General features: G+C 45.4%; 8 protein-coding genes and 1 long non-coding RNA gene across 14 annotated transcripts in view; 3 read left to right on the top strand and 6 right to left on the bottom strand.

The window, feature by feature from the left end:
• Nucleotides 1-26,102, top strand: part of LOC118922600 (solute carrier family 23 member 1-like) — a 47,221-nt gene extending 21,119 nt beyond the window's left edge. Inside the window, 10 exon segments of the mRNA XM_036905544.2 lie at nt 10,393-10,552; nt 18,013-18,194; nt 18,578-18,698; nt 19,824-19,980; nt 20,808-21,061; nt 23,023-23,078; nt 23,080-23,185; nt 23,503-23,611; nt 23,705-23,800; nt 25,096-26,102. Coding sequence (XP_036761439.2) covers nt 10,393-10,552; nt 18,013-18,194; nt 18,578-18,698; nt 19,824-19,980; nt 20,808-21,061; nt 23,023-23,078; nt 23,080-23,185; nt 23,503-23,611; nt 23,705-23,800; nt 25,096-25,352 — 1,498 coding nt within the window. The 3' untranslated portion in view covers nt 25,353-26,102.
• A 113-nt stretch (nt 26,103-26,215) lies between these two features.
• Nucleotides 26,216-41,391, bottom strand: LOC118922602 (stimulated by retinoic acid gene 8 protein). 2 transcript variants are annotated; one of them, XM_036905555.2, is made up of 6 exons: nt 41,075-41,391; nt 37,948-38,157; nt 36,856-37,141; nt 32,990-33,063; nt 30,994-31,105; nt 26,216-29,052 (listed from the first exon to the last, which is right to left on the bottom strand). In XM_036905555.2, the coding sequence occupies exons 1-6, from the start codon at nt 41,092-41,094 to the stop codon at nt 28,975-28,977; spliced, it is 780 nt and encodes a 259-aa protein (XP_036761450.2). In that variant the 5' UTR covers nt 41,095-41,391; the 3' UTR covers nt 26,216-28,974. The 2 variants fall into 2 exon arrangements, with proteins under 2 accessions (XP_036761450.2, XP_036761449.2); XM_036905554.2 differs by lacking the exon at nt 26,216-29,052 and having other exon boundaries at nt 30,212-31,105.
• A 4,099-nt stretch (nt 41,392-45,490) lies between these two features.
• On the bottom strand, nt 45,491-45,902 carry LOC130684315 (stimulated by retinoic acid gene 8 protein homolog). The gene has a single exon (XM_057504791.1). It carries the CDS (start codon nt 45,869-45,871, stop codon nt 45,572-45,574), a length of 300 nt encoding a protein of 99 aa, XP_057360774.1. The 5' UTR covers nt 45,872-45,902; the 3' UTR covers nt 45,491-45,571.
• A 13,839-nt stretch (nt 45,903-59,741) lies between these two features.
• WDR91 (WD repeat domain 91) lies at nt 59,742-86,106 on the top strand. The gene is made up of 15 exons (XM_036905558.2): nt 59,742-59,913; nt 61,290-61,469; nt 62,050-62,257; nt 63,883-63,965; nt 64,933-65,063; nt 66,431-66,596; nt 74,814-74,969; nt 76,385-76,578; nt 77,234-77,384; nt 78,737-78,831; nt 78,992-79,160; nt 81,178-81,286; nt 82,108-82,220; nt 83,190-83,387; nt 85,579-86,106. The coding sequence occupies exons 1-15, from the start codon at nt 59,791-59,793 to the stop codon at nt 85,741-85,743; spliced, it is 2,241 nt and encodes a 746-aa protein (XP_036761453.2). The 5' UTR covers nt 59,742-59,790; the 3' UTR covers nt 85,744-86,106.
• Nucleotides 81,295-88,951, bottom strand: LOC130684314 (uncharacterized). Its single transcript, XR_008998561.1, has 3 exons — nt 88,017-88,951; nt 86,939-87,005; nt 81,295-82,340 (listed from the first exon to the last, which is right to left on the bottom strand). It is a non-coding gene; the product is annotated as an uncharacterized LOC130684314 (long non-coding RNA).
• A 406-nt stretch (nt 88,952-89,357) lies between these two features.
• Nucleotides 89,358-94,330, top strand: CYREN (cell cycle regulator of NHEJ). Of its 3 annotated transcripts, none has more exons than XM_057504788.1 (5): nt 89,358-89,895; nt 90,979-91,254; nt 91,927-92,002; nt 92,690-92,722; nt 92,931-94,330. In XM_057504788.1, the coding sequence occupies exons 2-5, from the start codon at nt 91,115-91,117 to the stop codon at nt 93,171-93,173; spliced, it is 492 nt and encodes a 163-aa protein (XP_057360771.1). In that variant the 5' UTR covers nt 89,358-89,895; nt 90,979-91,114; the 3' UTR covers nt 93,174-94,330. The 3 variants fall into 3 exon arrangements, with proteins under 3 accessions (XP_057360771.1, XP_036761457.2, XP_057360772.1); XM_057504789.1 differs by lacking the exon at nt 89,358-89,895 and adding an exon at nt 90,090-90,534; XM_036905562.2 differs by lacking the exon at nt 92,690-92,722 and having other exon boundaries at nt 89,377-89,895.
• Nucleotides 93,847-108,346, bottom strand: TMEM140 (transmembrane protein 140). 3 transcript variants are annotated; one of them, XM_036905560.2, is made up of 3 exons: nt 108,072-108,346; nt 97,081-97,324; nt 93,847-95,396 (listed from the first exon to the last, which is right to left on the bottom strand). In XM_036905560.2, exon 3 carries the CDS (start codon nt 95,357-95,359, stop codon nt 94,805-94,807), a length of 555 nt encoding a protein of 184 aa, XP_036761455.2. In that variant the 5' UTR covers nt 95,360-95,396; nt 97,081-97,324; nt 108,072-108,346; the 3' UTR covers nt 93,847-94,804. The 3 variants fall into 3 exon arrangements, with proteins under 3 accessions (XP_036761455.2, XP_057360770.1, XP_036761454.2); XM_057504787.1 differs by having other exon boundaries at nt 97,081-97,274; XM_036905559.2 differs by lacking the exon at nt 97,081-97,324 and having other exon boundaries at nt 108,072-108,334.
• A 6,984-nt stretch (nt 108,347-115,330) lies between these two features.
• On the bottom strand, nt 115,331-132,892 carry LOC118922622 (cytosolic carboxypeptidase 3-like). Its single transcript, XM_057504790.1, is given in 4 exon segments — nt 115,331-115,591; nt 131,339-131,423; nt 131,425-131,437; nt 132,482-132,892. Coding segments are annotated over 4 exon segments (462 nt in total). The 5' UTR covers nt 132,705-132,892; the 3' UTR covers nt 115,331-115,450.
• Nucleotides 132,893-136,445: 3,553 nt separating this feature from the next.
• Nucleotides 136,446-140,122, bottom strand: LOC118922623 (cytosolic carboxypeptidase 3-like). Its single transcript, XM_036905590.2, has 3 exons — nt 140,119-140,122; nt 139,668-139,813; nt 136,446-138,760 (listed from the first exon to the last, which is right to left on the bottom strand). The coding sequence occupies exons 1-3, from the start codon at nt 140,120-140,122 to the stop codon at nt 138,680-138,682; spliced, it is 231 nt and encodes a 76-aa protein (XP_036761485.2). The 3' UTR covers nt 136,446-138,679.
• Between the last annotated feature and the right edge of the window lie 985 nt (nt 140,123-141,107).

Genomic DNA, 141,107 nt, shown 5'->3' with positions numbered 1-141,107 from the left:
AGAACACAAAATTATGAATACAAAATTATTTACAAAACAGAACACTATTAAACTGAAAAAAAAATCACAAGTCACAAACTTGAAAAAGCAGAGAAACACTACAAATTCAAAATTACAGTATGATATTTTTCACTATTTAACTCTCTTATACTCCTCTAAAATACTTTTCCTCCTACATTATATGACTGTACTCTTTGTCTCTTCATTTTACAAAGAGAAGGGAAGATAATTCTGTCATCCTCCTACAGTGGCTTAGTCCAAACTTGTTTGTCACAGCTTCTGGTCAGGATGCATTATCATGTCTGCACACACAGACTGTAGTACTGCTATGGCTTTGTGCCATACAGGGCTGTCAAACACAGGAATTCTACATGATCCCTTTCAAAATCATGTACATAATTCCTTTCAAAAAAATTTCAAATTCATGCTACACTTGTAACTGTATATCCTGTAAATTTTATCCTGGCTCAGCTTCCCCTTAGCCAGATCCTAAAAGTGCTCCTGGCCTTTCAAATGCCATCTGATGCAAGGTTTAGCTTTAGGGAGGCAGCAGTGGAAAGAGATAGTAGTTGTAGCCAAATGTGGCTGAAATATTTTACTTCTGCAAAGTTCACAAAGACACATGGCTGCGAGCACATTGCAGAGGGCCCTCCCTGGACTTTAGAAGGAGCCAGGCAAGTGAGGGGCCCTTCACTGTAAATCTGCTTTTGACCTAATCAGTGCCAGGCCTGTGCTCAGCCCTGGGGCTGCTGAGGAAAATGGAAAGCATCCCCTACAATGCACTTCTGCCTGACCCATCTTAAGAGAAAATAACTCGAATCAGTTTTTTGAATCAAACCACCCAGGCATAGATGGATGCAAGGTTGACCAGCTGTTTCCAGAACAGCATCCAGAGAATATTCATTCTTAGCTTGGTCTTTTTTGCCTAAATCAAATCAAAGGCACTTTCCAAAGTGTTTCCTTTGCAAGTCATTTCTGGAGATATACCAAGACATACATGCTTCCTTTCTCTGTACAGAATGGGGAGAGCAGTGCCTACATCTTTGGACCATTCTCCATCTTCCTTCTTCTGTCACCATCTCTGTAGGCCAAGATTTCTTCCTATTCTCACCAAAGACTCAAAAGAAGTGTAGGGTGTGCTCTGGTCTCTCTCTCAGTCCCTAGAATCTAGGGTCCCCTCTCCCCAACTTCCAGGATTGGTTCTGGGAATATAAAATGTTGCAGGAGGATTAGAGAGCGTTATCTTTGCAGCAACCTGCCTGGATTCCCAGGAGCCCCCACCCCAGCTCCGGGTCCAGGGAGAATGACACACAAAGTTCTTCTGGGTCTGTGATCCCTGCAAAAACCTGAGATAGCATTAATTATAATTACAGAAAAGCCTGGAAACTGGAGGCCTGAATTCTAGTCCTGGCTTCTGTGCTATGGGAATCTAGACAAGTCATTTACCCTCTCTAAGGTTCAATTTTCTCAGCTGCAAAAGGAAGGAGTTTAATTATACAATATCTACAAGTCCTTTCCACATCTATACAGACACCTATATTGTGGACTCCTATGGTGTTAACAGAAAGGATGACAAAGTGCCATATTTCAACTGGATAGTCAGTAGTCAGTGTGCCTGTAGGCCTAGCTTTCTGGTAAGTTCTGTGAGGAACACAAACTAATCTGGAGTTAGGGTTCAAAGAACTTATACCCTAATTAAACATGCAAATGAGGGGAATAAAATTAAGAAATAGAATTATGCTAATGTCAGTAGACTAAGGTGGGGCAGGGATAAACTTACATTTGGTTTCACTCATGGAAATAAGCTTCCTTCTCAGATGCTGGTGAGTAACTGCCAAAGACTTTATTGATTGTAAAACTTAACTGATAGCTTATGAATCAAAGACCAAGTAGATTTGATTGCTTATTATCTGCTTACCAGTGTTTACTGATGTACTTTTCTACATTAGAAACAAAAATGTTCATGTTGCAATAAGATTTCAAAAGTTCTTAGTGATCCAAACCACATGAAATAATCTAAAGGGAATGATAAGAGGCAATAACTGCTGCTCTTAGTATGAGTACTAACAAGGGCCTTGCCCTGGGTGGGGAGGCAGATGCAATCCTGGGCAGCATGGATGGAGGCCTCCCTGAAATGACTTCAGGGTTCTCGGGGGCATCTCCCAAGGCCTTCCTTCCTTGGTGCTCACTTCTGAAATACATCTAAGGTCATACATCATTGTTCATTTCAAAATAGCACATTAAGTTTGAAAGGCCATCCTTAAAGGAAATCAAATATGGTCAATACGTAATTCTGCATCTTAAACCATCTCTGGAATTATTCATGATTTTTACCTGGTAATTTCTTTTTCTGGAGTGGTTCCAGGTGATACGTCTCCCTTTCTGTTTTCCTGGAAATATCTCAAGTGTGGAGCAAGTACTTCCGCCACAAAGTGCCCTCTGATGTCTCGTGCTTGCTTGTGCATAGTTTTCTCTGAGTCATCCCTGGCCTTGTCCTTTTCACCTGCTGACTTTCCTGTGGCTGGGCCCTGCCCTGTCCCAGTGCTGGGCTCTGCAGAAAGCCCATGCCCACCATCAGGGGCGTGCAGCCGTCTTGCCTCTGTCCTGTTGACAGCTAAGTCCCTGGATGCCCCATTGGAGTTCTGGCCAGAGCAGGAACAGTGGTGGCGGTTGGGATAGAAGAGTGACCTGTCAATCAGCCATGTGGGAGGAGGGAGGGGGCTGGTGCTCTGCCGCCTCTGGGTTTAAGCTGGGCAGTTACCTACAGACACAGTATGAGCTGTTCCACAGTTTAGCAGCTCCTTTCCTGCTTGGTGTGGGAGCTCCGTGAAAAGATGAACAAAGTGCTCTTTGTCTGATAGTGAAGTAGTTGGGACTCAGAGTGCCCAAGATTTTTCACAAAACAGTGACCCTTGTAAATTCAAGAAGATTTCATCAGCCCCATCCCACATTCCTGAGGCTCTGCTTCCCATTGCGAACTATTTCATGGCAAAGTCCCTGGACATCATCCTTTGCCCCCTGTTGGACTGGCTCAAGAAGAGAAGAGCAAAATGATGACACAGACGAGGTTGGATTCCAGCAGCTTAAGCTCCATCTGTCCCGGCTGTTGACCTCTTCCCCATTTAGCCACTAGCCCCTCAAACTCTGCACGTCCCTCCCCCAGACCTCTCCAGGGGGCTCATCTCCCCCAGGTTCCTGTATGCCAGAGCATATTGCCCTGCCTAGTGGAGACTTAACGCTCCCTCTCCTTTCTATCCTAGACAATATTCACATTTATTCTCTCTCAGAGTCCTCATGTTTCTTTGAAGAGGAACTGTTTCTTAATTTTTCCAAAGCCTTGAGAATTAAATTACATAATACACATAGTACTTAGCTCAGTGCCCAGCACAGAAAACTTATTTTTCACACCAAGGAAGCACTGTACTCTACACAGTTTTGTAGTCTTCCTCCCTTTTTTAATGATTAAAAAAATTAATTGTGGTCAAAAACACCCCTCCCCCACCTTTTAAAACATATACAATGTATTGTAATATCTTTCCATTTCGGTACAATAGCGCTTTTTAAAAATGATCACTTAGTATTTCATATTTTCAGATATATAATTGTATTCTAGTTTAGTTAATCATTTCTTATGAAAGAATATTTAAGTTGTTTTGAGTTTTTCACTATTGTAAGAGCAACCAATACAATTTGTAAATAGAAATTATATGTATACTGATAATCATTCGTCTAGTTGAAGATAGATAAAAAGACTGATGGAAATGTTAAAGGTTATTTCTGAATGGTATACATCATATATGAAAGGAATATACTATATGTGTGCTGGTAAAGGTTATCTGGTTAAAGATTAAAAAAGAGATAGGAACAAAATGTTTATGATTATTTCTGCGTGTAGAATTACTGCGATTGAAATTTATTCTTTATATGTTTCTTTATTTGCTACTTATTTTTCTTCAAGGTAACAAACATATTACTTTATAACTGGGAAAGATAAAAACCATTTAAAATAGAAAAGTATCAGGGCATGTTTTGGGAGTCATACCCTTTCAATCTGTGCCTGAGAGCAAAAGTCCAGCAGGCTGCTCATTTCCATCTTGGAGGGGGACTGGAAGCTATGGATCAAGGCTCCAGCCTGGAGACAACTACTGATTTTTCAACCTTGGTCACTTTACCTGCTTTTATCTTTGTTTCCCCAGTTTGTTTTTCTATGATGATTAGCATTAGAGCATTAAAGCAAAAAAGGGCAGGTATGCTTGTCTTTGGGGCAGAACAAAGAGGGGGATGGGCAATGGCTCCCAATCTACTGCCAGTTTGCGTGGAGGAGGGTGTCACAGGCACACACAGGGCAGTGGAGAGTGATGGGCTTAAAGAAGACAAACTTCCACTCCCCACCAAAAATATCCACCCCCTTTTTCTAGTAGGCAGAAGAAAACATTCTCTTCCCTCCAAGCTGGTTATTTAGATATTTTCCCCCAAGTGTCTAATTAATACATTTCTGTTTTATGTATTAATGATTGATGGCCAATATGGATGATTATGATCTCATTTTCTTTCAAAGCTCTCACCTCCTACCACATATAAACATACTTTCTATCCTGTTCTCTCACCCTCCCAGCATAGATCAATATCCAGTGTTTACTTTATTGTGACTATGATGCTATTGGGAGCTGAATCACAAAGTTCCTTTCCTGCCTGACTTTTGTTTTCCCTGGAGTTAATATCTTTCTTATTTTTGATATACTTGATTTTCTATGTACTCATTTCTAATTCAGTTTTAAACTTTTTGCCTGTTGTCTAAATCTCTTAATAATTTCACTCACATCAGGTAGTCTACCAGTTTTATCTTCTTGATGAACTGTCTCCAGAAGCTCTCTGACTTGCTGCAATTTGGAATGATTGTGGTACATGCCTGGTATACATGATACAGGTCATCCTGAAATGCCACTTCACCCTTATGCTGGCATTCCCTTCATGTCAGTTCTCAGCTCTAGATTTCTTGTTCTCATATCTTTTTTTTGGTGGAACACAATAATCCCATTGCTTTCTGAGAGAGAAAACACAGGGGATGTAAATTCTGTAAGACTTTGCATGTGTGAAAGTGTCTTGATTCTGCTCTCACACCTGATTGTTTGGCTGGGTATACAATTTTATGTTGGAAATAATTTTCATTCAGAATTTTCAAAGCATTGTTCCATTCTCTTCTAACTTCCAATGTGATTTTAAGAAGTCCAAAACCTTATGTAAACCACCCCTTCCCACAATGCAGAAGCTGGAAAGAACTACCTTATAATTCCAGTGTGTTGGGAATTTTCAGTTATGTCTCATAGTATGAGTTTGTTTTCACCCATTATACTGTGTGCAAAATATGCCCTTTTAATATGCAAATACTTGTCCTTCAGTTCCTTTGAGTTTCTTTTTTAAACTACTTTTATTGGCATGTTGGATTTCCTGGAATGGTCCTCTAACTTTCTTCCTTTTTTTCCTACTTATATCTTTGTATTTTTTGCTTTTTTATAAGGAGGAAATTACATCAACTTTGTCTTCCAACTCTTCTACTGAATTTAATTCTGCTTTCATTTTTTTTCTTTCGTTTTTTTTTTTTGTTATCATTAATCTACAATTACATGAAGAACATTATGTTTACTAGGGTCCCCCCTTCACCAAGTACCCCCCCAAACCCCATTACAGTCACTGTCCATCAGCATATTAAGATGTTGTAGAATCACTACTTGTCTTCTCTGTGTTGCACAGCCCTCCCCATGCCCCCCAAAATTATACATGCTAATTGTAATACCCCCTTTCTTTTTCCCCACCCTTATCCCTCCCTTCCCTCCCATTCTCCCCAGTCCCTTTCCCTTTGGTAACTGTTAGTTCATTCTTGGGTTCTGTGATTCTGCTTCTGTTTTGTTCCTTCAGTTTTTCTTTGCTCTTATACTCCACATATGAGTGAAATCATTTGGTATTTGTCTTTCTCCACCTGGCTTATTTCACTGAGCATAATACCCTCTAGCTCCATCCATGTTGTTGTGAATGGTAGGATTCGTTTGCTTCTTATTGCTAAATAATATTCCATTGTGTATATGCACCACATCTTCTTTATCCATTCATCTACTGATGGACACTTAGGTTGCTTCCATTTCTTGGCTATTGTAAATAGTGCTGCGATAAACATAGGGGTGCATCTGTCTTTTTCAAACTGGGCTGCTGCATTCTTAGGTAAATTCCTAGAAGTGGAATTCCTGGGTCAAATGGTATTTCTATTTTGAGTTTTTTGAGGAACCTCCATACTGCTTTCCATAGTGGTTGAACTAATTTACATTCCCACCAGCTGTGTAGGAGGGTTCCCCTTTCTCCACAGCCTCGCCATCATTTGTTTTTGTTTGTCTTTTGGATGGCAGCCATCCTTACTGGTGTGAGGTGATATCTCATTGTGGTGTTAATTTGCATTTCTCTGATGACAAGCGATGTGGAGCATCTTTTCATGTGCCTGTTGGCCATCTGAGTTTCTTCTTTAGAGAACTGTCTTTTCAGCTCCTCTGCCCATTTTAATTGGATTATTTGCTTTTTGTTTGTTGAGGTGCATGAGCTCTTTATATATTTTGGATGTCAACTCTTTATCAGATCTGTCATTTATGAATATGTTCTCCCGTACTGTAGGATACCTTTTTGTTCTATTGATGGTGTCCTTTGCTGTACAGAAGCTTTTCAGCTTGATATAGTCCCACTTGTTCACTTTTGCTTTTGTTTCCCTTGCCTGGGGAGATATGTTCATGAAGAAGTCGCTCATGTTTATGTCCAAGAGATTTTTACCTATGTTTTTATTTCTGCTTTAATTTTAAGGGCTTTTTTGTTCTCTGGATGTTCCTTCCTTTTTGTGCAGCCCGTTCTTATTTTATTAATGCAAAATCTTCTTTTATCTACCAATGATATAAATGAGAATGGATTTGAAAATTTTCCTCTCCCTGCAAAAGTTACTTTCATCTGTTTCTTTACTTGGGTCTCTGTCATCTATAGTCCTGTGATTGTCTGGTGATTCTTGAATATCTGCTTCTACTTTAATGTGGGGTCTTAGAAGGTTGATGGGAAATTCTGAGCCTAAGAGGGGGTCTTGTTCACCTTGGGATCACTGTAGCATGATATGCAGGAATGCCACATGACCTAATCACAAGGCTTACAATTTCACCCTGTAATCTTAATATATATGACATTGTGATCTAGCTTGGGAAGCCTACATTTTTAATTTTCCAGATGTGTTAAAATCATTTTTAAAAATAAAACAGCATCATTGGGATTTTGATTATAATTGCATTTCATTTATAGATTAACTTGAGATAAGTGATATCTTTACAATATTGAATTTTCCTTTCAGGGGATGTGGAATATTTCTCCTTTATTCAACCAGATGTCTTTGTTTATTAAGTAATTTATTATTTTTTGTTATTACCTTAAATTATTCAATAATATTTCTCCTATTAGTGTTCTATTAGGATTTTGTTTTCAGAAATTGGGCAACATGCCTAGGTAACACAACTGATAAGTGGTAAAGCCAGATTCAAACTTGCAGTTGGTCTCTGCCAGACTCTTAATCAATGTCATGGGGCAGTGAGAAACCTGGGTGATGAATGAGGAGACCTGAGCACTCATCCTGGTTTTGTCTGGATCTTGGGCCCAAATCCCCATTTTTAGTTGACAAGGCCAGATTGGATATGTTTCAAAGGGCTCTTCTAGATCTAAAATGTTGAGTTCTTAAAAATCAACAGGCTATAGTTTACAAGAGGGACATTTAAGTCAGAAGGCACTTGTAGAATAATAGTGATCATACTCGTGCAAATTTGGAAAATTGGAGTTGCCATCTTGGTAGCAGATGAAATTAATTACGAAATTAAAAAGAGCAATGAGACACACATCAAGGTCACCGTAGAAGGTAGACATACATAGAACAATGAAAGCCTAGTAAGGATTCTGAGTGCTCATATTCCACACAGGTACCAGGAAAGTTCATAGAAAGACTGGCAGAAATGCAAGAAATGTATGTAGATCTATCTATACTTACCTATCAATCAAAAAGGTACTGATAAAAAGTTATGGGAAAGAAATGGGAATATTTAACAAATGGGGTGGGAAGGGGGAAAGGAAAGAATGACAAGTGAAATTAGAAGATCTGAGTACAGAATAACGAGGGAAGAGCTTATTGATACATTGTGTGAACCTAAAGGCAGGATATGATAGTACACTGACGCAAATAAGTAGAAAAATCATCTTGCTCTTGAACATAAAAGGCATTTGACAATTACAAAATGGCAAAACGTCCATATTACATCATCCCAGCTATGTGTAATAATCTTGAAAGAAAATAACATGAACAGAATTAGAAAGGTTCTCAACTACTTGAAAATTTTGAAATACTCCCTTAAATAATTTCTGAATTGGGGATGAATTCTTTCATACAGTAAAAGAAAACATTTCTATAAAATGAAAATAAAGCTATCCTAAGAATTCATACATATATTTTGACAGCACCCAAAATTCAGTGTAATGAGTAGACAGTTTCTAGACAAGGAAGAATAGACATAAAATCACTCGGATGAGCACACATCTTTTATAGCTTAATGAAATGCAAATTACCATTGGTTAGAGTTTCATTACATGTCTATTAAACTTAAAAAAATGATAAAACCCCAAGTTGGCAGGTTTTTTTTACAGCACTAGGCTTAGTGCTGGAGGGATAGAAATGAAAAATAGTGAATCCCTGCCCTCCTGGAACCTAGTAATACAGAAAAGGCTGAGACAGCGGTGGTGCACTAAGGTGGTGGAGCATTTGTAAGCTTAATAACCATAAGGTGTTTAAAGCAATCCGTGAGAGTAAGTCACTGTAGGTCATTAGTAAAGGGCTACCAGAGAAATGTATAACTAGAATGTAAGTGGGAGTTTTGCCTCACTCAACGTGGTGTCCCCATCACCACAGCATCCAGTGCTTGCCACATAGCATATCCTCAATAAGTATCTGTTGAAAGAATGAAACATGTATATGGAATTACAGAAAAAAGTTAAAACACAAGTCCTGTATTATGTACTCTCTGGTTATACCCATATATAAGGATTTGTATGTTCCTTTTAAAAGTTCAAAAGGGACTTTGCAAAGATCTAAGTATAGCATATTTCTCTTCTCTGTCAAGATACTTAGATTCATAATTTTTAAATTAAGGAATATTATTTGTGCATACCCATACCAGACCCCCTGTGCTCCTGCTCTATCTGTGCAATGTGTTCCCTTTTACTTGGGGACATTTTGGGTCTAGATTTATGGATCTAGATCAGTTGTCCTCAACCCTGGCTGCACAGTAGAATCACCTGGAGCTCTAAGCATTCCCCATGCCTGGCCACTCCTACCCAAGCCCACTCATTCCTCTGAGGGCGGGGCCCTGTGTCGCTGATTGTAATGCTCAGCCAGGATACAAAGGTCACATAGGCAGCAAACTCTTCCATAATCTTTAAATTTTCACTGCATAAAATGTGCTCACTCTCAAGAATAATCTTTTAAGATGTCTTTGTGAAATCCTGCATTCAGAAGTACCCTTCTAGTTTGTTAAGAAAACATGTGTGAACTGGGTGTCCATAGTGACAAATGCAATTAAGACGCTGGAGTCACTTTGTTCCCCTTCTCGCCACCTGCCCAAGTTCTAGTGCTCAGGGTGGGCAGACGAAGTTAACCTTCCTGGCCCCTGACCTTCTAGTGAGAGAAGATTGTTGGAAGTTGACTTATCAGGCTGTGTTTAACTCGAAGGGAAGGCAAGTCAGATAGGCCCTTCTAGAAGTTCTCACAGAGGCCAGAGTGAGAAGCTGACCAGGAGCAAGAGGCTTGGCTGGGGAACATGCCCTGGTAACTGACCTCAAACCTGTTCTATCCATGTGATAAGTAGTAGCCTGAGGGAGAGGTCTGGGAGCGCTGTGCAGTTTTGAAGATGCAAAGGAATCTGGCAACCCAGATTTTAGGCTGTGCATCTCTTGTTGGTGGGAGGACTCCATGCCTGTGAGCTGTGCTTGGATCTTGGGGTCTGGGGAAGATTCTTTGGGACTGGGGAGACAGTGGCAGCCATGAAACATGTTTGCTGAGCTTTGTGCTGTCCCCAAATGTGCTTTCCCAGGGTGCGGCTCTCCTCCTGCGTTTGCATCTCCAAGACCAGGAACAGATCTGCAGGTCTTTCCCCTTTTCTACCTGTGCAGAGTTTGGCAGGGTTCATCGGTCTGACTTGGACCCTGTATACTGAGCAGCATGGCTCACGTTGCCACTAAACTAAGATAGAACTGGGGATTAAAAGGCCCCTCTTGGGGCCAGTGACAGACCAGTGCTATAAGGTCTTATGGATAACTGCGTCCTTTCCCCTCCTCCAGGCTGCCCATTCTTCAGGGAGGGACATTTGCTTTTGTGGCACCCTCCCTGGCCATGCTCTCCCTTCCTGCCTGGAAGTGCCCCGAGTGGACACTCAATGCCAGCCAGGTGAACACCAGCTCTCCTGAATTCACCGAGGAATGGCAGAAGAGGATCCGAGAGGTAATGGGGTGGGGGGCTGCGTGGCAGGAGTGGAGGGGGACTCAACAGGGGGGCTCCTGGGTTGATTCGTTTGTTCAACATTCATTGCTCAGCTCACCACTAGGCAAGATCCTGGGCTTTAAGGTACTGTTGTAGGTAAGACAGACAGGACCCCTGCCTTCACGGAGCTGATGTTTCTGTGTGTGTGTGTGTGTGTGTGGAGCAGGGTGGGAGGGGAAGACAGAAATATTCCAGTAAGTAGATAGAGAAGGCAAACATGCAGGGAGTTGTAAGTGCAATGAGGAAAGTAAACAAGGGTGATGAGTGAGAGGGGGGCTGGGGCCGTCGGAGGGGAAGGATGGAGAGTGAAGGCGGTGTACTTGGAAACACTCGTGGATTTCCAGAAGGCAGAGCTCAAGCTCTAGGCAGCCCCGAGAGGCAGAGGGGCCGGTGGGTGATACTCCTGTTTTATAGAAGTTATCAAGCGTCCTTAATGAACACCTGCCACATGCCAAGTGCTGTGCTAAGTGCTGAGACTGCAAAGAGGAGGGAGACACATCACAGTGATGGCGATGGTGGTAGTTATCGTTGTAGTTACTGAGCACTTAGAGTTTTCCAGACATTCTGCTGCAAGTTTTTCATAGATGTGCACACACCATGTTGACATATATCCATAGTAGGCTCAGATTAAGGAGAAACCTAATGTGCAGGGCCAGGCCTGGCTCAGTGCCATTCTGTTAGTGGGCACTGTCTGCCTAGTCTGCCCACTGTGGACAGTTGTGCCCCTGTGGTTATCTGATATGAAACCTGACCCTTGCTTACTTCGGTTGTCTCATCGGGGGAAAGGAACTGGTTGGTGGCCCTGAAGCGGGCTCTGAAGCTTGACTGTGCTTCAGGTTGGCTTATCTCAGTGATAGGTAAGGAGGTCAGCACACTAAGGTCCTTGGCAGAGAGCTCACTACACCCTCAGGGACAGCAGACTTGATAGCCCCCAGACCCAACATGTTCCCTGAGCATGGAGGGCAGGGTCAAGGGTGGCTCGTGGGTGATGTGCTGGATGGAGAGTGAAAGCTGCTTGTGGGCTCCAGGAAGGCCAACCATCTCCCTCCCAACTCAAACCTAAACACCCGGGCCTGGAGCTAAGCCGGGGACCACCTCCTCTGGAGCAGGACAGTCACACAAGGACCATACGATGATGGGGTCCCAGGACAAGCAGTTTGCTCAGGTCTGAGGAGAGCGCTCACTTATCAACTTCAGCACTGCCCACCCCACCCCAAGCTCACTAGTGCTGGACCAAGGACATTCCCAAACTCAAGACCTAGGGCCGCGTCTGTTCCCTAGATACCCCTGGGGGCCAAGCTAACAAGCCTTAGACCAGCCAGGGTCCATCCTGCAGCCCCTCCAGTCCCTGTTCTGCATCTTCATGGCCTTATGGCTGTGACCATGGTCACATCCCCTCTCTGTGAAATATAAAGGAACAAGGAAGACAGAGGAGGGGACATGGTACAAGACTCTTCTTCCTATTCTTCCCCACGTTAGACCATCAAGAAGGAAGAGAACTGGCCAACAATTCAGTGCATACTCGTACTGTATGTTAGGTAATACTGCTCAAGCAGAGGGATGGGGTCCACCCTTCCTCTGCCTTCTGCTCTGTCTGGGTGCTCACAGACTGGCTGGTCCCACCCACACTGGGAAAGCCATCTGCTTCACACAGTTCACCAATTCACATGTGAGTCTCTTCTGGAAACACCCTCATAGACACACCCAGAAATGTTTCACCAGCTATCTGGGCATCCTTCAGTTCAGTCAGCTGACACATAAAATTAACCATCAAAGTACACATACGTTCATCTTTACTAAACACTAGTAAATACATTTCCAAAGTGGATGTTCCTGTTTACACTCCTACCAGCGTGTCTGTGACTTCCGGTTATTCCACATGCTCACCAACATTTTCTATCTTTTCTGTGTTATTCATTCTGGTGCGTAGATGGGGGTAACCTTGTATCATTTTTTTTATGATTCTATTGAGTGATTTAGAGTTAACTGGAATTGTCTCTCCTCAACTTGTAGTCTGCCTGACCTCCATGAGTGATTTTTTTCTCCTGTGCTGACCACATTAGCTGGTGACTGGAGTCCAATATCCCAATATAGAGTTAGATGTCGTTTCCATGATTTTCATTTCATTGAGTATCATGTAACTGACTTATGAACTCATAACTAGCCCACAACCCATCTTAATGTTGCACCAAAGTTCAAGCAGCAGGCCATGTCCTCCTACGCCAGCACCAAGGTGGGAAGGAGCTACATTCACGAGGCTCACTCTTCATGGTCCACCCACTACAGCCCAGTGTACTCTGGATCCGGTTTTATTAGATGTGTTCCGATTTGGTAGAATCAACTCTGAAGCCAGCATCCCTGATCCTAGATGAAGATGTATGTAGAAATATTGCCGAAATCATTTTCTTATTTTAAAGGTAAAGGGCAGAGTAGTGTCATTTGAGATACTAGTTTGGTGGCTCTAGTTCTTTCTGCCACCATCTTTCTGTTTCCTCCAGGACCTCTTCTTACCCCATTCTCTTGCTCCTTTTTTTAGAGGGGGTTTTGAGTCCTTCTCTGCTATCCCTCAGATGGTGGGCAGCAAAGGTAACCTAGTTAAAAATCTCCTTGAGCGTCCTTCTCCAAGGAGCTTTTAAATGATTTAATAAGTATATTGTCACTGGGTTCTCTCTGCGGGAAAGCTGCGTCCTGAAAACTCCAGACTTTCCAATCTGGCCCATAAATACCATCAAATTCCAGTAAGTCAAATTAAATCTATTTCTATTATTCTTATCTTAGGGGACACAACCAAATATCTAGTCCTGGGAAAATAGGTTTTCTTTACCCCCTCATTTCTCAACCTGTCAATCTGAAACTGTTGCACTGGTGATTCACTTTTGTGCTCCTCCTGGTTACCTTGATCTTACACCATCCTGTCCTGCAAAACCAGACCTTTGTGCCTTTGTCATGCACATTTTGTTGCTCTGAACACACATTCTAATTTTTCAGTAATTTCACTGCTTTGGGGGAGTGATATGAAATATAAAAAGATCACTCGATATTATATTTCTTAGTCTACTCCTGAAAAGTGATCCCTGAACTGTTTGGCCTGTACATTAATAGTCATGTTATAGTAGTCCAGGCTGGGGCTTCACTTGCAAAATAGGTAAAGCTCAAACCAGAAATACCAGTTAAAAGAAATTTTACAACCTGCCATGCTCTGTGAAATGTCCAGCATAGGCAGCCCGCCAACTCTGTAAAGGGCCATATAACCTCATATTCTCCTTCCAAAGGTACATGTGCTCACTGCTCCTGGTGATCTGCACCATTCTGGCTAATAAAGGTGACTTCAGGTGGAAATGGGGATTATGTTGCTTGTGAGCCCATGTACACATGGCTTGTGACCCTAGGGGTCATGTTGCGGGCTCTAGTGACCACATTCAAATTCATCCTTCCCTCCTCTTTTTAAGACTTCAGGGCATCAACATAAATCACCAGTATTTGAAATTTGACTATGAAGTTCTGTCCCACAGAAGGTGAAATTCCCATAGAGCCTTCTGTTACCCACTTGTCAGACCACACTGCTAGTCCATTGGCCATCACCCAAGATAATTATAAGTAAATAATATAATTATAATTTTACAATTATACTGGGGTAATATAATAATATGATTATATAAAAATATAATTATATCAGGGTAATACTGGGCATTTATGTCTGCACAGTAAGCAACCACACACCTAAGTCACTCCATTGGCTGGATTTAGACTTGCCCTTCCTCTCCCACCAGGGGACTTCAGTTGATGCGTTATACTCCTCCAATGTCAACCTTTCTTAGTTAGGTGAGCAGCACTTTTAGCAAGACTCCAACCAGTGCTTTCTGAATTCGATGACTCACACAGCGGGGCCCAAGTCTGTTGTTAGAGCTAGATTACCTTGGGAGGTAATGTCTGTCCCAGGGGAGGGGTGTTGTCACTTACTATGGATCTTATAAACCTGTCCTGTGTAACTGCCTTTTCTTTATATTATTTCTTTATATATATTTTTCTAAATATAACTATTTCCCTTTAAGCAGTGAACGTTGTTGATCAGTCCCTTCCTTATCTGAATGTCTTTCTGATGTCCCTCAGGATAGGATTGAGATCTCTGATCTGAAAGTTATTTGGTGCCATTCACTGCTGGTCTAATTCCAAACAGTGCCTGTGTAGCAAAGTGAATATTAGCCCTCCAAAGGGGGAGTGGTTGAGCAGCTGCCCCAAGACACGTGCTCACCAAACACCCCCTGGCAGGGCTGCTGCAGCCCTTTCCAACAGGCTCAGTCCTCCTTCAGTGTGGACTCCACCCCTGACACTTCTGCTCCCTGAGGGGCACTGTGCTTGTCAGGACACCCTGCATCAGAGCCAGAACTTGTGAGTTTCAGCGAGAACCTTCTGCTGTTCTTCTCTTTCAAGGACAGCCTACTCGTATGTGCTTGTGCTCTGATACACGGTTCAAAAGTGCACCCAGATGTGGGTGTCCTTCAGTAATCTCACCAAGTCCTTGTGCTTCCTTTTAACTCAGGGTGGACACAGAGTTGCCAGGCCTTTTCATTAATGAACAGTTCCAGACAGAGATATTCCTAAGAATTTCACTTGTCAAGCTGGCTGGTCCTACATTTTTGCCAGGTTGATTGGACAATCTCAGAATGCCATGCGTCATATCACCTTTTCCAAATTAGGATGCACTTCTTCATTGAAGACTAATTTTACTATATCATCCATAGAATGAATCACAGAACACATGTGGCTTTTGGGTTTTTGTTTGTTTGTTTTTATTGTCCCCCAGGGAGTTATACTTGGCTTTTAAAAATCCAAATTAAACTAAGCAAAGAAAAAGAAGTGGGTTTTCCTCACCCTGCTCTGCCAGGTACCAGGGATGGACATACTGAGCATTGTAATTCCTTCTGCTAGAATCTATTGCTTTCATCCTACCCAAGAGGAAAGATCTGGCAAGTTCATTTGTGTCTTCTCGGACCTAAGCACTGCTGCTGCTCAGATTCTCCTGTGTTCTAATGAAATGTCTCCCTCTAACACTGCAATGACACAACTCAAAACCTTCAGTGCATTCATCTGCAACCAGGCAGTTACCTTGGGTCTTAAGGACATTGGGCAAGAGTTCTGGAAAAGAATTTCCCTGAGGTTTGAACAGTATCAGTAGCAAGAGAGGATGTTTAGGGATATAGGTCATGCTGTGCCAGCATTGAGCACAGGATTCCAAGTGACAGAAACACCATATTTTCCTTAACGCATTTCCTGCTTATTTTTCTATTTGTGATATGTGGAGTCCTCTAGAGCAGTAGTCAGCACACTATGGCTCTAGGACCAAACCCAGCCTGTGGTCTGTTTTTTAACTGCCCACAAATCAAGAATGCTTTTTACATTTTGAAAGGTCGTTTAAAAAAAATAATATGTGATAGAAACCACATGTGGCTCACAAAAACTAAAATATTTACTACCGGGCTTTTTACAGAAAAAGTGTGCCAAACCCTGCTCTAAAACACAGGGCCGGGGAGGGGGTATTGCCCAGGTCTCAGGCAACAATCACTGCTTTTCCCACTTGGCCCTGCGAGGGTCCAACCCTGAGCCCAAACTCGAGTCTTAGCCGTGGAATTTTAGCGCCACCTTCTGGTCCAATGTTTTTCACCGGTGCTGTAAACAAGAGAAAGTCTTCCAAGTTTAAACCTCATTTTATTAATGGGATTGATTGGTTTAATTTGCTGAGCCAGCCTTTTGGAACTTCAGGTAGATTCTCCATGTTTAACTGAGTTATATTTATTCACACACATCTCAAGGCTTGAAACTGTTGTTGGCCGGCAGACCAACCGTGTATCACAATACCAGCCATGAATAAAGTGATGCAGATTTAGGACCTACAGGAAGGCCATTAGTGACTGGGATGTAAGAGGTCATGGGGAGGGAAAAGTGAACTATGATTCTATTTTGAGGAAATGGTGGTAGTAGAACAAGTAGAAAACTCTGGGAAGAGATGGCAAGTTCCGTTTTCAATCATTAGACTGATTTAAATTTCACCTTCCAATCTCATGGTAGTTTTTATTGATATATTCATGTGGGCTTCTATATAAGTGATATGAATGACAGCAGTGATACAGGGAAGAGGAGGGAGAAGTTGAGGGTTATTTTGTTATTATAATGTACACTACCCATGCAGTGGTATAGTGCTATTTGAAAGTGTACTTGAATCAGTTATAAATGTGTATTGCAGACTCTAGGGAACCCACTAAAAAAATGGAAAAAAAAGTATAACTGATATGCTAAGAAAGGAGAGAGAATGGAATCATATAAAATGCTCAGCAATAACCATAAAAAGCAGAAAGAGAGTAGAAGATGAAAAATAGGAAAAAAAGAAAAAGACCACAAATATAAAACAAGAATGAATATGGTAGATATTAACCCACCATCACTAATCACTTTGAACATCAATGGTTTGAATGTACTAATTAAATGACAGAGGTTGTCAGGGTGGATAAAAAACTCAAAAACACAACCTACCTGTATGTTGTCTACAAGAAACCTATTTCAAATATAAAGACATATGTAGATTAAAAGTAAATGGATGGAGAAAAATATACCATGCTACTACCATTAATCTAAGGAAAGTAGGAGGCACTCAATTATTTTCAGAAAGAGCAGACTACAAAGGAAGGACAGTTATCAGGCGTGAAACAGAATGTATAACATCCAAACAAGTAGAGTAGAAAAGGGGAAGTAAAGTAAATTTAATCTGACCAATAAAGCAGGGGTCACCAAACTACAGCCCATGAGCCAAATCTAGCCTGTTGCTTGTGTTTGGGTAGTCCATGAGTTAAAAATGGTTTTACATTTCAAATAATTGGAAAAAATCAGAAGAAGAATATTTCGTGATGTGTCAAAATCATACGAAGTTCTAATTTCAGTGTTTACATATGAAATGTTACTGGAACATAGCTAGGCTCGTTGTTCACATCTTGTTTGGAAAAGTTTCGACAGAGACTGTATGGTCCAAAAGGCCTAAACTATTCAGTATCTGGCCCTTTACAGAAAAAAAATTTGCAATAAGAAATAGGAAAAACAGAGAAAAATCAAGCAGCCGGATGTTAATACACTACTGAGTGACAATAGTATTATGAGTCGTCGTCACCACCACTATGATCAGTACACACTTCTGGAGACCGTTTCCCGAAAAGCTTCATATTGAGAGAAATGGCCAACAGGCAGTGGGATAGTCCCGAACTGGGGAGAGGAGATTAGGCTGTCCTTCCCTCAGTTCCTCTGGGGTCAAGCTTTGTGCCCGCACTGCCTCTGAGCATACCGTCGCTGGGGACCCTGAGACGCGGGCTGCAGCAGCTGGGGAGGCCCCGGCGGTGGGAGCCTCCAGCTGTCTGAGCGGCGCCCTTCCTCTCTAGCTGCAGGGTGCTGTCATGGTTGCTTCCTGTGTCCAGATGCTTCTGGGCTTCTCAGGCCTCGTTGGATTTCTCCTGCGCTTCATTGGCCCCTTGACCGTTGCTCCCACCATCTCCCTGGTGGCCCTGCCTCTCTTCGAGTCTGCGGGCAGTGATGCTGGGATTCACTGGGGGATTGCTGCCCTGTAAGTGTTCTGGGGAGGGGGTGCCATCTAAGTTCTCTGGCGGAAGATAACTGCAAGGACTGGCGGAACGACCTGGAAGACTAGCCAGTCTTGCACTCTGGCCTCATGGGCTCCACCTGCTGCATCTGTCCAGCTGCCGACCCCCAGGGAAGAATAGCTTGCCTTCCCGCTTTTCCTCTTCAGCCACCAGCAACTTCTGAACGGGACCAGCCCACCTTTTCAGATGGCAGGACCCTGCTGTGCTGTAGAGCGGGCCCCGTGAGGACCCTGCTGGCTCAGCCACTGCCCCCTGAGCCCCGAGCCATGTGGTGGTCCAGCTTCCTGGGCCCTTGCTCAGGATGAGCCCCAGCTCGCCAGGGTGGTGTGATTTCTTTCTGTTTCAGGACCATCTTCCTCATCGTGCTGTTTTCTCAGTACCTGAAAAACATCGCAGTGCCCGTGCCCGTGTATGGAGGCCAGGAGAAGTGTCACACCTCTAGGTTCTACCTGTTCCAGGTTTTCCCTGTAAGAAGCACTCCCCACCCTCTTCCACTCTTAGTTGGCTCCCCTGGAGAGTGAGGGGCAGCCTCTCACACTAGCAGATGGCTCCCCAGGAAGGGCTCTGCGTCCGCAGTGGCCTCTCCTCCTTGGCCCTCCTTCATCTGCTGGAGAAGGAGGCTGAGAGGGGGCCCACCACTGGTGGGAACTCACCCTGGCCTCTGGGGCAATGTGTCTCAAGTCGTTCCCCAGTGCTCCTCTCCCAGGAGCAGAGAGCCCTGCCCTAGGGCGCCGCTCTGGACATCAGGGTGGGGCAGCCTTCTCAGGTCCCTGGGCCGTCCTCACAGCAAGCTGCCGGAGGAGACGGCCAAGCCCACCACTGATCACAAACAACTAAGGACCAAGTTGCCTAGATCAGGTTCTTTCTCACTGGCTCCTGGGTAATCCAAACTCCCTGTGATGATGAGAGTACCTCCCTTTCAGAACTTTCTTTGTTGAATTGGCACCACATTGTCAAGTATGTGCAGCTGTCGACCAGAGTGTCTTCAGGCTTCATTTAACTCTGAACTACATTTCACATTGTAAAAAGATGCTTCCACATAATGATCTCATTGATCCTTCAGCAGCCCTGTAGGCCAGTGGTTCTAAAATTCTGTGCACATAAGAACGCTTGGTGATATTGCTAAAAATACAGGTTTCTGGTGTTCTGCCACCCGGAGATTAAAAAATTCAATATACCAAGTCCCCACTTTAAGAAATCCCACTTCAGGCTCTACAGAGCAGCGATTGTAACTCTGTTGTACACATGGGGAAACTGAGGCTCAGACTTTGATCCAAGGTCATGCGACCAGCAAAGAGTGGAAAGGGAGGCGATAATCTTCGTCATCCATGTAACGCTTCTGACCCAGGCTGTGCCCACTTTACTAGACATTTCTGCCTCTTTTTGACAGAAGGTCTCCTCATAGTTTATTTTCTATGTTCCTTTAATACACTAATTGTGGTGCACCAGATCCCTGCTGTCACTGGAAGGGCCAGTAACCCAGTCCGCCTCATCTCAGAGCTGTCCTGAGCTCCCTCCCCTGCCCAGCTCCTCTGGGAGGCTGGCGGGGGTCAGGGCCTGGGCCTGGCAGTGAAGGGTGGCTCCTCTGGCAGGTGCTGCTGGCTCTCTGCATCTCGTGGCTCTTCTGCTTCGTGCTCACAGTCACTGATGTCCTCCCCGCGGCCCCCACAGGCTACGGGCACCTGGCCCGCACCGACGCCAAAGGCAGTGTCCTGAGTCAGGCTCCTTGGTTTCGCTTCCCTTACCCAGGTAACGAGAAGATGGGACTCCTTTATGCCTGGGACACATTTCCCAGGACCGTCCGTGTGCCCAGGGCACTAGATGGAGAGCTGAGCAGGGCTGCAGGAGAGATCTCCAAGGAATCTGACAAGGGAAGGTGGGCCCTAGGGAGTCCAGATCAGACCCCTAAGAGAAGGAGGAGACCCTCGGGTGGTCCTAAGCATCCTTCGGGGGTGCTAGACCACATGCTCCTGTTCCCAGACCTTCCTCCAAGCTGGCCTACATCCCTCAGCCCCTTGTCCGTGTTGCCATGAACCCGTACATCTGGGAGTGGGGAGCAGACGGGGGGGTCCCACCCCCTAGCCAAAGGTTCGGGTCGCCTCCTGGATTTGCTGGATCCCACACCAGGGAGGCTAGAGACAGAACATTTCTGGGGAGATTTGGTCAAGGCCACCCCTTAGGGCACTTCTCCTTTTTCGGTAGTTTTGGCTCTGAGTATATAAATAAGGTTTGGCTCAGAGTAGATAAACAGGGTTTCAGGGAGGGCTGGCCTGGCTTCATGGGCTATGGGGCCAGCACCTCCAGGAGTAAGAACTTTCAACTCCTCCAGGGTCTCTGGGAGAGCTCCGTTGCTGGCTCGTTTTATGCACAGGGACCTCAAGGTCCAGGTGTCTAACCCACCTCAGGGAGGAGTGGGGGGGCAGGCGTCTGAGCCACAGCCTCCGGACAGCTGTGGAGCTGGAAGAAATGCTGCCCGGTCTTTAAAGCCTTCCAGAGACCCCTCTAGCAAAGAAATTTTGTGGGGTTTAGCACCCTGTTATCTTCTGGATTACTAGTCCCTCTGACTGCGTTTCCAGGGCAGTGGGGCCGCCCCACCATCAGCCTGGCCGGCGTCTTTGGGATCATTGCAGGGGTGATCTCCTCCATGGTGGAGTCGGTAGGCGATTATTATGCCTGTGCCCGGCTGGTGGGGGCCCCGCCTCCCCCGAAGCACGCTGTCAACCGTGGCATCGGCATGGAGGGTCTTGGCTGCCTGCTGGCCGGCGCCTGGGGGACGGGGAATGGCACCACCTCCTACAGCGAGAATGTCGGGGCGCTGGGTATCACCAGGGTAAGCTTGCTGGTGACGGCCCATGGGGCAGGCTGGGGGCCTGAATCTGTCACCAATGTATTCGTCTCTTATTTATCGTGTAACCAATTGTCAAAAGCTCGGTGGTTTCAAACAACTTAAATTCATTATGTTACTGCTCTGGAGCTCAGCAGGCCCGCGTGGGTCCCAGGGAACTCACATGAAGGTGTTCGTAGAGGCGCGTTCCTTTCCAGAGCCCCGCGGAGCCCCACTCCTTGCCCTGTCCATCATCTAGAGGCCACCCGTGTCCTTTGGCTGCGCTGCTCTTCCTCCTCGTCAAAGCCAGCAGCGTCTCATCTCCCTGACGCTCCCCCAGTAGTCGCATCTCCTTCTGACCACAGCCAGGGAAGTGACTCTGCTTATAAGGATTCATGTAATTAGATTGGACCTGTCTGGCTAATTCAGGATATTTTCTCTATCTCAAAATCCTTAATCACACCGGCAAAGTCCCTTTTGCCATGCAAGGTTACATAGTCACGGTTTTGGGGATCAGGGTGTGACATCCCTGAGGAGCCAGTATTCTGTCACCATACTGGACTTTCTTTGGTCGTGGTGATCCCACAGACAAAAGTCGTGGCACTTGCAGACATCAGTGGCTTTGTGAGCACTGAAGGGTTTCCCCACTTTCTGAAGGTTAGATGGGACGTCCTTTACCTCCAGCCCAGCCACAGGTCAGGCCTCCAAACCTCAGTATTCAACTGCCATCTGGTCGTTTCCACCCGAATATCCCAAGGGTACTTTGGTTTGTGATGAATCTATCGATGGCTTTGGGTAGTGTGGACATTCAACATTATGAATTCTTCAGACCCACGAGCCTGGGAGATCTCCCCATCTGTTTATGTTTTTGGTTTCTTTCATCAGAGTCTTAACAGTTTTTAGTGTACAGATCCTTCACTTCCTTTGTTAAATTTATTCCTCAGTATTTTACTGTTTCTGATGCTATTGTGAGTGGATTGTTTCCTTTCTTTCTCAGATCTTTTGCTGCTGGTGTATAGAAATGAAACTGATTTCTGTTTGTTGATTTTGTCTCCTGCACTATTAATGATTCATTGACCAGTTCTAACAGTTTCTTGGTTGGGTCTTTAGGATTGTCTGTATATGAGATCATATCATCTGCTTTGTACATGGTCTTGATTGTGTTGAGGTATTTTTCTTCTATACCCATTTGTTGAGGTTTTTTAATCATGAAAGGATGTTATATTTTGTCCAGTGCTTTTTTTGCATTGAATTGAAATGATCCAATGATTTTTGTCTCTTTGTATTCATGTGGTATATCACCTTTCCTGATTTGCCTGTGTAGAAACATCCTTGCAGCCCAGGGATAAATCCTACTTGTTCATGGTGCATGATCCTCTTAATGGGCTGTTGAATTTGGTTTGCTAGTATTTCGCTGAGAATTTTTGTATCCATATTCATCAGGGACATTGGTCTGTAGTTTCTTTCCTCGTAGTGCCCTTATCTGGCTTTGGAATCAGGGTAATGCTGGCCTTGTAAAATAAGTTTGTGAGGGAATTATTATTAATCCTATTTGGTAAATTTGGAGGCTGACATTTGGAGAGGATAGGTAATGTGCCCACTGTCACCAGCTCATGAGAGGCAGAACTGGCTCCCGAACCCTCATTCTTAAGCATTGGGCCACGGCCTCCGAGAGAGACTCCTTGCCCCTCTGTGGGGCTTCTTAGGGAAGGAGCGTTTGTCAGGACTTGAGGACAGGGGTGAGAGCAGCAGAGTGCAGAAGTGGGGGCAGAGGCTGGGACCCAGGGCCATGCGCTCATCGTTTCCCACTCCCCTAGTGGGGGCAGAGGAGGGCCACTCTGAGGCTAGGTGCTGTTCCTGTTGCCCCCTGGAGTGTTGTTCATGGTGCCCCAGGCAGGGCAGAGCCCCTGGGGCCTCCGGCCTGGCTGTCCTGAGCTCTTCGCCCCCCATCTCTCTGAGCATTGCAGGTGGGGAGCAGGATGGTGATTGTCGCCGCGGGCTGTGTGCTGCTCCTGATGGGCATGTGGGAAGATCGGGGCTGCATTCGCTACCATCCCCAGCCCCGTGATCGGAGGCATGCTCCTGGTCATGTTCGGGGTCATCACTGCCGTGGGGATCTCCAATCTTCAGGTGACTCAAGGCCCCTGTAGAAAAGCAGTGACATTGCATCTCTTGAAGGGAGCACACGAGGATTGAGATGAATGGAAAAGGAGTGGGACCGGGAGGGGAAGGGAATCCTTGGTTCCAGAAACCACACTGGCCCCCAGATGGAATAAAGAAACAGCCTGAAGTATCCAAACTTCTGAAAAACAAAACCCACATCAGTTTGAACTGGATAACCCAAACCACAGCTACCAGTGTTAGGAGGGTGTCAGGGCCTGGCCTGCCTGCTGAGAGGGTACAGGGGCTGAGGGGTCCGGGCTACCACGAGGGCTTCTCTCCTGCAGTACGTGGACATGAACTCATCCAGGAACCTCTTCATCTTCGGCTTCTCCATTTACTGTGGGCTCGCCATTCCCAACTGGGTGAACAAGAACATTGAGAAGCTCCAGACAGGTGATTCTTCCTCCTAGAGACTGCGAACACTCCAGGGACAGAGCTGGCAGGGTCCCTAGTCCTGGGAGTCCCTACCCTTTGTCTCCCCTCTAGGGATTCTTCAACTGGACCAGGTCATCCAGGTGCTGCTGACCACGGGCATGTTTGTCGGTGGATTTCTGGGCTTTCTACTGGACAACACCATCCCTGGTAGGGCTCCTCTTTGTCTCTAAGTTAGCAGTTTGGGTGGACGATCAGCATTTGAGTCAGCACCTTGCTTTTCCAGCACGAGGACCATGCTAGGCTGGCCAGAGCTTACCCTGAGCAGGCCCTGGGTCCAGGTGGTGTGTATGGGTCTGTATTAGCTTCCTAGGGCTGCTGTAACAAAGTGGCACAGACTGGGTGGCTTAAAAACCAAAATATATTTTCTCATGGTCTGGAGGCTAGAAGTCTGGATCAACGTATCAGCAGGGTTGGTCTCCCGAGGCCTCATTCCTTGGTCACAGATGGCTGCCGTCTTGCTGTGTCCTCGCGTGCCCTTTCCTCTGTGTGTGCGTCCCTGGTGTCTGTGTGTCCTAGTCTCCAGTTTTTGTACACATACCAGCCAGATCAGATCCGGGTCCACTCTAAAGACCCCATCTTTAACTTAATCACGTCTTTAATGGCCCTATCTCCAAATACAGCCCCATTCTGAGGTTTGGAGGGGTAGGGCTTTAACATGTAAACTTGGGGGGCACAATGTAGCCTATAACAGGGCTTTAAGGTGAGAACTACACCAGAAGCAAAAAGAAAAAGAGACAGCCCGAGCTCTCATAGAATCTGCACTCCAGTTGGTTAGGGAGAGGACACATGTATTCATTCATTCAGATTTTCAATAAAAATTCATTGAGTACTTGCTGCATTCTAGGTGCTTCATATTGAGAATACAAAGAGCAGAAAGACATGGTCACTGCCTTCCAGGAGCCTACAGGCTAAGAGGGGAGAGAGGCAATTACACTGCAGGGTAATAAGCGCAAGGATGAGGAACCCGAGTCTGTCCATGCTGAGGACGCCGACGGTCACCCGGGCGGGGCTGCCATCACAGATGGCCTTCCACGCTCCCTTGATCCTCCTTCCAGACACTGACAAGGCCTCTGTGATAGCCCCTGCTTTGCGGTATTCTATTTTCCACATTTCTTCCCTCTACCGAGTGTAAAATGCATCTGCATTCCAGAAACATTAAAAGGTGGAAGGGCTACCCCCGGAAGAAGGGAAAGGATGGTGGTTCAGTTAAGGTTGGACCTCGGAGCTCTGGCCGGTGTCAGCCCACAGCGGCAGCTCAGAGAGCGCAGATTAGCTGAGTTGATCTGTGATACTTGACGAGGGCTTGGAGGAGGAGGGGAGGTGCCCCGGGCAGGTGCAGGGCACCAAGGACCGCCTGAGTGCCTGTAGGGGATGCCAGAGGCTCCCTCCCCACACATCCCGCCCCGCCCCCAGCGCTTGACTGCTTGCTGTCGCCCTGCTAGGCAGTCTGGAGGAGAGAGGTCTCCGGGCGTGGCATCACATCCAGGAGGAGGCCGAGGAGACTGCGAAGGCCTGGGAGGTCTACCACCTTCCCTTTGGGATTGGCACCAAGTTCTTCACTTCCTCCTGCCCCCGCTGCCTCCCCTTCTGGCCCAGGCTGGACCTTGGGGGGAAAGGTGAGGGGGCTGTGAGCCAACTCACCCTCTGCTCCCAGGAGTCAGGAGAGCCCCCGAAGGGTGCGACAGAGACCAGGATGTGAAGAGAGCTCTCCAGGCACGCGTCCCAAAGCCCCCAAATGGGCTGATCTCCCCACTCACAGCAGTCGAATAAGTGTTAGATTAAGACTGTGACAAGCGCTCTCTGAGGTGGTCACTTAGTCACTGCGACCTTGGGCCGTGCTCCGGGCAAGACCATCTCCTGTCTCCCGTAAAGCATATAACCCCGCATTCACACAGTAGCTCTCCTGGTCCACGTGCTCCTGGTGGTACTTTGACAGCTTAGGAGGAAGAGGCCTGAGTGGGGCAGGGGACCGAGTCGAGCTGTTTGCTGAAAGGTGACAAGAACGGTTTTCTTGGTCCCCAAGCGGGAGGAAGCCCTCAGGGCTGGCTGTTCGGGCGGGATGCGGGGCGCCCCTCGTTCCTTCAGGAGCTCAGGGAGCCGTGGCCGGTCTCGTCCACCTGAGCTGTTCCCGTTCAGAAAGTGAAGTGCATCGAGACTGAAGCCTTTACAAATCTGCTTTATTGACTGTAATTTTTCTCCCTGAGAAGCTCAGTCAACTCCCACTGGCAGTAAGGTTTCCCGGTCACCTTGTCACTTCCTCGCTACTAAATATACCAGCCAGAGTCAACATTACTCCTGTTTTGCTGGAAAAGTGTCATCCTTGTGTATCACTTTAGTTGGTTAAAAGTCATGAACTTTCTTTTTCACCATTTCCTGGAGTTTTTAAACCAGTTTGGCTCTTTGAACAGATTTTCATTCCTAATACAAACATCTTGTGTTGATTTTAAAACCTATCCAGTCTGTTTGTTCCTAGAAGACATTTTGCAGTTTTAGCTGATGAAAAGCTGACAGTTATATTTACATAATTTGTACACATTTTTCTTTTTGCTATAAGGTTAGAAAATAAGCTCATGTGAAATGTAACCTTTGTAAGACTCTCGTGGAAACCAATTAACAAATAGAAATGAACCTTAATTTCAGGATAATGAAGAACGGGGAAGATCTTTAATTGCACTTCCTACGGGACATCTCCACTCTACTCCTGCTTTGAACCCCACACCACCAGACTTCCCCACCTATGCCCCTTATTTTTGGCATCAGCAGAGCCCATGTCACCATTCCTTGAGGACGTTAGTGTGCTGCTCACTGTCTCTCCAGCAATCTTCCTGGCCACTTGGTGACTGTGCACCCACACCGCTCATCCTTCTCCCACCCTGCCTCTCATCCTGTAGCTCCACGCCTGCAATGATTGGGTGCTTTGTGCCATCTCAGCTGCCCATTTCCTGGCCACATTCCAGCCTGGACCTTGTGAGGACCTGTGATGCACCTCCTACAGTTTCAATTCCAAGCGATTTTCTGACCACTGCTTCATATTTATCTAGTTCCGTACCTCTAGTGTCCCCAGTCCAGTAACCGTTTAGTTGCCCAAGACCTGAATCTCCTGTCCATCCTCCCTCTTGTCCTTTCTGCCCTCCTTGCCCAGCTTCAGTTCTGTGATCTATCACAATAGTCACCTTCTTGCATGCTTGACGCCCTTGGTCTGCTCACTGTCATCTCACTTGCTTGGCACAACCTTAATGCTGCTCAGAAGCAACTCTTCCCCTCCCCTGTCTGTACCTGCACCCATGCAGCTGGACGTTGCTGGAGAGAACACACACCCGTGCTGACAGGTCTCATCTTGATCATGGCCGTGAACTCCACGTGGGTCCTTGGTGCTGCCTGGCAGCCATGCCGCCTTCCCTAAGGACTTCGGCTCTCTCTTCCCCTGCCTTCAGAAACCGCTTCCACCATGTCCTCGCCCTGGCTCTCAGCTTCCTATTTCACCAAGAAATCTGTGGAGTTGCCACCAGAAGAGGACATGTACAAGCGGCCATCTCTCTGCACCTACCAGCCTCAGCTTTGGCTGCTTCTCCTGTTACGATGGCTGGACTGTCCCTGGTGGAGAGGAGGGGCACGAGTTCCATCTCAAGGTAGCTTCATGCCACCAGTCCGTCCTGGGCTGCAGAGATGCCCAGTGAGCCCTGTGGGAGTGTGCAGGCAGTGAAGGTGGGGACACTCCTACACGGCTGTGGGGAGAAGGGACACAGCATCCTGCCGAGGTCCGTGCTGACCGGGGGCCGCTGCAGAGATGCTCCAGGAATGAGGCCACAGCCTCGGACAAGGAGGAGCCGGTGCAGTGAGGAGCAACGAGGGGGCGCTGGTTCCTTGGGGCTGCAGCCGTATCTGTAAAGGCCCGCACTCTGGCTTGTTCCTGGCTTGCTGAATCGCTGGGGGTGGCTGGCCTGAGCACCATGCCACGAGGGCCCCTCCTCCCTTTCTTCCCAGCACAAGCTCAGGCCCTGGGCATGAAGGCCCTCCCTGTTCCCTCGATTTGCTCGTTTGTGGACAGTGAAGGGCCAGTGGTTGTCCTGGGGGTCAGCTCACGTGTCACAGGATGGCAGTGAAGCCCCAGAGCTGGGACTGTGGCATCAGGCAGGACTGGTTTGGATCCTAAGGACCTGTGTGTCAGGTTCTCCAGGGCACAAGAGAGGCCTTCAGGGGAAGGGAGCTGCTGTTGCTACGGCGTGTAAACTCTCAGGAGCCAGTGAACCCATTCTCTCTGCACACTCAGGAAGGGTCAGGGTTCTCCAGAGAAACAGAGCCAATAGGATGTAGGATGTGTGTATGCTTATGTGTGCATGTACACATCCATGTGCACATAGTCACACACACACACAGAGAAAGACAGAGAGAGAGAGAGGTTTATTTTAAAGAATGGGCTTGTGTGACTGTGGAGGCTGGTAAGTCCGAACTGTGCAGGTTAGGCCAGCAGGCTGCTGCAGTGGCAGGTCCAGTCTGAAGGCGCTCGGCAGATTATCCTGTATCCCCAGTAGGTCAGTATTTTGGTCTAGTCATTCCTTCAACTGATTGGATAAGGGCCATCCACATAATATGGAGGGTCATGTGCTTTACTCAAAGTCTACTGATTTAAATGTTAGTCTCATCTAAAAATACCTTCCGAGAAACATACAGAATAGTGCTTGACCGAATATCTGGGTACTGCGGCCTGGCCAAGCTGACACGTAGATTTAACTACCACATCCACTGTGCACCCCCCAGCACATAAGCACTCTTCCCAGAGGACCCTCTCCAGAAAGCGCTCAGAACATGGTGGCATCAGGCCTGGACTCCATTCAGGAGTCCTTATTCCCAGAAGCAGGTGCAGCTGGCTCACTCTGATGTCCTATAGGACAGGGCTCCCAGGGCGTGCAGGATGAACAGGTGGGTTCCAGAACCCTCTAGAACCCGCCAGAACAGTGCCCCAAACCCAGGGTATGCTGAAAGTACCCGGTGTCATGCCAACTCCAGGGACAGATCTAGCCTGTCCTCCTCCTGAAAGGCCCATGGCTGTACCCCCTGAATATGAGCACAGTGGAGCAGGTGTGAGGCCTATAGTAGGGCAGTCCTTCCTAGCAAACAACCCTGAAAGACGGACACAGGGCCACACCACTTTTGAATACCTTGTAATAATCAGAAACAAAAAGTGAAAACCATTGAAAGGCTTCTGGGACAGCCCACAGCAAAATGTCCCGGAAGCCTGAAGCAGGTGTAACCTTGGCTGCCAGCACTCAAACTTGGAAACCACCACCTCATTCATTCCCTTCTCTGCCCAGGTCCCCCCATCACAGGTCTTCATCATCATCAAAGGTCTCCATGCACCTCAACATTATCATCTCATCATCAGTGGGAAGGTCTGGTTCCTGCAAAACACAGGGTAGAAGAAAATTACATTTTTATTTAAATTTAATTTATCCAGGCCCCTGGCAGAAGAGAGGGCCCCACCATCAGGCACACCCTGCTCCCTCAGTCTCTACTTCCAGCCAAGATGGTAGGGCTATGGGGGGAAGGTCCAGTTTCCATTTCACCAACTCCATACTCCATGATCTCCAGATGGACTTTTCCTGGAAACAGTAGAACTGGCTTCTTTCCTGTCCTGGGGATTTCCAAGGTCCCATATTAGAGACCGGGGAAATCTTAAAGCTTTAATCAACTGCCCAGCAGTAGAGGACAGTGAATTACAGCACAGTGTCCCCCTTGATAAAACAATGTGCAGCTGTTTCAAAACAAGGAAGGAAATGGCTCTCTAGCCATGGGATACACTGTTAAAGAAGAGCAATGTATGAAGCAATGCGCATAGTAGGCACATTCGTATTTGAAAGAATATGTAAACATCTGTAGAATATCTCTGGATGGCTGCACAAGAAACTAGTCAGTAATGGTAGTTGCTTCTGGGGAAAGGAATGGGGTCACTGACCAAGGGGCACTAGGAGGAGAGAGACTAAGCTTTCTTTGCACATCTTTTGGTAATGCTCGAATTTGAAACCATGTACTTGGGTTAGCTATTGGAGATCATTTTTTTAAGCAGCAGCCATTGTTTGTTTAGCAAGTGTTTCTCATCCTTTTTACAAGGACCCCAGCCAACCTCTCTGACTCCCATTACCTCTTCCTGTACAAGTATTTTCCTGGGTTTTTGCTCTTCCCGTCTCTCTGCAGCTCAACAGAAAATGACCCCGGTTGTTTGTTAGCCCTGCTTGTCAGACAGAGGTCGACGCCCTTGGGCCCTGGGCAGATTGCTAAGCCCAGTCAGCCATCTCATGAATATGGGACCTGGTCCCAAGACTGGGGGCTGATTCTATAATCCAAGGCTCTCCAGCTTCAGGAATCTGCATTTCCAACCAGCATCCCCAACGACTCAAGTCCAAGCGCCTCTGTGTTACATGGATACTCCCATCCCGCGTGGTCTTCCTTTCCTGCCACATGTGGGGCAAGGAAGCAGGAAACGCAAAGATTGTCCCCTCAACCCATTCCCACAGCCTGGTAAAGTGGACTCACTCCTGTGTTCTGGAGAAGGAAGGACACAGTGGTGAGGGGCAGACGGCCAAGGACTGGTGGGAGGTGGAGGGCAAACCAGAGGGAAGGGCCCTTGGTTCCAGGTTGGAGACTCAGTGGTCTCGGCAGAGGGAAATGAGGGGTTAGAGGGCAAAAGGGCCACTTATACCTTATCCTATTGGAAATCTGTCCTAATTATTTTTAGACAAACATTTTTGTGATTATTGCTTACCTTTTTAATAAGCAGCTGTATGTTTGCTAAATCAGTAGAGAAAAACCTGCAGGTATGAATCTGAAAGGGGCCTGTTCCCTTGTGGCTCAGGTGTAAACCCCTCCCATTGTGAGAGCTTCTGGAATGTACCTTCTAACCAAGACCCTCACTACTTAGTCACCATAAGCTGCACAGTCAGCTTTCAGGAAGCAGACATTAATACCCTTTGAGAGCCTAGAGCACATATTAACCCCAGGTCTCATACGGTGATTAAGCTGCTTGGGCTCCTGGAAAGGTGTCAAGGAATGACACAACATTTGCAAATGCCTGTGGAGAGCCAGGCCTCTGGGATCTGGCTGCTACTTAATGGGCTCCAGTCTCAGGCTGCCCTGGAGGCTGTCCATCTGTCTCTTCCCTCAGTCTCCCCCCAGCGTCTTCTATTCCACAGGATGCATCGGGCTGAGGTTGACCATCCCTGGAGCAGCATGAAGGGGCACCGCCTGCCAGGGGACCCCTGGTGAGCTGGGTGAGGGCCACTAGGGCTCCCCTGAAGAGCCCTAAGGGAGGTGAGTGAAGGTCTCCACTCTCTGCTCTGTCCTACCTGTTTGACCTGAAAATTAACAGACGGGAGGCCTTTAAAATAATTGATGATCTGCATGTAGAGCTGAAACTTCTCCTCTGGATTTTCGGGGTTGCAGCCAGCAAATGCTGAACTGGAAGAAGAAACAGCAAATATTTAGCATCCTAATCTTTTACCTCTGCTGGTACCCCCTAAAAGCCTTGGATTATAGTGTGAACCAAGCACTGGATCAGGGCTCGTGTTCCGTGTTCGACCTACCGCATGGGGGCACCTCAGGTCTGACGCAGACACGCGATGTGGCTCAGCAGCCACAGGCGGACCAGCAGCCTAGGACATTGCTGCCCGAGGCCAACTCTTGGGGCGAGGGGGAATCTGGCTCCCCTGTTCCAGAGGCACAGCTGAGGACACTCAATGGGGTGCCGGTCTCCCTACACTTAAACCCCCAGCTGGATTCTCAGACCAGCTGGAGCCCTTCTTGGAAGGTTTGCAGTGCCTCAGCTCCAATGCCATGCTTGGAACCTCCAGGGGAAGCAGGTCTGTAGGGAGACTGGCTCCTGTGCCCTCGTTCAATGTGCTCAGCTGTGCCGCTGGAACAGGGGAGCCAGATCGCCGTCTCCCCCACACTCTTGGTCCACCTGCGGCTGCTGAGACAGACAACTCAGGGGCCACATGGCACGTCTGAGTCAGTCCTGAGGTGCCCCCGCAGTAGGTCTGACATGGAACACAAGCTCTGATATGGGGAGAAGACTCCCTTTCCACTGCCTTCCTGGGACTGGGGCAGAAGCCCCACGACGGGGACGCCCAGCGCTAGGCTATGGCCTCACTTCCTCCTAGAAGGAGATCCCACAGTCAGCCTAGGAACCCTCTGGCAGCAACCCTTGCCTTTTCTAGTGAAAAGTAGAAAGAACATGTTTAAATAGGTTGTTTTTTGGTTCTGTCAGCACAGCAAGGAGTTCCAGTATTGCTTGGCGAGGGCAGTTTGGCAACCGCTTGACAAAGTTGTTCTCGAAGCCTGAGCCCAGCTTAGAAACAGCATGTCCGCCACCAGTTAGTTCCAGTAAAATAAAACTCCAGACACAGCTGAGAAGGGACAGAGTCACTGCACAAAATCACTGCAGGGGTTTGGGACAAGCCTGTCCAGCCGGGTGGAGCAGCTGACAGAGGCGAGAAGGCTCGTGTGCCGGCAGACGGCCAGGAAGCCAGGGTCAGCGCGTCCTCGCAGCCTCGGGACAATGGAGCTGGTCCTTAGGGTCAGGGGTGTATGTCGCCCTCACTTCCTAGGCATAAAACCTGTGCTCGGGCTTTTTAGCCATGCCACAAGCACAGGTGTCTGCAGGGCAGGTGCCTTGGGGCTGAAAGACCACAGCTTTTCAAGGTAGCGGGGGGGATTTCAGTCCTCCTGGCGCTCCCCAGGAAATGGCCCTGTGGTACAGACTTAGTCAAGTTGCTCTTTTAGAATCTCCCCAGATCCCGTTTTGTGTCTTCTCACTTCCTGTGGTCAGCCACCCCCACCTCCCTCCCTCCAGACCCAGGCCCACCAGCCCTGTGAAAAGCAGCTTTGCCCCCACCGGGTACAGCTCAGAGACTCCCCTAAACCCAGCACTCAGGCCTGTTTCCACACAGGCACAGGTGCTCTGTGCCCCAGAGGCCCCCGCCCGCCTCCCAGGCCAGGCAGACTGCTGCAACCTGCCTGCAGCCACCTCACCTGGGAGGACCGTGCAATGTGAACAGCCTGGAGTTGATAACCAGCTGTGGGTCAGCCCTGGGCCAGGGTGGAGGAATGTTTTACTTTGAAGAAGCCCCAGGTAAGATCCTCCCCAGAGCAACGGCACAATCCCAGGACCAGCCAACTTGGAACCACAGAAAAAGTGGATCTCCAAGAACTTCCCCTGAATTATGCAGCCCATTGGGGGGCTGCAGGCGCCAGGCCACGGAAGATCCCCCAGGGGTACACACTCATGTATACACTCCAGGCACACACTCCCACACACCCCTAATCTCACACTCCCTTCCTCACCTAGAGCTGGATGTGCTTGGAGTCTCAGTTTTGTCCAGGAAACTTGCCACATCAAAGGTGTCTTCCAAAAGGATCTGAAAGAAAGCACAGAACTTCGTGTGTCAGAAATAACTCTGCAGAGGAGAAAGAGGTATGAGGTCCCTCTCTCTTTCTCCCTCATTCCCAAACAGCAGGCATGTTAAAGGTGGGGCCCAAACCCTGGGTCTCTGCTGGGTGACCTCCGGAGGATGCATATCAAGCTCTTGCCCAACCAGAACAAACTGCCAACCCTGGAGGCTGCTGAGAGGGGCAGGGAAGCACTGAGGACTGCGGTCTCTTTTTAAAGAAGGCAGGAGCTCAGGCTGCAGTTGCAGCAGCCAGAGCAGAGCCTCAGTTTACACTGGAAAAAGGCTCATCTACACGGTCCCATGTGCAGAGACTATTTGAGCCCCAGGGCCACAGTTCAACAGTTTCATGCCCAGGCAGCTGCACATAGAGGTTAGGGGCTCTGGGTTTAGGTTGTGGGAGAGCCACCTCCCAGCCCTGCCTCACTAAGCTGTGTAGGCTCAGCCAAGTGATTTCATTTCTGGAATCCTGCTCTATAAAGGGGATTCACAACAGTGCCTGACCATAGGGATGTTGTAAGAATTAAATAAGATGATATATGCGAAGCACCTGGCACATGGTGATAGCTCAAATATGTTACCTATTATTGAACATTATCTGCTTTATAAAAGAAACACATGTTCATAGTGGAAATTCTGGAAAATAGAAGCAGATAAAGGAAATAAAAATCACTGACAAACAATCCCCCAGAGATGTCCATCGTTGACATACTGATCTATTTCCTGACCCATATTATGTCATATGTTTCCAATTTGGGACTCTTGCTTTTTAGATAGTTCACAGTCCTGCTTTCCTTTATTTTGTTGAAAAATATGAAATATTCAACAGAGATGTGAGGTACACTAGGCCTGCAAGATTTAGCAAATAAAAATATAGGATGATTAGTTAAATTCAAATTTTAGATAAAGAATGAATAATTGTTTAGCATAAGAATGTACCAAATATTGTGTGGGGCATTCTTATGTTAAAATTTTAACTGGATGTGCTTTATTTGGCACCCCATTCACACAGACAGGCACTCTGGGAAGAGGGGAGGGAGTCCTCTGGCCCTGAGTTGTCAGGTTCTGGCAGGTTCTATAGGGTCTCTCCTCTGCTCTCACCAGGGAGACACTGCTCTCTCCCTGATGCCTTGTTTGCCCTCCATGTCTCAGCATCTGCTTCCCCTGAACTGAATCTCCTGGGACTCCAACCATGTTGTTCTAGTTTTCTGGTGTTCTTCTTCTGTTATCACCTTGGTCATCTCAAAGAGGACCTGGAAGGAGTCCCTGAAAGGCCTGACCTCCTCTGTGCATCAGCCCAGAAGCCCATCCACTCTGTGTTCCTCCAGGCAGGGCTCAGGCGGGGACCCAGGACCTAAGCTCCTGCCCTCAGCTAGTCGGTCCAGCAAAACTGCAGGCCACACTGTCCTCCCCTATGCAAATCCCTGGCACTAGCCACTCCGGGAGGGGCATGGGCAGGCCCTGTGCCCTTCTGGGGCACCCAGCACCATTACAGAGCCACATCTCTCAGAACTGAAAGGGCACTGCCCGGGTGCCTCCTGGGCACACCTGACCCCAAACACAGCTGCTCCACAGTAGAAGCTCTCCGGGAGCTCCAGTAGCTAAAGAGGTTTCACTGCAACTAATGTAGAAGTCACAGCAGGGCTAACCACCTCAGGCACAAGTGTTCTCTGTTCCGCTAACCTTGGCACCCTGCCCTGGGTTGGCCCCAAACTGGGGATGCCAGTGTGGGCAGAGCCAGCTCTGGACGTGGCTGAGGGACTCTGCTGCCAGCATCCCTCAACACCAGAAGAAAGTGAGCCCATAGCCCTTCCTGAAGAAGGCAGGACGAGCCAATTCCATGACTTGGGCACTTTATATTCTGGGGCTTTCTCTTTGGGTCTGCTCTTGCCTGAACAAAGGTCTGTGTTGCAAATGCGCCCACATGCAGTGGACAGTTTGACAGAATTATTCATGCATTCAGTGTATGTTTATGTTTTCCTTTTGCCTTTTGTTGTGAGACTCCAGGGCCAGGTACTTCAGGACTGCAAAGATGTCTAGGCAGGCTGACATACGCCCTGGATATGAGGTCTTTGGCTGCTGACCATCTGGCCTTGCTTTGATCATTAAGGAGAACTCACGTCCTCTCATGGTGGACCCAGCGTGAGTGGACAAACAGATAGAAGCCAAAGTCCAGTGGAGTGATGCTTTGGTGGGGAGGGGACAGGGGGCAGTGGCTGAGTGTTGCAGGTCTTCCCTGGGAGTCCCCTCCAGTAAGGCCATGGGCATCAGTCACATGGGGTGCCTGTTAAAAATGCAGGTTCTGAGCCACCCCACTCGGGGACTCTGAGTCAGTGGGTCTGGGGCATTAGCCGGCCACCTGCTTTTTTTACTAAATGCCACCTGAGAAGCATCAGGAGGGTTGACCATAAACAGGTATCAAAGGGCAGAGGGATTTGAAAAAAAAAAAATCTATGATGAAGGAGATACAATCTCCAAGGAAGGAACCGTGCATCCTGGACAAGTCACCCCACTCAGCAGGCCTCGTCTGTAACCTGGGAGGACTGGGCCAGGTGACCAAGATCCCATAGCTCTCCAGGGCTGGGCCCTGCTGGCTGGGAAACTTCCCAGAGGACGGGTCCCCCCGGGGTCAGAGGCACTGGGAGGCTCTCGAGCGCTGTGACTCCCTAAACAGACACCAGACATCTCTCCTCAAAGGGACCACCCACTCCAGGGTGTGTGGAAATTCAGGGCAAGACCAGGGGTGACATGTACCTGACAGAGGCCATGGATGCTCAGTGTCACAGACTGTAGGACAGGCTCAGAGAGCAAGAACCGCATGCCCCTGGGCTAGAAAAAGCGAGGGCAGACCCGGCCCCGTGTGGGAGCAGCAGCCTGCCGAGGCTGGCCTAATTCTGGACGAGGACTTGAGGGGCCCACTTTGATCTCAGCACTGAGTGGCCACTAACGCCACCAAACCATGGCTATTCTAGCCTTGAACTCTGAGAGCACATGCATAGTGAATGTGGTCGCCTCCTCAACGTGCGTCCGCCTCTCCTCACTGAGTGGCAGCCATGTTCTTTGGGGTGGGCACTGACCTCCTCTTAGGGATTGGGCCCGACTGGTCCAAACATGATCCTAACCTGATTATGCCTGGCATTGCCTCAGTAATCTGACAACCTGGCCAATTCCAGCCAATGAGAGGGCAGGAGAGGTATGATGGAAATTTCTGGAAAAGGCCTTCCTTGACCCTTAAGCAAGAGCCGCAGGGAATCTCCCTCCTTACCCGATACAGAGAAGGAGGAATGACAGCTCAGTTGCTACCAGTTGCCATTCCATGGTCACGCGGAGTGGGGGAGTGGGGAGCGGAGAGCAGGTGGGAAGCCAGCCTTAGGACGAGGCAGAGCAGGGCGGAGGGAGGCGCGGAGTGCCTGTGACAGCGGCTGGAGCTACCGGGAGGTGTTCCCTGTCTCGGGGCCTCCCTGGGTTGGAATAGTACATTCTTCATGTTTAATGAAAAAGTAAAGTGCAGCCAAAAGAGTCCCAGCTGACCCAGTCTTCCAAGCCCTCTCTTATAATCCCCATGGCCAGGAAACTAACCAGAGCAAAAGAAATTCTGTGGCTGTGGGGAGCATGTCGGGAAGCTCAGAAGCCCACCACGGGAGCCAGAATCCCGACACACCTCGAACTTGCTACATGACCCTGGGCAGATCCCTAGTGTCTCCAGGCCAAAGGTGAGAGAGTCACTTTCAGTCCTCCACCCACCCAACAGGGTCTGCTCACCTCCTCGGGGGTAGAGGTGAGGGAGCAGCTGGCCCCCTGGCTCTCGACCCCACTGTCTTTCACGCTGCCCTCGGCACAGGCTGACTCCTGACAGGCCCCTGCGAGGCCTGGGAGGCTGCTGTGCATCTGTGCCCAGACCTTCAGGAGGCTGGCCTTCCTCGCTTCGGAGAGGTTCTGCCACAGGTGGGAGATGGCCGCAGAGACGATGGGGAGAGTCACCTCCTGAGAGGAGACAATGCCGTTCGCAGTCAAAAGGTCCATGGTCTGCTTGTAGAAGCTGAGATACCTGGAACAGAGACAGCACCGTTCCCAGGTCTGAACCAGCCGCAGGTCTCTCCGCTAGCCGTCTCCTCAGGGTGCTCCCTGCCGGGTGGTCCACAGCCCACGGGCCTTCCCGCAGCTCTGTGGTTTCCCAGGGGCTTAGCCCCCCTTGTCGCCGCATGCCCCTGACTCTTGGAGAGCAGAGGCCATCTTGGGGCCATGTGACATAGACCTGTGCTCTGGGGTCCTCCCCCGAGTCCTTGCAGAGCCCGCGAGCAGCTCTCCGCCCGAGAGAAGAGTGGAGGGAGAGAGGCCTGGCGGCCTCAGCTCAGCCCCGGGAGGTGCTTAAAATTCTGAGCCCATGAATATGCAGACGTGATTTGATACCCCCTTTAATTTGGGGCCTGAAAGTCAGGCTCGGCTGAGCAGTGAGCCTCCTTCCAGAAGCCACCATGGCTGCCAAGGGTCTTGGATCGGCTGGGGGCAGTGAGTGGCACTAGGAGTCTGAGCTGACGTTTTGCTGTCCTTCTAACTACAAGGTCAATGATGCCGCCGAACGCTGACTTGTGGGCGGGTGTTTGCTGGTGGTGGGGGGTGCTTTAGCCCTCATAATCCCCATCAGCGGCCCCCCAAATAACCACCCACTCTGGGTAAACACAGTGTACATGCTCTGCAAATGCAGCTGGAGGCCATTTCCCCAGCCCCTCTGCCAGCGCCCCGCCAAGCCCCTCCTGTACGGGGATGCCGGCGCTTCCGCAGCTCAGGGCCCGGCCTGGCGCGGCTCCCAGGCTGCCCCGGGGCCCCGGCCCGTCCCGCCAGCAGCCACCGCACCGTTCAAACGCCAGGGGGTCCGGCGGTGAGGCAGCTGGGAAGCAGGGGGGCTCCACTTTCACTCTCTTCTCCTCGTCCCCCTTCTCCTCGTCTTCCTCCTCTTCTTGGTCTTCCTCCCCCGCTTCCTCCTCTTCCTCAGTGTCCTTCTCAGGGGCTTCAGTGGGGCACCAGGTGGCAGAACCTTTCTGAAGAACTTGATTCAAGACCAGGCTGGTGAGAAAACAGAAATAAGGCAGCTACAGACTTCGGCCCCCCATCGACACTGAAATTCGTAACACGGTTTTAGCAAATACGTGTGAAGACGGCTACATCATGACCGAGCAGGGCGTTTCCTGAGAACGCAAGTTGGCCGGTTGGAACTTTGAAGATCAGTCCCCAGAACGCACCGCCTCAGCAGACTGAAAACCGTATGATCCTCTCAGCAGAGGCAGAAAAGCGCCTGGCAAAACTCAATATCCATTCATGAGAAAATCTCTCAGCGAACTCAGAACAGAAGAGAACTTCCTCGGCCTGATGAAAGGCCTCTACAATGACCTACAGCTAATGTCATATTTAACAATAAAAGACTGTTTCTCCACTAGATCGAGAATAAGACAAGGATGTCCACAATGACCACTTTATTTAAAATCACACTGGCAATTCTAGCCAGTCCAATAGGGAAAAAAAAAAAGAAATAAAAGGTATACACATAGGAAAGAAAGAAGTGACTTTCTTTGCAGACAATGTGGTGATCAAAGTAGAAAATCCCAGAGAATCTACGAATATGTGGCTAGAACTCAGAAGGGAATATAGCGACTTTGCAGAATATGAGGCCAACATACAAAAGCCCAAAAAGGTCAGTAGTATTCCTCTATACTAGTAGCGAACAAAATTGAAATTGTAAAACAAATCATTTAGAATAGTACCAAAACCATGAAACACTTAAACTAATACTTAGATTTAACCCAAAAGCTCAATTTAGAAGAGAAAAAATGCTAAGTTGGACTTTCTAAAAAATTGAGAATTCTGTTTTTCAAAAGACAGTTTTTAGAGGACGAAACAGTATGATGCAATTTGGAAAACCAGAACTTGTACCCACAGAATCTTTTCATACTGACAGGAGTAATCCCCAAGGTATCATGTTGAGTTAAAAAGCAAGTGCACTGGAGGAAAACAGGAGGATTTTTTTTTTTTTTTAGAGAAAGCCTTTCTGAGAATTTCCCCAAACTCAGGTACTATAACAGAGCAACAGGTTAGACTTCATTTTTGCATGCCCAAAAAAAAAAAAAAAAAAAAGAAATGTCAGAAAGAAAATAATAAAACAAATGACCAAGGGAAAACTGTTCACACGTCAAACACTAGAAAGAGAACTAATTTCTCAGTAAATATAAAGAGCTTCTAGCATTAAATAACAAAAAAGATCACCAATACAACAGGAAAATGGGCAAAAAGTAGGTACAAAAAGTTGTCACAAAGGGAAATACAAATAATCTTGAACAAAGGCATTTTAGCTCACTCATAATTTAAGCAATCAATGAAAGTATAATAACTCTAAAATATAATCAGTCTATTCCTGTGCTGGTACCACAGTTTTAATCATTGCAGGTTGATAATATTTCCAGTGAAAAATCCTCCTTAGTCATTATGATTTTAAAAGAAATGAAGCTATTCTCATATGGGCAAGTAACATAAGTATTGATAAGATTTTAGTGTGTGATCAAGTTTGTATTGTAAATCAGTAAGGCAAGGATGGTTTATGTCATAAACAGAGTGGAATCAGTGACTGGCCATTTGGGAAACACCAGTGCAAATGTCCACCTCACTGAGACCATCTCCCAGGCTGATTGTGAGATGGGGCCTGGTCTGATTTGTAAAATGTGGCTACAGAGAGCCTGCCACATACACTCAACACATACACACATTACACCTCCCTTCTCCCCTCTGGGTCCAAAATGGTGACAGGAGCTGTCTGTATGGAGTGCGATTGGAGGTGGTCATGTCCTTCTTTATGCTTTTCTGTATTCTCACATTGTCTACCATGCAAAATTGTATATATTGTAATAATTGTAATAATTTATCATTTCCCCCTGATTATCTCCCTTAGAATATAAAACATGCTCATTGTTGAAGAAAAGTAGAAAACACAGAAAAGCACAGAGAAGAAAAAATGTCATCAGCAACCCCACCGGAAATGACAGGACATGATAGCACTCCATGTAGGCAGACTTTTGGTAGGTTCTGAACAGCAAGCAGTTTGCAGCCCTATTTTCAGAGCGAATACATTTGATGGTACTGAGTCCCATCGGAGGTCAACTTGAATATACACAGTGCTGTGGCGAGGGCCCGGCAATTGCCCCCGAAGTGCAGCTGGCTTCCAAGGCTTTGGAAGCAGCTCTGCAGGGTGAAGATGTGGCACTGTGGGCTGAGCCATCCTTAGAGAGCACAGCAGTGAATACATCTACATTGCACACACAAAAATCCCAGACAGCCTGAGAGTTAAATAGCAAAGAGGAGAGCATAAAAGCATAAAAGCATAAGAGAGGCATTCTTAATTCAGCCCTCTTTCACAGTTTGAGTGTGACATTTGAAATGAGCTCCCCTTTCAGCATCTGTGACATGCAGGCATACCATGGTTTCTTTCCCTCTCTGACCTCCAACTTGCCTTTTCTTAGGTTCCTATGAAGCCTGGAAAGTGGGTGGAGATTGAGATTTTCCTTATATTCGTCTATATCCTTCAATAAAGCCCCTAATTATTTTCTTCTTAAAGCTATAATACAGTATGAAAACTATGATCTCATTTCTCTATAAAATAAGGTGCAAAATAGAAAAAAAAACCAAGACTATTCTTTGAAATCAACATTGAGAGTACTTGAGTGGTGAAGCAATGTGTATTTTTATTTTCTCTTTTGGGCCTTTCTGAAATTTTTGATATTTTCTGTAATAAGCATGGATTATTATTATAATTGGGAAAAAAAGCCAATGCATGTTATTAGAATAAAACAAAAGAACTCTCTCTAGCACCAGACTGTTCCTGATAGATAAGACTGTTCCAAACTTATCTGTTCTGCATTCTGGAGGGGAAGTTGAGCAGGAGCAGAACAGGAAAGAAGAATGGGGGCTCTGGGTCTCCCTGCTTGGGGGGTCTTACCTGTGATTTCTGGAGTACATGTTGACATATTCTTTCTTGACCTCCTCTAAGCTGTTTGCATTTCCATCCTCCAGGTTGAAGGATTCTATCAGAGAGTTGAAGGCAACAGTCACAAAGGATCTCTCCTGCCTTTCGGACCAGGTGGACCGTGGGTGGATCCTGAACCCGCCCAGGTTCAGTGTTTGGGAGTCCAGAGCCCAGTTTCACCTCTCCTTCTAGATGTGTGGGAAGAGCTCTCAACTGGGGGAAGAGCTTCCTCTCAATCAGGGCATCGAAAGTTTCCTTTCCAGAGTTCAGCTTCCACTGGCTTATTAAACCCCAGGGTACAGCCTGCCATCTCTCCCCAGCTGAACGCCAAGGAAGAGGGCCAGGTTCTGCCCTTTGCTTTGAGCCTGGCCAGCTCTGGCCTGCGTCTTCTCTGGCCTCTCAAGGTGAGATCAGGCCCCTTCAACAGCACCGCCATGGGGACCGATCATGCTCCACCCCATCAGACAGGAAGCTCCCCAAGGACAGGGGTGCATGTCTCTTCATACCTCTGCCCCAAGCACAGTGCCCAGCACACAGTAGGCACTCCATAAGTATTTGTTCTCTTGGCTTAACCCAGTCTCTCTGTTTCCAGCAGAAACACCAACCAGCCTTCCCCTGGGAGGGAGATTGGGATGGCAGGTCGGGAACTATTACCTTTTAGCTTCAGCAGATTATCCAGGTTTTGTTCCAGTTCCTGAATATGACTCTTCGCCTTATTCAGAACCTGCCACTGAGGACAGAGACAGAGATGCTGAAAAGCCAGCCTTCCGCTGCAGAGCCTGGCCGTGTGAACACAGGAGCCCTTCCCCAGTCTGAGGCCATGCTGCCTCAGATGCAAAGTCCCACTCCTTGATATTGTAGATGAAAAAGGGGAGGAAGTTTGTTCTGATACACAGAAGGCATGAACTTCCAGAAGGTATGCTGGAAATGGTTCTTACAGAAATACCAAAGTATTTGGAAACAATTAGCTGTGTTCAGCAAACTACCAGGGCTGCACAAAGGCTAACAACTGCATATATTCCTTGAGGTGGAATAAACAAGGGGTGTATCAGCCCCAGGCTGGCACAGAGGCCCAGACCCAATCTCTGCTCAGTTGTCACAATGTGTGGCTGGCTGGTTAATGTTAAATGTACTCTTCTAACAATATTTTTTTATTTGTCAAATGAATACATTCCAGTTGATCTAAAAACTTCTCAGATGCTCTCCATCAGCTTAAATGCTGAATTTCCTTTTCTGCAAGACTAGAATGGCAAGCATTTCCTCCCTCCCTCCTTCCTTCCTTTTCTTTCCTGTCTATAATATTAGTACTAAAGTCAAAATGGTAACTGCAAGGTTATTTAAAAAAGGGAAATGATAAATTTGTTTATTATGCTGATGACTGATAGCCGTCAGGAGTTACATGCATTCATCAGACAAGCATAAAGAGCAAAGCTGTGTGCTGAGCCCCTGGGACACAGAAGAAATAGGACAGCCCCTGCTCTCAGACATTCTCACAGGGTAACAAGCATGGAGATGATGACTCATGGCACAAGCTAGAATTCAGGAAGCATTAAAAAGGGGTAGAAGCAAGGGCTGTGGAAACACACAGCAGGAAGGTCTGATTCTAGCTGGAGGGACAGAGAAGACTCCATGGAACCGGGCCGCTGAGCAGAGCCAGCCGAGCTGAGCTCTGAAGTGCACATAGACTCTCAAGGGCAGAGCTAACCGCATGAGCAAAGACAGAGGCAGGGAGCTGCCCTGGGGAGATGTGGCTGGCGGGTGGGGTGGGTGGGGGAGAGGACAGCACAGCAGCTGGGGGTGGACCACCATTCTGGGTGCTGCTATTCTGGGGTCCCACTGATTCTGCCTGGTGCATCGAAGGTGACTTGAAGAGCACTACGAGCACAGCACTCGGCTGCCCTAGAAGACAGCAACCTGAGAATACATGGGAATCCAGCAGATCATGCGCGCTGCAGGATCCGAAACCCTTCTTTTAGGGCAGGTCTGCCTGACTTCCTCCATGATCTGCTGCCCCCAGTCCCAGGGCTCATGATTACACTGTGGGGTCAGCAAGGACTCTGCTCCTTCTTGGGACACCAGAGGCTAACTAGCTGCCCAAACCTTGGGCTGGTTTTTAGGGTGAGGTGAGGACCTTGCTGCCCCCTAGTCTGGGGCGAGTGGCTGCATTGGCTCAGCAGCACCACACTCTGCAGTCTCACTGTGTACAACTGGACCAGAACACAGCCAGGGAAGCCAGGGACAGCTCGCTGCAGCTCTGTGTCTAGAATGTGTTTCAGCAGGCTAATTTTCTTAGGACCTTTGTTCTGGGTTGAATTGTGTCCCCCTAAAAAATATTTGTTGAAGTCCTAACCACCAGAACCTGTGAACATGACCTTGTTTGGAAATAGGGTTTTATAGAGGTAATTGGTGATAATGAGGTCATTAGGGGGGGCCCTAATCCAGTATATGACAGGTGTCCTCCTGAATAGGGGAAATTGGATGCAGAGACAGACATGCGCAGAGGACAGAGGATATGAAGACACAGTGAGAAGACAGCCACACAAGGAGAATGATGCCTCTACAAGTCAAGGAAGCCAAGGACTGCCCGCCAATTCCAGAAGCGGGGAGAGGCCAGGAAGGAGTCTCCCCTAGAGCTGTCAGAGGGGGCATGGCCCTGCAGACACCTTGATTTGGGGCTTCCAGCCTTCAGAACTCTGAGACAATACACTTCTGTTCTTCTAAGCCATGCAGTTCCTGGTAGTTTGTTATGGCAGCCCTAGGAAACTAATACGACCTTGCCGCACCATTACTCTCATAGAACAAATCCTTTCTTCGGGGATATTGTACATGCACAATTCAGGGTTGTCCCTCACACAGGACAGAGAAAGGAGAGTATGGAGAACATCTGGTTGCCAGGCTGTTTCCTGGATGTGCCATTTCTGGTGAAAGTTTAACTTTCTGGGGGCCTCAGTTTCTTCAGCTGTAACACTGGGCTGATGTGCACAGCATTGCAAGGGAGAAATAAGGTACTGTACTGGGAAATGATGCTAACATTGAAAACCACTATGCTACGCTACATCTTTTCATGCAGTTATCCTGTTAAACTCCACAACAGGCCTCTGAGGAAGCCCTTGGTATTGTCCGTATTTAACAGATGTGATAACTGAAGCTTAGCAAGTAACTTGCCCCACGTGGACTGAGGCCTGTTAACAGCCAAGCCCTCAACCACCAAGTCAGGAGGTACTCATTATAGGGGGTGCAAATGGTTTTCCTCTAGAATTCCTTCCATTTCTCACTTGCAGATCCTGGAAGCCTGTTCTTTCTTGGGGCCTGCTGCCAGTCTGTACCCGTCGTCACTGGCCACTTACAGAGACCTGCATTTTAATGCACCCCTAGAAGCATGCAGTATGTGTCTCTTCATCCAGGGGACCTGTGGCAGAGCTGTGCTGGACAAGCTCTCCACCACCAGGCCCAGAGGTGGGATCTCCCTCCCCTTCCCCACCCTGCACCCCTGAGCCCAGCTCAGCAGGGCAAGGAGGAATGACCCTCCCAACACCACTTACCCTGTACCCTTCACAAGGGTGGGTAGGATCTCTGTGGGATTCAGCTAAAAACAACCACGTCTTTCCATGGGGCCCCGCCCTAGGGTGTTGGGGCACCTGCCTCTGATTTCCGCATCGGCCCTGCCCTGTGCCTGCTGAGGAGCTCTTCTGCAGGCTGCCCTCCACGAGGATGCCATGCCAGCTCTGGAAGCAGAAGCTCTTGCCATCAAATGGGCCCTCTCTGTAAGTGCCGCTCTGCTGAGAGCACCAGCCCGGGAAGGAAAACCCTCGGCTGGAACAGTCACAGGGCAACAGGCTGGTCCAGAGAGGCGGACGGTGGAAAGAGGGCTGGTCTGGAGCCGGCAATGGGGGCCTTTTCTTGGTCTTGCCACCAGCCAGCTGATCTGAGTTCTCTGGACCCCAGTCCCTCCTCTGTTAAAGAGCTTGGGGGGCCAGAGGTTCTCGGGGACATGCCCACTATTGGAGACCCCCTAGAGTGCTTATCTAATCATTTTAATTCCATTCCTGCTACCACCACCTGAAACCATAGACAACGTTCTCAATGCTCTGCCAGAGGCACTAATGTGCAACAGAAAAGCCACGTAAGGAGAAAGGTGAAATTAAGAGCAGGGAAAGGAAAACGTTTACATGGGAGCCCTGCTGCTTAAGGAGAAAAACCCGCCTGGCACACAAACACCGAGACACGTTCCTGTGCCTGGCGTGTGTGTTTGGGGTGGGGACATAGGGTCCAGGAGCAGCTGCTGAGCTGGAGGCTCACCACTGCCCAGGACAGGGACGGGCATGGGAGTTGCCGCTAACCGGGCCTCTCAGGCCCGTTGTTTCCCTTCTGATGCCAGGCCGTCTGCAGCACATAGGTAAGGCCTGGTGCTCGTGCTCTACTGATGCGCAGCAGCAGGCACAGAGAGGGGTCCCAAGCTGACCGCTGACCTCACCCAGGCCAAAGCCGGGAGGTGTGGGAGAGCTCCGGGCCAGTCCCCACCTGGACCCACAGTCCCTGCCCATGTGGAACCTTCTCCCCACACTCAGGCCCCAGTACCTTTGAGGGTGTGAGATCAGACTGGGAGTAAACAGTCTTCCTGAGGCTGCTGAACAGCCCTGCCAGGGTGGCTCGGTGGCGAGCCTGGGACAGGCGTCTGCGGGCCACGCGTGGCTCGAGCTCCTGCAGCTGTGCCGGGGCCAGGAACGCCACTTTCTCACTGAAGTTGCTGCTTTCTCGAGAGGTCTCCATTATTAGCTGCAATGTAATAGTATGCTTTTTTTGGCCCTAGCTAACAAAGATACTTTATTAAAGAAAAAGGAAGGCAGACTGAAGCGGAAAGGAGGGCAGCACCATCCCAAGTAAGAAGTCTTAAACCAATGAATCTCATCAGCAAGATATACAATAAATAGCAGATGGCACAAAATGGGATTCAAGCTCGACTCCTGGAGACACAAGTCACTCATATTTTACTTACAGTTGAAGGGCACGGCAACTTTACACCGGGAAGTTTCCAGAACATTGCAGGTACTCACCAGACACTTATGAACTGACTGCTGTGGCCAAGGAGTGCAAGTCACACCCTGAGAGCTCATTCTTCACCATCTGTTAAAAGCTGAATAGGTATGTGTCCCGCCCTCTGAGGGCTTCCTTGCTGTAAGAACGTGCCCCTCTTTTATCTGGGTACTGGTTACATGGGTATAAATGTGTGAAAAAAAATCCATCAAGGTGTACTCTTTAGATTTCTGAACTTTTCTGTGTATATATATATTATATCTTAAAAAGACAAGAATGTGCTCTTCTGTCTGTGAAAGCAAAAAGTCACATGACAAGAGAAGTGGGAGGGGGTTTACCTCGTTGTGCTTCTATGAGTTCTGAAGATGGTCAGTATGTTGTCCTTTGTGAGTTTACAAACCAGAAATCCTTCCCTAGAAGGGCAGTTCTGGGGCTGATAGGTATGAGTTTTAATAAGAGAGAGAGATCACGGCCTCTTAGCTGAGCCATGGAACCCTCCATCAGGCAATCACCCCACGGCTCAGAGGAAATCTGGGTCCCCACTGCTCCACCAACTCTTTGAACAGAGGGGCTGTATCTTCATCACCTCTGCATCCACTCAGTGCTGGGGTTTTCACTGAATTAGGATGGGAGGCCCCCACTGGGTCCACTGTCCCCTGAGCTCAGTCCAGCTGCACAGGGGCCCTGCATGACCTCAGCCAGTGGTCTGCCAATTTTGATGCATGACGATCACCTGGGGGGACTGTTGAAAATAAACATGCCAGGCCCCACCTCAAAAACACTGGATCTGACCTACAGGGGTGAGCCCAGGCATGAGGGGCAACATGCTCCCCAGGTGACTGACTTGTTCATGGGACACACATGCCCCTCTCAGAGCCCCACAGCCAGTCGTCACTGATAACAGAATCTCCTCTGTGGAGGGAAGGAATATAGGGGAAGGGGTTGAAAGAAAGCTTTCCCACTAAGTTCTAGGGGGAGAATCGGCCACAGAGACAGTGAATCCAATCAGAGAATATGGGGTTCTAAAATATCATTGAGGTTGGAAAGCAAATCTCCCATTAACAACGAGATTGTCACCAATCTGTCTACTGCCCCTCAGTTTGTTTCTCAGAACAGGGGCAGGAAGTATGGGTGCTGCTTCAGTTGCCTGCACTGATCCCTGTAAACTCCTGTCCCATTCAGTCCCGGGACGTATGTCATCAGTGTGGCGAGGAGTCCACAGACCTGCAGCGGCCCATCCAAATCCCACACACCAACAAACTTTTAACTGGAAGCAAAGTGAAACAGGGAAGGTTTTGAACTGCCTAGAGCAAATGGGAACTTTTTGAACCCAAGAAGTTAGATTTTCTTTATTTGTTTACAATAAAGAGAAATGAAGATGCCTGGACATTGGGATTTTGGTGAAAGGAGGTAAAAATACCAGGTCATCCCAGGATCTTGGATTCTCTAACAGTCTAAGAACACCACTGCCAAAAACCCTTGGCTTGTGGGGAATCTGGGGTTCTCCCAGTGCTAATGCTGTGATTTGAGTTTCCTTGCAGGCTTCTATCCAAACACACTCCATGGGACAGAGCTGGATGGCTGGGCAAACAATTCCAGTCGCTGAATAAGGGTGCAGTCCTCTGCCTTTCCCACAGGGGGCAGACTCTCCCTTACTTGCTATCCTGGGGGTACCGCCTGCCTCCCGCTTCTAGGAACGGTGATGGCGCCAGAGCGTCTCCAGCCCAGCTACCGGGAGCTATGGCCTCCTCTTCACCCTGCCTGCCCCAGGTGCGGCAGGGAAGATGGGGGAAGATCCCTTCCTGCGTTATGGGGAAAATCAAGCCAAGTAGATGTTAAGCCCAATTAGAGCCCACGCAATTTTCAGTGTCCTACTTCTAAATGCTGCATCGTGTTCTCCACTAAGAATGATTTGCTGAGACCCCCAAAAGGCATTTTGGAGCCAAAAATTATCTCAGGCATTTCAGGATGGCCACAGCTCTGATATATTTTTCCTATTACACACTTTTTACTGTGTTCAAACCTGTTCATCGATCAGCTTGCTAACTATAACCTTCAGTCTAACAAGGTGAGAAGACAGCTTCATTGATGCATTCTTCTAACAAGGTATTTTGTGAAGATTCATTACCATCATGCCATATTTTTTATTATTTCTCATCTATAAAGCAAAGCATACTTTCGTTACAAGTATTTTCCTTTTAAAACACCACTTACTACACACTTAGAGCTGACATTTTTTAAGCTCCCTCGACTAATTTTTTTTAAGTATGACCTGACCTCTCCACAGTTCAGAGAAATTTTCATCATTTCTAAGCCTCTCTCCACAAAACATTTGAGAGTGATCCCACCTCATCAGCAAACTCTAGGTAAAGGTACACAATTCACCAGGTAATGTTTTGCCACCCATAGGCAGCTTCCTTTGATCCCTCCCTATGCTTATCAGATCGTGTGAAAGCAAAATCCACAGTCATTCTCATAAACATGTAGGTCCTCAGGTGACACGGACAAATGCTCATATTAAAGTCTGGCCCCGGTTGCAAACATTCACCTATTTGGACACACTGGCTTGGATGTGTCGCAAGTACAGACATTCACACTGCCAAGGGCATCTTCTGGAGATGAGCTGGAGGCTAACCTCAGCGTTTATTCCATACTCACGTGTGGGAGGAGGTGGGCACCATGCTCACGGCATCCCCACTCCGCGGATATGCGGGAGGCTGCGCAAAGCCTGGATAGCAGTGACAGCGGCCACCGGCATCCCGCGTCAGCCAGGGTGGGACTGTGCCCGGGCCAGAAAGACAGACCCTAGCACCTCGGGCAGGGACCAATCACGGCGCATTCCTGGTCCCCACAGCCAATGGGGATGCGTGGTAGCAGGCCAATGAGGGAGCGGGCAGTGGCTGAAGCAATGTAACAAGGTGTCTAAAGGTGATACAAAAGGGCGGGGCCAACCTTCTCACCTTGCCTGGTGGCAACTTCTCTAGTGAAGGCCACAGAAGAAGGGGGTGGGGATCCCCGTGTCACCTCAGATCCTCCCCACAGCCTGCGCCCACAGAGGGCACCACGATATCCGCCTACTGGTTCCACTCACTTGACATTGAGCCCGTTTCCTCATCCCTCAAATGGGACTCTGACACCTACCTTATAGGGTCATCCGAAGCCGTAGAGAGCACACCAGAGCACAGGGTCCCTGTCTCCAGGAAGAAGATGAAAACAAATAGATGTGAGGGAAAAAACTCAGAAAAGGGGACAAGGGACTGGCATTTGGCATAAGGGAAGAAAAAGGGGGGAGGGGCGCAAGAGGCATCGCACAGAAGAGACCTGTAAAAGCTCGGAGTAAAATATCCAGAAGAAAAGAGAAAAAGTGCTTCCTCTTCGGGACAACAGGAGGCAGGTGTTCTTCCAGTTTATGGGGAAAAATTTCCTTTTCCGCCAAATATATATTCTTGTTTTTAGGCCTCGTTTTCCTTGAATCCTTGCACCCTCAAATATTTCACGGTAGTCAAGAACCCACTCTCAGTTGTCCGCTTGGAGGCGCAGCCCAGCCAGGCGCCCCCTGGCTGCTGTCTGACTTGGGCAAACTTCCTCAGCCCAGGACAGGGTGAGACACGTCAGGCTGCCGAGCCGAAGCAGCAGCGCCTGGGGGCGCGTGCATGTGGATTCTAACCCAGGGTCCACCCGCAGTGACTGTGAGGACCATGAGTGAGCCCTACCTAAACCATACAAACAGGGCACCCAGCAGCCGCCCAGCAGCCGCCGAGACTCCTGAAATTCAACTTCGGCGAGTGGCAGACTCATCTTTAAAAGGATTTTGGTTCACCATTAAATTAAATGATGTGTGATGTATAAGTAACTGTTGAATCGAAAACACCCAGTAACAATCAATTCTCCTTCTCCTTTACAAGGTAGATGTAAAATTATCGTTTCAATCTGAAATTCTGCCTAGGTCATGGCCCCGTTCCTTCTGGCTCTCGGGCGGCCTTTGACGCAGGGTCTCTGGGCCCCTGAGCAACTGCCTTTCCGCCTCCCCTCTCCCTAGTGTCTCTCCCCCGGCCCTGCTCCTAGCCTCCCGCCAGCAGCCCGCCTGCAGCTTTGCTGGGACCCCGTGGGAGCAGCAGGCGCTCAGCCGTCTGCGCAGCTACGGAGAGCCTTACCTTTGCCCAGAGAGGACACAGGGAGGTGCGGAAACCTAGTACTCTAGGCTTTCATCTCGTCCCCACCCGCACCCCCTGTGCCCTCAACCACCACACACAGCTGCCTTCCTGGAGGGGTCTCGCCGGAGAGCAGATCGCACCCAGAAGAAATGCGGTCCTGTGGTGGGCTTACCAAGAGGTTTCCTTATCTGCAGCAGCCGGATTTCTTCATTGAAAATGAAGATTTCTTTCCTACTTCAGTCAGCCTTCCCCATAGCTGCAGGTAGAAGGCTCTGCTCATGCACCCTGGGGCCTCCTGGTGGCCCCTCACCAACTTTGGATACAGTCAGAATTCTCCCCGGCAACATCCGCAGACACTGTCACCTTTTGACCCTCCTACCCCCTTCCAGTAGCTTGGATCCGACCCTGAAATAACCCCCTCCCTCCACCAGTTCTAGTGTTCCCTCCCTTAGATCCAGCTCAGCACCTGCCGGGAAGCCTTCTAAAATCCCGCATTAATGCCATCCCTGTTCTGTGCCCCTCGGACTTGACTTTCTGGTTAGAGGAACAGCCATTTGCACTGTTCTCCCTTGTGGCTTTCTACCATTTCATGTGGTAAAGGGCAGGGGCCTCAGACTATCATCTTTTTATCCTCCTAACCAAATGTACCTAAGAGACTCTGTATTGAGTCTCTTCTATATTCCTAATCCTCATGGACAACCTCCTGAAGAATCTTATCTCCATTTTATGGATGGGGAAGCCAGACTCAGAGAAGGGCAGTGATTTGCCTAGGGTCTAAACATGTAAGCTTCTCTTGGGTCCTCTGCTCTCCATGTTTATTTGGGTGGCATTTAGTGAAGTGGATATCAATTGCCTTAAGCCAGAGGGAAATTTGCATTATTTTGTAAGTTTCAGAAAAAAAGACCCTCCGCTTTGAACTGAAGTCTATAGACAGTGGCTCCTAGGGAGGGATGAGAAAGGCAGAGGTCACCCGAGGGGCACATTTTCTGGCGTCAGGTAGGGGTGTCCAGCACTTCTGCCAAGAGGAGCCTCAGATTTGATCCCAGACAGGCTTTTGCCCAGGATCTTGCACAGGGCCTTGACTCTAGCTTCCAGAAGAACCTGTGAATATAGGAGGCTCCTTTATAGAGAGCAAGTGTTGCTGGTTCAGCACGGCTGGGCACTTTCTGCTGTAGGAAGCAGGTATATGGCCCCAAAGACATCTCCCAGGGTAAGAGTTCCTGTTCTCCCCTGATATCCAGAGTAAAATTCCTAAAGGCTCAGGACCTGTCATCACTACTCAGCACCAACTTCCAAGGGACCTCCTTCTGGGCTTTCTGTTATAAGGGTTTAACATACATGAAAGTGCTTCAAAAAGTAGAAAGAGCTATACAAATACTGATTCCCCCCCCAAAAAAGTTGAGGCTTGAAACTATAAAATTCTTGGAAGAAATAGGGGAAATCTTCATAATGCTGGTTTTGGCAATGATTTCATGGAGACAATACCAAAAGCATAGGCGATGAAAGCACAAATAGGCAAGTGGGACTACATTAAACTAAACAGCTTCTGCACAGCAAAGGATACATCAACACCATGAAAAGGCAATCTGTGGAGTGGGAGAAAGTATTTATAATTTTTATATCTGAATAGGGGTTAATATCCAAAATATATAAGCAACTCCTACACTTCTTAGCAAAAAAAATCAAATCACTTTTTCTAAAAAATGGGCAAAGGACTTGATTAGACATTTCTCCAGAGAAGACATACAGTTTGCCAACAGCTACATGAATACGTGCTCAACATCACTAATTATCAGGGAAATCAAAATCAAAACCACAATGAGATAACATTTCACATTTGTTAAGAAGGCCATTATCAAAAACAAACCACAACAAAATTTGGCAGGGATGTAAAGAAATCGGAGCCCTGTGCACTGTTTGTGGAATGTAAAATGGTGTAACTATTATGGAAAAGCATTATGGAGTTTCCTTAAAAAATTAGAAATGGGAATATCATATGATGTAGTAATCTCACTTGTGGGTATCTTATTCCAAAAGAATTGAAAGTAGGATCTTGGAGAGAGAGCTGCACACTCATCATGTTCATTGCAGCATCATTTGCAATAGCCAAGACATGGAAACAACCTTAATGGTTATCAGCAGATGAATGGATAAAGGAAATGTGGTGTACATATACAACAGAATATGATGCCATCATAATAAAGATGAATGAACCTTGAGGACATGATGCTAAATGAAAGAAGCCAGTTACAGAAGAACAAATGTTGCATGATTCTGCTTTCATAAGGTATCTAGCATAGTTACACTAATAGAAAAAGAGAGTGGAATGGTGGTTGCCAGGGGTTGGGGGAAGTTGCAGGGGGGAAAGGGGAGGAAATGGGGAGTTCTGTTTAATGGCTATAGACTCAGTCACGTAAGGTGGAAAGTTCTAGAGATTTGCTGTATGACATTGTGCATGTAGTTAACAATACTATACTGTACATTTATAGACTTGTTAAGGGTAATCTCATCTTATGTTTTTTAGCATGATAAAAAAGAAAGTTCAAAAACTAATCAATGGTGTTTCATTATGGGCTTTTCCCCATTATTATAGTGTCATTCATGAAACTGTGGTTAAATATATTCTTTACCCATTCAAGAAATATTTATTGTGTATCCACAATGTGCCAAACATTGTTTTAGGTGCTGGAGATCAATGATAAACAAAACAGGCACAAAAGCTGTCTGTTTTAATTCTAGTGTTGGGGGATAAAAAATAAGAGTGTTTACAGTATATTATATAAATGCTAACTAAGGGAGGGAGATAGGGAACACAGGGGGAGGGAGTCTATTTTAAAAAGGGAGGTCTGGGAAGACCTCTCAGAAAAGGGGAGATTTGAGCCAAAACTTGAAGGCCAAGCAGCAAGCCATGTGTATAAGGTCGTAGGATTGTGAGGGAGTGTGTTCTGGGTGGAGGGCACAGCAAATGCAAAAGCCCTGGGGCAGGAGTGTGCTGAGTGCAAAGCAAGGCATCCCAGGGGCTGGAGCCGAGTGAGGAGTGAGGAGGAGAGCAGTGAGAGATGGGATTAGAGGGGAAAGGACAGTGGTGCAGGTTTTTGTGGGACCACTTTGGCTGCTGTGTTGAGAACAGTGAGGAGGTGAACATGCCAGCAGGAAGATCTGTTAAGCCGTTACAATAATACAGGAATACAGGTGAGAAAGTATGAGAGGTGGTGGTAGAGGAGATGAGAAATCACTGGATGTTGTAGGTAAAGCCCACAGAGTATCCTGATGCATTGATGTGGGGGTGGGGGTCATGAGAGAAAGAGGGGGGCCAAGGCTGACTCCCAGGTTTGAGTCTGGAGAACCAGAAGGAGATGAAAGGATGGGGAAGACAGGGACCAGGTGAGTTCAGTTCTTGAAAATCAAATCATTGGTCAATTCCATTAATTTTCTATATAAAATTAATTTTAATTACACAAATAATACACGTTCCTCTCATGAAAATGAAAACATTTTGGGCCCACCCCTGGTCTTCTCTCTACCTTTATAGAATTAACTACTGTTATTAGTTTGGTATGAATGTTTCCAGATGTTTTCATACCTACAGCTATTCCCTTGGAAAGTGTCATTTTGCTTTGTGTGTTTTTGGAGGAAAGGAATTCACGTAAATGTATCACTCTGCAACTTGCTGTTTTCACTTAATGAGTTGGAGATGAGTTTATATTTTGTAAGTAGAGATCTACCTCATTTGTCATCACTGCTGCATAATATTCCATATATTGACAACTATAAAGGAGTGGTAAATTCACTCAAAAGTGAAGATACCTTCTGCAAGGTGTATTAGAGTTCTTCGGGGAATCAGAATACATATTTCTACCTCTATATAGCTGTATATATATGTTCATGTTAAATATATATATATCTGTATATGGGGAGGGGACTGCTCCAGTTATTGCAGAATGTGGAAGCAGGATAGCAGAGGGCTAGGAGCTGTGTTTAGTAAGTGTGGCAACAGAGCTGGGATTCCCCATGCAGTGCTCCACCTGATGTTCGTGGAGGCAGTGTTACCTATTAACCTAGGATGCTTGATTTGTTCTAGCAGTGAAAGTGAATGCTTTTATAGACTCATATACCTACAGATTCCTACTGCTGGCAATCAAATGTCATTATTGGTGATTTACTACCCTATGCAAATGGGCACTTTGCTGCCTTCTGGGGCTGGAGGCAGAGGTGTGGGAGAGAGGCAGGTTCTCACACAAATCTGAGCTACTTCTCAAGGGATATGATCACAGTGGTCTGAGAGGAGGTGGTGCACTTTCAGTCTTTGGGACTCATGACCTTTAAACTGACAGACGGAGGTTCCCAGCCAGGTGCCTAATGCCAGCATGAGGACCATGAGCTGTAAGAACTGGAAGGACCTCAGGGTCCTTCTGAACCAAGTTCTTTATGTTGCAGATGGGGTAGCTGGGAGCAAGAGAAATGACATGACTTGATAATCAGAGTTCAGGTGTGAAGTCACATATTTCATTTTAAAAGCTGAATAATGTAAGTACAGGATGGGGAACTCCTAGTTTAGCAGCGGTTTATATTTAAAAGTGTTGGGGGTAATTGATAAAAACTTTGTGTGAGTTGGCACTAAGATATGGTTATGAAAAATGAGCATGCTAAGTTTAAAGATATTCATCACATTTATAAAATAAAATTAATATGGTCATGATAAAGAATTTGAAAAATATTAAAAGGTATAAAGACAAAGTCAGAATTCACCCTTTACTATCCAAAATCCAACACCTTTACTATCTAAAGCCCTATTTATATTTTGTGTATATGTACATATATATATAAATATCATATAAAGCAATTACATTGCACCTACAGTTCTGTATCCCACTTCTAAAACTTTTATCTTGAGATGACTGTAGATTCACATGCAGGTATAAGAAGTAAGTAATAAAGAGAACCCAGGTACCCTGTACCAAGTTTCCTCCAATGTTAACATGTTGCAAAACTATAGTACAAGATCACAACCAGGATATTGACATTTATACCACCAATATTATTCAGCCCTGTTTTCTTGTACACATTTGTGTGTATGTGTGTTTGGTTCTCTACAGTAATCACGTGTGCAGGCTCATGCATCTGCCAGTGTGGTGGTGATGCACAGCAGCGCCATTACCACCAAAGTCCTTGTTCTGTTCTGTTATAATCACACCCCCTTCCTCTCATATGCCCCCTCCCACCCCTGACCCCTGGCAACCACTAATCTCTTCTCCAAATTCTCTAAATTTTGTCTTTGCAAAACTTTTACATAAATGGAATCATACTTTTTGAAACCTTTTGGGATTGGCTTTTTTCACTCAGCATAATTTCCTTGGGATCCAGCCAGGTTGGTGTGTGTCTCACTGATTCATTTCTCTTTATTGCTGAACAGTAGCCCATGGTTTATTTAATCAAAGGAGGTGAGGTAGGATGGCCATGGTCTGGGTCCCAGTATTGCCTGTCAGCCCTGTTTGTTTTAGCTCCTACCAAAACGAGGTGAAGGACATTTTGACTATTATGAATATAAAGCTGCTATGAACATTTGTGTTCAAGTTTTTATGTGAAGAGGAGTTTTGTTTCTCTGAGATAAATGCCCAAGGGTACAATAATTGAGTCGTATAGTAATTGCATGTCTAACTTATTAAGAAACTGCCAGAATTTTTTTCTGGAGTGTAAAATAATTTTTAGCACGTGGTATGACTATTTCTTTAAGTCATTAATGTCTTTGAAAAAAACATGATTTTTTTAATGACTACATAATATTGCATGGGTTGGCTATAGCGTAATTTATTTGAGCTTTTCCCTAATCTTGAACATTTGAGTTATTTTCACGTTTCTTTTTCCCTGTAGAACTCATTAACAGACTCCTGCATGTGAGTTGGTGCAAAGAACAGGCCAGCTGGAACCGGTTCCTGCAGGGCCCAGGGGGGAGCAGTTTCTGAAAGACGGATTCACACTAACTTCACTGCACAGGGCCTGAGGGAGACAGCACGAGGTCACCAGGATGCCACTGTTTCCATCGTTCAGTGAGTAATATAACTGTCACACAATAGGGAGTGTTCATGGCAGCAATGGCACAAACTACATCCCTTTCCACCTACCTTGGAGGACTACCATAAACGGAAACACCTTTTCAGTTTATCAGGAGAAAGACACTTGAATACACGTAAACAGGCAGATTCTAAGGCAAGGCTGGGGTTTATCAATAGGGAAGCTATGAATTGCTCGATGTGTCATGATGGGAACTTTCAGTTTCCAGCAGTGCTCATAAGTTTATATGGCACTGACCACAGTAAGAAAAGATTTCTCTGCTGATGGCAGTAGGAATGGATGCTCTGTGCTGAGCATGTAACTTGGAGTTTCAGGCAGTACAGTCATGTGGACTTTATCTGCTCACTGATTTAATAAACAGCTCCTGAGCACCTCCTTTCAGGGGCTCTGCTGGGCCCTGGAGACACTAGGATCAGCAAGACAACACTCCCTGCTCATAGGTGTTTATAATCAAGGAGACGTGACAGACAGTTACACAGCAATGTCACAAGTACTTGCAGGGTGCTCTATGCCTTGGGAACAAGGAGAGGGACATACCCAAAGCTACCAAAGGGTAAGTAAGGGACAGGGATGACTGAGCCTAGTCTTTAAGGACAGTAAGAGTTCGAATGAACAATCAGAGGCAGAGGCAGGCAAAGTATTAGGTAAAAAGAAATCTCAGAAATTGTAGGGTATAAAGGGTAGCCCAGAGCATCGAGATCAGAAAGGCAGAAGGGGAATTTCTAAGGTTACCCCAGAACCCTGGATAGCTCTGGGTGCTGTTGGGCCTTTACCTGTTAACTGGCTACCCAGGATTAAAGTGATTGATTTCTGCCCCAGGCTGAATGCTCCAGCTATTAAGAGACCCTGTGTGGTTAGCCTGCTCTGATACCCCTCAGGAGGAGGGATAACTCATCCTCATTCACCCAAGTGGCCTGCCTTACAAGCTGACTGATTCAGCGATGCTGCTGTGAAGCTCTCAGCAGAGTGCTGGTGGACTTGGAATCGGAAATGTGAATTTCAGATCGAAAGGCAATCATTTAGTCTCCCTAAACTTTTAAGCTGTGTTCTGCTTTTTTAGATGAGGAAGAAAAGACTTAATAGGGCTGCATGAGGTTCAAATGAAATAAGGTACGTGAAAGTGTTTTGCAGCTACAAACATTATCGTTTATATTATTGCTATTAAGCTTCAAATAGTCACTTATGCATGGAAGCTCTGCTGATTGGCAACTGACTCCTTCTACCCTCTATTGATTTTCAAGCGTATGTGTCCCTGTGAATCACTGGGGCTTGCTCCAAGTGCAGACTCCCAGACACCATCCCAGGAGATTCTGATTGGGTAGGTCCCAGGAATTTGTTAGTTAACAAGACCTTGAGGTAATTCTGATGCAGCTGGTGACACAATTACATTCTGGAGAAACAGAAGCTGAGTTGTACAGTCTAATGGGACAAGACTAAAGCCTCATTCACCATTTTGAACTCAGAGTCTCCATAAATGCTTATAAAATGTACTGGCACTGTTAGGCTGGAGACACCTGTGGAATATCCATGTGGAATGTCCCCAGATATTTGGACAGGAGATCAGGAGAAAGGTCTGGGTTGGAGCTAAGACCTGGGAATCATCAGTGTACAGGTAATAGCTGAAGTCTCCAAGGGGGTGATGTAGGTCAGCCGTTCTCCAGGTCCCAGTATTGTTTACTGTTTATTTTAGCTTCCGTTCTTGTTTTAACTTCTACCAAAAAGAGTGTGTCTGGATGTCCCCCACACTGGAGACATCCTGAGTTTTCTCTTCCTATAAATGGCACTGTCATCCACCTATACGCCCAATCCGGAAACCTGCCAATTGCTGATTACCCCTGCTCCTCACTCACTTAGCTAACCAATCACTGAATCCAGCTAATTCTACTCCTCAGTAATTCTCAAATCTCCCCCTGCTCTTCATCCCCCCTGCTACCAGTCTAGTCTCATCTCTTGCTTGGAATGCCACAGCCTCCTAGTCCTACACTCCATACTCCTCCAGTCCTGCTTCTGTCCAACCCAGCCTCCACTCTGCAGCCAGAGTGTGTACAGCGTTTTAGTCATCTGGCTTCTCCAAACAGCAGGAGGTAGCCCTGAGGGCAGGTACCTTGGTCTTCCTGAGGATTATATCCCTGACATCCAGCACAGTGCCTGGCATCTAGTAGGTACTCATTAAAAGTTCCCCACCCATCCCTGCCCCCTGGCCATCATCCCCATGCTCCTGTCCTCTTTTCTCTCCCAACTCTAAGGCTTGAAGACAAGGAGGGATGATTAGATTGGAAGAAAAGATAATTTGTAGTTCACCTTGGGGCACCCACATAATTTTCTTTGTATAATGGAACTGCTCATAGCACCTTAAATGAACCCCAGGCTACCTGATACTTTTAACAGCAGGTACCATAACATAAGCAGTAAAAGATTAGTAGTTGGATTGGAGGGTCTGGGCAAGAGTGGCAGTAATGATTTTGAGTTTCACTTTGATGGATTTAGAATACCATACCATTAGATGGAAGCAGAACGGAGCATATGCTGCATTTTGCCGAAGGGCTGTTCACTGTGCTAGGCTTTTTACAAACAGTATCTTATTATATTTTCATTACTGCTCTGCAAGGCAAGTATCATTGTCACTATTTTACAGACGAGGAAAGTAAGGCTCAAAGGTACTGGCTATTTCCCAGCTTTCAAAAATATAAACACTTAGTTCACACTGCAAAAAAAAAAAAGTAAAAAATAGGAAGTGAAAGTTCCTTACAGTCTCACCTCTTAAAACAACAAGTGGTTAGTGTATATTCTTCCTTAACTTAAAAAATGTACACACACACACACACACACACACACACATATATATATATTTTTTACAAGAAACTGGGACCATATCATACACACTGTTCTGAAACTTCCATTTTCTCTCTTAACAGTGTATCTTGGTTATCTTGCTGTGTAGTTGACTGATCTTATTAATGAAAGCAAGGCTTTCTGGGGAGTGAGAACTCTTTGGTGACACACCTGACTGTGTGACTCCACACAAGTCACTCCACCTCTTAGGACTCCGGTTTTCCCCATTTATAAAATGAGGCCAGGATACAGAGCATTTCGCGATATAATGCCAATGAACAGGGCACCTCAGCTCCCTGCCCGCCCCGCGACTCTGGGATGTTTCCCAAGGTCCAGCCCCACTTGACTAGGATGGCAGCTTCCGTGGATGACAAAGCTGCCGCCAGTGCAGCCAGGAAACTCGGGCGAGCAGCGCGCCTCCTCGTCGCTCCTCCCAGAAGGCGACGAAGACTTAAGTGGCAGGGGCGGGGCCACCGGAGGGCGCTGCGCGAAGCGTGCGGGCTGGTAGGCCAGCTGCGGTGTGACGAGCACGGCGGCCGCGCCAGGCCCCGCCCCTCCTCCTTGCCAGCAGCGGTGGCTCACGGTGCCGGCGCAGCGATGGCGCAGGCCGTGGAGCGCACTGACGAGCTAGTCCGCGAGTACCTGCTTTTCCGCGGCTTCACCCACACGCTGCGGCAGCTGGACGCCGAAATCAAGGCGGACAAGGAGAAGGGGTTCCGGGTGAGGGTCCGGCGGGCGCGGTGCGGGCGGAGGCGGCCCGGAGAGGGCCTGGGGCAGGCTCTCCCCGAGCCCTGCCCTTCGGGGCGGGAGCGGCGCTGTCACCGCGCGGGAATCTTCGGCACCCGCGCGTCCGACCCTCGCTTGACAGATGAGGAACTGAGGCCCCGAGAGGGGACGTGACTTACCTGAAGTTGCCCAGCGAGTCAGGAGCATCGCCGAGGCTGGAGCCCAGGTGCCCTGACTCCTGGTCCAGGGCTCTGTCCTCCACCCCAGCCTCCCATCAGGTGCTGGCCAATCGTTGGCCAGGATGGCGATAAGGTTTTTGGGGCTCAGGTTGTGTAGATAGTTGAGCGTTGTCAACAGAATATTCTAAAGTTGGTTTCCCAAGGCTTCCGATGGCATTGGGAGCAGAAGGGTCTTTAGCGCAAAATGTTAGCTGGGTTCAAGTATCTGTGGTGATTGTATAAAATAGGTTTATCGGTGACTCAAGTGGCAACTGACTGTGCTTCTGCAGTTGAGGAAGACCTTATTGTACATTTTAAAGCATAATTCCCCTGCTCAGACATGATTTTCTGTTGAGAAGTTCTTGGAATTTATAAATATGTGATTTGTGTGTATGCCAACTTCCACTGGGTGGAAGGTGGATTGAGAGGGGCAGCAAACTAGCAGCAAGGGCGCTGTTGGGGGTAGGTAGGAGACCTGGGTTCTTGTCTTGCCAAAATTAGTGGCGACTCAGTGGCAAAAGCGGATCGTTTCAGCTCTCCAGGCCTCTGTGTCCAGCTCTGTAAAACGGGAATGTTGGATGGGTATTGGTATCAAACCTGTTCCAGATTGTATAGTCTGGTGCGATTGTTCCTCATAAGGAGGTGACTTCCTGGCTGACACTCTGAGCAGCTGCCGGGGCTTAGTGGTGCTTTGATGACTTGAAGGAGTCAGTCAGTGCATCCCACCATGAGCCTTGGAATCCTGGAATGGTGGAACTAGGAGGAGGACCATGGAGATTGTTTCTTTCTTCTTAAATCTTTTGAAATCTTAGGCAGCTGAAATCAGAGAGTTGAAGTAACATTGCCAAGTTGGTTGGGTAAGTCAGAGGTAGATCCAGGACTTGGACCCTAATCTGCTTCCTGGGTCAGAGTGTGTTTAAACCTGCAATCTCCATGCTTGCTGGAGGGTCAAACCACATGTGTAACATCAGAAAAATGACTTAAAAGCTATTACATACTATGTCTTGAAAGTTTTATAGATTGCTAACTTAAAAAAAAAATGTTTAACATCCAGAAGTCATAGCAAGAGAAAAAAGCTGTATTAACTCTGTGAAGAGAAGGGAGAATTCCCTTCCATCCTTCACCTTCTCTGGACCATCTTTCTCTCACCAGGTGGACAAGATTGTGGAGCAGTTGCAGCAGTTAATGCAGGTGTATGACTTGCCTGCCCTTCGGGATTATTGGAGCTACCTGGAGCGGCGGCTCTTCAGCCGCTTGGAGGATATATACAGACCTACCATCAATAAGCTGAAAACCAGCCTGTTCCGCTTTTATCTCGTCTACACAATCCAGGTGCTTGTTGGTTCTGGGATTCCTTGGTGGAAAGAGTTCTTTGATCCAGAAATAGATTTTCTTTTAGCCTCTAGGGAGGATTCTGTGTTCTTTGGGAAAGGGTGAAACAGTCACAGTACAAATTATTTTGAACTGTTTTCCTACTTTTTTTTTTTTTTTTTGCCTTTTCATCTGTAGATCATCTGACTTGTCTTCCTCATTCCTGTTTCCCCTCTTGGCTTAGTACATAAGCCTGCGTGGTGTTTCAAAGAATATACGTAGCTGAGTTAAAGTCTGAGTAATAAAGATTACAGCTGACCTGGGGGAATAAGTCACTTAGATTATTTGAAAATCAACTAGGAATTAATTTTTAGGATGGCATTTGTCATCAGGATTTCAGTTTAAACCAGCTTCTTTTAAATTACAAGAAACTTGAGCAAAGAGTGACGATTTCCTTTATTTTGTGAAGTTTGTAGATGATGTTTGGCCAGTTCCCCAGCAGGCTGGTACCCAAATGCTCTCTGGTGCAGTGATGAAGAAGCTTACCTCTGGACTTCTCTCTCTTGTCCTCCTCCTCACTACCCCCTCTGTGTCTTGGCAGACAAACAGAAACGACAAGGCCCAGGAGTTCTTTGCAAAGCAGGCCCCGGAGCTCCAGAACCAGGCCGAGTGGAAGGATTGGTTTGTCCTTCCCTTCCTGCCATCCCCAGACACCAACCCCACCTTTGCCACCTACTTTTCTCGACAGTGGGCTGACACCTTCATTGTGTCCCTGCACAACTTCCTGAGTGTCCTGTTTCAGTGCATGCATATCCTTTCAGCTGCCTGGAGCTGTGGGCCCCATCGAGGCATCCAGACAGTGTGACCCATGGCTGCCACTCTTGATACAATCATTTCTTCTACAAAATGCCCAAGTACTGCAGTCATGTATCATGTGAGGGGACTGGACAGATTGCTTATTTCGTTCAGCAGGCCAGGGAATCATAAATCTTCATTCTGACACTCTGCTGCTGCAGTAGTAGTTGACCTGCCTGGAGGGGCCTGTAGTAGCAGTGGGGTGCTAGGGCTGGCTCTGAGAATCCTCAAATAGGGCTGAGGGCCACTTTTGCAGACACAGGGGTTGGTAGGCGGCTGCTGCTTAGTGCAACCGGCATCCTTGAGAGCACCCTCTCTGTCTGCCCTATGCCCCCAAGGATAGCACTTGCCTTTGTTGGGATTAAGTAGCAGGTGAGAACACTTCTTGGGCTGGAACTTCCTTCCTGTGTTAGTGTTTGGGTCACTCTCTCTGGCAGTGACCTTGGTATATACCTCAGCTTTCCAGAAAACAGAGCAGCTTTCAGAGCATATGTGTGGGTATTTCTGAGAGAGAGAGAATGTAAATAATTTGCGGCCAACCATATTTGCCATTTTGTCACGGAGGCCCAGGACATCCTCCGTTGCTCACGTTCTCTAGGCTGGAATTTAGGGGAGGAGAAAGGGGCCTGGTTTGAACGGGGTGAGTCACTGATAAATTGGGTGTTGTAGGGGCCCACCCTCGGGCGGCTGCTGTTTTGGCCTCTGGGAGGGACATCTGGAGAGGGTAGGAGGGGTGCTTTTTCCTAATGTGTTGTGGGTGTGAATTTTGCTCTTGCCAGGTTTGCCATTTTCCCCCCAGGCTGCTGCCCCTGTAAACCAGAGGCTTTCAAATGAAACTAGTAGGGGGTTTAGCCCAGAGGTGGCTAAGGCTGACCACGGAGGCCCTCCAGGGAAATTGAAAATGTCACTCAAGATCTTTTCAGTACAACAAAGTGCCCCACAAACTAGGTCACACGCATTTCAGCTGCAGTACACCTCCCAGTTCTGAAGCCTTGCTTGCTTTGGATTCCTCATGACTGAAGCTGTTTGACGTAGTTGGGAAAGACTGACACCCTGACCTAGAATGTGGATGTTCATGGGGTCGCATGTGGCCATGCAATCTGCAAAGAGCTTTCTCCACAGTCTTAACCTTTGCTATGGAGAAGTCCAGTCTGGGGAAGGGGAAACCGAGTGGCCGATCCTTCTGCCCCTCTGATGGACCAGCTGGCAGTATACTTACAGAGCTGCTGGCCGCTGGACTTGCTTTAACCAAATGTCTGTACTGACCTCGCTAAACCTGAGATGGGCTGTGCAGCCCACTGGATGCCAGCTCTTTATTGCTGGTATTTGGGAAAACACATTCAGGTTTGGATTCATGTCCTCCTTGTGGGCTGGGCTGGTCAGGCCGATTGTCATGTGTCTGTGAGTCTGTCTGAAGGGAGTCAGGCCGGGCCTAGTGTCAACGGAAGAGACTATTTCATAAAGCTGTGAAGAGCCCGTAGCCCCGCATCTGTGATCATGGGATTTTGCTGCTGTGTCAAGAGTTTGGGAAAGGCTTTTAATCATCTTGCCAGCAGGCTTATTCTTTAACTTTGTGCACCAGTTCCCGTGATCCTGAACTTTGATGCAGAGTGCCAGAGGACCAACCAAGTTCAAGAAGAGAATGAAGTTCTGCGCCAGAAGGTTTGTTCTGAACATGCTTGCTCCTGGGGAAGTACTTCTGCTTTTCATGCATGCAGTTAGGTGGTGGCAGTGAAGGGCTGATTAAATACAGGGAAGCACTGACCTCAGGTTAAAGTGAGTCACAGAAAGTCAACGCTGGGGATTTGCCTTAACTGTCTCTGAAAACCAGAGGCGAGGTGTTTATTTTAAGTTGTATGTATAACATGAGCAACATAGTAACAGTGGTGAACTTTGAAGAGGCCAAGACTGTCTGCATCCATGCCTACAACAAAACTGTTTTCGTATGTCTGTTTTGTACCCCTGTCCCTCTCAACATAGATCCACACCTGTATTCTTTACAACTCAGATAGAATTTAATTGTTCTGCTCAGTTCTGTGTTTCTCTAGTTCAGAAAAATGATAGAGCCAGGGGACCCACAATAACCTTCACGTTTTGCCTGAGAAGTATTTCTCCATCCTTGAAATTAAGGCATCTGGAGGTTGTATTTTCAGAAAAAGAAAGGTCTTAAGCTGTTTAGGTTTGGGGGTTTAAGATTTTTGGATTTGGGGGAGCTGTGTGTGTCTAATTTTCTTCAGGCAAACAGTCAAAAATGCTGAACTTCAATGAAAAGTGTTTTCCTGTGAGAGTTACAAAGCCAGATTTTTGTACATTCCAAAGAGCAGAGCAGGATTGGGTGGAGCTATTTTTTCCAGTGAATTCTGGAAGAAAGCAAGTCAAGTGATAAAGGAAAAAAAGTGGGTTTTCTGTATCTAGTAATTTTTGATTTCTTACCTCACTGTGGTGAAGTAACAGCTGCAACTTGCCTAGCTGTCTAATCCCATGGGAGTAGAGAGGTGGGTGCCCCGAGGCTGAGGCCAGTGGCCTCTTGAGCCAGTAAGGTTGGGTGTTGGATGTGATGTGTCTAATCATCCTCAGCGAGGGAAAGTTAAGTAAGATCAGCATCTAAGTCACCCCCACCCCTGCACAGCTTTTTGCATTGCAAGCTGAGATCCACCGGCTGAAGAAAGAGGAGCAACAGCCAGAAGAGGAAGAGGCCTTAGTCCAACACAAATTGCCTCCCTATGTCTCCAGCATGGACCGCTTGGGGGACTCGGAACTGTGAGTGTGTGCCCTGCCTGAGAGGTGGCAGGGCTGTGCTCCCTCCTCTTGTATGTCCCCTGTGCCCTCACTTGGGGAGCATCTCACTGTGGCCCCCTGATCCTGGGCACAAGGAATCGCCCAAGGGCCACTTTGGCATGCCCTGTCCTGGTCTGAGCATTCTGAGTCAGGTCCCCTGGCCTCTAAGGACCTCTAGGAGCTGTTCCCCACTGCCCAGCCTCTAGGCCTGCCCAGAGGGAGGGAGCCAGCACACCCACATGTGCGCAGCCTGGATAAATAAACACAACTGCTGTCATAAAGCCTGGGGAGGTTTTTGTGCACTGAAAGGAGTGCACAGATGAAAAGATTGGCAGCCACAGGTTAGGTGCATCCACAATAGAACCATACTCCTGTCTGAGGTTTGAAGAGTTAGGCAGATTGGGAAAGAGGTATCTGAGCAACCATAAAAAGTAGATAGTTAAAGAAGAAGACCCAGGTGATTATAAAAGCAGCAGCAGTATAATATATAGCAGATAATAATAATAGCAGAAATGGAAGCAATGGCAGGTCACACAGTTAATGATTGGTGAGTCAGGATGCAAACCCAGGCAGGCAGAGTCCAAACCTACACAAGCCAAGGGCTACAGCAGGTGAAGCTCTCTAGTTTCTGAGCTTCATCCGAAGGAAATAAAATGCAAGCCAAATATGTAACTTAAAAAGTTTTAGAAGCTATGTTTAAAAAAAGTAAAAAGAGACAGGTGAAGTTAATTTTTTAAATTAAAGTATCATTGATATACAATCTTATGATGGTTTCACATAAACAGCACTGTGGTTTCATCATTCACCCATATATCAAGTCCTCACCCTACCATTGCAGTCACTGTCCGTCAGCGTAGTAAGATGCCATAGGGTCATTACTTGTCTTCTCCATGCTGTAATGCTTCGGGTGAAGTTAATTTTAATGATATATTTTACTTAGCCCAACATATGCAAATTTCATTTCAGCACGTAATAACAAAAAGTGTTCCTGAGCTATTTACCCTTCTTTTGTGCTAAGTCTCAAAGACCAGTGTGTAGTTCACACCTCCAGCACATCTTGACTGAAACTCACCAGATTTCAGGTGCTGGGTGGCTACTGGACAGCACAGCGCTGAGGTTTACCAGATCCCTCAGGGCAGAGCTGACGGCTTCACTGTTGCGCTGTGTGGGCTGCTGGCTCCCTTTGGTACAAGGAATAGGACCAAGGGTCATGCCACCTTGAAGCCAGACCACGAACCTGGCTGAGGCCCGGGTCATCACTGGTGCCGCCCACAGCCCAGGAGCTCTGTGCTTGGTTCTGCCAGGTCTCCCTACAGTCCTGTGACTTTGTGGTGTGTCTGCTTGTCCAGAGCCATGGTGTGCAGCCAGAGGAATGCCTCCCTATCCCAGTCACCTCGAGTGGGCTTCCTGTCCTCGCTGCTGCCACAGAGTAAGAAGAGCCCCTCAAGGTTGTCACCTGCCCAGGGTCCCCCTCAGGCTCAGAGCTCGGCCAAGAAAGAGGCGTTTGGCAGTCAGGTAAGCGCAGGCCCTGCCTTTCTAGTTCTTCCTGTGAGGACTCTGACAACTGACCACTTCCGGCCCTTCTTGTCATACTTGCTCACCTTCCCTTAGGACTGAGTTCTTTGGTGTGCCGATGAGAGTGTCACATCTCACTCCCTGTCTTCCTCCTTCCCTGCCTTTCCCCTCACAGACAGGTGATGGCTCTTCAGGATGAGAATGTAGCTGAGGGTACAGTGGGGGCACTGAGAATCCGGGGAAAGGTCCACCTAATGCATTCCCTGCCTTCCCCCGCACCCTCCCCTCGGGCTGGAAGTGCAGGGCTGCCTGCAGAATGAGACAGCGGGCTGAGGCGGGCGGTGGGTAGTGGCATATCTCAGGCCAGGGCTTGCCCACAGGGACTTCTCTCTCACCCAGCATGCTGCCCTCTGACCACCTTCTGTGTTCCTGGGCCAGCTCTGAGAAGCCTGCCACACTGTGCAGGTGACAGGCAAAGGCGGTGAGAGGAATACGCTTTGAGGGGCCCCTTCACTTTCCTCATAAATTTCTTCTGAACTCAAAAGGGCTTATGACTGATGTGGTGACTCAAGCGATTCTGGAATTTTGCTTTTTTGGTGATATAAAATAATGTGTAGAGTAAATTGGAGTTACTCTTGAATCGATGTATTTCTTTGACAAGTTGGTATTTACTGGATATTTGCTATCTTTCATTTTTATAGAAGCTTGCAAGAGAATTTTTTATGCCAGCTTATGTCCAAAGCAGCCACGGGTCCCACTGAATAGTTTTCCTAGCAGAGATGGTCAGAATTCGTTGTTTTCAGAAGTGCTTCCAGAGTGAAAGTTTAATAGACCACCGTTATGTTTCATTGCTTGGGTAGAGACCCTGTTTTCATATATTTTTGTTAGTTACAGACAGAGTAAGTCACATGGTCTCTGCCTTCCTCTCCTACCGCCCTTGGCTTGAGAACAGTTCCAGGTGACACTCAGTTTGGGGGTGCCCACTACATCGGGGAGGCAGAGGTCTGCCTCAGGCTGCCACAGGAGGTCGGGGCTCTCCGCCCAGAGCATGGGTTGAGTGCTGTGAAGTGCAGACAGTGAGCAGCGCACTGCAGAATACAGAGCCTGGGCTGTGGAGTCCGGCAGCTGTGCTCTCTGCATGGCTCCTTGTTTACCGTCCTATCTCACACTGCTTAAACTCACCCTGATTTGCTTGGGATGATTATAATAGCATTTACTCCTGTGGTGTTTTTCATATACAACAACAATAATAGTATATTATACACAGCAGTAAAAGTCATGTAACTCCTTTCAGGTCCCAGACCCGATTCCAATATGTGTGTGTGGGGGAGGGGGTCTTCCCACACAACACCAAGCAATTCTTGAACACCAGCAGGGTATCCAAGAACTCAACTCAATCTGAGGCTGTCTGCCTGGAGACAGCACCGGATTCCCCAGATGAAGGGCTCCATCCTATAGATTGCCCTCCACCCCACTCTCCAGACACCCGTTGCAAGTCCCAGGCAGTTACCTGTGCTTCTGACCTACTGGCTACAGATTGGAGGTTCCCACGACCCCCACCTTGGGTTCAATTAATTTGCTAGAGTGGCTCACAGAACTCAGGAAAACACATTTTTACCAGGTTAATAAAGGATACCGTAAAGGATACAAGTTAACAGCCAGATAAGGAGATACATAGGGCAAGGGCCCAAATAAATGAGCTTCTATCCTCCTGGAGCTTGGGGCCTGGCTCTGGCACGTGGAAGGCTTCTGACTCCCCAGGCATAGACGCTCGCTCTGAGAGAGAGGAGCGTTTCTCAGAGGCTTTTGTGAGGGGTTTATTGCATAGTCGTGATTGACTAAATCATTGGCCATTGGCTGATCAACGTCCACAGCCCCTGGGTGGGTCCAAAAGTCTCCTTAACATGACAAGACACCCATTTCACCTTTAACACTGCAGTGTTTTCAGGAACTACGGACGAAGACTGAGTATCTGAGGAAATATATATTGGGTCATCTGAATGACCAAATACCTATTTCTTGTGACTCATTATATCACAAACCCCTAGGGGGAGAATTAGTTGAGCTGATATAGGAGCCTTTGGTATCCTGGCAGGTAATAAGCACTTGACAGGTTTTAGCAGTGGTTGTATTTGTGAAGGTGCTGGCCAACTTGGTACCCCAGTCAGTTCCGAGACCTAAAGGGGCAGCAATGCAAACTGACTACAACTGCAGTCTCAGCATCCATGACATTTGAGGCAGGCAAAAATCAGTCACAGTTATTCCTATCACTGGTCTTCTGAAATTCAAACCTTGAATTTAGAATTCCAGTTCTGGGGAATGTGGCTGTTTTACTGTTTGCTTTGCAGGTCTTTTTTCATCATGCAATGTTTTAAAAGTGTAACAGATGATGTATGCAATGCTAGGTCCCTTAAAATGTGTGTAAAGTTATGAATACAATTCCATTAACTTAAAATGAAAGAAAACATAGAGATGGGTTCTTAGGGATTAAGCCTGTGACCTTACTCTTTGTGTTCAGGAACTAAGTATCATATGGTGAGGCTGAAGTGGGCCTGGAAATTTTTTGTGCAGTTCACATTCAAGAGATGAGGGTAAGAATGTGTAATTTGTAGAAGGCATTTCTTATCTAGCTTCCAAAATACATTCAAACAAAGCTTGGGTCACCACGTGGTATGTTAACAGAGCACAAGGTTGCCCTCTTGCCATTTGCTATGGTAGATGATAGATGTCTACAATGTGAAAAATCCTGTGGTTCGGGTATTTGTTTTTAATTGATTTATTAGATTCAACATTGATGTTTCAATTCTAAAATTAACTAGTACATCTGAGGGTCAAGAAAATCAGATTTTTCAAGTTGGAGGAAGCTTAAAGGTCATCTGGCTGACCTTCCTCTTGGGTAGAGGAGCATGTTCTCTGACTGATTGCCTCCTGTGATGTGGAGCTCATTGCTTGTCAGTGGGGATGTTTGCCTGTTAGAAAACCGTTAGTAAAAACCTCTAAATTTCTACTCACTGAGATTAGCTTTGTCCTCAAGCTACATAGAATAAGGCTTCCTGTTAAAAAAGCCCTTGCTATCTTTTCCATGCTAAGCACTCTGTGTTTAATCATCCCTTCCCCGACAACTGTTTACCTGTATGGCATGATTTCTAGACCCTTCACCACCCTGGTTCTCTTCTTCTGGTGGGAACACTAATTTTTTAATTCCTCTATTGCAGTTGGTGACCAAATTTGAGTGAACAATCAGAGATGCTGTCTTACCAATACCAAATGCAGTTAATTGTATGATCACTTCCTATAATTTTAATGATGTATTGCTTTTAACTCTGTAGAAAATGACATTGCTTTTTTAATCATTGCTATATTAGCTCATATTAAGCATGTAGTCTTTTTTCACTACTGCCACCCCAGAGCTCCCTCTTTCCTTTTTACTATTCATGAATAAGCAAAAAAGCATAAGTTGTGTTATTAAATTAGCAATTCATAAAATGATTAGGCTTTCTTTTAAATGTTATTCATATATAGCATCATACGTTTCAGTTATATCATCATTTTTGCCCATTTGTGTTCAGTCGTTGTAACTATCATTACCATTACTGAAATGCTTGTAGCATTATATAGATGGCTGAATATATGGCAAAACACTTTCTGTGCTTATAATCTGAATTGAGAGGCACATTTTTTAAACAAATGGAAGTACCTGTGCTGTGAAACCACAATTCCCAAGCTCTTCTGGGATTTCTGTTACAATAGCCCCTAAGGACATCTCAACATCAACACAGTCTCACCCAGCCTGTAGTTTCACTCCATCCTTCCCTTCAGCTATAATTCCACTCCTTCCACACCCACCCACTAAGCTATGGGACCACAAGTGGGAATTATATTATTACAGAGATAGCCTCTAATTGGCTGTGATGTGAAGAAAACAGTGTCCACAAACTTCTGCATGTGCAGCTCTTATTAGTGTCAAATTACCTCGTAGCTACTGAGACATCAGTGGTAGGAACTGCTACCCTTGGGGCTGTTTCCATGGATCTTAGCAGGATGGGGAAAAGGGAGCCCTCTTCCACATCTTTCATTTTTTAATGTCTGTGTTTTGAGGCCCTGTCTTCTGGGGTGGATTTCTTTTGCTTCAGGTGAGACCAAACTGCTGGAACTTGCTCCTTGCCCCATTCGGATGACCGCCTGGGCAGCTCTATTCAGTCCACCGAGAATGAATTTATATCCTCCAGAGTGAGAATTGGGAAGGTCAAATGATACAACATTGGTTAGCATCTCTCTTCTGGACCATTGGAGACAGGTAGATACATAGAACATGACAGAATACAAAGTGGACCAGTGGAATGCTACATGAATCCAGTAGTGAAGATTTTTATGAGGTTTTTTTCTTAAAATAAAACTTTCAATTATGAGTTACATCACAGTAAACATTTATCTAAGTTGTGTGCATCGTAGCTAGACAAGCTAGACACAAGTTTACCATAGCCTGCTTCCTGAAGTGTTTTATGGGCGGCTGCATTCATCAATTCTCAGCATATTATTTTTTGTTGTTCTCTGTTCTTTAGTAAATAACTTAGATAAAGTTTAAGGAGAAGCTCTCTTTAAGCAAGAACTGATAAGTCACATTTAGATCCATAGCTCTCCTGGTATAAACCACCCTATCCTTAGAAAGGTCATTCTTCTTAATTTATTGTAGTGTTTTTTGTTAACACCTGTTAAAATTTCTGTTTTGAAATACTATCCTGCCCTTTAACCTGATGATGTCCTGGACGACTTCCTTGTCATTGTACTTCTCAGTGTCCCATTTCCTGTCTTGGCTGGAGGAACATTACAAAAACTGGCTTTTGTGTCTGCTAGAGGGATTTGCAGTCCATCCCAAACCTTCCTGTTCCATCATTTCGGACCAGTAGAATTGAGTACTCTTAACACCAAGCACTGAGAAAGGAAAAGACACCATTTATCAGATGTAGTGGGTGAGCAAGGAAAGAAGAGATTGCCAGAGCATCCTGTCTCCCCTCTGTCACAATCCCCACCTTTGGGGCCCAGGCAGGAGACCCCTGTGGTTCCTCTACTTTCCCTGGGCATGAATACAATACTACCTGGATTCTTTGCTCTTTTCTTCTCAAATATCAGTTTAAAGATCTCTTGGTCAGGTTGACGAATCTGTCAAACCTGCATAATAATTGTTGCCAACTTTTTGAGACTTGCCAGGATCCCACTGTTTTGGGAAACAGTCGTCAACCAGGAAACTGATCTTCCTTCTTCTCAGTACTATTTATGTAGCGCACTATGGAATTCCCATGGCCGCCTTTTAGATTCAGAAAACATGGCCTCAACTGCTACTTCTTTTGTCTTTGCTATCAAAATCTTAGAGCTTTCAGAGTCATGTTTTGGAATTCTTCCATAATTTTATTTGAGTCCTCTTTTGCCTGGTATGTCTAGCTAAAGTTTTGGCAATTTTCTTTATCTTTTTAAAAAAACAGCTCTTAGTTTCATTAATCTCTTCTATTGTCTTTTTTAGTTGCTATTTTATTAATTTCTGCTCTAACCTTTTTTCCTTCTACTAACTTTGGGCTTTATTGGTTCTTCTTTGTCTAGTTCCTTGAAAAGGTTGTTTGAGATCTTTCTTTTTTCTTAATGTAGACATCTATGACTATGAACTTCCCTCCTAGAATGGCTTTTGCTACATCCCTTAAGTTTTGGTATGTTGTGTTTCCATTTTCATTTGTCTCAAGATATTTGTTTTCTTTGACCCATTGGTTGTTCAGGAGCATTTTGTTTAATCTCCATATATTTGTGAATTTTTTAGCTTTCTTCTTGTGATTGATTTCTAGTTTCATACCACTTTGGTGCTTGATATGATTTCAGTCTTCTTAAATTTATTAAGACTTGTTTTGTGTCCTAACATGTGATCTATCCTGGAGAATATCCCATGTATGCTTGAGAAGAATGTATATTCTGCTGCTTTTGGATGAAATGTTCTATAAATGTCCATCAAGTCCATCTGGCCTAATGTGTAGTTTAAGACGAATGTTTCCTTACTTATTTTTCTATCTGAATGATCTATTCATTGTTGAAAGGTGGGTATTGAAATTTCCTACTATTATTATTATATTGTTGCATATTTCTCCTTTTAGTTCTGTTACTATTTGCTTAATATATTTAGGTGCTCTTCTGTACTGTGCATAAATATTTACAATGTTATATCTCTTATTGGGTTGACCCGTATGTCATTATATGACCTTTGTCTCTTACAGTCTTTGGCTTGAAGTCTGTTTTGTCTGGTGTCAGTATAGCTCCCCCTGTGGAATTCTTCAGTCTGCTTTGCCGTCTGGGTCAGTAGCTATGGGGAATAGTCAGAGGATTTGTGTAATGAGGGCTGGTACCCTTGGGTCACATCCCAGGCAATGGGCTCAGCCCCCTGGGACCATGTGAGGGACACCAAGCTTCCTCAAGACCTCTCTGTTGCCAATTATTTTGACCCCCTCCGGCTTCTAGGAAGGTTAAGGAATCTTCTTACACTTTGTAAAATGGTGAAACCTGTTCAGTGTCCCGTGGACCATGGGATACTTCTCCAGAATGGCCAGAAGCACTGAGAGAAGGGCCTTGTCTTGGTTATATTATCTAGCTTCAGAATTGTGACATTTCTTATCTTTTCCATTCAGTGTCACTATCTTCCATATGCTCCCTTCGTGGTATTGCTTTCTTCAAGTTTCTCAGAGTGTGTGGTTTGCTGTCGGATCTGGGTGTGAATCCCAGCCCCATACAGTTCCTTCTGCACAGCAAGTAACGTAACCTCTCTGACCCTCAGTTCCTCATGTTAAAATCATGTCTTCATCTTCAAGGCCATGTTTGTTAAGTCCTTAATGTGGAGACTTGCGCATGGTAAGTGGTCTGTGGGTGTTATATACATTGGTGCTGCCACTGTTGGGTTTCTGCTTAGGTTGTTTCTTTTATCTTGACTGAGAACCCTACTGCTCCCAAAATAAGTCTGAATTGGGAGAATCAAATACTTTCTCTAGAAGAAACATCTTTTACAAGCCTAAGTAGATACCACTGGAAGTTGCCTTAGGAAAACAAAAATAACAAATACCCTGTAGGTCAGCCCCAGTTAGATTCCAGGTAAACTAACAGTCCTTTACAATTTCTTTTCTTAACTGTTCACATGGCTTCAGGGTCCCAAGGAATCTGTGTTAATCATTTAAAGTGTTTAGTGTTAACATAAAAAATAACAAGTAGAAGAACTAGGAAGCAACAAGCAGACTTCAGTTGGGTTTATTCTCTCGACTTAGGCCTTGTGTACAAGTGGGTCTTAAGGAGGATGGTCTCAAACCCGAGGGGCTGTTTCTATCCACATCTCTTTGCTAAAAGTGTAAAAAAAGATGGGTGAGGGAGGCAGTTTTGGCCCTCACAATTTGGAATAAGGTTGGAAAAGGCCCAGCCTCTGGGAAGGTGATAGTTCCTTTTAAGAAGGCTCTAGATTATGAATATTCCATCCATGAGGGTGGGGTGAGGGCTGTTGAATTTGTTTGCTGTAACCTTGGTTGACTTTATCACTCTTGTCATGGAAAGGAGCCAGAAGATGCCAGTCTCTTTCCTGTCCAGTTTATCTTGTGCAAAGGTCCTTGAGTTTCCAACAATTTCTGTTAAGAATTTCTAGTTGCCCAGTAATCATTCCCAAATACCTCATGTTCACATTAGCTGGCTTAGTCACACATTTGGCTCAACACCAAAGAGGGTATTGTGTTCCTTTTTCCCCCTAGAGATGTGATTGTATGTTGCCTAAATATTTTTTTTGGTATGGTGCAAACATAGAGTTACTTGTGAAGGTTTTTAACACCCAGCATAGAGTCTGAGCTGACCTGCCATCCCGTAGTCAGTTCTCCCAGCTTAACTGAAGCTAATTGTTCCAATCAGATCGAGGAGATAATGTGCATCTGTCTATCTGGGGTGATAGACATGCTGGTGGCCTTTCCTCTCATAACGGAGTAGAGAATGGAAGGGAGGCCGTCCAGAGAGCTTATGTTTCACTCCTGACTTGGCCCACCAGTGAGAGAGTGGCATTTCAGCGACCCCCTCTGCATGGCCAGGGAGGAGCCTTTCCCAGGAGCTGCTGGTAGCACAGCCACCGTCCGTCTGCGGCTCCCCTCCTGGCCCCGGTGTCATGGCCTGGGCACAGACAGGAAGAGGCTTTTCACAGCCAGGCCTCTCCCGCTCTAGACCGCCAAGGGGAAGGATGCAGCCTGCGGGCCCAAGGATGGGAAGAGCGCCAGCAGCGGGCTGGCCACTGGGGAGTCCAGCTGGTCGCAGCACCGGCAGCGGCGCCTGCAGGATCACGGCAAGGAAAGGAAGGAGCTCCTTTCTGTGACTGTGCAGGTATGGCTGCGCCTTCGTGTGTCTCCCACGCGGCTCCTGTGGGGGGCCGTGGGAAGTGGTGGGGTGGCGCGGGGCCCGCTCTCAGCCCCTCTGGTTTCCGCTGCAGTGTAGGGCCCGGGTTTGTCTGACGGTTTGCTCACTGGCACTTTGGTTGAATCGTTCATGCTTGCCGTCCTGGAGGGGTCTCTCTTCCCGATGAAGCATTTCCCTAAGCAGGGGCCGTAAAGGGCACGTGCTTATAAATATTAACATGTCACCGGCCCTGAGGTTTGGCAGAGACCTTCCCCTTGATTTAACCCAGAATCGCCCAGACTTGCCAGATCGTGGGGTCCCTTTCTGCTGGAGCCTCCGCTGGAGCTGCTGCCCTGACACAGCGTCGGGCTGCAGCCGGGCCCTTGCTCGCCGAGCCCTGGGACTCCCTAATCTCATCCCTAAATCAACTGGTTGATCATTTATCTCCTAATGGGGATAACTTGCCTGTTTTAAAGGCATATCTGCCAGGTACCAGCCTTGTACTGGTTCCAGTTTGTTGGCATAGACCCTTAAGGCTTCGATTTCAAATTGTTCTGATCCAGCGCCGTGGGATTGAAGAACGGTACACCTCAGCTCAGCCACTCCCATTAGACGCCTTTTTGAGCTCAGAAGTCTCGCGTCCTCCGTCACTGTGTTGCTGTGGACCTGCCCTCCTACCACATGGAGGAGCGCTTGGAGGGGCCTCAGGAAGCAGAGGGGGGTGGAGAGCCCCTGGCAGGCGCCCCCGGCCTGGGCCAGATCTGGGTGAACAGGCGGTGATATGGTGGCCAGGAGTGCACCAGGGAGGCAGAGACCGGGGCCCCGATGGGGCCCCGGGCAGCCAGGTGTGGGGGGCCCTGCAGTGCCCGGCTTGCTCCCGCCCTGCCGCTGTCCTTGGATCTCTATCGCTGTGCCTGGTGAGTCACCAGTTTCTTGATACTCCCTTCCCAGGAGGAAAGGGGGAGCAAGTGCAGTCTCAGTTTCCACCGTAAAATGGGGTTAATAGTAAGATCTCAGATGGTTCGAGAGAATCAGTCACACGGTGTCTGTCACACTCAGCTGACCAGTTTTTGTTGTCACCAGCCAAGTTGCGTGTGCCCTGTGTCCGGTCAGCTGTGCCGGGGCGGGGCGCCCATAGCCCGCCACCCCTTCCACCGGGCCCGCGAGAGGGGCTGGGTCCCCAGGAGGGGCCCGTGGGCAGAGCAGGCGCCCGCCTCACCTGCGGTGAGAGGGGCGCTCTCTCAAAGCTCAGATCTCTTCTAGACCCTGAGTCCACTGAGCGCCTCCCCCAGGGTGCTCTACCTTTAGTCTAAATGCCCTGTGAAGGGTCCCCGGATGTGGTGAATGGCTGGGCCCAGGGCAGACCTGTCACAGCTGATTGGTCCCTGCTTTGCTTGGCACAGTGTGCAGAGAAGAAGCCTGAAGCTGGTGGCCCCGAGACAGACTCCTGCCCCGAGCTCCACGTGGAGGCGCTGGACGCGCTGACCCGGGCCTCCACGGCAGGCCCCGAGGGTGGAGGGGTCTGCCCCGAGCAGCCGTTCATCGTGCTGGGGCAGGAGGAGTATGGGGAGCACCACTCGTCCATCATGCACTGCAGGTGGGTCCAGGCCCAGCCCGGCGGGGACCGGGGGCTTCCAGCTGTCCGCGGGATGGTCCCCGAAGGACTATGGTCACCCTGCAAGAGTCAGAAGAGGGCCAGGCCGCTGTCATCAGGGTCCTGTTCAGACCCGTTAAGGCCGCATCAGCATTTCTGTTTTTTCAAACTGGGGGAGCCTTTGCTGTGGGAGCAAGTCACCATCTATTTGAATGCCCTGACTCGATTTTAATTTGCTTTGTGTTGGTACTTTCAGGTAAACATTTATCATTCATGTGTTTTACTTGCCCAAGGTATAAGCATGGTCTTTTATGGGCAGACCCTCACGGAGTGTGCTTTCCAGGGTAGGGGGCTTCCTTGCCCATGACAGTGGGGCAGGAGACTCTCAGTCTCCAGGTTCTGAGTGCCCAAGGCCAGTGCCTCTTGCCCACTGTCCTATCCTCAGTGTTTACCACAGGGCTTAGCACATAATAGGTGCTTCATGAATAGTTCTTAGACAAATAAATGAAAGAATATTTCTAGAAATAGTCCATGCCCATCCTTAGAGTGTAGCATTTTAAAACGGTTGGCAAGGGGAAAGCAATCACCTGGGCATTAACTGAAGAGGATGATGGACAAGGGCACGGATGCTAACAGCTTCCCCTTTCTTCCATCTCAGAGTGGACTGCTCCGGAAGGAGGGTGGCCAGCTTAGACATAGACGGGGTCATCAAGGTGTGGTCCTTCAATCCCCTCATGCAGACCAAAGCGTCCTCCATTTCCAAGTCACCGCTGCTCTCTTTGGAGTGGGCCACCAAGCGGGACAGGCTGGTGAGTAACGTCTGGCCCTGCTGCTTGCTCTGCAGTCGTGAAGAGCTCCCCAGGGCTCCGTCAGTGGTCTGGCGCCACAGGCTGAATTGAGGCAGCCAAACTAACCCCTCCCTTCTCTCTTACTGAGCATTGGGGGACCACATATTCAGGACTGTCCCCAAAGGCCCCTGTTTAGGGACAGGAGGTAGTAGTGGATAACCAAGAACTGAAATTAGGCAGCATGGAGACCAGACCTGGAAACCCTCTCCTGTCAGATGGCATGGGCTTCTCCCGTCTGGTGCTCTGGCTTGCTTCTCCTCCTGCCCGAAGAGACTGGCTTCCGTGCTCCCCCGTCAGCTCCTGTCTTCTGTCCCAGCTGCCAGCAAGCCACCACGAGCATTCGCAGCTCTTCCTGACTGCTGAGCCCCGTCCCTGTGCCAGGCCCAAGGGAAGCAGCTTCAGCTTGTGGGGATGGCGGCCTAGCTGGTTGTTCCCGCTGGTCTAGTCCGGAGCTATGAATACAGTGTTCTTTGTTCTTTTTCCTTCTGGGCTTTATGTTTGAGATAGGATTTGTTGTTAAGGAGGTGAAGTTGATTTTCAGTGTTTTCTTTCATTGAATCCCCAGGCATCACACCAGGCAGCCCAAAGGGCAAGGCCTTGGTGCTTGCAGCTTGTGACAGCTGCGGGAATTGTCCTTGTGGCGGTAGGGTCTCGGGGCTTACCCAGTACCAGGTTAATTTGCCGAGTGAACGCTGAAGCCAGGGCATAGGTGATATCCCTGAGGGTGACCTCAGCTGCTTCTGGTGCTTTTCATTCTGGAGGTACTTGTTAATATCTTTGAAGCTTTTCACCAAATAAATACAAATCCCTTGAAGGCAAGGATAGCCTCTTTTTTTTCCTGGAGGCCTTTACAGGCCTGGAGCCTGAGCTGTCCTCAGAACACACAAATGGGGCAGTTACCCAAGCTGGCGGGCTGCGGAGGCCGGCACCGGGAAGGTGGCGACGGGTAGACCAGCAGCGCGAAGGAACGACTGGAACTGCTGGGATTTAAAACTGCCAGAGAGGGAGGGAAGAGCAGGGGCGCCACTGAGTCAGCCAGCACCTTGCCAGGTGCGTCTCAGGGGACACCTCTCTCCCAGCCACAGACTCCTGTTGTGCTTTTGTTTCTGTTGAAGCTCAGCTCTGATGTCTTTATTTACGATTTTTCAATTAAGTCCATTTTAGCCAGATTTCGCTTGAACGACCTGGGTAAGTGGAGGTGGGTCTCACACCTGCCACCTGCCTGGACCCATACCTCGCTCCCAGCAGTGGTCCTCCCTAACCGGGCCTGACCCCCATGCCGATCTCCACATCCCCTGCCCTTCTCATTCCAGCTTCTGCTGGGCAGTGGTGTGGGGACAGTGCGCCTTTATGACACGGAAGCCAAGAAGAATCTCTGTGAAATCAGCATCGATGACGACATGCCCAGGTGAGCTGGAGGCTGCTCCCCTGACGTCACTGTGCTGTGCGGGGCCTGGTGCTTTGCTGGGCTTCCTCTGCACGTCCAGCAGCAGGACGCAGCCCAGAGCCAGGGCGCACCCTCCCTGTGTGGGCAGCCGAGCGTTGACCCAGCCTCACGTGTGTTGCAGAATCCTGTCCCTTGCCTGCAGCCCCAGTGGGGCCTCTTTCATCTGTTCGGCGGCAGCTCCGAGCCTCACCTCCCAGGTGGACTTCTCGGCACCAGATATCGGCAGCAAAGGCGCTAACCAGGTCCCTGGCAGGCTGCTGCTGTGGGATACGAAAAGCATGAAGCAGCAGGTACGGGCCTGACCCTGTGGGCCTCTCTGGGGTCACACTCCCGGGGTAGCACACTGCCTTCACTTCCCTGTATTTCTGTCCAATTGCTTCTGCTCTTTGCTTTGGTCTCCTCAGGTTTTGATTTGTGAGGAAATTTCAAAGCTTAAGTGTTGAAAAGTAGTAGTACTCCAGGTGGGTGGCTTGCTGGGAACTAGTCACTCAGAATTGTGCCACAAGCTTGGAAGTACATAGTGCCTATTAGAGGGCCCTTGTGGCTTATTTAAACACTTTAAAATTGAATTGTTGTTTATATTTAAAGACTTTAGAGCAGTTTCAGGTTCACAGCAAACCTGAGGGGAAGGCACAGAGGGTTCCCGTGTGCCCTGCGCCCCCACACAGGCGCAGGCTCCCACCAACACCCTCCGCCAAGCAGTGCGCCTGTTACAGCGGATGCGCCTGCACTGACACCTCGTGGTCACCTGCAGCCCGTGGCTGGCATTAGGGTCTGTCACTCATGGTGGTGTAACCTTCTATGGGTTCGCACACATGGACGGTGACATGTCCACTGTGACCCTACGGAGTATTTTACTGCCCTAAGAGTCCTCTGTGGCTCCGCCTAGTCATCCCTCTTCTTCCAACTCAGACCTCTATGCTGTCTCCATAGTTTGCTTTTTCCATAATATCATATGGTTGGAATCACATAGTCGCCTCAGATGGGCTTCTTTCACTTAGGATTATGCATTCAAGTTTGTTTTTTTGGACGGAGTCTCCTTCTGACTGCCTGATAGCTGAGAATTACATGAAAAGTACAGGAGCAGCCAGAAGGAGGAGGACACGTTAGTATCCTTAAGAAGTGACAGCCATGTGAAAGCCTGCCCGTGGGGCCACAGGGCCCACCTTCCTCGTGAGCTGAGGACCTGTTCCCACCCAGAACACTAATAGATGCTGGCAGCTGTGACCCTGAGCCCTACGACTTTAAATGATGCTTGAACTCACCCATTTAAAAGGCAGTGATGTTCCTTATCAAAACCAGTTCTGGTGCTCAGAAGTGGTGTGGCCCTTGTGTTCCATAAATTGTTTCCTGATGTCAGTGGGCACTTGAACGGTCCCCGTCTCTTAGATGGGCTGTGTTTCAAGAGCTCAGGTCGCCCTTCATGCATCTGCCTGCAGAAAGGCAGTAGAGTCCCAGCCGGAAGTTCCAGCCCAGGTCTCAGGGCCACAGCCGGATTCCTGACCCCCCTGCCCACCCCCACCACATCTGTTCTCCTCTCTAGCTTTCCTCACTTTGGCAAATGTTTCCCACTCAGAAACAGGGTGCCTTTCTGGAGCCATTTTTCTCCCTTGCCTGCCACAGCCAATCCGTGAGCAAACATTATTGGTTCCACCTCCAAAACATGTTCTCAGGGGCACACTGTGGACCTACTCTTAGTGCCCCTCTGCTGCCCAGCTGTGGGACCCCCGTGCCCCATCCTCCCCACCACTGCCTGGGGGCTGGGCAGACGGTGTGGCATGTCACACTCCTTCTTGCTCTTCCAGGCTCTCTGTCCACAGTCTCTCCCATTCCTGCACAGTCTGGCCCCCACTTCTCCAGCCTCCTGGTCCCTTCTGCGCTCCTCAACCTGCAGTGCAGGCCCTTGCTGCATGCTGTCCTCTCTCCAGACAGTTCTTACCCCTCTTCCTGGCAAACATCTGCCTCCAGCATCTCTCAGATTCTTTCCCCTAAACAGCCCAGGCTAATTAAGCCCTTCTTAGTCTTATTATCCTCTGAGGCACGTATGATTTGTAATTTTATGCTTACTTGTTATTTTTAAATTTTTAATTAGATATTCAATACATACAAAAGGATATTGAAATCATAGGTGCGTGGTATAATAAGAAGGCCATAAAATGAGCCCTTTTATACCATCGCAGTTTAAAAGCAGAACATTATCAATACTATTTATGCTCTTGTGTGCCCCTCCCCAGCCTCAGTCTCTTTTCCCCATTTTTTATTTTCTTACATTTTTAAGTTTAGCTTTTTTTTTTTTTTTTTAACTAGCTCCAGTTCTCCCTGGATCCAGAACCCATTGCCATCAACTGCACAGCCTTCAATCACAACGGGAACCTGCTGGTCACTGGAGCTGCTGACGGCATCATCCGGCTGTTTGGTAAGCAGGGTGCTCCTGGCGGTCCTGGTCCCTTCCTTAAATGTCCTAGAGAAGGGAGTTGCATTTTTGCCTTCACAAAACCCTGATTCAAGATGCTCCTAATAGAGCTTAACTTTGGTCAGAGTCTGCTGTTCTCAGAACCTCCGTGGTCATTCACCTTGCAGATGGTCAGTGCCAGTGAATGTGGGAGTGCTGGGGCTTAGTGGTCCTTCGGTTTTGAGATGTTCAAACAGTCCTGGTGGCCTGAGTGACAGCCAGGATGACACACCAGAGAAATGCCATCCTGTCCTTGGTGCAGCTGGGTCACTTTCCCTGTAGAAGCATCAGAACGTCTGCACTGGAGTCATCTGCCATATTGTGTAACGCTCCCTATGCCAGGCCTGCCCAGGAGACTCAGGGTTGGAGAGTCTTGGATGGGACTGGGGTCTGTATCCTTAGCAGATCCCCTAGGTGCCCTGATGGGAAGTTACAGAGGCCACTAGGAAGGACTTGTGGGTCCCTCTAGACTTGTGGGCTCCCCAGATGAGCTCAGGCTTCAGTCAGGGATTCCTGAGCCTCTCTTTTGACCCAGCCAAAGAAGCTGCTATTTAAGCTAGGTTAAATAAAAGATTAGATCCATGGAGGAGATAATCAGCAAGCCGAAGGACCCAGTGACCCCTCTTTGACAGGGGTCAGTTCTGAGATGCCTGTCAGCTTCAGGAGGCCCTCTGCCTCTAGAACAGCTCCCATCCACTGGGCAGAGGGCAAGCGGTGCCTCCCGTGCTGGGCAGCTGCCTCCTCAGGGGCCAGACAGGAATCTTAGTGGCATCTCCTTGCCTCAGATATGCAGCAGCACGAGTGTGCTATGAGCTGGAAGGCTCACTGCGGGGAGGTCTACTCTGTGGAGTTCAGCTACGATGAGAACACCGTGTACAGCATCGGCGAGGATGGGAAGGTAGGCCCAGACCTGGGTCACGTTGTGCTGTGGGGAGCTTGGTCACTGGGTGGTCACAGCACGGATGCCTAGGGTTTGCTGGGGGCCGAGGACAGCTTCCCAGAGGCAGTGCATGTAGGCCTGAGCAGAGTCAAGAAATGTAAAAGGGAAGCTGGGTTAAAAAAGGAACAGTAAGTGCCCCTTGCAGATTCCTTCTGGGAGGCTACATTAGGATCCTTGGAAAGGGAGCTGGGGTGGGGGTGGGGGCGGCAGAGGTGGGCTGAAGACTTGTTTTTCATGTATACCTTCCTGTGCCTTTTGGATTTCATATGGTCTACCTGTATTAGCCATTAAAAGTAGTAATTACAAAATAAATTCATTTGAAAACTATGGGAAGGGATTTCTAAATTAAAGCCTGACTTCCTATTGGTTGAGTAGGATTCTCAGTTAAGAAGTGGTCTGTCACACCCCGGTAGCCCGTCCATGGGTAGGCTAAGGATTACATACCCTGCTCCCCCAAAATATGACGCTAGTTGATAACCACATTGCTTGTGTTCAGTTGATTGCCCTGCTCAGAAACTGGAAGTATATTTGGAATTTGTCATCTCTTTGTTTCTAAGTCAGGAAAACCTAGTTGGGTTCCAGCCCTAATAATGATGATTGATAATAACAGCAGCAATGGTACTGGGCACCTGAAGCATTCCCCCTCCTTGAGAGATGGGAATCCATGCAAAGGCGGTTGCCTGTCCTTTTCCTCTCCTGGATTCAGTCCAGAGAGAAAGTTCTGACTTTGACATGAAGTTGCTGACTCTCCTGCTATATTTTATTCCCTAAAAAATGCTGAGATTATGTTGGGAAGAGATGGGATGGGGCTCATCCCAGTGCCTCTCCTGATGGCCCGTGGAGGCATCACAATGGGTCTGGGGTCGTCCTTGCCCTGTGGTGGCTGCCCCTGCCAAGGGACTGCTCTGGTGATGCTTACCGTTGTAGTTCATCCAGTGGAACATCCACAAGAGTGGTCTGAAGGTGTCCGAGTACGGCCTCCCCGCGGATGCCACCGGCCCCTTCGTGCTGTCTGGGTACAGCGGCTACAAGCAGGTTCAAGTGCCCCGGGGCCGACTCTTTGCTTTCGACTCAGAGGGAAACTACATGCTGACGTGCTCTGCCACAGGGGGCGTCATCTACAAGGTACCGGGGGTGTTGTGGCGGGCAGTGGGGTGGTTCTCAGGTCTGGGAGATGCGGGGACTGGGGCAGAGTGGGGCATGCCCTTCCTTTCTGCTCTGACATTCACTGTCCTCCGACAAGAACCTGTCCCTTCTCTGCCTGTGTTTCTTGGGAGTAGTACCTCCTGTAGAAAACACTGAGAAGCAGGGAGAAGGGGTGGGAAGTGTGTTGGAGGAACCTGGCCCAAATGGGTAAGTGCTTCTGTGCTCTTAGTCACTCCAACCTGAGTACAGACTGATTCTTCTATTGGCGGTCCTGTGGGTCAGGGCCATTGCAGTCCGTGGCTGAGACAGACGTCTGGGATGACATGTCAAGCCATGCGGTAAGGTGCCCACTTTGCCTTCGTCCCTCAGCTTATATGCTTGTTTTAATGCTCTTGTCAGAGCTGCTCTGGTTCATGTACTTTTTATTTGTACAATTATATAAGATTATAAACGTCTTCTATTACCCTAGCACTACAGGGAAGGACTTGGGCTGTGGCCTAGGCACTCATGTTCAGTACCGTGTGAATTCAGTTCTTAGCCTCAGTGCTAACTCTGCCGATGGTGGTGTGTAGTCTGTAGGGACAGAGTCACAGGTCGAATGTTCTCTGCCAGAGGCTGTCCTGTGCTCATTGCCTGGCTCATCAGCGGCCCAGCTGTGCTCTGGACAGCACCTGTGTGCAAGTGTCAGCCTAGGCACGCGGGAGAGGAAGTGTGACCTGTCCCCTGGGGCTCACACTCAGATGGGAAAGAGACATGAGCACCCACCATGGGGACAGTGCGGAGTGAAAGGTCCTGAGTGGAGGAAGCCGCTGGGGACTGAGTTCTGAGGGAGGACCCCTGGCGGGGGGATCCTGTGGATTTGAGGCCTTTGAGGAGGCAGAGGAGTTGGGAGGATGGGGAGGAAGGCAGGCCTGGGGGCCCCACAGAGGCGGAGGGGAGCCAGGCTCATGAGTGAGGGGCTGGGGGGTGCCGAGGCAGGAGTAAGGAGCCTTCTGGACTGTGACCTGCCGCGTGGCACTGGCAGTCTAGGCCCCTGTCGTGAGGCTCTTCTTTCCTGCAGGCAATGATTTGGGTGGCTCTCGCCTCTCCTTTAAAATTAGCTCCATACAGTGACTGCAGTGGGGTCTTGGGGGGGCCTTGATTATATGGGTGAATGTAGTGACCACAATGTTGCTCATGTGAAACCTGCATAAGATTGTATATCAATGATACCTTAATAAAAAAAATTAGCTCCATTGTTTCTTGTAATTGCTACTGGGAAATACTGTGAAAAGCTGTTCGCAAGCCTACTTTCATTATTAAAAATTGAGTTTCAGGTAGGCTATACTTCTCTGTATAATTTTATGTGTGTTATGTATATCTATTTTTTAATCATGCAGCCTTCTGTCATTTGGCCTAATGAGTTCATACTGATTTGTAGTCAGACTTGATGTTCCTCTGTATAATTTTTGAAATGCCAATAATGAGGTCTAATTACTTAAGGAATATAATGAACTTCAGGTCCCATTTTCACAATCTATAAACAATTTATGATTTTTAAAGATGTTTTCCCCATGAAGGCCAAGTACTTCCTGTCTTGCTTGCAGATGTCTGCAGCTGGATTCACTGTTGATCAGTGTGCTCCTGGTTTCCTTCCTTATTACCATCCACTCTTTGCACCTGAGTCTGAGTCCGGGCTGGCGGGTGTGAAGAGAGCCTCACGTGCACACTGCCTGCGGCCCACGCTGCGCTGTTTGGGGTGCTGCAGGCCTGCCACATGGCAGGAGCTGACCAAGAGCCTACCCTCCTAGGGCCAGCAAGGGCAAAAGCAGGAGAGTCAGGACAGAATGCCAAGGAGCAAGAAATGATGCTTGAAGAGAACACCTGGGCAGGTGATGGGGGTCCTGACCCCCAGCAAGGAAAGGCTGCAGAGAAAGTTCTCTGTCTTTTAGAGTGCATCGGGGACTTGATTTCCACTTAGGATGAAGGGGTACCTTTAGTCAGGATAGCGAAGGCATTTCCTGGGACAAGAAATTAATCTGAGACTTCCTGGGAAGGTGGGCATGTGTGCCTGTGCACACCCTCAGGTTGGGGTGGCGGCCTCCAGGCTTGTGGTGGTTTGGTGCATAAAATGGCTATGTTCGTGAACTGTGTCAACTGATGCCTCCTCTTCTCTCCTGTCCTCTTACAGCTAAGTGAGGATGAGAAGGTTCTGGAGAGCTGCTTGAGCCTGGGTGGCCACCGAGCACCTGTAGTCACTGTGGACTGGAGCACGGCCATGGACTGTGGCACCTGCCTCACGGCCTCCATGGATGGCAAGATCAAGCTGACCACCCTCCTGGCCCATAAGCTCTGATGGCACCTGCCCTAAGCGACACCCACAGAAGCAGTATTATCCTGGGGGTTGGAGGGAGGCAAGACAGGAAGACAGGATGCTTCGCTTCCAGCTCCCTGCCTGTGCCGGCCATCTTCAGGGGGAGACTGGCCAGAGGGCTCGGGTACTGTCCTGCTGCGGTGACTGGAGTGAGGGAGCCGTGGAGCAGCAGCACGTGTCCCCGGAGACCAGCGGGCAGAGGCACGCTGCAGACGGTGGGGTGCTCAGGAGTCAGGAGACGCAGGTGGCGGCTGCTCTGTTGGCCCAAGAGAGATTGACAGTATTTTGTATATTTTGCGCATTTTCTTCTTTTTTTTTTAAAAAAATGCTCTTGTGGCCACCTAGTGTCTCTAGAATGTGTGTGTGCAGCAGAACGCTCCTGTCACCCTTGGCCTGGCAATGGTCAGCAGCGAGCTTGGGCCCCACTGGCTCTCCCGGCCTGCCAGGAGGAGGGCTGGGTGCACTGCACAGAAGCAGGTCGGCCCCTCTCCCACCCCCTACAGGGCCTAAGGTTTGTGCTCTTCCTTTTCCTTTGGGCCCAAGTCAAGGAGGCCATCGTGTGCCTTTACTTCCCTCAGGGCCAGTGGAGCTTCTCCGGATGAGGGCAGGGTCTGAGGCTTCACTCCCAGCCGCCCTCCCTTCCCCAGGGGTGGTGGTTTCCTAGTCCCTCTGTCGCTGGTGCTCCTCTCATTCTTTGGATTTGGGCTCTGAGGGTGGCACGGAGCACGTCAGCCAGGTTGCTGGGGCTGGAAGTTGGGGTGCCAGCCATCCCCCCTGTTCCCACTGCGCCCAAAGCCCCACCCATGGCCCATCCTCGGCTCCCTGACTGGGGTTAGGGGACCTTGAAGAGGCAGAGGCCCCCTCAAGGTGAGGAGAAATGGGAGGCCTCTCTTCTCCTGCTCGCATCTCCATCTGAGGTGGGCGAGGCCTGGGCCTGGTGCTCGGACACTTGGCGTAGTCATGGTAGAGCCTCTGTGGGCTCCAGCCCAGTTCTGGGGGTGCAAGCCTGGAGTGGGGGTACTCCCACTTAGCTCCTTTTGGAAAAATCTTGAATGAATTGGGACTAAAACTGGATCCATTTCTGGGATCCAGTGCTGAGAGTTGGGGGTAAAGTAGGGAGATATTTTTGTGGCTCAATTATAAGAAAACTCCAGAAGTCACACATTTGTACACTCACCTCCCTCTTGTTTTGAGCTTGGCTCGCATTTGGGTGATTGATTGGGTGGTGGATTCTACAACACTGCCTAAAAATACAAAACCAAACCAAAACACATTAACCTCTGATCTTTTGAAATTAGCAAATACAGTATAACCCCTTGAGCGTTGAGGCCAAACCTGCCCCCTCCTGGCCCTCACTCCATTCTAAGTGCTTGTCAGGATGCGGTCATCCTGGTGTCCCTCCCTGTCCCCCTGCCGCCCCCTCCAGGATGAGCTCTCATCCTCTCGTAAAGCATGTCAATAAAACTTCCTCCCCTTCCAATACCTGTCCAGCATCTACCAAAACCGCAGTGGGACTCCTCAATTCTCTTGGGCAATGGCCATGTAGAAGAAAACTACCAAGCCAGACCAGTGTCGGCCCCTGAGCCCACAAGCCTGGTGCAGGTGCGGACCTGGCTCTGGCCTGGGCCACGTGAGAGCCCACTGGGCATCGCGCTCTCATCCTCGGGACCCGTCTGCACTTGCGGCTTTGCTCAGGCCCCCTGAGCGTGCCATGGGGATGTTCCAGCCCACCCAAATCCCACAGCTCAGGTTTCCTATCCCTGCTTGGGCTGCTCTCCCTGCCAACAGAAAGCTTTTTATGCAGACACATAGGCTTCCTGCTCCTCAGACTTCATTTTTCAGCTGGCAAGAGGTTTTAAAGAGACAAATATGGAGGGAGTGGCCCACTAACAGCAAGTATTTTCTGTTCCTTACAAAACAAAATAATGCTTCTCCTCCAGTTAGATTTGGGTTGTCCTGGTTTACAACTTGTGAGATCAGAGGGCACTAGATGTCAGTGATTTTAATACCTTTGCAGAAGCAGGTCCTGCCCATGTGGGTTGCCCTCCTGAAGAGGCCGGAGGCAGAGCCCAGGTTCAGCCCACAGCTAACTGACCCCAGTGCATGGCAGCTTGGTTTCGTGACTTGAAACCATTGATTTAGCTCCCTAAGCTTCCATTATTTAACCCTCCCCAGCCCAGCCTACCGCCCTAGGACTGAGGATGAATGTTCGAGAAGAGAGGCGAATATGCTTTAGAGAAACCAAGAGCACTCACTCTGCAGCTGGAAGGGACAGCTTCTGGATCCAGGCTCCAAGCTTCGGATCAAGGACCCCTGCCACGCACCTCCAGTATACGGAGAGTATCCCATTATGAGCTGATTTGTTGTCAGTCACATTTCAAATGGCTGTCTTGCTAATTTCACAAATTTCATAATTTGGGGCTGACTGTTCTTATCATCCTTTTACCCCAAAATGCAGTAGAAGGTTCACTGTGTTTGTGCTTGCATTCTTAGTCAGGTCCCCAGCCTGGGGGTTTCTTTGCTGGTCTCTTTTAGGCTGCTTTAAGCTGCGAGTATGATTTTAATTAAGACTAGTCGCTAACTCCAGTGTAAACTGTAGTGTTCAGCATCAGGCTGGAAGCAAACCACCCAGGCCACCTGGGCAGCTGTGTGGAGGTGCCCTGTTCACAGAGGGAGCACCTTGGCCGCCAATCTGAGTGTTAAATACGGGTAACACATACTCCCTTATTTTAAGATAACAAATGGAAACAGAGTCTCTCTTCCTGCCTCTTGTTGTCTTCCCCCAAGGTGCATGCCCCAGCAGAGTGCACTGAACTGAGTTCCTGTAGGAATTCTGAGCTTTCAGAAATGCAGACCCTATTCCCCTAGTTTCTGATTTGGGGGGCCCAGGGATTGACACTTAAACAAAGTCTGACCAGCAAGTCTCAAATAGGGCCACATTTGGGGACATTTAAGGAAAAATTTTGCTAAATAGGAAATTATTCATAACACTTGTTAAAGACATTAGGGCAGACCTTACTTAAGGGGGCTACAATGGGGTTTTGTAGTAGGGGAGAGATGGGGCTTAACTCCAATTACAACAAGGCAAATTGGGAATTTATAGCCAAGGATCAGGGCAGCGGTCAGTGGGTGGAAAATTACTAAGAGGAAATACCAGGGTAAGGGGGGATTCTTGCCCAAGTCAACGGAGGTGATCAGACATTACCTAGGGGATGAGGAGCCCAATCAGATTCGAGGATGCTCAGAAATGGGAGGGTTGGGAGGTCCTGGATAAAATGATTTAGCAGGGTTCTTGCTAAAATTGGCCAATGCAGAGGAGCAGCGAGGCTCAAAAGTCAGGGCCGAGTAAAGAAGAGAGTTCAGAGGAGCCTGGCTGGAGTCTGGCCAAGGAGAGACTGTCAGGACCGGGGACAGCAAGTCCAGGCCTCGGTCATCCGCCCGCAGGCCCCGGGTCGGTGGCGGGGCGCGCTGACCTCTGTCTGCCGGCAGGGGGCGCACCCGGGCCTCCGCGCCTGCAGGCGGTGGGAGCCGGAAGTACGGGGCCGCGCGGAGCCACGGCCGCGCCAGAGCCAGGCCAGGTCCCCACGGACGCTGAGGTCCAGACGGGGCCCAGGGTCCCACAACCGCCCCGAACCCACCTCCCTGGCTACCCGGAAGCCAAGAAGGGGCCGCTCGCCCGTGAGGCCGGAAGCCCGGGAACGCCGGGGGCCCCTCCGCGGGCCGGAGTGAGCGCGCCGCGCGGTCCCCAGGTCAGCGCGGCCCCGAGTGGACGTCGCACCGCAGGTTGACGCTGGCCTGGTCGCTGCGGGCACGCGTGGCCCGGAGCCGCCTGCACAGAGAGGGTGCGGGTGCATCACCTGCCGACGGGGCCCGGGTTCCCACCGCCTGTGCTTCTCGGAGCCCGGGGCTGCGCGTCGGGCCGTTGGGCTCGGCGTGTGGAGCCTCTAGGACTTGGGTGCGAGACGTGGCTGGCTATTTAAGAGCTTTCCGTGACCTTGTGCGAATCCTAAGGCCGTTCCTCGTCTGGGAGATGGACTTACACCACCTGCCTGGGGATCAAATGTCTGCATGGACCGCCCAGCGCCTGGCGCCTAGCAGTGCTGTAGAAGTGGGAATGACTCTTAACCATTGCCGGTATTTTTTTGTTTGTTTGTATCATTAATCTACAATTACATGAAGAACATTATGTTTACTAGGCTCCCCTCTTCACCAAGTCCCCCCCAACACACCCCATTCAGTCACTGCCCATCAGCGTAGTAAGATGCTGTAGAATCACTACTTGTCTTCTCTGTGTTGCACAGCCCTCCCTATGCCCCCCGCCTACATGCTAATTATACATGCTATCACTGCCGGTATTTTGACAGAAATGAGGCAGTGGCGAAGGCCTGTCCTCTGGCCAGACGAGTTAGAATGATTCCTGCTAATTCTTTTTTTACGTTGTCGACAGCCATTCCAGATGAGCAGTATGACGGAGCTATGATTCAGAGAGGATCTCTGGCTGACCCTTTTCTAGGCAAACCTCGGCTCCAGGAAGAGCCAGTGTAGGTGGGGCCGTGAGCTGCTTTCAGGGCTGCCTGCTACGTGGAGGGTAGAGACCTGCGCTGTTTGAGTCACAGGTCCTGACTGTGCTTTAGGAGGAGGGGCTGAGGCCCTTTGGGGTTCTGCACCCGAAGGCTAAGCAGAGCTGTGATCTCTGACCTCTTCTGCCGGCTTACCTTGGGCCAGTCGGAAGTCTCTGAATAAGGAAGGGTGTCCCTGCTGTGAAACCTTACTGTGAATCAGGATGGCCTCAGGGTTTCCTGTAACCACACCGTGGTAGAGGAAACAGCAAGTGTAGAGTTGGGGGAGGTGAGGGAGAGACCTTGAGAATTTATGGGCAGGGTAGGCTGGGCACCCTGGGGACAGTGCGTGTCTTGGGTGGCAAGGAGAAAGTGGGGTTCCTCCTTCCTTCCTTTCTCCTGGGAGGGTGCTCACCCCTTTCCTCCTGCTTCAGATGGCTCAGTGCAGAGGCTCCCGGAGGCTTTTCTAGTTGGGCCTGGCTGCCCCCAGCCCTGTGCTGGGTCAGGGGCTGCTCTGTGAACCCAGCAGCCTGCCCAGCCCCCCACCGCTGATGCCCTGCTCACTGTCCAGCTCACCTTTGTCCTGACCAGTAATTTTGGTGATGACTACAAGTATTCTAGCTTATTAGAATTCACTGGACTTTGTTCTTCTTTGTAGGAACTGAAATTTTGACTCCCATTCAGAGCAAACTGACCTGTAATCCCAGATGTCATGAGGGTGGGATCTACTGTCCTGAATTAGAAAAGCAAGTCATTGCACTTGGGCCCTGAGTCCTCTTCACGGGAGGCCAGAGATGGAAGCTGTAAAGTCTGGCAGTAAAAAGAGGGTCCTTCCCACATGGATGACGGCCCAGGTGGCAGAGAAGAGCAAGGTATCAGTGAAGACCCCCAGAAGGAGGAGAATGGCAGCAGTGCCCACAGTGGCTGCAGCGAGGTGGGGCAACTGCGCGGGGTCCTGGGGAAGCAGGAGGCAGGGGGGCCGGGGCAGCACAGGTGCTGGGCTGAGTTCTGTGTTGGCAGGACGGTGAGGTGGGTGGTCTGTTCCGCTCTTCAGAGGTGCCCAGGCTGCAGGAGGCAGAGAGAGCTGTCTTCTCACCAACAGGCACCTGCTTCTGCTTCTGTTGGTGAACGTCCGTCGTCAAGCCCCTACGTGTCAGCTCCCTCTCTCAGGGTTACACACAATAGCCAAACTCTCAGAGACCAGTTGTCCAAAATGCCAGTCTCTTTATTTGCAACTTAAAATGTGACCACCAAGTGGTACTTCCTGTGGGCAGCTCTTTAGGACAGACAGGGGAGCAGCAAGCTGCTAGATCTGCTTGCATCTGTGTGTGTGTGTGTGTGTGTGTGTGTTAGTGTCAGTTTGATGCTGGAGCTGGCCATCATGCCTGTTTCAGATGCCTGGGGGAGTTGGCAGGGGGTGGGAGGCTGCCCACTGTCGCCTCCGCAAAGCCCCTGTGCATTACTGGTCATGAGGACTAGGAAGCTGTGTCTGTGCCGAGGAGGCCCTTGCCCCTGGTGGCAAGGCCAGGGGATGCTGCTGCTGCTCTCATTGTCTTCCTCCTGGGAGACCTGAGACTGTCCCAGTGCCACTCTGCCTTTCTTTCAGACTTCCTGCACTGAACACTGTGTACTGCATGAATGAAGCTGAAATAGTAGATGTTGCTCTGGGGATCCTGATTGAGGTAAAGTCAACCGTGCCTTTACTTTATGACCTAAAACTCTTCTTGGGCAGAAACTAAACTGGTCCCTTGATAAATAGGCCAAATTGGGAGATGCCCTGCATCCTCTCAGGGTGCGCACGGGATCCCCCATCTGTCAGCCCACTTCCTCCACTTGGCCTGGTGCATCTCTCAGATCATGCGCCCCTTGGCCTGGCCTCATGTGAGGGGGCCCGCCCCCCCGAGCATTTGGCGCTGGATACCTGGGGAGGGAGTGGTGGTGGGAGAGAGCAGCGCCTTCTGGGGTGATGCTGTGTGTGCTCATATGTGGAGGGGACAGGAGTCTGTAACTGGGTCTCAGTCAGGGGAGATGACTTCTTAGCACTGCACTTCTCAGTGGGGCGCCCTGAGGCTCCTGGCTTCCCAAGGGATAGTAGTGGCACCACATTAGAGCTGGTAGTGCTTTATAGTTGACCAGGTACCTTTATATTTTACTCTGGCATTTAATCCTTGCAGTAACCCAGTGATACAGTTATTTCAGATATTATTATACCCATTTTACAGATGAGGAAATTGAGACTCAGGGATTCCCCTTACATAGCCAAGAAGTGACAGCCTAGGCCTACACTCAGGTTTTACCAGCTGTGCTCCTTCGTTTCTGTCACCCTGCCTTTCCAGATAAGTTTTTTCTGTTTTGCTTTTCTACTCCAGGGTTCCTCAGGTCGCTGCCCGCTTCCCTCCCAGGTTGGTGTTGATTCCTTCAGGAGCTGTGAGGGGTGGTGCGTGGGGGGTGACAGGAGGGTGAGGCGGGGCAGTCTCTGATTTGGGAGCAGTATCCGACCTCGTGCACACTGGCTTCATAGTCACTTCTGGGTATGTTTCTTACTGACAAACCAGCCTATTAGGGAGATAAAATACATATGTTTTGCCTGCTATTTCTAACACTCCACAGGCCCATAAACAGGAAGCACCCTTGGAGCAGCCGTTTCTGGTAGGCGCCGATAAGCCAGAGCCCCCCGCAGCCCGCTCAGCCTCCCAGAGTTCTCCTGGGAGCAGAAGTGAGGACGAGAACAATGGGAAAGCCGCCCTTTCCCCAGGCCTCGGCCGCGCTGCGGGTTCTGACTCTGTCTGCAGCAGAAGCCCCGATGAGGACGAGGACGTGTTAAAATACGTCAGGGAGATATTTTTTAGCTAAGAGACAAACTTCCCAGGACTTTCTTCCCAGAGCAGCTGAAGGAAGCTGGGCTTGCCCTCCCTGTCTGAGGGCCGCCCCCAGCTCCATGTCTCCTTGGGCTGGACAGATTCAGCCTGGAACAGAAGCCAAGAACGCCCCAGGCCTGGGAGCTGATAAGCTTCGGTGTTTAGTGTGCTTAAGCGAGGAATCAAAATGAGCTTCCTTCAGAATTCCTCCCTGCGTTGTGTCCCCTTCCTGCATAGGGGGTCCAGCATCCAGTATTCTGCTTTAGCCAGTTACCAGGTTTCAGGGAAAATGAGGTCATCGTAGTCAAACTTACTGGAACCAAAGTATCAACTTAGTCATTTTCAGAAAGAAAAATCTGGCTGCCAAGTCCACTGGAATTCCTACAGTTTGATCAGCATGATCTCTCCCTAGAGAGGAAGCCTATGTTTAAAATCGTTTCCATCACTCATCCAGCCCTGAAGCAGACAGACAGCCCACAGTGCCCTGCTCTGTCTGGGAGCTCGAGGCCCAGTGTGCAGATTGTTAAGGCTCCCCTCCGGACAGGCCTGCTTCCGTGAGCTGCCACCTTCCTTCCACTTGGTGGCCTCCGTCTTGGTCCCTAAGCAGCTGCAGAGCACGAGCGGAACAGGAGCCCAAAGGAAATGCGGAAGACGAGATCACGCCATAGTCCGTATTTCTACCTCTGTATTCACTGTGGCTTTTACAGACAGAATGAGGCTTCTGTACAGATTTTCCAATATACAGGTGCTGAAAAATACACACAATTCCCCACCACACAAGCTGTGTTTGAGTCCTTTCCAGTTCTGGGTTGAGAAGTGAAGAGATGTGGCATTTGTACGCACGTGGAACCGTTCAGTCCTGCCCACCTTCTCTCACCCAGGGATTTAGCGTGTTCTGCTCCTGAATTCCCAGGTCACATCAGGAATGATTTACCAGCTGACTCCCTTGCTCTGTCTGGCTTCAGATCTAAGAGCTTTTTCAAGAAAACCTTCAAAGCCACCAAGGCTGTTGTTCTCTGTACCCATGTGCTCTGTCTTAGTGAATCCCTTGGAGATCATTTCTGGGCCTTTGGGAGTGGCTTCTCGGGAGAGCAGCTCATCACAGCCGCTCTCAGGTATGGAGCAGGGAAGCTTACTCACCAGGGCCCCGGGGGAAACAGGTGCTCTCTCAGAATGTTCCCTATTTGTTGCCCTAAACCCTCACTGGGTTCCAGTGTGGCCTTCGGCAAACCATCCTGGAAATCTGGCCCCATGAGAGGGAATCCTTATCCCCACTGCCCTGAGGATCAAGGAAGAATGGCATCCTAAAAGCCATCAGTTAAAGCAGGAATTCTCGTGACAGTGGCTACATGGTTCCAGGGTGTCCTTAGGACCTTTGGACGTCCCCAGGGACAGACAGTCCTACACGAAGAAGCTGCAGGTGCCCTGGCCACCCTTGCTGCCTCTTGGCCCCCTTGACACTGGGTGCCCACCCCCTCCGCAATGGGAACCCTCCTCTAGAGCTTGAGGTCAGCATTAGCTATGAAACAGGATGGCTCAGGAGACACCCAGCGCATGAGTTCTCTGGCACCTTCTCTGGGCATAGTTCAAATTGAACCCTTGCAGTCATATAAGCCTTTGGCAGAACTAGCAGCTCTCAAGCTGGCTCTTGTCCTCCCCCCTCCAAGGGAACACAACTGTGGCCAGAAGCAGGAGGATGAGTAAGGCCTGGGCGGTGCTCAGAGCTAGAAACCCAGGGCCCAGGAGGGACAGCCTGATCCACTTCCACGTGTAGGTGAGGAAGAGGCCCAGGCCGCTGGCCAGCAGCAGAGAGGACATGGCTAGGAAGCCCACTGCTAGCTGCCACTCTTCCTGGTTTCCATTGCACCTGCCCAGGAGGAGAGGCAGGGGGACAAAGAGGGTGAGGACCAGGGCTCCATACACACCCAGTCTGGCCAGGGCCAGGCCGGCCCGAGGCACCCCCAGGGCCTCCAGCTCAGGGAACTGGAGGCACTGTAGGGAGCCAGTGGCCTCATCCCACAGGCAGAAGTTGTAGAAGCCGATTCTGAGGTTGGGCAAGTCAGTGAGGTCGCCGGTCTTCCAGAGCAGAGCGTAGAGCAGCAGGGAGATGACCACGACCGCAAGGACCACGATGCCCAGGAACAGCAGCTGGTCGCCCCACCGCGGCTTCAGGACCGTCATTTTCTCCTGCCGTCGGCAGGGCCGCCCTCCCGGGCACCTGAGGGAAGTCACATCAGTGAGTGTCCAGCTGTCCCTCTCTTCACAAGCTCAGGTTCTCCCTTCTGGGACCCCACAAAACCCTTGGCAAACTCCCCTCAGCCCCCATCACCAAGGACAAGAAATCCGAAGCACCACGCAGCCAGGACGGGCTCGGCGAGTCACCAGCACCTCTCCCAGGCGGCTCTGAACGCCTGAGATGTGGTCACTGGATGCCCTTTGCCAAAGGCTTTGCAGCAGCTTCACCACAGCCCCTGGAAACATTTGTGAGGGTCAGGGCTCCCTGACTGGGGACCTGGAGGAGGAGGAAGGCACTCAAGCCCTGGGGCCTGGGGCTCTCAGGGCAGCGGCCACTAGTGCAGCTGGGGAGCCGTGTGAATCACCATCGCTGGGCCAGGAACCAGTCAAATCAAAACTTCTGAGGCTGGGTGTGCTAGTGTGTTCTAGAAGCTCTGCGGGTCATTCTAACACGGGCCAGGGTTGAGGACCACTGCTGGAGCCCTGTCAGTTTGCCTGCCGTGCTCTGGCCACTCATCCCGTCAGGACGAGATGCTGCCTAGTAATGAAGTCACATGATAGAAATCACTACTTTTTAAATGTCTACAAGTTTTTCCTGACAACAATAGTAATGTATGTTAATTATAGAAATCTTAAAAAATCTTTGTAGAAAGGAAAATTGATAAGAATAACCTTTTATCACACCACTTACACAGAACCACTGTTAATTTTCTACCAATGTTTTTCCTATGTATTGATGTAGTTTTAAATAAATTACAGCATTGAACATAATGATTTTCACTGAATATTGTGAACATTTTTCAAAGCTGTTAAATATTCTTCAAAAATATTTAATGGCTACCTAACTGTTCATGTCATAGATTTATCCATTACACTTCAGACAAATTGTTTCCATTTTCTGTCATTATAAGTGATAGTCAATGAAGATGCTTGTATGCTTCTTGTTAGGCTAAACTTCTAAAAGTGAGACATCACTGAGTCAAAGGTAGAAATATTTTTCAGTGATTTTACTGCATATTGGCATATTCATCTATAGAAAACTTACTAACTGTAGTCCCTGTAGTAGTGTGTAGTGTGAATAGTATATACCTTCCTCACCATTTATGAAAATTCTTTTCACTATGTTTTTAATCAGAGGGACTTCTCCAAAGCAGCCTCTATGAAAATAGCCTTTATATTTATCAAGTTTTGATATGGAGGAAAACAGCCATTTATATCCTGAAGTGCTTAGGGTCTCAGTGTTGAAACCTTGTGATAGGATGCTGGGCCAAAATACAGAGTGGCATCCTGCCAGCGTGCCCAGCCAGGAGTGCCAGGTGTTGTCCAGCAGAAGGGGATGGTGGCCACTGGCCCTGGGAAGTGACCCAGAGATGTACACAACCCTGGAGATCAACTTCTGGAGAGTTCCCTTAAGAGGAACAGTTGCCCCCTCTTTCCCAAAGCTGCCTGGAGGGTCTCTCTGCCCCACCCCAAATTTATTCTGCAAGAAGACCAAAGGGAAAAAAAGACTACGGTATGAGAACAGGATGTGGGGCCAGCTGGGGGAGCAGGCGGCATCATCAGGTGGTCAGGCTGCAACAAGTACCACAAGCTACTGCCTATAAACGAGGTGTTTACTTCTTACAGTTCTGGAAGCTGGGAAGTCCAAGATCAAAGGACTGGCTAACCTGAGGTCTGGTGAGAGCTTCCTGGGTCATGGATGGTCATCATTTTGCAGTGCCGTCACACAGTGGAAGGGACAGGGAGTTCTCTGAGGCCTCTTTACAAGGGCACCAATCCCATTCTGCCCTTGACCAATCGCCTCCCAAAGGCCCCATCTCCTAATGCCGTCACGTTGGGGGTAGGAGTCAGCATCTGAATTCTGGTGGATATAAGCATTCAGTCTATAGCAGGAGCTCCATTCAAAGGACCCTAGTGAGTGAATAATGAGATTCAGGATTCATCAGCCACTTTTTTGGCTGAGACCTGGGGGTGTGGCCCAGGCGTGAGGTAGGTGCCTGTTAGAATAGTAACCTGAACCTCTGCGTGCAGTGAGGAGCCGGATCCATGCTGCTGCCACCTAACTGCGGCCTCTGCGCGAGGGTCTCCTTGGGGCCCTCACAGGAATCTCTGGACGAAGAGCGGGGCCCTCTCAGCAGAAGCCCTGGGAGCTGCCCCTCTACAGTGCTTAGCACTTCGGGATTAGTCGTTGGAGGCCTGAAATAGTGAAAACTCAAGAGGCTGACAACCCGTTTTGTAGTTGGGAGGTTCCTGGAGCAATGCTGCTTGCTACAGAAACGGTTACCAGGTACAAAACAGTGTCTTTAGTCCACACGTTTTAGACTGTATAATGAGAAGTTTTAACCAGCTCAGCCCCACAGTGTGGGAAAAATACCCAACAGAAACATATTTTGTATGGCTTTGCATATTTAACAAATGTTTGCAAAACTTTTATCTGTGTTTTTAATGGATTCAGGTATTTCAGGGTATAGAATAGATTTCCAGGACTGGAACCCTGACTAGTGCTGTAGGAAATAAGCATTGACTTGCTTTCATTATCCAGGAACCAACAGGTTGGGAATTGGGGTGACTATATATAAATGTCCCTGTTTTCTGCCTCTAAATCCTACTAATTTTTTACCAGATTTCCTGGCCTGCTTCTGATTCCTGGCCCACAATCTGATTCAGCTGAAAGCTAGAATTATGTTCCCACTAGCTGCAATCGCTCCAAGGAACAATCGCCATCTATTTTGCTATCTACTTTATCCCCAGAATGGTGCCAGATACACAGTTGGCCCTCATTTTGGGGGGAATGAATGAAAGCACCAGGTAGTATCCTTTCGTTATTTCACATACATATTTTAGGAACGTATCTTAGCCAGACAGCAAAGCCAAGGTGAGGGCCACACTGTGTGTCCCGGGTGTACCTAACACAGTGCAGGGGGTGCCTGCTACACACTTCCTACTGGAGTGTACACAGACTTCAGGAACTCGTGGATGGAGGTGTGAAGCTAGCCCAGCTTTTTTTCCTAAAGCTCCTCAGTGAATGGATATGGATATTTGGTGGGAAACCCCCCAGCACCCTCTCCTTGGCTGTCCTCAGAGCCCACCCTGCTTTTCTGTTTTTGGCTCCTAACAATCCTGACAATCACGTTCTCACCACAGTGAGCTTTTTAATTCTCTTTAATGATAAGCCTGTGCTTCCTTCAGGGGGCCAAACGGGAGACTGCTGAGTCACTGTGGCCATTTTTAGGTGAGCTTTTTCCTGTTTATAATAATTCTGATTGTAGATAATATGCTGATTGTAGAAAACTAGAAAAATGCACACAAGTATGGAGAAAAGACTAACAATCATCTGTAACTTCAGGTTGTAGCAATAACCACTCTTAATAACACATTTCCTCCTATAATATTGTTTTGCATAGTTGGGACCACAAAAATATATATTTATATCCCACTTTGCAAACATCATTACAGCATGCATATTTCCCTATGTCACTAGAAATGTTTCTTAAACAGTATTTTTAATGGCTGTACTTAGCTGTATTAGTTTTATAGTTTCTATGTGATATTTAAGACATTGCTTTGTGATATTATATATAATGCTGCGGCGAATGTGTATCAATTTACCCTGCCAGCAACACTAAGATAACGAACGCTCGGCTCCCTCATCCTCCCCAACTGAATATTCTCAAGCCTTTTATTCTTTGATAATGCCAAAGGACATATCGTTGTTATGTTTTCCTTTAATGAGGACATTTTAACAGCTTCCAAGTGCTGAGTGTCTCTATGTTTTCCGCTGTGAAGTGCTATTGGTTCTTTTTCTTTTTATCGAGTTTTAGCTTTTGTCATTCTGTATGAGCTCTTCATAAATAAAGCTCTTAGCCTTTTACCACCACAACTGCCATAATAAGGGAAAAGCCTTTTTGCTGCACAAGAGCTCCTGGACCAAGACACACGTTCAGACTCCAAGCCAGCGAGCTGGCTTGACCGGTGTCACCTGGGAGCCCCAAGGGAAGCAGACTCCCAGTGAGGGGGACAGAAGGGAAGCAGTCTCAGGCGGTTCATTTGAGGGAGTTTGTTTGTTCATTTTTGTTTTTGTTTAAGTGCCTCTAAAATTTTCACACTGGTGGCATGGTGGCTGAGACACAAATAATATATCCTCTTCTAAATTATGCTCGTCAGTTTCATATTAAAAGAGAGAAACTTTCAGGAGGTCCTGTTTGAGCGAGGACTGGAATCTTGGTGGACTGTCGCTCTGAAACATCCCTCTGGCTGTCTTCTGCTGGGTGACAGGGCTGCAGGCGCCCCAGGCCCAGAGCACAGGACACCGGAGGGCAGGGAACCAGCAGGGACCACGAGGGCGCTCTCCCACGCTGGGCTCGCATTCCTGGCCTGTCTCAGAACAGAACAACTCCCTGCCTGGGCAGAGCCGCTCTTGAATATAAGGAGCACTTGCAAAGGGTAGAATGAGCACTATCTTGCTGTTGACAGTTGCTTGTTTACTTAAGACAGCTGAAGTACTGTTTGCTTTCTTGAGTGGCAGGATCCAAATGAGCTTTACCAACTGCCACAGGACCTTTGTCCTTTTCATAGAGGAAGGTTTGTAGCTCCAATCTCCACCTCCCAAGAGTACTTTGCACTTTTTTCGTATATGCTAAAATATCTATCAGCTTAATCACTCTAGAACTCTATAGTATGCAAATATTGGTCATCTGCTTATTTATAATTTCTGATTTGTCACTGCCCTAGTTATGGCTTTACATATTACATTTTCATCTTGAAATTCCCATAAGATTCCCTCTCTACTTTGTCTTATACAAAAACAACCAAAAAAACAGACCAAAACAAAACAAACCCACAAAAAACCTCATTCTGGTTTTTCAATTCCTTTTGCATGCCTGAATGTCTAATGACATTCAGTGACCAGGCTTTACATGTAGCTCAGGCTTATTTAGTCTCTTGCCATTTATGTGATTCACTACCTGATGTCTCGGTCATTAATAATGCCCCCCAGGCTGGCCTCATAGGGCACCCTTACACTGTCTTCATGTCAGGTGATGGCTTGTCTACCACCTGTGGGAATTCCATTTCATTAAGTGTTTAACAACCCTTACAGTGTGCCCAGCGGCAGGGACGGGCGTGCCACAGACAACGTCCTGCTCAGAGCTCCATCTCCAGAAGGCTGGGGACTAGAATCTGGAACATTTGCATCCCTCCACCAAGGAGCAATAGCTATGCTCTCCCTGGCAGGTGTGCATATGTTCTGGAACTTGCTACTAAGGATGACCCTTGCTACCAAGGCTGTCCTCCTTTCATGGGCGACATTAAAAAATGTGCATTCTTCCTGCTTCCTTAGGAATAGGACCCTCAGTGCTGTTCCGCCACGTCAACTCTTGGACCTCTCTTCCCATTTATTATTCTTGCTCTCCCCTCTGTCTCTGAGCTTCTGCTACAGTGGCTTCTTTGGTATTTTCCAAAAACTTAAGGCGGGTTCAGTACATGCCATTCTGAATGACTGGAAGGCTCTTCTGTGATTACCTCCTCCTTCCCTCGCCTCCCTTGGGTCTCTGCTCAGAGGTGCCTTTCTCAGTGAGGCCACCCCTGGTTAGTATTATAAAACTGTAACAGCCCTCCATAGCACCTGACACCCCCTGAGCTCCCTCAATACACTTTCCCACCATCTAACACGGAACATTTTATTGTCTTCCCCCCACCCCAAGGAATGTAAAGTCCATGAGGCCAAGGATTTTTGTGTGTCCCTAATTTTCATGTATCTGTGACTGGCTAGCTCTGTCATCTGTCTACCTGTCATCACCTATCTACCTGCCTATTATCTGTCAAAAACCTACCTATCCTTTACTGTTATATCCCCAGCACCCAGCACTACCTGGCACATGGTAGGCGCTCAGCCAGTATCTACTGGATGACAGGAGTGACTGAATGAGCGTCGGCGATGGCATGGACGGCTGCTCTTAAACTTCTCCCTCTGTTCTTTTTTGCCTACTTTTCTGTCCTAACTCTCCTTCTTCTGGTCCTTCTCTATTTTTTTATTCTTCCCATTTCCTAAATGTATGTTTTCTACAAGGTTCTCCTCTCTTTCTCAGATTTTTCACCTAAGCCTACAGCTTCAAGGGCTGAACGCTTTGAGATCACTTGACAGGATGGACACTGAAAGTGTTGGTGGCTGAGGTCAAGGGCCAGCAGTTCCCTCCCCCACCTGGCACGGCCAGGAGCAACCTGCACAGTGGCCTAGAGGACAGCCTAGTAGAACCTGGATGTTATAATTCTGTTGCCATCAGATGTTACACATTTTGCAAATATTGCAGAATAGAAGCATGAAAGGAAAAACAGGTAGGCTGTTAGGTTGTTATCAGTTATAAATTCACCTCCTGGCCTTCATGAATGATTTAAGAAAGCTATAGGGGACTACAGAGGGAAGAACTTGCTTTGAGAATTTTCTCTGATCAGTGGAAGGCATCTAGAAGGAATCTAACTTGGCTGTGAGCTTATTAATAATTAAAAACAGACCTCAAAAATCTTTTGAGCATTTACTTGTGTCAGGCCCTGTGCTAAGCACTTAGTAGGTATTATCTTATTAAATTCTCACAATAACCCTAGGGGAGCAGATTTTACTATTATTACTCCCATTTTCCAAGGGAGACAACTGAGGCTTAGTGAGGATCAGTAACATCTCCAAGCTCACATGCCAGTGGACGGCGGTCTGACAGGCAGGACTGTCTTCTACTGTAAGAACCTACCTCTATCTAAGCCAGTGGCTGCCTACGTAGGCCTAGTGGACCTTATCATGTTATCATTCATTATCATTTGCACTTCATGTAGTAGAGACAATGTGGAACGATGGTTCTGAGTGTAGACTTTGCACTCGTGTCCTGGGTTCATTCCCAGCTCTACCATTACTACCATTAGTAGCTATGTGACTTTAGTTATTTAACACCCCTGTGCCTGGTTCTAGTTTCCTCATCTGTAAAACAGTTATAATAACAAAATTTATTTTATAGATGTTATAGAAATTACATGAAGTAATTTATGCATAGCATGTGGAACATTACCTAGTAAGTACTATTTAAATTACTACCTTCAGAGAGGAAACTGAGGCTCAGAGCAGTTAAGCCCAGGGCCACATGGCCTGTCCGTGGTGCAGTTCTAGTGGAGACACAGAGTGTTGACCATGAACGGGGCTCCTGGAGGACGGGAGCTGTCCTCGTCGATGTTTGCTGGAGATCATTCCACATGCAGCCATCACACAGGGACACGACGGTTAAGAGCACGGACCCCAGAGCCAGACCCCCAGACTCACACCGCTGTCCCGCCTCACGGTTGCCTGAGCTCAGGCACGTCACACAGCCTCCCTGCTCTGCACCCTGGTCTGTAATGTGTCACTGGCTGGTCGTGGGGGTTGCAAGACTGAAGTGAGTTCGTTTTATGAGCCCAAACAGACCGGAGCCTGGCTGTGCTTCCCCGACAGTGCTGATGAAGCGGTGACTGGACAAAGGGTAGTAATGGGGAGCGCAGGAGGGTGGAGGCTGGGAGTGCGGCATGAACAAGACAGGCAGAGCCCAGGGAAGACAGTATTAGCAGGATGCGGCCGGAAACAGAGAACCCGGCAGAGAAGAGAGCAGGGCTGAGTGCCTGCTTGTCAGAGGAGGCCCCCAGCCCTGACTAACATCTCTCTGGCTGAACACATTTAGGATTAGTGTGTTCATGCTTTGGGTGTGACTCTGACGAAAATAAAAAGGGAAGAAGAAAGGGAAATGTGTCATATTTCCTTTGGCAGAAATGTGAGCCCAGATTCTTTTTTTTCAAAACTGGGCCACAACCATGTTTCCTAAAAGTGTTTAGGGCTGGCAGCTCCCTGGGGTTCACAGTGTGCTATGTGAGCGGCTGGGCCTACGACCAGCTTTTTAGGGAGGGCTGCCATATTTTAACTTACTTAATTCTTCCAAGTAGATAAAAACCTCATTACCAGCAGTAACTGGACTGCACCATGGGGCTGCAACAGAGGGTCTGCGCACAGGTCTCTGTACCCCCCACCCCCGTGACAATACGCTATGGGCTCAGGCTGCTTCAGTGGTCCCACTGATGTCACCTTGCTACTTGTCCAGTGTTCTGTTGCTTATTAGCCCTTGTAGCAGATGACCGAGCTGGGAACCAAGAACTAAGGGAGAAAAAAATCCCTTAAGAAAGAGAAAATGTCTGCACCTTATAATTCTGGTTTTTATGGGTGAGACTCTACAGTCCAGTTTATGGGAGGCTAAGGTTCCCAGAGTTCGAGGACAGGCAGTACTGGACACTCGCGACTCCCTCTGGCTGCCCCTCTCCGTCCTCTGGCTCCAGCCTGCTCTCCTGCAGTCACAATGGAGTCGTCAGCCCCCATCGACTGAGGCCAGGATATCATCTTGTGACTCCATTAAATACACACCGAGGGTGACTCTGGGGAATCAGCAACGCACAGGGCAGACCAGGTACCTGCCTTCACCGAGCCTGCACTCTTGGGGAGACAAACACAAAGCATATATTTTAAAAATATAATTTTTTAAAAGATTTGGGAAGGAAACAAACAGAATGAAGTAAAGTAGAGAAACTGGCAGGAGTAATTGGTGAAGCTACATAGGAGGGCCAGGGAAGGCCTGTCTGCAAAGGCAACATTTGGTTGGAGGCCTGAGGCATGTGGAAGAGCCATCCAGAAAGAGTGCAGTGGTTATAAGCAGCTGGTTAGGAGAGGAGCAGACTTGGGGCTGGGTGGCTGCAGCCCAAGGACAGAGGCTGGGCAGTGAGCAGACCCAGAGCCCTTGTAGGCCAGGGTGAGAGGGGTCTGCATTACATCCTTCTAACCAGCTGCTCTGCTGATTCATGGCCCAGTCTCCCAGGCATGAGGACGGGGGCCCCAGATGGTGTGGCTGAAGGTGCAGATAGTTGCTGAGTTGGGGAGGAGTGGAGCGATGCCAGGCATTACCTCCTGAAGGGTTGCCCACCAGCCCTTCTACAAAGACACAGACCTATTGAATGTGGTCTGCACCCAACAGTCAGGAGGAAAAAAGAGGAGGAGGTAAAGAATAATTGATAGTCACTAAGACCTAGACCTGAAATTTTGCTAAAGGTATTTTATTTTGAGAGTTGGCTGGGAGGGAGGTTAAGTTTTTTAGGAACATCACCTCCATCCCTACACAAGAGGATATGACTTTCACCAGACAAGTTTGTAATGCATTTGAAATGACTTCAGAACACATAGAAAAGTAACTCACAGGGAGCAAATCACAGACAAACTGAGTAGCAGGTGCTATGGGGCTTCCCCTTCCATCCTTCAAGCCAGTATTTGAAAGTGAGTCTTGTCACTTGACCCTGGTCTAGGGACTGCATCACCTGCGGCCCTGTGCTTCCCGGTGGGCTGGGTGTGGAGGATGGGGCAGAAGTGTTCTCTGCTCTGCCCCGGGACTTCGCTGTTAGTACCCCACTTCCCTACTGCTGCCAAGGCGACAAAAGGGATCTCTCCTCACAAAAGTGCTGGGGACGTGGGGTCATGCCCAAAGCCCACTGAAGCCTAGGCTTGGGCTGATTACCTTAATTCCTATATGGGGACCCACAGAATGGAGGCCACCCCAGTGGCCTGGCTCACATCACAATTCAAAACCTAAGTCAGCCTGCATGGGAAACATGGCCAAGGAAGCCTAACACACACCAGTCACAGGCCTCCAACTCAGCTTTACCTTACCCTAGAAAGCGAGACCTGCCTGCCCGGGAAGGAAATCCCGACCTCCTGGCCAGTCACGCCATGCCCACGTTGCCTCTTCTTAAGCTCTGTAAAACTGCTCTTGCCCCAGATCCCTCAGGAAGAGTGCTCCATGACTGTGAGGTGCTGTGCTCCCCCAATCCATGGATTGTTTTTCTTTGAATAAAGAAACAAGTTAACTCATTAAAACCTTTTAGTTTTGTTGTCTGACAGCTGAAGAAGCTAAGGCAGTGAGAGCCCAGGGGAATAAAATAAAGCTCTGAAAACTCTCAGCAGTAATGAGAACATATTGTCTGTGTATTCGAAGAATAAATTTGCAAAGAGCTTTACATTTATTCGTTTGCTTTAAGATGTATCATTTTGAGGCTGAGGGCAGCCTAGGTTCCTATAATAACTTGGTGGTGGTGGTGGGTGGGGAATTGGGTCAAATGAAACAGAACGGCAGGTCACGAGGCTGGACAGTTCAAGAAAGCAGAATATCCCAGGAAAGCCACATATATGAAGTTAACACACAATAAAGTGGCATTATAACTCAGTGGAAGAAAGAGTTTTCATTAACTGATGCTGAAGCAGTTGATTAGCTAACTCAAGATAAAACTATTTTAGGTCGTCATCTCACTCTACATAGTGAAATAAAATTCCCAGGGACCCAGGAATGAAACATAATGGACAAAAAAAAAAAAAGAAAAAACAGCAGAAAGTAGTATTTGATTTATAAATGAACATTCTGCACTTAAAAGCAATTGAAATTACAAAGAAAAAATTGTAGACTTAACTTTCAAAATACACATTTCTCCATCACAAAAACAACATTAATAAAATTAAAAGTCAATGAGCATGGAAAATATCTGCAGCAAATATGAAATGACTAATGTACCTAACATATGAAATGTTCATGCAAGCAGATAAAAATATTAGCCCACATAAAAATGGGCAAGGAATATGAAGAGATATTTCAAAAAGAAGGTCTGCAAAATACCGAACTGTGACTATTGTACTTTCTACCACACGTGTGGGAGTTGTCCTCCACCAAACAATACTGTGACACCAGCTGGGTGTCCTGTAATTTAAATCAATTCTATAGTGTCAGATCCCACAGGTTTAGGCTCAGTCCCACAGAACACTCCCCCTGCCTCGGATGGAGGCTTCCGTATTACGTGACTGGCAATCATATTATGACTAATTACCTCACTGGGCATTGGTGACGAATTTGATCTCCAGCCACGCTCACCTCCCTGAAGAAGGTTGGGTTGGGGCTAAAATTCCCACCCTCTAATCAGGTGCTTGGTTCCCCTGGCGACCAGCCCCCATCCTTAGGGATTTTCTGAAAGTCAGCTCATTAACATAAACTCAGATGTGGTTCAAAGGAACCTGTTATGAATAAAGAAGACACCTCTGTATCTCTAGTCACACTTAGAAATTTCCAAGAGCATTAGGAGCTCTGTGCCAGAAATGGGAAAAAAGATCAAATATGTAGTTCTTATTATATAAATTACTATATCACATGGCATGAAAAAAAAGTTCGGTACCTTTTGTAATGTAATAAAAAACATCAAGCAAAATAACCTATGAGTTTCCGGGTCAAAACTGCAGATAAAAACACTTGATACCAAGAGTGAGATAAAATGGATATTCTCACACAGTGATGCATGGAACTGACTATCATACAAACTTTCTGCAAGGCAATATACACAAAATTTGGCAATATGCACTAAAAAGTAGTCCTTTTGGCCTAGTAATTCGCTTATGAGTCTATCCTAAGGCAGTAATCAAATGCAATCAATGACTTCAATACAGGAATTTTCATCACAATATTACTTTGGTAAAAAATGAGAAGTATCTTGAGGGCCCAACATCAAAGTTAAATTATCAAGATGATGAAATCCTATGCAGCCTTTGAAAAACCAGGTCTAAAACCACACTATGTAGTCTGACTGCAAGAAAGAGACTAAGGAATCATTCTAAAATACTAACATTAGCCGTGGTATCTCTGGGTGGTGGTGTTCTGGGCAATTGTTTTTCTTTTTGCAATAAAAATGTTTCCAAAATTACATGTTATATTTATGTAAAAGTGAAATGTAGAAAACAAACAAAAGCAACCTTAGCTGGAAAGAACAGTGAGAAAGGGGAATGTGTGCAAAGTCAGAAGGAGACCATTGTAAGAACTGATTCTCAGATTTAGGACTTTGGGAGGGATGGGCTGTAGGAAGAAGATACTGGAAAATGCACTTAAGTTCTCATGAGGGAAGGAGGAAAGGAGTCCCATATATGCACGTATTTCTTTTTTCCTTTCCCAAAGAAGCCTTTGATTTTACAGGTGAAGAAGCATAATGGAAGTTGTTAGAGAAACAGCTCACATTAAAAAAAAAAAAACTTAAGATACGCACCTATGGAACTAACATCCCACCAGGAATTTCCATCAAGGCATGAGAAGCAATGTAGTCTAGTAACAGAGGGTCTAAACATCTCTTAGGCCCCATTTAGAGTCTTCCCGAGCCAAGAACCCAGGTTTTCTGATCATCTTCACCCAGTGTGTATGGTAGGGATTCGTAGAGTTCCTGTAACCACCTTTGGGGAAGTTTTGCCACTGTGAGGCAGGGCCTGCTTTTGTTTGGCTGCCCGCCCATTTCGGACATTCGACCTTGCAGGCCACACGCATTTACTTGTACAGACTTTGTGCAAGGCCCCGCCACCCACTTCTCCCGTGTGCCTCTAACCAGGGTGCCAGCATTACCCTTCCCACTGGTGAGGTCAGAGACTGCAGGGTGAAGCTGAGGGAGTGCTGGGGAGGTCGTACATGGGGGAGGGGTCACTGACACTACCAGCAACTGCCCGGTGCCGGTGCCAGAACGTGAAAGGTCTGAGGAGAGAGCCAACTCCCTACAGAAGGGCAAGCTGCAGTGCATGCAGGGGGGTGGGGGTACTTACAAAGAGAAGATGCGGGACCCACAGAAACACTCATAAACAGGAGGCACAGGAAGTCAGGTTCAGCTGATCCTTCCTTCTGGAGGCTTCCTGGTGTCAGGCTCCGGAGGACACGGGGAGCGGTGAAGGGCACTTAAATGCAGCGCTGAGCTTATGACCTGCTCACATTCGACGCTGTACTCAAGTAAACAGTTCTGAACTTTGGTACATTTATGCTGACTGATGTCACTATCAGCTGATTTCAGTTTCATTTCTTAACTTGCCGGTAGTGGTGGCTCGTGACTTTTCAAAAAGAAAGAACGTAAACAGTGTTGTCGTTCGCCAGACCACGTACTTTGCCCACACTGGAGCCCAACCAACCAATCGACTTGAAGAGCCAGATGAGTGTCTGGATTATTATCACACAATTCCAGACAGGAAACTGGCCAAGACACTCTCAAAGCTCTCAGTGATTTAAACACTGGTAAACCTAGAATCTTATTCAGAAGGGACTTCAAGATCCTGGACCTAGGTCACCCCCTGGGAAGCAGTTTTGCCATCTGTCCCCTCCTTTAAAGAGACCAGTTTTGTGGGACAACTGGGCTTCCGGAACACAAAACCGTGTCTTCCTAGTGTTCTCACCGGGGTGTTTAGACCAACGCTGGAGCGGCAGCAACTTCTCTTTTACTTCAAAATAAGAGCAGCAGAAAGCTTTTATTTTTGTAATCATAGGAGCTCCTAGCCAGAGTTTAGAAATTGCTTCCCTTACTCACATAACCAGCTGGAAATTCTGATTTGGGATTATGCTTGGTTAAGTCAGAGAGAGTTACCTAGTTACATTGCTGAATCCTTCGGGGTTTCTCTTCCCTTCACCCTGACTTTTCCCCAAAGGAGTTATTTGAGTTGCTACATTTTCCCCTCTTCATAGTTCTTTTAAATCCAAGCACTAGAAAGAGGTTTAGGAGATCTATAGAAAGGAAAAACAGAGGCCTTGGGATCAGGGAGCTCTGCTGCATTTGCAAATTAGTTAACCTCTCTGAACAGCAGTTTCTTATCTGTAAGGAGAAACAACACCCTCTGTGCATGGCTGTTGTGCAAACTGGAATAGAGAAGTGCTTAGTACGGTACGGGGCACACATTAATGGTAGCTGTTACTATTAAAAGTAGGATTTCTAAATATCTAGCCTTCATGATGATGCCTTCAAGGCACAGACAAAATTCACTTTTTGGTGCTAATATAAACTAATTACTCTGAAAACCGAACACTGGTGAGTGAAATGACACAGTACAGAAGAGACAGAAATGTACATTTAAAAGTTTATATGAACTTGCAATGCACATGGCTTTAAAAAGTCAGTGCTTCCAAGTTTGTTATTAAAAACAGCACCTCACTCTCCCACCTTCTCCAGAGGCAAAGCACCCGCACTATTTCACCCAGTTCTTCAGGTATTCAGCTTACTTCTCTAACATGCTTACACTGGTGCTTCCTTATTTTTCAGTTTCAGGCATAATCTTTTGACACTCATCTGTAAAAGGAGATTTACCTGCTGCTTCCCAACTCCACGTTCCTCAAGTATGAGTCCTCTCTCCTCCTTCCACACTGGTTATAATTTTATTTAAATCAGCATTCAATATCTCCAGTATTCTAACTAAATACCATGTAAAGCAGCTGAGCTGTGTAGAAAATTGTGATTTCTTTTCCTTCCCTGAACAAACTTTTGTCTTACCTGGAGATAATAATTGCCTTAAATTTTGCTTGTTTGCTGGTTTTCTAGGAACTTAACACTAATTTCACCTTCAAATTTTCAGATCTTTTTCAAATTTATATATGTGACACTTGACCTCTTCCTGAGAAAGGTTCACCAGTGACTTGCAACCTGCTCCAGTCTGGGCTGAGGGCTTTGACACCTGATGTCAGCCTGGAATCTCACTTCACTCCCATCCTGGGGATTCCCTTTGCCTCTATTCTATGCTGGATCTTCTATTTACTTCATCAAAGGCTTCTCTTGATTTAGTCTTTATTCTACCCTTAAACTTGATCAATCAAAGTTAGACTGGGTGTGGAATTTCAGGTTAAAAATAATTTGCCTTCATAATTTTGAAAGCCTTGTTCCATTCTATCTGCTTTCATGTTATTATTGAGGAATTTAAAGCTATTCTGCTTTATAGCTTCCAAAATGGCCTCCTTTCCTGTTCTCTTCCTCGTGGCTTTGTCTTAAAAAATAAAAATGACTGTTATTTTAGTGGGTTTTTGAGGAGTAAAATTAAATGTGTGTCCAGTTTCACACAGCTGGCCTGTGGGTGAGCTTGTTGCTCTTATCAAGCTAGTACCTCCTCTTAATTGCTTACCACGCAAATCTCCATCTCCATTGTTTTTGACAGAACCCTTAATCCCTTTATCCCTCCCTTCCCCCCCCCCTCCCCAGTCCCTTTCCCTTTGGTAACTGTTAGTCCATTCTTGGGTTCTGTGAGTCTGCTGCTGTTTTATTCCTTCAGTTTTTGCTTTGTTGTTATACTCCACAGATGAGAGAAATCATTTGGTACTTGTCTTTCTCTGCCTGGCTTATTTCACTGAGCATAATACCCTCTAGCTCCATCCATGTTGTTGCAAATGGTAGGATTTGTTTTCTTCTTATGGCTGAATAATATTCCATTGTGTATATGTACCACATCTTCTTTATCCATTCATCTACTGATGGACACTTAGGTTGTTTCCATTTCTTGGCTATTGTAAATAGTGCTGTGATAAACATAGGGGTGCTTATGTCTTTTTGAAACTGGGCTCCTGCATTCTTAGGGTAAATTGCTAGGAGTGGAATTCCTGGGTCAAATGGTATTTCTTTTTTGAGTTCTTTGAGGAACCTCCATACTGCTTTCCACAATGGTTGAACTAATTTACATTCCCACCAGCAGTGTAGGAGGGTTCCCCTTTCTCCACATCCTCACCAAAATTTGTTGTTGTTGTCTTTTGGATGTTGGCCATCCTAACTGGTATGAGGTGATATCTTATTGTGGTTTTAATTTGCATTTCTCTGATGATTAGTGATGTGGAGCATCTTTTCATGTGCCTATTGGCCATCTGAATTTCTTCTTTGGAGAAGTGTCTGTGCAGATCCTGTGCCCATTTTTTAATTGGATTATTTGCTTTTTGTTTGTTGAGGTGTGAGAGCCTTTATATATTTTGGATGCCAACCCCTTATCGATTACATCATTTATGAATATATTCTCCTATACTGTCAGATGCCTTTTTGTTCTACTGACGGTGCCCTTTGCTGTACAGAAGCTTTTTAGTTTGATATAGTCCCACTTGTTCATTTTTGCTTTTGTCTCCCTTGCACAGGGAGATATGTTCATGAAAAAGTTGCTCATGTTTATATTCAAGAGAGTTTTGCCTATGTTTTCTTCTAAGAGTTTTATGGTTTCATGACTTACATTCAGGTCTTTGATCCATTTTGAATTTACTTTTGTATATGGGTTAGACAATGATCCAGTTTCATTCTCTTACATGTAGCTGTCCATTTTTGCCAACCAGCTGTTGAAGAGGCTGTCATTTCCCCATTGTATAGTCATGTTTCCTTTACTGTATATTAATTGACCATATATGATTTGGTTAATATCTGGACTCTCTATTCTGTTCCATTGGTCTATGGGTCTGTTCTTGTGCCAGTACCAAATTGTCTTGATTACTGTGGCTTTGTAATAGAGTTTGAAGTTGGGAAGCATAATCCCCCCCCACTTTATTCTTCCTTCTCAGGATTGCTTTGGCTATTCAGGGTCTTTTCTGGTTCCATATGAATTTTAGAACTATTTGTTCCAGTTTGTTGAAGAATGCTGTTGGTACTTTGATAGGGATTGCATTGAGCCCTTCTTAATTTTAAAGGATTTTTTTTTGCTGGACATAGAATTCAACGTTATTGATACCATACTGTGTTGGTTCCTGTGGCTTTATAGTAAGTCTTTTAAGTCTCATAGTTGGGTAACATCAGTCCTCTGACTTTGTTCTTCCCTTTTAATATTGTACTGAATATTCTGGATCTTTTGCCTTTCCACATAAACTTTAGAATCAAGCTTATTGGTAATAACTTGCTAGGATTTTGAGTGGGATTTCAGTGCATCTATAGATTAAGATGGAAGAACTTACATCTTAACAATACTGAGTCTTCCTATCCATCTACATGAATATCTGTCCATTTATTTAGATGATCTCTTTTATCAGAGTTTTCCAGTATTCCTTATATATACCTTGGACATAATTTATTAGATTTATACCCAAGTATTTCCTTTTTTGGTGCTAATGTAAATGGCATTGTTTTTAATTTCAAATTCTAATATTCATTGCTGGCATATAAGATAGTAATTGACTTTTGTATGTTAACTTTCTGTTTTGTAACCTTACTTTAATTGCTTATTATATAATTGCTTATTACTTGTAACAGGCTTTTTTTGGGGGGATTTTCTACATAGCCAATTAAGGTCTCTGTGAATAGTTTTATTTCTTCCTTTCCAAGCTATATACCATTTATTTCCTTGTCTAAATGCATTATCTAGGACTTCCAGGATGATGTTGAAGAGGAGTGGGAGAGCAGACACCTTTGCCTAATATTTCTGATCTTAGCAGGGAAGCATCTAGTTTGTCATCATTAAGTATGATTTAGCTGTACATTTTTTTGTAGGTGTTCTTTCAAGTTGAGGAACTTTCCCTCCATTCTTAATTTGCTGAGTTTTTAATCATGAATGGGTGGGGATTTTATCAAATGCTTTTCCTGCATCCATTGATGTGATCATGATTTTTCTTTCTTATTCTATTGATGTGATTTATATTGATATTTGAATGTTGAACCAGTCTTGCATACGTATAATAAGGCCTACTTGACTGTGGTATATAATTTTTTATACATACTGTTTTCTATTTTCTAATAATTTGTTGAGGATATTTGCAACTATGTTCATGGCAGATATTGGTCTGTAATTTTCCTTTTTTGTAATATTTTTGTCTGGTTTTAGTGTTAGAGAATACTGACCTCATAAAATGTGTTAGGAAGTATTCCCTCGGCTTCTGTCTTCTGCAAGAGATTGTAAAGAATTGGTAAAATTTCTTTCTTAAATTTTTGGTAGAACCCATCTGGGCCTGGTGATTTTTCTTTTAGCAGTTTGTAATTTATTGATTCAATTTCTTTAATTGATATAGGCTTATTCAGATTGTGTGAATTTGGCAGATTGTGTCCTAAGGAATTGCTCCATTTCACCTAGGTTATCAGATTTGTGGGCAGAGTTGTTCATAATACTCCTTTATTATCCTTTTAACATCTATTGAATCAGTATTGGTGATCTGTCTTTCATTTCTGATATTGGTAATTTCTGTCTTTTTTTTCTTAGTTAACATTGCTAGAAGTTTATAAATTGTATTGACAGTGTAATATTATTTAGCACTAAAAATAAATGTGCTATCAAGCCATGAAATGACATGAAGGAAACTTAAATGCATATTGCTAAGTGAAAGAAGCCAATCTGAAAGCGCTACATGCTATACGATTCCACCTATATGGCATTCTGGAAAAGGCAAAACTATAGCAACAGTAAAAAGATGAGTGGTTGCCAGGGGTTAGAGGGTAGAGAGGGATGGACAGGAAGAGCATGGAGAAAATTTTAGGGCAGTAAAACTATTCCATATTATACTATAATGGTGGATATATTTCATTATGTGTATGTCCAGACCCATAGAATGTACAATGCCAAGAGTAACCCCTAATGTAAACTATGGACTCTGGACGATAATGATGTATCAGTGTAGGTTCATCACTGCCAACAAATGTATTATCCTGGTGGACGATGGTGACTGGGGGCCAAGGGAGTATATGGGAATTCTTTGTACCTCCTGCTAAGTACTGCTGTGCACCTACAACTTCTCTAAAAAATAAAATCTTTTAAAAATAAACCAAAACCAACCAAACAAAAACATAATAGTTACTCTTAGTATCCAAAAGGGCTCTTCTTGAACCTTCTTTGGGTCTTGGAAATACTGTTGAGAGGAGACTATACAACCCAGATCTTTCTAGTTCCATCTTGCTATCATGATCTAATTAGGCTGACTTTCATGTACCTCTCCTACCTGATCCCCATCCTGGATGCCACTGTGGGGCTGTGACTCTAAGCTGCCTGTTTTCCATCATGACTTCTTTGTTTGACATGCCTGTTTCTCTGCAATGTTCTTCAGGAATCTCTTATGAATAACAAACTATGAGGTGCTCCATTTGCTTCCAGGTGAGTAAATGGATGGAGATGTACATCCATCAGCTCTAACAGAAAATGTACATCTAATCTTTTACATGTTTGCTAAATTTTGAGAAGTAAAATGAGTATTTTAAGCCATAATCTACACATTTCAGTGCCATTTGGTGCCACACTTTTGCTCTTTGAAAATAGCATCTTTTAATATGTAGTATTTTCTCTAATTATCAGAGGTACACAACTTAGCACTTCACTATGAACTATCTTGTGCTACAATTATTTTAGCCATGCTTTTGGTTTAAAAACAAACCAAAACCAAACAAAAACATAATAGTTACTCTTAGTATCTGAGTATAATTGTGTGTGTATACACACACACACACACACACAATTACACACACCATACAGTAATCTAGTAGGGAGAAATGTCTTGTATATCACCAATGGTTTCTAGCACACTACAGGTATCACAGAAATTCAGGAAATGACGCTTGTTGACTGATTCACTGAAGTGTCCAACAGGGATGCTAAAATCAGTGATAGCACATGTGATTCCTTCCTTGAGTTCTTAGTTTTTTTGTGTGTTGTATGAATAAGTCATTTTGGAAGAGAACAGAAGTTCAGAGTTTTTTTTCCATTTTGACAAAAATCAAATACAGATACCTAAGTGATTTTAAATTGTCTATATTTTCTCCAGATTTCTTTTCAAATCTCTGAAAGATGTTCCCATTAAACAAGATGGGATATCTAGAATTCCTAGTTCAGCATGTGCATGAGCATGTGCGGGGAGAGCAGGCAGGGAGGAAGGAGAGGGCTTTCTGCTTTTCCTTTCTTGTTACTATGTAGCACATGTCATCTTTCATCCAGTCTTCAGAGCAGCATAGTGCTAGATTATTAGTCCCTTTGGAACTTCAGATGGGAAGTGGGCTGTCCATCCTTCTTATCTGCTTGCTTATTCTTATTTTTAGTTAGGTGGGGGGCTATTTGCATAGAGCTTTGCTGGTTGGATTCTTCACCTGGAAAGCTCTGATCTTTGATACTCTTCGTATCCTTCTCAAAACTTGGGAGAGCAGTCTCCTGTTTGCTGCTGACAGGTTTCGTGTCTTTAGTCTTTGTGGCCTTGACTTGAGACCGTTGTTTTCCCCTTCTTGGACCCTTTGAGAGGTGACAAACTTTCAAATGACCTCCGGGACACAGACTGGAGCCATTCTGAAGAGCTTACCATAAGATTCTTTTGGTTTATCAAAGGGAGATTTCTGGGTGGTGTCCAGCCTCTGCTGTATCTCTTTATATTTACATAATTGGCTGGCTGTAGTCTAGGAAAGAAATGAAATATGTGAGTTCTTGCCCAACAGGTACCCTAGATATTTGTAGTCTGTAGTATTTGTCATAGTATAAATCAGACTTTTTTCCTTTGGTGTATCCATCCTCCCCGAAGACTTTTACCATTATTTCTATGAGAATGATCTAAATATTCATCTCTGGTCATGATTTTCCAGCACTACTCCAATCCTGTATTTCTAAATGCCTAGAGGATATGTTTATTTGGATACCTGCCCTGACCCCAAGCTTCCTGATATAATGGCCACTAAAGATCTAGCAGACATCAAAAAGATAATGGGAAACACTACAAACACACACATTTGACAACTAAAGAACTGGATCATTTCCTAAAAAAACCCCCATGAATCACAGTATGGAATAGAATATTTGAGCGCCTGTGCAGACAGATGGAAATAGCCCAGTTTCCCCACCTGGACTCCACTAACACCAGAAGGGAAGAGCTCCTCATTCCTACTGTTTCATCTCCCCACACAGCCTCCACTGACACTATGGTGGAGGTGGCCCCATTACTGCGGGGCATTGGTGAAAGTCCTGACTCTCCACTAGGCCTCTTCTGATACCATCCTAGCAGGAATGGGGAGCAGCACCTCATTTGTGCCAAGGGGGTGTGGAAGCCTAGGCTTCCCATGTGGTCTCCAGTGACACCAAGGAGAGTGGGTAATTACAGGCCAGTGGGGATGGAAGTTCTGGCTTGGTATTTGCCCTTCTTTGACACCACCTAGCAGGGATGTTGAGATGCTCCATAATGACCTCAAAAGAGTAGAAGTCTAGGCCCTCCAATCTGCCTCTGTTTATGTGGGTAGGAGTGGAGCCACTATTTATCTATAGTGTTTGGCTGGAGCAGTGTAGTTTTTGTCTTAAAGTTTTCTGTTTGGTAGGCTGTCCTTTTCCTGATCCTTTAGTCACATAATGCAGGCTTTTGGCGGAGTTTTTTTCTTTCTTTTTTAACCCTTGGTCTGAGTCCATTGGTGTTTCTAGATTCTAGGTTGCTGGCTTCCTCTGCTCCAAGTCAGAGATAAATAAGGCAAAAAGAAATCCCAGGCAAATCACCACTGTGTCATTCCTTGGCTCTTGAGGTCCCTAGATAGTCTGCCTTCTTTTTTCTGCCTTTCAAAGTTACCTTATATTTGTTTTATATGTTATGTCCAAGGTTTTTAGGTGTTTAAGTGAGAAGAATAGGGAAAATGTATCTATTTCTTCTTTCTGAAAGTGAAAAATGTCTCCAAGTACATTTTGATCTGGATAATCTTTCTCAAGAATTTTTCATCATTACCAGATGGAATGTCAGATGTGAGATTTATTCCTCATATCTGACCTCTAACCAATGTTTGACCAGAAATAAATTTAAAAGATATAAACCATCTTGCTAATATGATATTGATTAGTAATCCATCCAGACCTTATTCATTTTGGCTTATCAACAGAACAGACAATTTAAGTTCCATTCCTGTGGTTACATTCACATGCTATGTCCTTTACCATCCTGTCTGCTAGTTGTTACAGCACACTAGTAATTTCTCCCTAGTCTAAGCTTGGATTGTGTCTAAAATGGTTTAGCAGAGTTGTGATCTTCTTATTTTTGCTTATTCTCACTTTACCCAGTAATCACTTACTATGTGGTAATAATGTATCAGTGTTTAGCCTGTCAAAGGATATATAAATCAGAAGAGGCAGCCATAAAGAAATAAGTAGCAAGAGCAAAAAATTTCAATTTGACAATGTTTAAATATTCAGTGAGTTCCTCTGTTAAGAATGGTCTTGTTTGCTGCTTCCCTACTTTTGTGTATTTCCATGTATATCTACAATAGATACTTCTGGGGAGTGTCTGCCCCAGGCACAATTTGCCCTTCTCTGGGGATTGCCTCTAGATCCACAAGGGTCGGCTTCTAGCAGCCTGTTTGTAGATGTCTATGTGACCTCTACCCACTGGCATGGTTGCCAATCAGATTATCTTTCCCTATCATTTAGAATTAGGAATGAGAGACAGTGAGTCTTGTATAGGGTGCAAATGTGTGAGTTTAGGGGTGTGAAAACTCTTCTATGTAGAGAGAAAAGTAGAGACTGAAGATGGATAAAAAGAGCCCTGGTAGTTTTTTCTTCCCCAGCTCCAGGCCTTTTCTGAAGCCTGGCTGAATTCCCTCTCCCACTTGTTTCCAAGAGCAAGTCTTGTGTTTTCTTATTATAATACTTCCCCCCACCCTACTTTAATGCTTTTCATTGTTAGGTTGAATTGGCTTCTGTTACTTGTAATGAAAGAGTTCTTAATTAATACAACCTACTGTTTATCTACCACTTCAGGCTCAGGCTGTTCCATACTGAGTACATTTCTGCATTCAAAGTATACAAGTCATTATTCATGAAAATAATGACTAAAAATCAAGCTATGTCCTAATTGTCACCCAGACCCCTTGTTTATATCTAGATTCTCAACTTCTCAGCCTCTTTGCCTAGGTCTATTGTATTTTGTTTTCATTTTCCTGAATTTTTAGTTTGCTGATATTATTATACTCAATCCCTTGTTTACCTGGACCTACACTATTTGTTTCTTTCATATGAGCTGACCTATTAGATTTAATTTTTGTTAGGCACTGCCTCCCCCAGCAAGATATCTACCCCATCTCACTAGAAACTGCCATCAATTGCCTATTTTTGTAACTTTATTGATTATATAAAGAGATGAGCACTAATAAAAATTTAGGGAAAAAGCCATAAAGAAGAATATCATCATCTGTCAATACTTCAACTCTTCAGAGATAATCACTGTTGGGAGTATGTGCTTCCAGTTTTTTCTTGGTATAGTATGTGTTTGAGTGTGTATAATATGCACACACATTAAATATATATATAGTCTGTAAATGCAGCTGTATCAAGTCAAACTGTTCTGTAACTTGTATTTCATTTATATATTGTGAACATCATTCCATGTTAATATATACTTATAATATTTATGTAATATTTCCTTTTATGGATGTACCATAATTTAAGGAATCTTCTATTATTGAACACTTAGGTTCATTTCTTTTTCTTTTTCTTGAACATCACTATAGAAGCTTTTTAGCCCTCATCTAGGCTTTTTCCCCTTGGGATCAGTTTCTGAAAGTAGAATTTCTTAGTCAAAATGGATGTACGATATTAAAGATTTTTCATTTATACTGTTGGATTGCCTTCCAGAAACTGTACCAGTTTATATTCCAACAATCAGTGAATGAATTCTCCCACTGAGAGGCAAAAATGAATAATATTTCATTACTGTTTTAAGTTGCACTGTTAGGATTTAAGTGAGACTGAACATTTAAAAATGTTCATTAGCCACATTTTGCATGTGTGTATGTGTGTATTTGTGGTTCATAGCCTTTCCCAATTTCCTACAAAATATTCACAATTTTGCCACTGATTTGTAGATGATCTGTAAATATTAGGCATATTGGTTCTCTGTTTTTCATTTATATTATAAAGAGAAGTGTCAGGGCATAGTGATAAAGGGCTCTGGAGTCAGCTTATCTCGTTGGGGTAGCAGTGCTACTACCTATGGCTGGGTGACTTTGGACAAATTACTTAACCTCTTTGGACTTCAGTTTCCTCATGTGGAGAATGTAAAGTGTGTGTGTGTGTGTGTGTGTGTGTGTGTGTGTGTGTATAAACAGAACAATGTCTAGCACACAGAGAGTGCTTTATCAAAATTTGTTGATAATTAAATTTTATAGTAACTATTTTCAGCTTGTCATTGTCTTTTTCTTATATGGGTTTCCTTTTGGTCTTGGTGATGATTCTATTTCTTTTGTCTTTAAAAGAAATCTTGTCTTACCCTTTCTGCATTTCTCTCAGTATCAATTAGCTGAAATAACTCAAGTTAATTATTTCTAATTCTGGTTGCCCCCTAGGATTATAAGGTTTAAACATACCTGAGAAATTACAAGTCAGGCTGTGGTTATACTTTATTAATGCGTTCTTTGGTCATAGGTCCAAATTAATGAATGGGTTCATGCAAATAATTTAAAAAGGCCTAGTAACCTACTACCCTTCACATATCCAATGTTTTCTTATGGCTTTGGGCCTTTGTCCCTTTGTCAAATGTGGTGTAACTGCCACCATTTAAGAGCCTCTGCTTGTTTCTTAGAATTAATAAGCCTTACTTCCTTATAAAATAATGTATTAAATAGCTAAGAATGAGAAAAGTGTATTGACTTACTGATGCTGGGTTTGGAAGTTGGTTCTTGGACTGAGTATCTGTTTTATCTGAGTGGTCTGAATGTTTTTAGTGCTTTCCATGATAGGGAGCAAATGCTGTAGTATTTCTTGAGTTTGAGCTATTCTTTAATCCCTGAGGATTCTTTTCTCATCATCTGTCCAGTTTACCCCAGTCTTCTTGCTTTGGAAAGATGTACATTCTTTCCTTTCCCTTTTTAAGTTGTGACGAAGATCTGGGGAGTAACCACAAAAATATGTATAGATACATGAACTGAATTGATTCAACATTACTTATTGAGCATTATGTGTCAAGAATCTATCTAAAAATCTTAACCATCTGAAGCTTATATTTTAATTACAGGGGCATAAAGTAAGCAAATAAGTAAAATATATGAAAATGATAAAGTCTGTGGGATAAAATAAAGTTAGGGAGGGGAACAGAGAATTCTTAGGGGAGGGGTTCATTTCTGTTTTTAAAAAGAAGTCCTCCTTGGTATTATGCTCAGTGAAATAAGCCAAGCAGAGAAAGAGAAATACCAAATGATTTCACTCATCTGTGGAGTATAAGAACAAAGGAAAAACTGAAGGAACAAAACAGCAGTGGAATCACAGAACCCAAGAATGGGCTAACAGGTACCAAAGGGAAAGGGACTGGGGAGGATGGGTGGGTAGGGAGGGATAAGGGGGGGAAGGAAAAGGGGGGTATTAAGATTAGCATGCATGGGGGGGTGGGAGAAAGGGGAGGGCTGTACAACACAGAGAAGACAAGTAGTGATTCTACAACATTTTGCTATGCTGATGGACAGTGAGTGTAAAGGGGTTTATAGGGAGGACCTGGTATAGGGGAGAGCCTAGTAAACATAATATTTTTCATGTAAGTGTAGATTAATGATAGCAAAAAAAAAAAAAGAAAGAAAGAAAAGGGGGATTACTCCCTGATAGGATAAAACTAACTATAAATCAATGATTAATGCATGCTTTAAATATCCTTAATTTTGATCAATTAAAGGGTGCCAGATGATTGGCTATGGAGGTACATTTTTCTGATAATATTCCTTTCTCTTAAAAAAAAAGCAGTTCCTGTGTGGTGACCTCCAATGAGTTCTACACAATGGTATAAAGGGTATATCAAAGTGTGGGCAAAGGGTCTGTTTGTGTTTATACAGAGGATCAAAGCCTAATTTGGCTACCCCGAAAATGAACTAAGATACGATATGAAGAAGAACTTCCAACATCAGCACTCTCTGGAAGTCATACCAGAAGATGATCATCAAAAAAACCCCAACAAAGATCCACGCACTGCTACAGCTGTAGATGCACTCATCCCACCGGTTCCTGGACTTGCCATTGGAATGAAGAAGGAGATATCTAAGCTGGCCTGTGCATACAGTAAAACACCAAATTTGACTGGATCTATACTGTCGGAACTCAACCAAGAATTAGGAGAAGTGCAAGTTGTAGTGCTCCAAAATCTTATGACTACAGACTATCTACTGTTAAAAGAACATATGGGATGTGAACAGTCCCCAGGAATGGGTTGTTTTAATTTGTTTGATTTCTCTCAGACTGTTTCAAGTTCAGTTGGACAATATCCACCATATCATAGATAAGTTTTCACAAATGCCTAGGGTGCCTAACTGGTTTTCTTGGTTTCACTGGAGATGGCTGGTAATTATAGGTCTGCTTTGGTTATGTAACTGTATTCCTATTATGTTAATGTGTGTGTGCAATTTAATTAGTAGTTTAAAACCTATCCATGCTGAAGTTACTCTACAAGAAGATATGTCAAAGAAATAATCAATCTTCCCATGTTTTCTTCCGCCTGCTACTTCTATAGCTTTTCTTCTTCCTTCCTAATTACAACCCTTAAATAGAATTCGTGCCTCATATCAAATTTACCGAGTATCATAATTCTTCCAAGTGGTAAAGATACCTCAAGACAAATGCTGGGCATAGAAGCCACAGGGCATAAATCTGCAAAGAAGTAAAAAGCTAACCTTTTCAAACAGTAAGGCTTCTCTCTCACTTACCAACTTTACATTTCCCTGTATGGCCCCGGAAGATGACTGGTTAGCCAGAGACGGGTAAGATTCCTCAAGGGAGGAACAACCTAAGACAGGCACAGTCGCAGGGGGGTCATCAGGTGAGAAATTGGGGATCAACAGAGGTGAGGCTTAGAACCTCACCCCCCCTGTTCTGAGAGAAATCTTCTGCATACGTGGATGTTTTATTGCCCTGGTCTAGCTTGGATTAACACATAGTCTACAGGCACACACCTGATCATCTACATTTGCTCTCTTACAACACTAAACTATGTTTTCTACCTTTATCTTGTATCTACCTACCACTTCAGCATTTTATTAAAAAAAATAATAATAATAATAAGGGAGAAATGTGGGATTCACATATAAATCAAGTATAAAAATCAAACGAATATTCATATTTGACCTGATTGTTTACAGTTCATAATGCGTGATCAAAACCGAAAGTTTCTGTGATGACTGCCCTTGCACTGTTGACCATGTAAGAACTTATTCACTATGTAAGAATTTGTTCACCATGTAAGAACTTGTTTGTAATGCTTCAGAAGGTTGGAGACTGTTGAGAACTAGGCTTGGGGTTGATTAATGATTGTGCATTGAATCCCCTATACAGAATTGTATTGTTGTTAACAACCATTTGATCAATAAATATGAGAGATGCCCTCTCAAAAAAAAAAAAAAAACTCCCACAAGAAAAACAAAAACAACAAAAAAGAAACTGTAATCAATGAGGGATGAGACTCTCAGTTCAGGAAAGACTGGATAAAGTTGAGAAACACAGTTTTTAAATTAAGCTCTGTGGTAGCAGCAGTGGGGAACATTGAAAAAAAAATCTTTTGCAGCAAAATTCCATAAGTACTACCTGACTCCAGTCTCTCTCCTATTTTAAAATACACTTTAATTAGATTTGTACTTCAATCATTCTATTCAAATTTCTCTGATCAAGATCCCCGATAAAACCTCCATGCTGTTACTGGCACAAGAACATAGCCACAGACCAATGGAACAGAATAGCGACTCCAAACATTAACCCAAACATATATGTTCAACTAATATTCAATAAAGGGGCCATGGACATACAATGGGGAAATGACAGTCTCTTCAACAGATGGTGCTGGCAAAACTGGACAGCTACATGTAAGAGAATGAAACTGGATCACTGTCTAACCCCATACACAAAAGTAAATTCGAAATGGATCAAAGACTTGAATGTAAGTCATGAAACCATAAAACTCTTAGAAAAAAACATAGGCAAAAAATCTCTTAGACATAAACATGAGTGACCTCTTCTTGAACATATCTCCCTGGGCAAGGGAAACAAACGCAAAAATGAACAAGTGGGACTATATCAAGCTGAAAAGCTTCTGTACAGCAAAGGACACCATCAATAGAACAAAAAGGTATCCTACAGTATGGGAGAATATATTTGAAAATGACAGATCCGATAAAGAGTTGACATCCAAAATATATAAAGAGCTCACACACCTCAACAAACAAAAAGCAAATAATCCAATTAAAAAATGGGCAGAGGAGCTGAATAGACAGTTCTCTAAAGAAGAAATCCAGATGGCCAACAGGCACATGAAAAGATGCTCCACATCGCTAATCATCAGAGAAATGCAAATTAAAACCACAATGAGATATCACCTCACACCAGTAAGGATCACCATCATCTAAAAGACAAACAACAACAAATGTTGGCGAGGCTGTGGAGAAAGGGGAACCCTCCTACACTGCTGGTGGGAATGTAAATTAGTTCAACCATTGTGGAAAGCAATATGGAGGTTCCTCAAAATGCTCAAAATAGAAATTCCATTTGACCCAGGAATTCCACTTCTAGGAATTTACCCTAAGAATGCAGCACTCCAGTTTGAAAAAGGCAGATGCACCCCTATGTTTACGGCTGCACTATTTACAATAGCCAAGATATGGAAGCAACCTAAATGTCCATCAGTAGATGAATGGATAAAGAAGATGTGGTACATATACACAATGGAATATTACTCAGCCATAAGAAGAAAACAAATCCTACCATTTGCAACAACATGGATGGAGCTAGAGGGTATTATGCTCAGTGAAATAAGCCAGGTGGAGAAAGACAAGTACCAAATGATTTCACTCATATGTGGAGTATAAGAACAAAAGAAAACTGAAGGAACAAAACAGCAGCAGAAGCACAGAACCCAAGAATGGACCAATAGTTACCAAAGGGAAAGGGACTGGGGAGGATGGGTGGGAAGGGAGGGATAAGGGTGGGAAGAAAAGAAAGGGGGCATTATGATTAGCATGTATAGTGCGTGGGGGGCACGGGGAGGGCTGTGCAACACAGAGAAGACAAGTAGTGATTTTACAGCATCTTACTATGTTGAAGGACAGTGACTGTGAACTTGGTGACAAGTAGTGATTTTTCAGCATCTTACTATGTTGATGGACAGTGACTATGAATGGGGATGTGGGGGGGACTTGGTGAAGGGGGGAGCCTAGTAAACATAATGTCCTTCATGTAATTGTAGATTAATGATACCAAAAAAAAAAAAAAAAACAAAAAAACCCCTCCATACTGCAAAATCCAATAGTAAGTCCATTTCGACCTGTCAGAAGCATTAGTCTTAGCTGATTTTTCCCTCTGCTTTGATACACTTCCTCACTTGGCTTCCAGGACGGTACATTGGTTGGGTCTTCCTCCGACCCCACGGGGTGCTTTGCAGTCTTCTCTTGCTGGTTCTTATCATCGATCAGTGTTGGAGTCCCAACACTGCTCCTTAACACTCCTCTCTATCCACGCTCACGTACGAATCTCATCCAGCTTCCTGCCTGAAAATACCTTCTGTATAACGAGAATCCCCAAGTGTATCTCTAGTTCATATCTCTTTCCTGAACTCCAGACTCATATATCCAGCTCCCTGTTCAATACCCCCCCTTCAGTGTCTAAAAGGCATTTCAAAAGTAACATGTCTAAACTGAATTGTGGCTCCACCCTCAGTCTTTGCCATCTGGCAGATAATTCAGCTAATTGCTCTGGCTCAAAACCCTGGAGTTTCAACAGTTGTAAATGCTTGTGAAACCATCATCACAATCAAGAACTAGAGAAGACCACCCCTAAAAGATTCCTTAGCTCCTTTACAAGCCATTCTTCTCTTCATCCCCTACTCTATCCCTTTTCACTCCAGGAAACCTTAATTTTTTTTTGTGTGTGTCTACAGATTAGCTTGCATTTCATATAAATGAGATTTCATGCCATTTACTTTTCTGCATCTGGCTTATCTTATTCAGCACAGTGATATGAGATGCGTCCATGTTGGGTGTATCACTAGTTCATTACTTTTTTATTGTGGGGTATGAAAAGGGCATTGATAGCCAGGAGATATTGAGAATAAGGCAATTAAATAGATTTTTTTTCAAGGTTATCTTCAACTGAAATAATATTCTTCTGTATTCAACTCTTGTAGAGATTAGATTAGGGAAGTATTTTTCAGTCAGGAATAAAATGCTATCAATCCTCTCTGTTTACAAAAACAGTCCCATAATCCAGATTTCATAGGATTTATTAATGATGATATAGTGAAAGCCACTTTTGTACTTATTAAAATCCTAAACAATAAAAAAAACCTTTTGTTGGTATCCTTGTCTTCTCAGTCCAACTGGGAGTTTGTTTGCTAACAGGATACTTCAAGGATGTCACTTTGAAACAGTTTCCATAAAAATCAGTGCTCTTGATTTGTTCCTGTGTTGACTTCTCACCGGTTTCTAAAAAATATCTTTGTCTTTGTTAAGTCTCTGAATAATACTTTGGGAGCTGAAAGAAATTGGGTATTCTGATTTCAGTGTCAACAGTGAGTGAACTGTCTAACCGAGAGTAATATAATGCCATGTTATATTTGTATATTACACCTCACAATATGCAAAGTATTCTTACAGATATAATCTCACTTGGTGCTCTCAGCAGTCCTATGATATAGGCAGGATGGCTAATGTTATTCCCATCTTACATCAGAGAGGGAATGTAAGGGAATCTTAGGAATCAGAGAGGTTAAGTTATTTGCTCAAGATCACATAGCTAGTAAGAGGGAAGGGCAAGTCTAGAATTTAGTCAGTATTTTTCTATTACTTCCTCTTACCTTATTACATCATTTGATTTCTTTCCATAGACATGATAAATAATATATTTTTAAAAATTAAGTCTTAGTTTAAGTTAATCAATTCTAGACCCAAGTACAGGTATGGCCAAAGATGGTTTCCTATCTAATTATCTAGGTTTATAGGGCAAGAGAGACTACATATTTCAACAGAACTCATTTTATTGAGCAAAAAACAAGTTCTTAGAATAGAGGTCAAGGCTGTTTCCTCTGTTGTACAAATTCAGTCTGTTCTCAAATACTTAACCTATTCCACTGTTAAGATGGTTGTTCATATTATTATTCCTAAGGATAGGAGAATTTGCCAAGGTAAGCTAGTGATACAATAAGTACTGGTTTAGACAAAACTACAAAGTCTGAATTCTCTTTCTATTCCCTTTTCAGTTTTTAGGTACTAGTATTATCCTTACATGACAGTGCTTCAATAAGCTACTACAGATAATAAAACATTTGATATTCATTGTAAAGTTATAAATAATCATGCTAGAAATATTCCTTTTCAAAAGAGAAACTCAGATAATGCAATAATAAATGCACGGAAATAAATGTCTAACTGCAGATTTTAAGGCATCCTTTGGGGATAGTTTGGGAAGACTGAGATCTCAGAACCCTTCAAAATGCATCATATGGGTACTCCACTGTGGAAAACTGACCTAGCTGCAGATACTGTACAGAATATAAGGAGATATCTGATTAGCAATTGTTATCAAAAAGTCACTTTTACCTGTTGCTTTAATTCAAAATCAAAATTTTTAAGACAGAGGAAAAGGACTAAGGTAGTCAGCTGAAAAATTTGAGTGTAGTTCCCTTACCTCAGATATCTTTTTAGAAGCCAAGAAGGGGCTCGTCTCAGCATTTTCACTAAAAAACAGAATATACCATAACATTTCTGAACTTTAGGTTTTTTGATTGACAAAACTTAATTTTTTACTTTCTTGACAATTAAGTCATATATTTAATTAGCTAGCTTAATTGAATTTATCTTCAATTAATCTGCCATTGAATCTTCTCTTGCCAAATTAACCCCCTTATCTTCCTAGAAGATGACAGACATGGTTCTCCTCATTGCCTTTGCACTTCTGGTACTCTTGGCCTGGGAACAGACACCTCTAGATTGTTCCCAAATTTCACTCTCCCACTACTATAGAATTATACTTCCCTACTCCATTGATGTTGTATTTGGTCATATGACTTGATTTAGCCAGTGGAATGGTGAACAAGGGCTTTGAATACACTTCTACAGTTTGGCTTGCCCTCTTGAACTTTTGTGATTTGCCATGAGCGGAATGTGACCCAGCTGGCTGCTGGTCTTGGGGAAAAGAAGAACGGAACAGACCTGAACGCAATTCAGTCTATAAATAAGTTCAACTTATTTCTATCCCTGAATAGCCCAGTAGAGAGACAGCTGATCTGCAGATGCATGACAAGAAGATAGGTATTTGACATCATTGAGATTTTGAGGATTTTGTTTTAGTGTAGTAAAATATGAAACAGAAATTGATACCTAGATGTAGGATGCTGTCCTAATAAAAACCTAAACTACGTGACAATCATTGGTTGTGACTGGGTAACATGTAGTGTGGAAACTGTTACAGGAATCTAAAAAACAGTGACACAAGTTATGTAAAGGTGATACATTTAGTAAAACTGTCTTCCTTGGTAGTGTGAAAGACAGAAAATGTACCTAGTAGATTTGGGTCACTGGACAAAGAGATTCTGAGGCAGAATGTTGGAGTATGAGTTCGCTATTGCTAGCTTCATTTAACAAGGTGCTACAAGAAAGAAATCAGTTCCAAAATTATTTGGATGAAAAAATTGAGAGGGGAACAGAGCCCAGAATTCTAGAACTTGCAGGTTGGTTTCAACATAGCCTTAGGGCAAAGATCAAATCACTACGGCTTTTGCGTCTGTGGTAGACAGTCTCTAAGATGGCCTTTAATTATCCCCTTTTCCTAGTATTCTTGCCCTTCTATAAGCCTCTCCCCTTGAGGGTGGGCTCAACCTGGTGGCCTACTGCTAATGAATCGTATATGGCAGAAGTGATGGAATTCTGCGTCTGTTACTAGGCTACAATGAGACTGTAGCTTCTATCTTGTGTGCACTCTCTTGTTTGCTCACTCTGGTGGGAGCCAGTTGCAAGCTGTGAGCTGTCCTATGGAGAAGCCCACATGGCAAGGAACTGAGAGAGACCTTCAGCCAATGACTAGCAAGGAACTGAGGCTCTCAGCCCAACAGTCTGTGAAGAACTGAATCTTGTCAACAACTTACAGAGAGCTTGAAAGTGCATCCTTCCTCTGTCTAGCCTTTACATGAGTCCACAGCTCAACTAACACCTGGTTTGCAGGCTTTTGAGAGACCTTAGAAGCACCTAGCTAAGCCACTCCTGGATTCCTGACTCACAAAAACTATGTGATAATAAATTTTTGTTGTCTTTAGCTGCTAAGATTTGGGGTAATTTACTACTCAGCAATAGAAAACTAATACAACATCTGTCTAAGTCTGTTTTGCGGCTGTAACAAAATACCACTGGGTTATTTTATAAGACTGGATGGCTTATAGATAAAGTAATTTCTCATAGTTTTGGAGGCTGGAAGTTGAGGTCAGGGTGCCAGTATGGTCAGGTGAGGGCTCTCTTTTGGGCTTCAGACTTCTCGTTGTGTCCTCACATAGCAGAAGGATATCTCTGGAACCTCTTTTATAAGTCACTGATTCCATTCAGAGGGCTCTGCTATCATGACCTAATCACCTCCCAAAGGCCCCACCTTCTAATACCATCATATTGGGCATTATAATTTCAATATATGGATTTTGGGGAGACAGAAATATTCAGAGCATAGCATTCTGGTCCTGGCTCTCCAGATCCATGCCCTTCTCACATTCATTCCATCCCAATATCCTCAAAACTTGACTCATTCCAGTAACAATTCTGAAGTCCAAAGTCTCATCTCAATATTATTTAAATCAGATATGGGTGAAACTCAAAGTGTGGTTCACCCTGAGGTAAAATTCCTCTTTACTATATTTACCATAAGTGGTCAGGAGGAATCAGGCAGCTTTTTCAGCACTTTGCTTAGAAATATCAGCTAAATACCCAATTCTACTGTTCACAGTTCTACCTTCCACAAAACACTCAACACAAACACAATTCAGCAAAATTTTTTTTTTTTTGCTATTTTACAGCAAGGATTGCATTTTCTCCATTGTCCGATGTACATTCCTCATTTCTGTCTGAGACCCCATCAGAATCATCCTTAATATTCATATTTCTGCCAACATTCTATACAGAAGGTAGAAGCTCTCCTCTTTTCTTTCTGAGCTCTCACCAGAATCACCTTTAAAAGTCCCTTGATGGCAATATTAGCATTTTCTAACATGGACTTCAGGACTCTATCCATTACCCAGTTCCAAAGCCATTTCCACACTTAAGATGTTGCTAACAGCAGCATCTAACAGAGTAGCAAGAGAATCTCTCTCTGTCTTCTCCTAATACCACCACGTTGGAGGTTAGGGTTCAACATAGGTATTTGGTGAGGGCATAAACATGCAGTACATAATACCACCTAAACTACCTATTCCTCCTCTGTTCTAGTTTTCTCCTTAGGTACTAATCATCATCTGATACATCTTATATTTTGCTTATTTATCTTTATTTTTTATATCTACCAATTAGAATATAAGCAAAGGGAAGGATTTTTGTCTCATTTTGTTCACTGCTTAGCCCCAGCACATAGCTGGAGTTCAACAATGGTTGTAAAGTAAATGAATAAGTGCATATTGGACTTGTAGTCAGGTGATGACTGTTGTGACAACTCTCATTAACCAGTGGTGTGGCTTTTGAGAAGGAATTGAATCTCATTGGATCTTACCCGTTCTCATCTATAAAGTAAAGGTGTTAAAGAACCGTAAGGTTAGAAAATTCTGTGATTTAAAGGTATGCTACATAATCAGAAAATAATTATTGCTGTACAATAATTACACAACTGCAAACAATTTTGTTTTGTCTAATTGTTAGTCACAATAAGAAGAGTACTTACTTATCATATTCATATCGTGGGCATTTTCAGTCATACCTGAGAAGTTAACTTGAGAAGATAAGGCTGAGAGTCATTGGATTCTGAACTGTCAGAGCCTTGGCTACTACAGAAAAAAAAAAAATTATTTTAGTTTACAGAATGTTTTGGTGGCATTTTAAAATTTCAATTGTTACTTTTATTTTATTTTCTTATTGGATAGATAATATTTCTATGGTAAAAATCTAATTATAAGAAGAAGAGTATTTACAAAGGTATATGTGTCTTATAGTCTTGGCCTCGTAGAGTACTGAAATGAAATGAAATGAAATGAAATTGGAACACATCAAATATAAAAAAGTCCATGAGTTCAAAATTATACTCTCCAGCTACAAACAAATTTACTAGTCTCCATTGGAAGTTGCAAGAGCTAATGCTCAAAGTCTGAAAATTCATAAATAAAGGTGAAGAATCAAACATTGGTTCTGCCTTTCCAAAGGAACTGTAACTAAAATTAGTAACTTACTTCTTCTAACAATATTCCTTAGCACTGAATTTTGATTTATCCACTAATAAATTTGAATTTATGTGGCATCTCTATAAATGTGTCAAGTCTCTGTGGGTAATGACAGCATTAAAAACAATTTGAGTATGTTCTTCACATACAGTACATAGTAGGTGCCCAATTAATTACTTGAATAAATAATTGAAGTCTTGATGAGGTCCTGCCAAAGCACATGTAGAAAATCTTCCTCCTCCTGTATTTGGGATTTTCAGTTGAGACTGACAATTATATCCTAGTATTATTATAAAGAACATAGTAAAGCAGGACAACAAATTATATTACTTCTGCCATCTTGACTTATCTTGTTGACTCTGGATCCAATGCAATTTCTTTTAGAGAAGTATCTGACTCATCATGGACTTTTTCCAAGTTTATATGTTTTTATATTTCTTCTAATTCTTTCAGACATTGATAATACTAGGAGGAAATGATAAGTGGGTTAATGAAAAATTTATGTATAATTATATTTACAGATTATTTTAATTCATAAATTTATACTTTTTATATATTTATAATTTTAATTATATATGCTTATATGTAATTATATAGATTAAAATGTCTGTACATTTATAATTTACAAATTAATTACAGATATATTTCCTAATCAAACAAATTGAATATTTATAGACACCTGGAATAATAGTTATCGGGATATCAAGTACAAAAAACCCTGAACACTGTTAGGATATTAAAGGGAATAAACTGCCATAGGTCCATAGGCAGGTTATGTTATCTGACAGTCTGGAGTTTGATGCATTATCAAATGGACTTTGCTTACCTTGGTTCGGTCTGGATCACAATAGTCCAAGAGCAAATCACAAAAATGATATCCCAATGACTCCAAGTCTTTAGTGTTGAAATGTGCCCCGTTTATTACCTAAAACATGAATAAGTTTATCTACCCTTGAGGATGAGTTAATCATTTCTCCATAGCCTAAGTATAAATAAAACTTCTGATATGATTCCATTCCAAATCCTTCTCTGAGATGGATCATTTAACAGCTTACTGCTTTCCTTCATTCCCTCTCCACCACCTGGACCAAACCTGATTATTAGGGTGTTTATAACCGGTAGCCAAGAATTCCATAACTTTCTTACCGAATTTTCTTCTGACCTAACAACATAGGCTAATACATACAGATTAGGCAGAAGAAATTTCAGTAAGAAGGGTATGGAATATTTGGTTACCATTATAAACACCCTAATAATCACTTATAGAGAAAAACTTGGGTAAGGATTTTAATGTTTTCATCATTATTAATAATGTCATATCAGTTTCAAGGTACTTTAAAAACTAGCCAGAAATGACATGTGTGGATTTCCAATACTTGGGGTTGATGCATTTGCTAACAATGTGACAATCGTCTTGATATGGAATATTATAAGGATGTGCTAGATGTGACTGAAATATTTCTTAAATGGATCTACAGAAAACACTTTTATTTTTAGTTCAAGGAACCAAATATTTCCATTAAAATATAAATTGACAAAAAACAAAAACAAAACCAACGACTAAACCCACAGTATCTTTTGACTTGCAAATAGCAAATCTAGTAAAAACATTTTTATCCTGATATTTTAAGTATGAATATTGCTTTTTCTTGAAATCACTAGAATCTGTAGGAATTTCTTCTAAGAAAAAAAAAACAAAAAAACAAGCAATTAAAGATTAGCTCATGAAACAACCAATCAGATACTCTATCTATATGCTAAAACTTTCCTTTTCTAAATGAAGGGAAATTATGACATGGAGATACATACAGTGGGAGTTTGTTTATTCAACCTAATTGTAGAATTAGTATCAATATATATTTAAGTGAAAGAAAATGCTCACTATCAAATTGTCTACACTATTAATCTTACATTAAAAAGGTCTTTTTAGTTTAAAAGGAAAGCCATAAATAAGAACATCTGGTCTTACCCAGAGTAGACCCACAAAAAGTGACCTCCATGGTAAAACTGTTTCTGATTCCCATTTTCCACATTACTACTTTTCCTGTTCCCTCTTTGCTCTTCTGAATATTAAATTTGCAAGCTGAGAAAGAAAACTGGAAAGAAACAAATGAGACCCGGCATTTTTCTGGTAACAATATCTTTCTTAAGAAGGAAGTAGGGTTGAAAATGAAAAAGTAGTGCAAAAGCATTCATTCTTTCTAAAGCTTTAGGAAATGCTTTTATTTCCTAACCAATGGAAATAACTCATTTTTAGGATGACACATTTACATTTCTGAGAACTATAGATTTGAATTCTGGCAATAAAGTTTACTCTTATCTATATATAATAAATGCATTCAAAACCAGTTGATTATTTCTTGGTACTGTTGAGATAGGATCTTATAATTTAAAGAAGTTATAGGGTGGGACTTAGACATATTTAGGAATGAAGATTTGTGTTGCAGATTTTCTTAAAATGTTTTATTTTCATATGAAAAATCATTTGAAAGCTGTCCTGAGAGACAGTTATAACATCAGTGTCTACTAAGAGTTTTGCAATTTTATTTTTTAAATTAACATATAAAATTGACTTTTTTGAGTTCCAGCCTATAAATTTTAACACATGGATAGATTTTTGTAACCACTACAACAATCAGGATATAAAATAATTACATTACCTTTAAAAAACTCCCTTATGCCACCCCTTTGCAGTCACAAGTATTTCACTTATTTTGGAGCTATGGTAAATGATACTGTTTTTAATTTTGGTTTCTAACTGTTCATTGTGAGTATATAGAAATGCAGTTGGTTTTTGTGGGTTGACCTTGTATCCTATGACACTGCTAAACTCACTTATTAGTTCTAGGAGTTTTTTTGTGAATTGCTTTGGTCTTTCTATGAAGACAATCATAACATCTTCATTATTTCTTCCTTTCCAATCTGTCTGCCTTTTCTTTCTTTTTCTTGACTTATTGCCCTTGTTAGAATCTCCAACATAAGACTGCACTTGTTAGGACCTCCAGTATAAGGCTGAATTGAGGTTTTAAGGGTGGATACCCTTGCCTCGTTCCTGACCTTATGAAGAAAAACAGTCTTTATCATTAAGTATGGTGGTAGGAAAATGTGCATTTTTTGTTCATATTTTGAATTATTGGTCACTAAACATTTCACAAAGTTGATTTGTTATTGATTATGTAAACCAGTCAAAATAGCTAAAATGAAAAAGCAGTTTACTGAATACTATTACCCATTCTGCTATTTCACTTTGGCAAAATGTAGTAAAGGAAAAGTTGAAGTCTTTAAAGGTGCTTACTTTATCAGGACAACTTTTACTCAGCATAGTGGAAAGATTCGTTGCTGCAAATATAATGCTTTACATCTATCACTACCATTACAGCAGTACATGAAGATATTCTCTTTCTTACTATGGCCATGATGGGCACAATATAAAATAACCTCTCGGTTTTCCATCAATCTACCAAGGAGGAAAAAAACAAGTTACTAAATTCTACCTCTGCATTTTTCTTCTATGGGTATAATTATGGACTTATAAATCTAATATCCAAATAAACAGAATTTCTTATATTCTAGCTTTCAATTTCTTTATCAGCACTGAATATTATTTTTAATATACATTTTTTAAAACATCTGCAATAGTTTTCTATTAACTACATATAGAACATGAATGCCTTAGCTTTCTGTTATAAGGACAAAATCGACCTTACTCTCAAGACCTTCTCCAGCAGGGTCCCTCTGCTTTCTCATTTTGGTTTTCTGTTGTACAACAAAACAGCTCACTCCTATCAGACCATTAGCTTTCACATAGTTCTTTCTAACGGGAATACCTTCTTTCTTCATCTTTGTAAATGTTAACTACTGCTCCTCATCCCTCAAGACTGACCTCATATCTCAATTTCTAACTAGATTTTCCTTTTTTTGGACTTCTGTAGCACTTAATATAGGTACCATTTACTTGGCACTTACCTAGGAAAGTTTTCATATTTTTGATATTTGATCTTGTTAAAGATAGGGAATGCTTCAAATCATTTAGATCAGTGTGATTCACAAACGTACCCCAATATTTGTTCAAAATTGAGTGTCTGATGAGTTGGTGCTGAAACCAATATTTTGCCCTTGATGAATGTATTTTAGAAAAATGGTACCAAAGTTTGAATTTATTTTTTTCTGGTTAATTTCTAATAAATAATATAAGGAAATTATTACACATTTATTAAATGCACAGTCCTTAGCCAGTATAATTTAGACATTCAGTGAGTTTTAAAGCAATAAAAAAATAAGTTCCCCAAACTGACTGACAAAAATACTAATAGAGAGGCTTTTGAAAGGTTAAAAAAAAGTTGTGATGTTAAGGTTATAGGATTATGAGAATTTTTGCCTATTTTTTTCTTTTTCTTAAAAAATTTTTTATTACATTATTGATATACACTCTTATGAAGGTTTCACATGAAAAAATGTGGTTACTACAATTACCCATATTATCAAGTCCCCACCCATACCCCAATGCAGCCACTTCCATCAGTGCAGCAAGATGCCACAGATTCAGTATTTGCCTTCTCTGTGCTGCACTGTCTTCCCTGTGACCCCACCTCCACACCATGTGTACTAAACATAATATCCCTCAATTCCCATCTCCCTTCCCCCCACCCCCCCCCTCCCACATACCTCCCCTTTGGTAACCATTAGTCCCTTCTTGGAGTCTGTGAGTCTGCTGCTATTTTATTCCTTCAGTTTTGCTTCGTGGTTATACTCTACAGATGAGGGAAATCATTTGGCACTTGTCTTTCTTTGCCTGGCTTATTTCACTGAGCATAATACCCTCCAGCCCCATTCATTTACTGCAAATGGTACAATTTGTTTATTTCTTATGGCTGAATAGTATTCCATTGTGTATATGGACATCATCTTTCTCCATTCATCTACTGATGGACACTTTGGTTGCTTCCATATCTTGGCTATTGTAAACAGTGCTGCTATAAACATAGGGGTGCATTATGTCTTTTTGAATCTGAGAACTTGTGTTCTTTGGGTAAATTCCTAGGAGTGGGATTCCCGGGTCAAATGGTATTTCTATTTTTAGTTTTTTGAGGAACCTCCATATTGCTTCCCACAATGGTTGAACTAGCTTACATTACTACCAGCAGTGTAGGAGGGTTCCTCTTTCTCCACATCCTCACCAGCATTTGTTGTTCTTAGTCTTTTCAATGCTGGCCATCCTTACTGGTGTGAGGTGATATCTCATTGTGGTTTTTAATTTCCCTGATGATTAGTGACATGGAGCACCTTTTCATGTGTCTGTCGGCCATATGAATTTCTTCTTTGGAGAATTGTCTCTTCATATCTTCTGTCCATTTTTTAATCGGGTTATTTGCTTTTTGGGTGTTGAGGCGTGTGAGTTCTTTATATATTTTGGATGTTAACCCCTTGTTGGATATGTCATTTACAAATATATTCTCCCATATTGCAGGATGCCTTTTTGTTCTGTTGATGGTGTCCTTTGCTGTACAGAAACTTTTTAGTTTGATGTAGTCCCATGTGTTCATTTTTGCTTTTGTTTCCCTTACTCGAGGAGATGCGTTCAGGAAGAAGTTGCTCATGCTTGCCTATTTTTTTCATACTGCCAAACTTTATAAAGCATTATTATATTACTTAAAAAACACAAATTACAAATACCATTTTTATATCTGGAAGGATAAATACCAAAATGTTAACAATGGTATTTACAGCAATATGATATGTATTGCTTTTGTGACAAAAATATTAAAACCTAAAATCAAAACATTTAAAGCATATCTTCTATTAGAAATAATATGCCTTTAAACTATAGTGAAATGCCAAAATGAAGTCTGTTACATGTATTAAATTTTTTGCCCTTTTCTCATTTGGTACCCAATAAATTCTGTTAAGACTGACATAGAGCCACTAATGATCATTATAAAGTTGTAGAAAAGTAACTCTATTGTAAAGCAAGAATATCAAATTAGGCCCTCAAATGTGAAATATGTTTTACATTTTTAAACCAACATTTCCTGTTTTAATGAATTTTTGGTTTCTTATAAGTGAGTCAAAAAAACTACTTCTAAGTAACTAATTCCCAAAGAAATTATTACTTCTGAAAGTGAAATAGGGTGTAAGGGCCTTTCATCTTATATTAATTTAAATCACTTGAGAAATAATTTGAATTTTCTTCTTAGCTGTAGGTTAAAATATTCTAGAGTCATATACTAAGTATCCTATAGTAAAATCTACTTTCTCTTTTTCTCAAAATCTTTAACTGTATTCAGTCTTGGCTATAGTTCCAGCTGCTCGCCTTTCCCCACACACGTGGCTGACTTCTTAGTCCACTTACCTGCCTATGATTAACTGCATTAGCTTGCTTTCTTGCAAGAATTCTTTTCTTTCTTGGAAATGTCTATTCTTTCCTAAATAGATTTCTGCCTTAACCTTCTTGCAAGGCAATCTGAGAAATGAGACATTTTTAAAACTATTTTCCATAGAGACAAGCCAAGAGGCCTTAACTGTAATTTATTTTGCATTGGGCCAGGATGCTTCATGTCAGAGCATTAAGGAGACATTATAGATACTCTAGTAGACATGCTATCAGCTCCCTTTTTTTTTTTTAAGTTTTTATTTTGGAATAATTTTAGATTTCATAAAATTTGAAAAAATAGTAGAAAGAGTTTCCATATACCCCTCACTCAGTTTTCCTTAATTTTAATACATTACTTAACCAGGGTACATTGTAAAAAACTAAGAAACAATGTTGGTACATTACTATTAACTAAACTCCCAGTCTTATTTGGATTTTTACAAATTTTCTCACTAATGTCTTTTTCTGTTGTAGAATCCAGTCCAGGATACAACACTGCATTTAGTCAGCTCTCTTTTTTAATATTTGTCATCCCCAGGAGAGTAAGGAAGTCATAGGTTACTCTTTTATCACTTAAACATTTCCCAAATAACTTCAGGCAGGCCTGGAGTCCACACTTGTGGGGGGTTATTAAACCAGTTTTGCTTCTTTTTGGGGGGGGTCTGTACTTCATTATCCAGGTGTTTCATCAGATACAGGTAACATAAAAGGGAAAGTTGAGACTAAACTGAGATAATTTGGGCCATGCTAAGGGCTCTTAAAACGTGTCAGCTCCTCTGAGGAAGTGGAGGTACCCTTGAGGTCCCCAGCCTTAAAAGAGGGTTCTTATGCTTACACGAGGGGCCCTAGTAACAAGGCTGGATAAGGCTGTAAGACTTTCTATAGTAGTACTTATTATTGTAAATATTTGAATGATCCTAACCAGTTTGCAAAGAGTTTTACATCTGTATCTGATTCATAACAACATTTTTCCTTTTATGAAAAAATGAAATAATTGTCAATTTCTTTAGCAATCAAGGAAATGCTAGTTAAAACAGTGATATATCTCCTTTGTTTAAGCAGATTTGCAGAATTTTAAAAAGAAAAAAGTGATAGGAAGAAGTCCACAAACTAGTACTATGAATTTTCCTGAGTATGAGAATAGATGTTTATTAATGCAAAGAAAAAGGCCTAGAATGATACACACCAAACTGAGAATAGTGGTTATCTCAAAAGATTTGTTTTAGGATGGTGGTGAAAAAGGCAAAAAAAAAAATAAATAAAGGACTTATCTTCAGTTTCACATTGTGATAGATATGTGAATATTTAGAAAAAATAGTTTAGGGTGTATTTGGAAATAGAACTCTAAATGTATACATTTAAAAAAAAATCAAGTATACATCAAGATGCCCACATACAGATACGTCTGCAAATAAATGACCTTATTAAGGAAATTCTTTATACAGGCATACTTTCATTTAATAAATACGTACTTCAAAAACATTGTGTACACTCTAAGTTGAGTCATTCTGTAAATGCATTAAGAGCTAGTTATTTAAAGAAATGCCAAGGTAAATTCTTATGGTAAGTGAAGTCTTTTATAAAGTAATAGTCATTTTCACTTAGCTTCATTAAAAATCGGTTTACCTTAAAACTTAAAAGTTTGACCTCCAAAAGATTCTTAAATACATTTCTCTCTCTGTTTCCAATAACAGAATAATAAAACCTTATATTATTCAATGTGACCTTTTTTATTTTCTAGTTTCATTTTATTTTTTTTGATCTACTTAAGGTCTTATCATAAAGAGAATAGGAGAATTATATGGGTAACTTCAAACCTGTTAAAAGTGCACACTGGTGGATATCTTCACTTACAAAGTTCATGAAGGTATCCTCATCCTAAAACAAGAGAGTTCAAAAATATTTCTCTTTTAAAACCCAAGTTTCCAAATCCAGAAACTTTTCACATCTATTTTCATACTTAGAATTGAGCACATTTCTTTAATCTTTAGTAAATGAAAAATTGCTATGGGCTATGGGTCTCAGGACACTTCAAATACCCTGAAACAAAGTTATCATCTTTCATAACTCTTCCTCTACAAGGTAAGGTCATATCAATGACTGTAGGGAAGGAATGAAGTTTAAAGATTCTTGGTATAAATTTTGGCAAAACAACTTAAATTAAGATTTAAATTAACAAAAAAATAAAGAGAAGAGAAAAGAAACACAGGAAGCCATAGATGTAAAGGATTATACGTCATTCGGGGGAGTTTATTTTGGGACTTTAAGTTACATACATGATAATTTATACTTTACAAAAATGTGAAGGAAATCTCTCAAGAATATGTACTGGAACCAGATAAAATATTTTGAAATACTGAATTTTGATTTTCCCCCCTTTTGCTTCCTCCATATCCCTTCCTTTGTTAAATCAGAGCCACATTAAGCCTCTCTTGGTGATATGCAGTGGGTTTGGAACATAGGAGGTTGCAGCATTATGATATGTATTGTGATGAAACCATGAATTACAAAAATAAAACCTAATAATGATTTAATCAACACACTTTAATAAAACTCAGAAGAATCTTAGCCAAAATATTTTCTCAAAAAACACTATCAGTGTAGTTTCTCTTCTAGAAAGACAGGGCATACTGCACAGTAACACCTTGACTTTCAAACAAATTATTTCCTGCCTCCAGTGACAATTGACTTAAACATCCAATTGATTTTATTATATTCTTACTATGAATTATATTTCATAACCCAAGTTTTATTTCAAATTAAGATAAAGTTGAGAAAAACATACTGATTCATCTTCATCACTGATTGTTCTGTCTGAATAGTCTTCCTTTTCTGAATCTTCTGACGTCTCTTCTGGTATTTGGCTCGAAATTCCTTTTATTATGTGGGTAGGCTGTAAAACAATTTCTAAGGAACTTACTTGACAGTTTTCTTTTTAAATTGAAGATGTTTGTTACATTAAATGAGTACCCCAAGATACATTCAATTGTACTTAATGAACAGTGCCAACAGGCTTCTCTAAAAATTAAATTCATTAGGACACATCCTATTAAACCTTCAATTTCAAAGATTTGAAGAAATTTTCCATTTCACAATAAAAAACAAATAAATAATTTAATTGAAAAGGAATTTCCAGGATACACAGCCAACCACTTACACCCTATATATACAATCAAATACCACATAGCAATAGAAAATTCAGAATGATTCTGCGGCATTAAAAGATCATGAGGCACCCATGCTCTTGGGTGGGAAGAATTAATATTGTCAAAATGGCCATCCTGCCTAAAGCAATCTATAGATTCAGTGCAACCCCTATAGAAATACTGACAGCATTCTTCAATAAACTGAAACAAATAGTTCTAAAATTCCTATGGAACCACAAAAGACCCTGAAGAGCCAAAGCAATCCTGAGAAGGAAGAAAAAAGCAGGGGGGATCTTGCTTCCCAACTTCAAGCTCTACTACAAAGCCACAGTAATCAAGACAATTTGGTACTGGCACAAGAACAGACCCATAGGCCAGTGGAAGAGAAGAGTCCAGAATATTAACCCAAGCATATATGGTCAATTAATATACGATAAAGGAGCCATGGATATACAATGGGGAAATGACAGCCTCTTCAACAGCTGGTGTTGGCAAAACTGGACAGCTACATGTAAGAGAATGAAATTGGACTTGTGTCTTACTTCACACACAAAAATAAACTCGAAATGGATCAAAGACCTGAATGTAAGTCATGAAACCATAAAACTCTTAGAAGAAACCATAGGCAAAACTCTCTTGAATAGAAACATGAACAACTTCTTCATGAACACATCTCCACGGGCAAGGGAAACAAAAGCAAAGATGAACAAGTGGGACTATCAAACTAAAAAGCTTCTGTACAGCCAAGGACACCATCAGCAGAACAAAAAGGCATCCTACAGTATGGGAGAATATATTCATAAATGACATATCCGATAAGGGGTTGACATCCCAAATATATAAAGAGCTCACACGCCTCAACAAACAAAAAGTAAATAATCTGATTAAAAAATGGGCACAGGATCTGCACAGACACTTCTCCAAAAAAGAAGTTCAGATGGCCAATAGACACATGAAAAGATGCTCCACATCACTAATCATCAGAGAAATGCAAATTAAGACCACAATGAGGTATCACCTCACACCAGTAAGGATGGCTGCCATCCAAAAGACAAACAACAACAAATGTTGGCAAGGAT

This window comes from Manis pentadactyla, chromosome 7 (assembly GCF_030020395.1).
Source record: "Manis pentadactyla isolate mManPen7 chromosome 7, mManPen7.hap1, whole genome shotgun sequence".
NCBI classification, from domain to species: Eukaryota; Metazoa; Chordata; class Mammalia; order Pholidota; family Manidae; genus Manis; species Manis pentadactyla.
This window is presented reverse-complemented; position numbering and strand designations above follow the sequence as displayed.

Bases quoted from the DNA above. Each gene is read 5' to 3' on its own strand.
- LOC118922602 (XM_036905554.2), bottom strand. From the start codon at position 41,094: ATGTACTCCAGAAATCACAG. The intron at 38,158-41,074 runs GTAAGACCCCCC...TTTTCTCACCAG, and splicing joins ATGTACTCCAGAAATCACAG to CCTGGTCTTGAATCAAGTTC. The intron at 37,142-37,947 runs GTGCGGTGGCTG...TCTCTGTTCCAG, and splicing joins GACCCCCTGGCGTTTGAACG to GTATCTCAGCTTCTACAAGC.
- LOC130684315 (XM_057504791.1), bottom strand. From the start codon at position 45,871: ATGGAGACCTCTCGAGAAAGCAGCAACTTCAGTGAGAAAGTGGCGTTC.
- WDR91 (XM_036905558.2), top strand. From the start codon at position 59,791: ATGGCGCAGGCCGTGGAGCGCACTGACGAGCTAGTCCGCGAGTACCTG. The intron at 66,597-74,813 runs GTAAGCGCAGGC...CTCCCGCTCTAG, and splicing joins AAGAGGCGTTTGGCAGTCAG to ACCGCCAAGGGGAAGGATGC. The intron at 82,221-83,189 runs GTAGGCCCAGAC...TTACCGTTGTAG, and splicing joins GCATCGGCGAGGATGGGAAG to TTCATCCAGTGGAACATCCA.
- CYREN (XM_057504788.1), top strand. From the start codon at position 91,115: ATGGAAGCTGTAAAGTCTGGCAGTAAAAAGAGGGTCCTTCCCACATGG. The intron at 92,003-92,689 runs GTAAAGTCAACC...TTTCTACTCCAG, and splicing joins CTCTGGGGATCCTGATTGAG to GGTTCCTCAGGTCGCTGCCC. The intron at 92,723-92,930 runs GTTGGTGTTGAT...AACACTCCACAG, and splicing joins GCTGCCCGCTTCCCTCCCAG to GCCCATAAACAGGAAGCACC.
- TMEM140 (XM_036905560.2), bottom strand. From the start codon at position 95,359: ATGACGGTCCTGAAGCCGCGGTGGGGCGACCAGCTGCTGTTCCTGGGC.
- LOC118922623 (XM_036905590.2), bottom strand. The intron at 138,761-139,667 runs GTATGTTTTTCT...CTCTTGTTTTAG, and splicing joins TCAGTGATGAAGATGAATCA to GATGAGGATACCTTCATGAA.